The sequence below is a fragment of the Micrasema longulum genome, unplaced genomic scaffold, assembly GCF_059751315.1.
Source record: "Micrasema longulum isolate JH-2025_06_02 unplaced genomic scaffold, ASM5975131v1 h1tg001060l, whole genome shotgun sequence".
NCBI classification, from domain to species: domain Eukaryota; kingdom Metazoa; phylum Arthropoda; class Insecta; order Trichoptera; family Brachycentridae; genus Micrasema; species Micrasema longulum.
This window is the reverse complement of record NW_028278248.1, coordinates 207,937-352,115: the sequence shown is the minus strand read 5'-3', so window position 1 is coordinate 352,115 and position 144,179 is coordinate 207,937. Positions and strand designations below refer to the sequence as shown.

The following is a 144,179-nucleotide window of genomic DNA, read 5'->3' as shown; positions in this document are numbered from 1 at the left end:
TTTTCGTGAAGAAATTTGGAAGTCTAGGCATTTACAGGGCTTATGACCTGTCATTGGCTGGTTTAAGTGGCCACTTTACACACTGTGTAACATTCACCATTCTGCCCATGTTTGAACATCCACATTTCCTCAACTCTTCCATCTGTTGACTTTTGTGAAGTGAAAGAGCTGAAACCTTTATCACGTGGGTGAGATTCATCCGGCTGAACCAAATCAAACTCTTTCCCTCTCTGTTGAAACAAATTTAAATATGAACAACTCCCTAGGGAGGAAATCCAGCCAGTCTGCAAGCATTTGGACATAATCAAACATTGTTGAATAATTTAACATATTTATATACTGCTTAAGAATCTATTTTCCATAATTTGTAATAATAAAAAATGTTATAATTTAGGTCTCTTATAGCAAAATATGACATCATTATTTAAAAATATGATAAATGCTGTACCTTAAAGGATAAATCATGGGAGTCACATTGAATGAAATGTTCAGCAAACAAGATTTTGCAATTGTGCTATTTCCAAAACATCATATCAAAGCTTTTGAACTAAATGAGATAATTTCAACTTTTAAAGAACTTAATTCAACAACTTAGAACTTTGAATGTAGTGGTCAGCGCGTTTGCCTGCCATGCACGAGGTCTCAGTTTCGATTCTCGACATGGTTGATACGAAATATTTATTGAATAATGTGTTTTTACACTTGAATATTTCATAATCCCTGGACTGGCTCTTGAAGAGTAAGACTGATCATCTTATTCTTATTCTTAGTGGCGGGGGTCAGTGCTACGCAAGCTCCTGACATCACTGTGACTTGTGAAGATCTATCGTGACGGGTCCCCGTGAATAGTTCTCGCCCTCCAAGCCCAGGTCTATAAAGAGCCTGGCTACTGTGTGGAAGGCGAGATATTACATTTTCCTAAATCTCCCCCTCCAAGCCCAGATTCGTAAAGTATTGGACTATTAGATAGGGGGTGAGCTCTTTAACATCCTCAGGTTATACCAGTGGTCTCCCAAGGTTGAGGCTCCTTTTATGTGTCCTTAACGTCTGATCGAGGTACACTGTATTTGATGTACATCAGCGCTGGTATTCCGAACGCAATTATAGCGCAGTACAGCGCGTTTTGACATACTAAATATGCGTTATAGCGCGCTGTAAGTGCGTTCAGAATACCAGCCCAGTAACTCAATCACTAAGAACTATCGACGTGCTTAAAAACATGCTAAGCATTTAAGCGATCACAATGAATAATAATGAACATGCTTAAATTATCGCAGTCATAAGTCAAAGCGTGTGTAATCTCTAAGTCGACGCGCGCGTCAGTTTGTTTTTTGTTTTCCTCGTAAATAAATACAGTTCACTGGCAAAAAATCAGCATTTACTATAAAAGATAATACAATATATTGCATTTGCAAAATAGTAAGGAGTATCTAATACAAAAAAGTGAAAGTTAAATTACAATTACTATGGCGAATGCTTTTCTTGACATTTGGCTTGCCAACCGCTGGCTAAATGCAATAAATAGCATGATTAATAATAAATAAATAAAAATAGAAGTTTTGAATTATTTTCCATATTTACACCGGTAAAATTCAAATATCACGCAAATATTTTGTCATGTAATATTAGGTGTTCACGGATGTTGCATTGTGATCGCGAACATAATAAGCAACCATGGTGAGAAGTTGTTATCACGTCGCTTATTAGCACGTCGATAGTTATTTGTGATTGAGCTACTGGTGCGGATAAGGGCATGAAGATGAACTTACTTTTAATACCTGTTTTTAATATTTTAGGCCAGCCAAGCTTTGAACCTGTGTGCTTCCACTATTGAGTTTAGCGGCTCCACCGAGCAGGCAGAAGGGGAACGTCTTCTGTTACTCGCAAGTAAGAGCACAACTTATACAAAATAAACATACATGCATCATATGGTACGATATTTCTAAGAGGTGGCCTAATAGTTCTACTTTACCTTTTCATGCCTGAACGTAAAAAATTTCTGCGATTTCCTGAGGGGAATACCAGGAATACTCCAGCTAAAATGCTATAAATACTACTTAACTTTTAAAAGACTGTGGTAAATAATTCCTTTGGTGCGTATCGCTTTTTTGGTCAAATGCATTTTTTATCCATTTTTTTTTTAAGGGCAAGGGTAGGGGTTTTGTGGAAGGGATGCTAGTCCGAGAAATAAAAGATTCACTTTAATTTCAAACTATAAAAAAAAAAAAAAAGAAAATAAAAAAAAATAAAAAAATTATTATAGAATTTTTTTTAAAGTTTGCCATGTGGAATGTTCCTCTGAAGTTCGCGATCTGACCCTGGAACACAGTGTATATCAAATATTGATATAAATGAGTAATTAGTTTCCTGAAGAAATATCGTGTATGGATAAATTGCGATTTGAACAGGATAAAATACAGCATATTATTTTAGAAGAGACAGCAGTATACAGCGACTCATGTCCTGGTAAATACTTGATTTATAAATAGTATAGTCTTTTATTTTAATGTGGCTTCCAAATATTAAACCAATCTGCCTATAGTTTAGACCTGGTCCTATTAAATTATTATTTATTCCCAAATTAAAAAAAAAAAACTGCAACTAAAGAAATTCACAAATGATGGAGACGTCAAGTCTGCAATTTTAGCCTATTTTCAAGACGAAACATTTTTTAAATGGATTTGATTTGGTTCTCCTTCTGCATTGTCATTAAGACGATGGTAGGTCAAGCACGAAGCGCAAAGTCTATTCGAAAATGGATCAAATGTTCGAGACAACTGGCGGTTATTTAGTAAGGAAAAATCCACAACAATTGTCTCGCGAGAAAAGCCAAGGCTTAAACAACAAGAGGACCACTTTACGAAGAATTTAAAACCTCGATTTACATCTAAAAGCCTATAAAATTCAGCTAACGCAAGAGTTGAAGCCGAACGATACCGATCGTCGACCGTTTTAAGGAGATGTTCCCGGGAAACTCATTTCACGAGGAGGAGACATTGAGTGGCCCCCGCGGAGCCCGGATATCAGCCCGTGTGATTATTTTTTGTGGGGGTGATTATTTTTTGTGGGGACTTAAAATCAAGAGTCTATGAAGACAATCCAACAACAATAAATCAGTTGAAACAAAACATTGTACGGGAAATTAACGCCATCCCACGGGTAGCTTGTTAACGTGCTTTTGAAAATTTGCAAATCCGCCTTAAAAAATTTCAACAAGCTGGTGGAACTCACTTGAACAGTATAATTTTTAAAACTTAGAAATTAAAATTTCCAATTATTGTAGTTTCTGAAATTAAAACATTTATAAATTCTACAATTATTTATTTTTTGTTGATTAAAACGGTATGCAGTTAAGGCCCACCCTGTACCAAACTTTTCTTGTATTCTCAGCTCATCGTCGACAAGCTTGTCTCCATGAAGTGCAGAGGATCCAAGTGGAAGGAGTGCCGGCCAACACTTCTCCCGCCATCACACTGACCATGCAGGACTTGGTTCTCCCTCTCAGGAGAGACTATGTCAGACATCTCAATGCTGGTAAGTTTTTTTTCTTCATATAATGTGTTTCTTGGTGTTACTTTTGATACAAAATTAACTTTTCACATCACTATTACATATTTTTCAATAAGTCCATGCGAATACAAGTTTTTTTTTGTTTTCTGTGTCTGAGCTGTTTTTTTTCTACGGGAGTTTATTTTATTTATTGTCTGAATTTACTGATTGTTTAATGAGGAACTTCAGCCTTATAGAAAATTGGATTCGTTTTCTTGCGCGCGGTAAAAATTGGAGCATTAAATTGTACTGCAAAGTTTCCTGAAAATGTAGAAAAAAAATATTTCAATAAAAACGAACTTCTTTGAACGACGACACTAGTTCATATGAATCAACCAATGATAAGAGAGTTATGAAAGATTTTCGGTGTGCTTGCCGTCAATGGACCAATGGCAGAACTGATCGAGAATAAGCGGAAGAGAGCCTCTAAAGTCACATGCAAATCGGGTTGTGGTCCCGTGGCTAGTGTTGCGGATTCGCGGGCCAGAGTTCCGAGGTTCGAATCCCACCCTACCCCAACTTGATTTCAATTTAACTAATATTTTTTTTTTCTTTTAAAAAAAATACATAGTTTTGAGTCATTGACAAGACAAGAGATTGAAGAAATTCTATGTTAATAAAAAAAAATACAATTACAAAAAGTACCACTGACTTAAACTTCCTCATTTGTTACAAAAAACTAAGCTAATAAACGGGTTCGTTTATTTCTTACCAGATGGAGCGCTGGGTCACTATCTGGTGTGCCTGATCAAGTGTCAGGAGAGAGTCATCGCCACTTCCATGATGAAGACCGTTCCGGAATCCTTTTCCGTATCCTTCCCGGACAAGGTTCGACTGGAAGGACTCAACTCTGACTTCAAAGTTTGTACACATTACCGTTTACTGTTATTATTATTATTGGACGACAGCGAGCGTCTTTTGCTGGTGAGCCTATATCTAGTACACATGACTTATTTACATATTTTTGATTAAGAAAATAATGTGTCCTCACCAGGGTAGGGTAGATAACTCATGCCGGGGGCACTTTATAATATTATTATTATTTTTATTATTCATTATAGGCAGGTAGCCTTTGCCGATGAAGTTGGCTTAAGTATTGCTCGATCTATAAAAGCTAAGATACTCGTAACACCATCTGTTGGAGAACAACGAGAACTTATTAAAGTCCACCATTGACAAAGCACTTTTTTCATGTATAAATTTTTTTCATGTTGTCTTTCCACTTATTTTTAGGTGACAATAGAAGTATATGCCCTCCAAGCTTCCAAGGAAATTCTTCCACATGATGTCAAATATCACATTGGGACCAAAAAGGTAAATGCTTCATTTATTTACTACGCCCAAAGGGCATTTTGCATAATATTGAATAATGTAGTAAAGAGTTTTCCAATATTTTTCTCTATGTGATTGGTTGAGGTATTTAAATTAAGAATATTTCTGCGTTTTTTGGGGGTAATTGACGTTTGGTTTTGATTGGACAGCTTGAATTGACAGAACACTGTGCAAATTTAAAATAAAATCCGTAAATTGTGGCTCTACCCTTTTTTCCTTTTCTAAAAATTTCTTTAAGATATGTCTCTAATGATATGATATCTCCTTCCAGAGTGGCAAGCTGACGACGCCCCGCAAGGGGGCCAAGGGCGCCGACCTGAGGGGCCCGCTGCCCATGTCCCCAGGGGGTCCCTCGGCTGTGAGGGCTCCGGCCCTCCAGCCACATGGCTACTGCATCTTCGGCCACAGCCAAGTCAGCAGGACGAGCTTCTCGCTCAATAAGGTAAAATATGTGGCCCAAAGTGCGATCCTTGTGGTACACCCGATGTTACAGTAAATTTACATCACAAAGAAACTCCTGAAACATTATTATATATCCTTATAACTCTAATTCCCATAATTGAATTCCTCTTTTTTCCTCGATCCTCTCCTATCTCCTTCCGAACTCCTTACCCATAGCCGTGGTCCCGAACATGTGTTTTTGATTGATCACAAATTGAAAGAATTGAAGTGAGGGGTACATTGCTCTCATAAGCAAAACGGCAGCTTTTCGGCAAAAATCACAAAATAAGTTAAATATGAGTGTAGCTGACGCGTTACCGACGAGTTAGTGGGTCCACCACTCTTCACGAGGTCGTCACTTCCGCTGTTTGTAAGGCAGCAGAAACCGAAAAACGAAGCACACACAGATTTCACTGGCGGCGTGGAACCGAAGGTCGAAGCACAAACACTGTTTAACTGCAGCGAAAAGCCGATTTGATTAGTAGTCCTGAAAAGGACTTTTGATTCCAAAGAGAGCGCCGCGGTCGGGATCCGTAAGATGAGAAGTTCAGAAGTCGAATCCAAGGGGCAGGAAGAATAGTCAGTATCGGCGGAGAGTAGAGCGGGAGATGATGATGAGTCACTCCCAATGATCGTGATCGTGTTGAGTCACTCCCAATATATTTATCCGTTTTTCAAGTGATTTCTTCCTCTTCTTTCCCAGGCTTCTCAGGGCGGCCCTCTCGAGGGGACCGTCCGAGTGTCCCTGGTGTCGGACCGCGCGGCAGTGGAGGCTCCCTGCCGTCCCCCGCTGAGGGGCTTCCTCACCATGTTCGAGGAGGCCGGCGGCTTTGGGGCCTGGCACCGGCGCTGGTGTGTGCTGCACGCCCAGGACATCAGCTACTGGAGGTATCCGGATCACGAGGGCACCAAGGTAATGAAAACACTTGTAAATTATACTGCAGACAAATTTAAAATCAACATTGAGAATCACATGATAACCACTATATTATTTTAATATAATATAAATATTATTTTTGACCGTTTGTAGATTTACAAGTTAGGGTGATGATACAATATATTTATATACCACTAATGGGTGTTTTAAAGTTACAAATAAATCAAATAAATGTTTCGATACAAAACTATCAAACTTCATGGTTTATCAACAATGTTTTGAGTATGTCCAAATGTTTGTAGAAAGGCTGGATTTCTCTCCCTAGGGAGTTATTAAATCTAAATTTATTACAACAGAGAAGGAAAACCTTTTTATAGTAAAAAAGAAAATATGTAAAGTACATTTACGGAAACTGGATCTACGAGCCCACTGCGTGATATCGCATGATTGGCCCATTTCACACCACAGCAAAAATCTACAAGGCGTGATAAAATGAACGTAGTTTTGCAGAAAGCAGCCAGCCATAGAAAATAAAAACTGAGATAATAGCACTAGAAAAGAGTGAATAATCAAACCTACACAACACGTGCAATGTTTTTGACTCTGACAAATGATAAACAATGAGTACATTAGTTTTTTTAAATATGACAAACAATAATCTAATTGTGTATTTGACCATTTTTGACGACTTTTCAAGTACCTATGATTTTTCTAGTATTTTGGGTGTTTTCTGGAGATTTAGAAATGTCGCTTTTGTGATCGACACTATTTTCAGAAGGTGATTATTACAGTTTTTTTTTGTATAAAAGCGGTCTGGCTGTTTTAGCAGAACATAGAATTTACCTTACTGCACCCGATGACGTCAATATTTATTTTTTTCAAAATTGTGGACTGGCCACATTCTGAATAACTACGTTCAAATACAATACGGTGGATTGATATTTATTGTTTTACAATTATTTACTTATTTAATGCCTGGCAAACGCAATAACCAGTACACCATGAGACCGACTAATCTACAGGCGATTTTCTCTTGCGGGATTTCCACCTGGGAGTACTCACTGAATTTAAATAAAGATTTTGATAAAATTATAATTAAAATCTCTTGTTTAGTTTTACTATATTATTTTAGTAAATTAACCAAAGCCTTTTTATTGATATTTTTATCAAAATTATGGCGTTCAAAAAAAAACATTAATTTTATCAAATTTAAATATGCACAAACGAAATGAACATAGTTATGCAGAAAGCAGACAGTCCACAATAAAAAAAAAAAGAGATTTTGGTGTTATCAGATGCAGTAAGGTCAGTTCTATGTTCCGTTAAAAACAGCCAGGCCGCATTCTCATACAAAAAAACTGTAGTTATCACCTTTTGAAAATAGTTTCGATCACAAAAACGCCATTTCTCAATTTGCAAAAAACACCCACGGCACTAGAAAAACCTTACGGTACTTAAAAAATCATTAAAACTGGTCAAATAGGTAGTTAGATTCTTTTTTGGAATATTAAAAAAATAATGATTTCATTGTTTATCATTTGTCAAAAGTCGAAAATATTCCAACTGTTGTGTAGATTTGATTATTCCCCCGTTTCACAAAAGTATTATTATCTCAGTTTCACTCTTCTATGGCGGGCTGCTTTCTGCATAACTACGTTCAAATGTCGATCCACCCTAATTTTACCCTGCTGTTCAGAAAAAGATGTGTGAAATTATCTGTCAAATATCACGCAGCTGGTTTTTTTTATTAGGAAATTCTTGTAATAATGAACAGACCCTAGTTCATTTTTATTAATTTTTTGATTTTTGAGAAACTTTGTCGTTCAATTAACTGCTCTAATTTTTTACTGCATGTAAGAAAACATTGTTTATATCCGATTTTCCATAGCATTGAACTTATTCATTATTATATACGATCTCTCGGTGTGGTAAAACTATGTACGATAGATGCACAAATGTTTAGATCCGTACATTACTGAGACAAAATCAAGAAAGGAGCTCTGCGCTGGTTTGGACATTTAGAGGGAATGGACAGCGAAAGAACGGCTAAGAATATTTACAATGCGAATGTTGATGGATGCAGAAATAGAGGAAGACCGAGAAAGACATGGCATGACCAAATCCAACAAATACTTAAAGATGGACATGTCAAAAGTCGGAATAATCGGCGCGCGTGCATGAGAAGATGTATGAATGTAGAGAAAGCGAGATCTGTATGCAAATATAGAGTGTTGTGGCGTTCTATCCTCTCTGCCTACCCTTACGGGGAAACGGCGTGATGGTTTGTTTGTTGTATGTATGGTGACTTAAAATGAAAAGTTTTTGTGTTCATCACTAAAAACAAAATTTTGAATCCCCCTCCACGAATACTACCAAAAGCCATGCATTCAAATCATCACGACTTGTCTATTTTTGTAGCATTCATGGAGGACAATACAAAAATCCTGATTTTAAAGTAACCCAGTTGCAGTAATTACCCCACGATATTGTGCTATGTTTTATCTTTGTACCGTTATGTATTATAAAAACGCAAATTGCATTGTGTAGACAATATTTAAACTTCTAATCTGATCCGAGGTGAGGCAAACCTGCCCATTCTTCCCATTTATGTTATTCATTCGAATTCATTTCCAGCCGCCGATGGGCACGATCGAGCTGGTCACAGCCACCTGCGAGCGAGTGGGGCCCGCGCCTCGCGACGTCTGCGCACGGCCGTACACCCTGCTGCTGCCGACCGCGGAGGCCTACCCGCACACGGGGACCCACCTGCTTGCCAGCGACACCAGGCCCGAGAGGGACCAGTGGATGGAGGCAATCAACACCGCCCTGCAGGACGCGAGAGACGCGCAGGACTGAAATCAAAATATTGTAGTTATATCGTCGGCCGACGTGCGTTGTCGCCAATCCGCTTAGAGTACTTTGCTTTTACAATAAAACTCCAATTATCCGGATCAATGAGTGCCAGATGTTATCCAGGTATGCAGAAATCAGGATAATTGGATTAATCGTTAAATTAAATAAAGTTTTGAAATAAAATGCAATATTTATTCTAAGATCACATTTACAAGCAGCGAGGTCATTTTTTTGAGGTTTTATTTCCTGATAACGATCCGAATATTTAGCAATCTGGATGTCCGGAGTTCAGATAAACGGAGTTCTACTGTATATCTCAACTGAAATATCGATCATTTCATTAGTCAAATAAGAAAATAACTATTCAAACAAATGATTTAACTAATTTATTTTGTATGAAATCACTAAAATAAATTTCTGATGCTGACCAGTGTTAGAATAATGTTTTTTTCAAAGATAAGTGCCTACTGTTTTACACAAAAGAAAGTTTGACAAATGAAGGTACAATGTCGAGTGCTTCGGGGCACTCGAGATAAAGTTCACTGGTTCTCATACGACTTCAGGCGCACAGGTGGTTTAAGAATGCTGTCGCTTGTCAATTTTCATAAGTCGTACACAATTCCAAGTCCAAAATAAGGCCCGTGTATTGATTTCGTCCTTGGTGTAAATCTTGACGCCTGTTTCTAGATTGGCGATTCTGTACACTGGCTGGCGATATAGATAATATTAAGTGCTTGGCAATATATTTTTTAACTTAAATGCGCTGATGTATAATTTAATAGACGTGTTACACGTGCATACTAGATGGAATTCAATTAGTGGATTTGCCTTTATTCTCTAAAGCTGTGGTTTCCTAGTAGAGCGGTGCCGTCATCCAGCGGCCGTCATATAGCGGTGGATAACCTCAATCAAACATTGACTGTACAATAGATAGAGGGAGTTTCTTAGAAAGCCGTAATTGTAAGCAGAATGTCAAACAGCGGTGCCGTCATCGCGGTACGAAGAATTTGGGAACGTTTTTTTCCGTGTAGCGGTGAACATTTTTGCGTCTGAAAATGATTGCAAACGTGATTTGGACTGTCAGAAATGGCCAAATATTGATTGATTTTGACTAAGCCAATTTTTGGCCAAAACCAAAATTGAAACTTCGGTCTGTCACTAATTTATGGTAACTAGTTACTCTGAAATAAATTACAAACTAAGGAAATATGTAAATCTCTTTCTTACATGAATGTTTGCATGTGTATTGTGATTTGCTATATCTTTTTTTTCTTCAAATTGTTTTAGGCAACCCAATATTTAACATATTACAACAGAGATGAAGAACATTTAAGAGAAGGTAATATAGAAGTCCAGGCATCTACAGAGCTTATGACCTGTCAATGGCTGGTTTAAGTTGCCACTTTACACACTGTGTAACATTCACCATTCTGCCCATATTTGAACATCTATATTCCTTCAATTCTTTCATCTGTTGATGTTTGTGAAGTTAAAGAGCTGAAACCTTTATTTACGCGAGTGAGATTCGTCTAATTAAATTATTTCACCTACATTATTATGTTTTTTACATTTTTTACTAGGCAACCCAATATTTGCTATATTTTTGTTATTAGTATAAAAATATCGTGTCTATATATTATACATCAGTGCTCTAGTGTATGTAAAAATGTGTACATACATCAAATGGAATTTTTCTTAGTATTAATTGTCTGAATTTTGACTTTCAATGTATGAATATTCAAAACGAGATCAACAATCAAATATTATTATTACCATATACACTAGCAGTAGGATGCGTGTTCATTTAATGCACTGTGTTTTAAATATAGAAAATATAAATTGATACATTATAAATCGCGTGTTTGTCCAGGCAGTTTTTGAACCCGTGTTTTTGATGGCCAATCCATTGCTCCACAACTTGGTTTATCACGATCTTCTTCCTGCGCTTGAAAGTGAAGGAGGTACTGTCTAATTTGAATAAATGGCCTCTGAGATGGCGGTTATTATTCATAGCAAACATTTTAACTTCGGTACATTATAATGCTTTGTTGAGATTTTGAATGCTTCAATCAAGCGTCGTCTCCATTCTTATAGTCCTTAAAATACAGCTTGATTAGAATGACATTTGTCAGAAAAAGTGACGACATAACTTTGTTGTAATGTCAAAGGAGTTATTTATATTGACACACGAAAAATCATTAGTATCTGGCATGTTTAATTATTTTTTTGCTTGACACATAAATCAACATATTAATGTATATGTATTAATATAAAATCAGCTTTAAAACTAAAAAATACTAAAATAAACTAAAATAAACCTAATTATTAACGATGTTCTTACAAGGTTACATCATTTTGCAAAAACGTTCTAACGTTTCTAGATGGGACAAATTGATTGAATAAAAAATAATTCATTTGATGTTGTTCATAAAAAAAGTATAAATGTCTTATTTTTTGGTGAATAATTGTGTTAAACACACTATAATAGGCTTGTTTTTGCGTTTTTTATTTCAATTCTCGGAAACAGAGATTCATGATTGCATGAAATAACTGATAAAATCGATTCGATCAGTGATCAGTAATTTCCTATCACTAATGAAATTAGTTTGACTGCTGTCATTCTAATCAAGCTATATTTAAGGACCATGGGTAACTTGAAAATCAGCCTTTTTGAGTCAACCGCTTAAACTACATCTTTGTATCCTTCTCCATAAATGCTACAAATAGACATTAGACAATTTGATTTGAATGCATCACAACTTATCTACTTTTAGCATTCATGGACAAAGATACAAAGATGTGTTTCAGTGGTCAACTCAAAAATCCCGATTTCGAAGTTACCTAGTTGTAGTAATTACCCCACGACATGTTTTATTCCTTAGATAAAGTACTATTTTATTCGCCCTTCTTTGGACTTTCTCCATTAATTCTGTCTTTCTTAAATTAAGGACTCCAGATTTAGTAGACATATTCCACGTGTGGACGAACATACGATTTATAAATTTTTGGGGAGACTGTTTTCTTACTTAGGTATAGAAATAATACTTTTTTATTATTTAATTATCAGAGTATCTTATCAAATCTACTAAATAAAAACTATCGAAACCTAAAAATTAAAAATTGTACAGTTACAAAAATCTTCCAAACTGTATTTATTGATAAGATCGACTGTCAAAAGGTTAGGAGTTATGCCACAAATTAAAATTTAAGCAAGAGTCAAAAATAGTCTTTTCTAATGAATTTTTGAGTTAAGTCTATTTTACACAATTCGAAAATGAGATGGTCAGCTCAGAAGTGACGTAACCCACAAAGAGGTATAAATGGACTTAAACATTGGAAAGGTTCCATAACCATGCTTTTTTTTAACTAGATGCGGTTGAGCGCACTTTTTCCCGTTCATTAATATATTATGACACTGGTCGCACCATTACCAGTTTAAACACTCTTTAGCTACACGGTAAAACTTTTGTGGGTAACATTACTTCTGTGCTGTCTGCCTCAAATGTACTACTGTTCATTTTAACAAACAGAATGAATGAAATTGATCATATTCACAATTTTATATTTGTACTTAAGTTTTTTTACTAAAAGTGCAATGTACACAAGAATTGTTTTTTTCTTTTATGTAATGGAAAACGTTAATATATAATATGTATTAAATCTTTATAAAATTGTGTTGTGTTGTAATTTTGTAAATATATAGTCTGAAAAAACGGAATTGTAGTTTAGTATGCAGTTTTATGCGAAATGCCACAAAAAATATATAATGGTGAAAAACTTATACTTTGTTTATTTATTTATACAAATACATATATACATATTATAAAAAAAAAAAATTACTTATCCCTAACTCTATGAGGCCAAGAGCCCTGTGTTGAGTTGAGATACAATATAATGGAAAGTGGAAGCATGCACAGTATTTAACAATAGCAAAATTAAAAATTATTGCATAAACATATGTATTTCAATAAACATCTGGACGACACGTTAAATAGTATATAAATCTGTGCAATATCTCGCAGCAGTCTCCTGTAATGGTCTCTTCCCTTAGACAAAATCCAAACTCGTACAGAATTAATTGATTAAAAAATATTCCAAATTTCATATTGATAGCCAATGTACGCCATCACTAAACATCGATTGAAAGAATATTTAAAAAACATGCGCAAATCGACAATTTGATTTCATGTTATTATTAAAATAGTTATTTTCTTCTTTTCGAATTCTGGCCGACTGATATGTCGATATACTTAAATTTATAAACATTTATACATACCTGTCCATATGGTGGCGTAATGATTGGCATCTTTGGTTACTTTTTATGATGTCACAGGTCGAATTTCTGACATGTTCACCGTAAAATATTTGTTTGAAAAATGATTTTTCTTTGCAATATTTTATAATCCCTAGTCATGTGCACCTGTAGTGCAAGACTGATCACGATGCTGTCATGCGACAAGTAGTTGAGATACGCAGCACTCATACCAACGCAGTGTTCTATGTACCATTGCAATATTAAAACTATACAATAATAAGCTCCACTAAACAAAATGTGTTTGGATATCTTTGTTTAAAAAGTGACTTTTGTGGCTTAGCTCTTATTAACTTTTAGAAAGTTTTATCATGGTGTTGGGACCAATATATATTTTAGATTTTTCTGCACTGTAAAATATGGATTATGTGTTCTAGAATTAAAATAGATTTAGTTAGTATACTTACTAACATAAAATATTTTTGATTTTATTATTAATATAACAAACTGCAACTATGCTTAACTTGAAATAATAAAATAAAAATGTATTCTAAAACAAAAAGAGTGTTTTTATTTCAATGGCATATAATTAAATACACACGTTACAATCACGTAATGGATGGCATTTCAATTCGCCTTCATTCTCTAACAGACTTTCTTTGTGATCAGACGTGATGCTATGAAGAATAATTCCACCAGATGCGATTAGGAAATGCTTTTAATACTGGATGTGTCTTTCTATATTTATTGTGAAGATTTTGGATTCGGATTTTTTAAAAATGAATAAAAGAATACCGCCAATCCAAGCAAGCAGGCAGTAACAAACATTAAAAAAGTTTTGAGAAAAAAAGGTTTTATGAATTTGGTATTTTTTAGCTTATATTTATCAAAACAGTTGGAAAGATGATTTAGAAAGATTACAATAGGGAAATGCCACATTAAAAAAAAAAGTTAAAGAAATAAAGGTATATGAAATACTGCCCAGTAAAAAAATATTTTTTTGCTTATAAGAAGCATAAAAAATACTTTTAAATTAGTAATTTTAAATTCCGGCAAAACGGTTTAATTTAATTGCCCACGCCCCTAATACGTCACCATTCATGTTAATTTGTTCCTGGCCATAGAAATTTGTGTAGAACAATATCACGAACCTTAATGTCACAACAACCAAGGCCAAACACGTCGCATTTTTCTAGCAACGTATTTTTATTATTTTATTTTCTTTAAAATTTATGTATAAACACATTTCTCCACAATATCCATATTGATTTTGAAAATACAATTAATTATCGTAAATCCATTTCATGTATTTTTATCGGTATTTGTAGTATGTGATATTTCCTTATTATTTATCAGATGTCATTAAAATAATATATTTTAAAATTTTTGCCAGATACTGCTTTTTAGCTTGGAAAGGCAAAATAATTTTATTGTAAAAGCAAGTGTTTTTCAACCTTTTTTAATACGCGACCGCCTTGCGGGTAAAAACAATATCTCGATGAGCTCCCCACCACCGGGATAAACATTTGTTTAGATTGAGGGGGTCGTGGTCTCGAGCAAAGCCAAAGTTTAATAAAATTATGGTTCCGGGGGGAGGGATTGGGTTGAAAAACACCGACATAGCTTTGCTGCAAATATAACGCCTTATTCTGCTAATAAATACAGGCACATTTAAATTTTAATATTGAGATATATTTCCATTCAATTTTGTTTTTTGCTACAGTTATTAGTAAGTGTTGGAGTTAGTTGGCAAAACAATAAACAATTAAGTTCGAGAAAATATACATTTTTTTAATTAGAAAAACACCCCATGAAAAACCGTTAAATTCAGTCTACGTGTAGCCCCTCGGAATCTCGTTGTTTTATAACCACAGATAAAACAGTTTTGAAGTAGAAATAAAAAATAACAAGTCTGGAAAAAATCTGTGGAAGGTTTTCTGATCTCTTTCTGTCACGTTTGTAAAATTGAACATTTAAAAACATATTAAGTAATTAGGGTATTTGTTAAATTAATTAAAATGAGCTCGGGATTCATTTCTGAGGCGGAGATCGCTGAAGCCAAAAAGCGCAGACAGGAAGAATGGGAAAAAGTAAGGACAGCGGATCAACCAGAAGGTAACGATTTGACATTTCTCAACATTGTTTTTAAAAATATTTTTACAATATGTTGTCTACAATCCCGACGCACAATAATATGAATAATAAAAAGTATTACCTACTAGTCGTCCGAATATAATATTTTGATAGAAAACCTACATTTAAAGCTTTACCATAATTTATTTATTACGTAGTATTGAAGAAATTGCACCCTTTGTTTGTACCAAACATTTTAGCTTATGGAAAAATATGCTTGATGAATCTGTGATATGGAATTTCCTAGAAAAATAGTGTGTTTCAAAATTAACAGAAATTCGTATTTTGCTTAAAATTTTATTAAGAGGATATGCGGAAACAGAGCGGTTTGACAAATACGTATTTGAATATAGTTTTTCTGTCACTGTCAATTAAAAGTTGCGGTTTTGTTTTTTTTTTCAATAGAAGCCCCAGAAGAAACATACGACCCGCGTCCCCTGTACCAACGCTTAGAAGAACAGAGAAATAAAAAAGAAACTGATTATGAAGAAGCGCACAAACTCAGTAAGTTCAAATAGTAAATATTTATACAATAACAATGCGTCGCGCCGTTTCCTGTAGGCGTAGGCAGAGGATAAAGTGCGACACGACTCTAGTTTTACACACAGATCTTGTTTCCTTTTCATTAGTGGTTTTTCTCATGCACACGCGCCGATTATATTTTCAACATTATATTTTCAAACGAGTAGTGTAATATTAAAGATGGACGTCTGTCATGTAGATAATTTCGAGCTAGCTTTACTTTTTTGTACTGAGGTAGTCTGCTGGTAAATTTTTCTCTTTGGCTCAAAATAATTGTTTTATATAATGAAATTAATCTGATTTGGTATTTTTATGTCACAGTACACCATGACAGATGTCTGATTTTGAAACCAAATCAATATGTAGATTTCCAATTTTGAAATCAGCATAGATTTTTGACGAAATAATAAAATATATGGATAAAATATAAGGCATATTATATTATAAATATGCCTTGCAAAACTGTTCATTTTTATGTCAGGAAAGATTGATTTTAGACTGAAATTTAGGTGAAGTATTATTCAAATATGATTTTGATAAACATTCTGATAAAATGTCTTGGTTAGTTTTATTATTTTGTTTATTGGCCAACGAGGGCTTTTGCCTTAGCTGGCATCTTCAAGATCGGCTAGTACTTAATAATAATAATATTTGGCTGATTTATATAGCGCCATTTTTGTAAAAAATCACCTCAAGGGCGCTTTACAATTGTATACCTAAACTTACATTCTAACTAAACTAAAGTGATATATTATATTTCCATATTTAAAATTGAGGGTATGATAGTCTAAAGAAGTGGGATTTTAGTTGGGATCTGAAATGACTGGGACTGTCGATAATTCGTAAGTTTGAAGGCAATTGGTTCCAGGCAGAATCCTTTCATCTGTTGATGTTTGTGAAGTTAAAGAGCTGAAACCTTTATTTACGCGAGTGAGATTCGTCTAATTAAATTATTTCACCTACATTATTATGTTTTTTACATTTTTTACTAGGCAACCCAATATTTGCTATATTTTTGTTATTAGTATAAAAATATCGTGTCTATATATTATACATCAGTGCTCTAGTGTATGTAAAAATGTGTACATACATCAAATGGAATTTTTCTTAGTATTAATTGTCTGAATTTTGACTTTCAATGTATGAATATTCAAAACGAGATCAACAATCAAATATTATTATTACCATATACACTAGCAGTAGGATGCGTGTTCATTTAATGCACTGTGTTTTAAATATAGAAAATATAAATTGATACATTATAAATCGCGTGTTTGTCCAGGCAGTTTTTGAACCCGTGTTTTTGATGGCCAATCCATTGCTCCACAACTTGGTTTATCACGATCTTCTTCCTGCGCTTGAAAGTGAAGGAGGTACTGTCTAATTTGAATAAATGGCCTCTGAGATGGCGGTTATTATTCATAGCAAACATTTTAACTTCGGTACATTATAATGCTTTGTTGAGATTTTGAATGCTTCAATCAAGCGTCGTCTCCATTCTTATAGTCCTTAAAATACAGCTTGATTAGAATGACATTTGTCAGAAAAAGTGACGACATAACTTTGTTGTAATGTCAAAGGAGTTATTTATATTGACACACGAAAAATCATTAGTATCTGGCATGTTTAATTATTTTTTTGCTTGACACATAAATCAACATATTAATGTATATGTATTAATATAAAATCAGCTTTAAAACTAAAAAATACTAAAATAAACTAAAATAAACCTAATTATTAACGATGTTCTTACAAGGTTACATCATTTTGCAAAAACGTTCTAACGTTTCTAGATGGGACAAATTGATTGAATAAAAAATAATTCATTTGATGTTGTTCATAAAAAAAGTATAAATGTCTTATTTTTTGGTGAATAATTGTGTTAAACACACTATAATAGGCTTGTTTTTGCGTTTTTTATTTCAATTCTCGGAAACAGAGATTCATGATTGCATGAAATAACTGATAAAATCGATTCGATCAGTGATCAGTAATTTCCTATCACTAATGAAATTAGTTTGACTGCTGTCATTCTAATCAAGCTATATTTAAGGACCATGGGTAACTTGAAAATCAGCCTTTTTGAGTCAACCGCTTAAACTACATCTTTGTATCCTTCTCCATAAATGCTACAAATAGACATTAGACAATTTGATTTGAATGCATCACAACTTATCTACTTTTAGCATTCATGGACAAAGATACAAAGATGTGTTTCAGTGGTCAACTCAAAAATCCCGATTTCGAAGTTACCTAGTTGTAGTAATTACCCCACGACATGTTTTATTCCTTAGATAAAGTACTATTTTATTCGCCCTTCTTTGGACTTTCTCCATTAATTCTGTCTTTCTTAAATTAAGGACTCCAGATTTAGTAGACATATTCCACGTGTGGACGAACATACGATTTATAAATTTTTGGGGAGACTGTTTTCTTACTTAGGTATAGAAATAATACTTTTTTATTATTTAATTATCAGAGTATCTTATCAAATCTACTAAATAAAAACTATCGAAACCTAAAAATTAAAAATTGTACAGTTACAAAAATCTTCCAAACTGTATTTATTGATAAGATCGACTGTCAAAAGGTTAGGAGTTATGCCACAAATTAAAATTTAAGCAAGAGTCAAAAATAGTCTTTTCTAATGAATTTTTGAGTTAAGTCTATTTTACACAATTCGAAAATGAGATGGTCAGCTCAGAAGTGACGTAACCCACAAAGAGGTATAAATGGACTTAAACATTGGAAAGGTTCCATAACCATGCTTTTTTTTAACTAGATGCGGTTGAGCGCACTTTTTCCCGTTCATTAATATATTATGACACTGGTCGCACCATTACCAGTTTAAACACTCTTTAGCTACACGGTAAAACTTTTGTGGGTAACATTACTTCTGTGCTGTCTGCCTCAAATGTACTACTGTTCATTTTAACAAACAGAATGAATGAAATTGATCATATTCACAATTTTATATTTGTACTTAAGTTTTTTTACTAAAAGTGCAATGTACACAAGAATTGTTTTTTTCTTTTATGTAATGGAAAACGTTAATATATAATATGTATTAAATCTTTATAAAATTGTGTTGTGTTGTAATTTTGTAAATATATAGTCTGAAAAAACGGAATTGTAGTTTAGTATGCAGTTTTATGCGAAATGCCACAAAAAATATATAATGGTGAAAAACTTATACTTTGTTTATTTATTTATACAAATACATATATACATATTATAAAAAAAAAAATTACTTATCCCTAACTCTATGAGGCCAAGAGCCCTGTGTTGAGTTGAGATACAATATAATGGAAAGTGGAAGCATGCACAGTATTTAACAATAGCAAAATTAAAAATTATTGCATAAACATATGTATTTCAATAAACATCTGGACGACACGTTAAATAGTATATAAATCTGTGCAATATCTCGCAGCAGTCTCCTGTAATGGTCTCTTCCCTTAGACAAAATCCAAACTCGTACAGAATTAATTGATTAAAAAATATTCCAAATTTCATATTGATAGCCAATGTACGCCATCACTAAACATCGATTGAAAGAATATTTAAAAAACATGCGCAAATCGACAATTTGATTTCATGTTATTATTAAAATAGTTATTTTCTTCTTTTCGAATTCTGGCCGACTGATATGTCGATATACTTAAATTTATAAACATTTATACATACCTGTCCATATGGTGGCGTAATGATTGGCATCTTTGGTTACTTTTTATGATGTCACAGGTCGAATTTCTGACATGTTCACCGTAAAATATTTGTTTGAAAAATGATTTTTCTTTGCAATATTTTATAATCCCTAGTCATGTGCACCTGTAGTGCAAGACTGATCACGATGCTGTCATGCGACAAGTAGTTGAGATACGCAGCACTCATACCAACGCAGTGTTCTATGTACCATTGCAATATTAAAACTATACAATAATAAGCTCCACTAAACAAAATGTGTTTGGATATCTTTGTTTAAAAAGTGACTTTTGTGGCTTAGCTCTTATTAACTTTTAGAAAGTTTTATCATGGTGTTGGGACCAATATATATTTTAGATTTTTCTGCACTGTAAAATATGGATTATGTGTTCTAGAATTAAAATAGATTTAGTTAGTATACTTACTAACATAAAATATTTTTGATTTTATTATTAATATAACAAACTGCAACTATGCTTAACTTGAAATAATAAAATAAAAATGTATTCTAAAACAAAAAGAGTGTTTTTATTTCAATGGCATATAATTAAATACACACGTTACAATCACGTAATGGATGGCATTTCAATTCGCCTTCATTCTCTAACAGACTTTCTTTGTGATCAGACGTGATGCTATGAAGAATAATTCCACCAGATGCGATTAGGAAATGCTTTTAATACTGGATGTGTCTTTCTATATTTATTGTGAAGATTTTGGATTCGGATTTTTTAAAAATGAATAAAAGAATACCGCCAATCCAAGCAAGCAGGCAGTAACAAACATTAAAAAAGTTTTGAGAAAAAAAGGTTTTATGAATTTGGTATTTTTTAGCTTATATTTATCAAAACAGTTGGAAAGATGATTTAGAAAGATTACAATAGGGAAATGCCACATTAAAAAAAAAAGTTAAAGAAATAAAGGTATATGAAATACTGCCCAGTAAAAAAATATTTTTTTGCTTATAAGAAGCATAAAAAATACTTTTAAATTAGTAATTTTAAATTCCGGCAAAACGGTTTAATTTAATTGCCCACGCCCCTAATACGTCACCATTCATGTTAATTTGTTCCTGGCCATAGAAATTTGTGTAGAACAATATCACGAACCTTAATGTCACAACAACCAAGGCCAAACACGTCGCATTTTTCTAGCAACGTATTTTTATTATTTTATTTTCTTTAAAATTTATGTATAAACACATTTCTCCACAATATCCATATTGATTTTGAAAATACAATTAATTATCGTAAATCCATTTCATGTATTTTTATCGGTATTTGTAGTATGTGATATTTCCTTATTATTTATCAGATGTCATTAAAATAATATATTTTAAAATTTTTGCCAGATACTGCTTTTTAGCTTGGAAAGGCAAAATAATTTTATTGTAAAAGCAAGTGTTTTTCAACCTTTTTTAATACGCGACCGCCTTGCGGGTAAAAACAATATCTCGATGAGCTCCCCACCACCGGGATAAACATTTGTTTAGATTGAGGGGGTCGTGGTCTCGAGCAAAGCCAAAGTTTAATAAAATTATGGTTCCGGGGGGAGGGATTGGGTTGAAAAACACCGACATAGCTTTGCTGCAAATATAACGCCTTATTCTGCTAATAAATACAGGCACATTTAAATTTTAATATTGAGATATATTTCCATTCAATTTTGTTTTTTGCTACAGTTATTAGTAAGTGTTGGAGTTAGTTGGCAAAACAATAAACAATTAAGTTCGAGAAAATATACATTTTTTTAATTAGAAAAACACCCCATGAAAAACCGTTAAATTCAGTCTACGTGTAGCCCCTCGGAATCTCGTTGTTTTATAACCACAGATAAAACAGTTTTGAAGTAGAAATAAAAAATAACAAGTCTGGAAAAAATCTGTGGAAGGTTTTCTGATCTCTTTCTGTCACGTTTGTAAAATTGAACATTTAAAAACATATTAAGTAATTAGGGTATTTGTTAAATTAATTAAAATGAGCTCGGGATTCATTTCTGAGGCGGAGATCGCTGAAGCCAAAAAGCGCAGACAGGAAGAATGGGAAAAAGTAAGGACAGCGGATCAACCAGAAGGTAACGATTTGACATTTCTCAACATTGTTTTTAAAAATATTTTTACAATATGTTGTCTACAATCCCGACGCACAATAATATGAATAATAAAAAGTATTACCTACTAGTCGTCCGAATATAATATTTTGATAGAAAACCTACATTTAAAGCTTTACCATAATTTATTTATTACGTAGTATTGAAGAAATTGCACCCTTTGTTTGTACCAAACATTTTAGCTTATGGAAAAATATGCTTGATGAATCTGTGATATGGAATTTCCTAGAAAAATAGTGTGTTTCAAAATTAACAGAAATTCGTATTTTGCTTAAAATTTTATTAAGAGGATATGCGGAAACAGAGCGGTTTGACAAATACGTATTTGAATATAGTTTTTCTGTCACTGTCAATTAAAAGTTGCGGTTTTGTTTTTTTTTCAATAGAAGCCCCAGAAGAAACATACGACCCGCGTCCCCTGTACCAACGCTTAGAAGAACAGAGAAATAAAAAAGAAACTGATTATGAAGAAGCGCACAAACTCAGTAAGTTCAAATAGTAAATATTTATACAATAACAATGCGTCGCGCCGTTTCCTGTAGGCGTAGGCAGAGGATAAAGTGCGACACGACTCTAGTTTTACACACAGATCTTGTTTCCTTTTCATTAGTGGTTTTTCTCATGCACACGCGCCGATTATATTTTCAACATTATATTTTCAAACGAGTAGTGTAATATTAAAGATGGACGTCTGTCATGTAGATAATTTCGAGCTAGCTTTACTTTTTTGTACTGAGGTAGTCTGCTGGTAAATTTTTCTCTTTGGCTCAAAATAATTGTTTTATATAATGAAATTAATCTGATTTGGTATTTTTATGTCACAGTACACCATGACAGATGTCTGATTTTGAAACCAAATCAATATGTAGATTTCCAATTTTGAAATCAGCATAGATTTTTGACGAAATAATAAAATATATGGATAAAATATAAGGCATATTATATTATAAATATGCCTTGCAAAACTGTTCATTTTTATGTCAGGAAAGATTGATTTTAGACTGAAATTTAGGTGAAGTATTATTCAAATATGATTTTGATAAACATTCTGATAAAATGTCTTGGTTAGTTTTATTATTTTGTTTATTGGCCAACGAGGGCTTTTGCCTTAGCTGGCATCTTCAAGATCGGCTAGTACTTAATAATAATAATATTTGGCTGATTTATATAGCGCCATTTTTGTAAAAAATCACCTCAAGGGCGCTTTACAATTGTATACCTAAACTTACATTCTAACTAAACTAAAGTGATATATTATATTTCCATATTTAAAATTGAGGGTATGATAGTCTAAAGAAGTGGGATTTTAGTTGGGATCTGAAATGACTGGGACTGTCGATAATTCGTAAGTTTGAAGGCAATTGGTTCCAGGCAGAGGGGCCGGCGGTGGCAAAAGCACGATCTCCAAATCAAGTGTTTGGGGAGCGCCGGATTCCGATAAGTTTTCCTCTTCCTGAATCAAATGCTGACCTAAGAGTAGATTTTCTTTGACGTGTATTTTCCCTAATACAAAGGTCCGATAGGTATTTTGGAGCCATTTCATGAAGGGATTTGAATACTGTCCAGCAAAGCTTGTATTTTATTCTCTCTGGGCTTTTTCACCAGTGCAAATCTCGAAGATGTGAGATGTGAGAATATTTTTTTACTCCCGTAATAAGCCTTGCTGCTGCATTGAAAACAGATTGAAGTTTATTAGTTTGATATTTTGGGAGATTTGCATATATTCCATTACAGTAATCTAGACGCGAAAGAGACAGATCTGAATCTAAATGAACACCCAGTAGTTTAACATTTATTATATTTATATATTTCATCAATCTCCGAAACCAGTACTTATCGTTTTATTGACCTGAGAATGAAGAGACAGATCTGAATCTAAATGAACACCCAGTAGTTTAACATTTATACTAGGGGTAAGATCGCAACCTGTGATTGAAATTGGAGATCAGTCTAAAAAGTGTTGTTGCTTTTTTGTCGCTGTCAATAGAAGCTCAGTTTTAGATGGATTGACTTTGAGTCTGTTTGATGACATCCAGTTGTTGACGGTTTGGATGCATTGAGACACACGATTTTTAAAATTGTTTATATCTTGAGGAGAGCAGTAAAAATAGATTTGTTGGTCATCCGCATAACAGTGAGATTTTTTTTCTCGATTATTTTAGATTATTATTATTTTTTCTTAGAGGGGGGGGGGGTTCAGTGCTATGCTTTAAGCTCCTGACTTCTCTGCAACCCCCCGAGGATCTATTATGACAGAAAGATTAGCTAGTAAACAAAATAAAAAAAACTAAATAGTGACATTTTATTTATGTTTTTATGAAAATTATAAATGTATTTTTTTTTACAAAAACATCAATAATTCACTGGACTAAAATTGGAATAACCAAATGCCATCTATACATTTCATCATCATCACCACACATCCATTTCTGTCCACTGCTGAACATAAGCCTCCCCCATACATCCCCGTCTTGCGCTTTCTGTATCTAATCATCAGCAATCCTCTTTATTTCACCTGACCATCCTCCTCCACTCGATTTCACTTTTAGTCCATCTTTGGTCTTTTAGTCCATCTTTGGTCTTTTAGTCCGTCTTTGGTCTTTTAGTCTGGCAACATGTCCCGCAAATGATCATTCAAGCTTAGCCACCCTTTCGATTACTCCCGACCTAATATGTTTGCATAACAATTTATTTTTCCCGCAGAAAATATGATTCGCGGTTTGGACGACGATGAAGTGGGATTTCTGGAATTGGTAGAGCAAAACAAGGCGTCAGTTGCGAGACAGATATCACTCGAAGAGCAACGAGAGATGAGAGAATTCAGGTGAGAATTTAAATTCTTTTTTACCTTTGGTGTATTTCCAAAATGTTTGACATTATAAAATATAAATATCATACAAAAATAATGTTTGTGACTTAAAAAAACCAGCAACATTTATAGTCCTTAAAATATAGCTTGATTAGAATGACAGTTGTCAGCAAAAGTGACGACATAACTTTGTAGTGATGTCTAAGGAATCATTCGTATTAATTAACAAACCATTCGTATTCGTATTAATTAACAAACCGGTACGAAAAATCATTCGTATCTGGTTAGTTAAATAATTTTTTTAATACAATGCTTGACATATAAATCAACATAATTATATAAAATCAGCTTTTAAACTAAATTAAACTAAAACTAATTATTAGCGACGTTCTTACAAAGTATATCATTTTGCAAAAACGTTAGAGATGGGACAAATTGATTGAATAAAAAAATAATTTGTTGGATTTTGTTCACAAAAAAAGTATAAATGTCTTATTTTTTATATCAATTTAACAGAGTTTCATGTTTGCATGAAAAAATTGATTTTATCGGTACATGATCAGTGATCAGTAATTTCCCATCACTATTTTGACATTAGTTTGGCAGCTGTCATTTTAATCAAGCTATATTTTAAGGACTATAGTAATAAATATACCAAGGTTTGCTTTCAACCTAATGGGACTAAACCGAAATCAAGTAAGGGTTATCACTAGAGCCCTTACAGGGCACTGCATATTGAATAAACACCTCACTAAAATAAACTTCTCTGAAACTTCTAGATATTGGTTCTGCGCTGCATATGATGTAACACCTTTACTTGTGTTATGTTAATGTGATGCTTTATATTACAAAATAAACTGCATCCTCAGTGGGCCGTTGGTTAAATCTGAGGATGTAAGAGCACTCGCCCCCTACCTAATTAGCTTGATACTTTAAGGAAATGGGCTTGGAAGAGGAGATTTAGCAACAGACATGAAAGCACTCGCCATCCATTCAGTAGCCGACTCTTCGAAGGCCTTGGCTTGTAGTTGTAGGGCACGGATTAAAATTAAAAAACTCTTTGATGCGCCTGAATTACTGAGCTCAATAAATTACATATCCCAACTAGAAACCCCAGACAAAACTTACTCTTTCATACCGATAACCATGAAACCAACTATGGTTTTAATTCCCCTATGCCCAGAATTCTTAGATCTGCCAACAAACATACCAGTCTTGATTTCTTTGATAACAAGTTGTCTTCTTTCATACGATCACTGAATCAAATTCAATTAAAAACACCCCTCTCCCACTTCCACTCCCACCAAGTCTACTATATACCATTGTGTCTTTCTACTTTCTTTTATGATAATTTTGTATGTATACATATGTCCTTAAAAATGCCCATTGGGCGTATACATAAATAAATAAATTACGGGGCCCCACCACAATAGATCTACGCAGGTCGCAGTGACATCAGGAGCTTGTTTAGTACTGACCCCCATCTACAAGAACAAGAATACTAATAAATGTAATGAGCAAAATATCTTAAATCTAAAATTCAGTCAGACCTTGACCATTGTTCGAAATTGTCTCCTGAAATGCGTTCACAATGGAGCAATAATAAAAACATAAAATGTGTTTTTATAAAACAAACAAAAAAATTATATGGTTGTGTGTAAATCTTACTCAATAAATAAAATAATTCATAAATATTGAAAATGAAGAAGTGCATGATTCGATCGGAGTTGACACAAAACAAAATGTAAAAGATTGCATATTTTATCCAGTTTTTTTTTATTAAAGTTTTATGCTTTTTTTGACTTTCAGTTTTTAAATTGGCTGATTTTTCATTTTGATTTTTTTAGAGAACGAGTAAGCACTGTTCAGGATTCAGCAGAGAGAGAAAGACTTCATCAAATTAGCGGAGTTCCTCAGCCCACAGCCAAGAAACCTACCATAGTCAATAATACTAAGAATAAATTACAAGGGGTAAGTGTTGTCTGTGTCCAGGCGGACAAAGAATACATTTAACCAGAACCTGAGTTTTTTCCACGCGATGGCTGCTCTCAGGTAAAAATCTTAAAAAATGAAATTGAGATTGGTGGGTTTGCTTACCATGCTTGAGGACTTAGGTTTGATTCCTGGGGTGGTATTCTAAACGCAAGAGTGTGCGTAGAAAACACATTTTTAACACGTATATACCTACTAAATGTCAGCCTCGCAGTGTAATGGTCAGCGCTTTTGCCTACCATGCAAGAGGTCTCTGGTTCGATTCCCGACATGGTTGATATGAAATATTTATTTAAAGGGTGTTTTCTTCTTTTGCGTGGCACTGATTTTTTAGGTACATTTGCCCTTGACGATTAAACGGACGCTTAACTCGCAAATGCCTACAGGTAAAAAAATATTGATAAAAGTGTCACCCTGGATTATTATAGCAGTCTGCGCAACTACTCTAGCGTTAATGATTTGCATGCTATGAAAATGAAATAAAATAGCAGTTATTTCCATTATTACACTCTATTATTTGTAAATTTATCGCAGGTGATTGTCAAGAAACGAAAGGCGAGTGATTCTGATTCCCCTAAAGGCGAAGAGCCCGCAGTCAAGAGTAGTAGAAATCCATCAAATGGATTATTGGAAAATTCCAAAGAAAATGGTCACAACGACCACAAGTGAGTATTGCCTAAACATTGTTGACCTTACAAACACAAGACATAGTTTGTGTACGGGGGGATGAGGAATAAAATAGGATATTTTCACAAAGTGGAAATAACATTGAAAATAATATTTAAAGCTGATTTTTACGACTGTAGTGATATAACTATCAATGTATAATAAACAAGTTCTTATATATAAAACAAAACAATACTCGCTTACAGATTAACTTTTCTTACTCAAATTAAATAACCCCAACAATACAACAAATACAAATAATATTATCACTAAACCCTTAACACAAATACAACTTAAACAAATACAAACTAATACCACTTTCGGACAAAGAGATTTTGAGTATTATGCAATTTAAATCTATAACCTACTTCCGCTGTCCAAACAATTAGTAACGAGAAAATGTTCAAAAAGGCTATGAAAAAAATGGATAATGGAGCTGGGTAGAAGTAAAAAGGCTTATCTCATTCACCCAAACCAATATTAAATCACCTGCTCCACAAAAGTGTAGTTTTTGTTATTTATTGTGCGTTTTATTACATAAATGATATAGGTATGCAGAAATCAAATATAAACATAAATATGTAGTGTTTATAACAGTCTTACATTTTGTAATTTCTCTCTGTATTTTTTGTATATTCTCACATGGAAAACAAAAAAAGAGTACAGTGAAACCTCATTCTATAGTTTTTAAAGGGACTTATTGAAATAAACTATGAATGCGGGGATAAGAGGTCAATACACAAGGAGATAAGATCGGGTAAAGATATTGCCCTGGCAATCTGCATTACCATTGGCAGGTTACAATTCTAAAAAAGATACAAGTTTCAGGTGTAAATAAATGTATTTAAATAAAATTAGAAAGCAGAACAAAAACAATATTAAAGTTTATTGCATTGGAAATAATCTTTCATCGACGTTAGTTTTTTTACTGTTTTATTCCCGTAAGTCAACATTATATTTTCGGCTTTGCAAATAATATTTTTTTCGGCATCAGTTATTGAATGTGAGTAGTAGAATGTTTTTAATCTTTCGAAGATAGTGCATGCTTCTGAAAATGAAGTTACAGGCGGCGGCTCCTCTTCATCAATATCGACCTCTTCAGCTGTCTCCTTCGACCTTGCGTCACACAAGCTTTCGATAGTTTCTATCCCACACATTGGGATATTGTCGTCAAATGTAACAAAATTGTTGAAATTCGTCTGTGTATCAAGTCTTCACCAATCATCTTCAGAAACCTTAACTTGTTCTAATTATCATTATATTCTTTTTCGAACGTACTGCGCACAAAATATTTAAACATGTCAAATACGCATCGTAATTCAAACGATGAATGCGGTAAAATGGTGGATAGAGAAACGATCGATGCGATAAATTTTTGTATGTTTTATATTAAATTATTTCGGAGTTGGAAGAAATAAACGACACATCTGGAAAAACGATTATTCGAGGAACGATAGATAGAGGTTTCACTGTATATTGTTTAGTGTCCTCGGCACGAGTAACCCCAGTGAGGTCACATTATTTTTATTATTAATGTTTATAATGTGAAAAAAATGAATAAATAAAATAAAATGAATATAAATGAACACCGGTTTAAAAGTAATAGCAATGCTCGCAATACAATAAATAGTAATTTAGATTTATTTTTCAGGGTGAGCGCATCCCCACAAGACAAGCCAGTGGGAGGAGGAATGCGCTGTATAGGAATCCTGCCAGGAATCGGGCCCTATGGGGATTCGAGCGACTCTGACGCCTCCAGCGACAGTGATGATGTAAAGTGAATCGTTTGTTAGTCCTCAAATTTATATCATATACTTTATCTAACACACTCACGCTTTAAACGCACACATTCTTCAATTATTATTATTATTATTTGGTTGATGCTCATATTGGCCATTGCCGGCATTAATTTTTTTCTAAATACATACTGTAGAAATGAAATATTTACAATCAATATAATTTACCAAAAAAAACTACCATCATGATTCCATAAAAAAAGTTTGAACTACTTTTTAAACGATCACACTGAACAACAATGATTTTGTTTCTAGAACAATTCTAACTTATTCTTATATAATTTTGCCCGCTGAATCCGAATATGCCATCAGAATTTATCTGTAAGGCACCATTTTATTATTTTATTTTATTTTTAGAGGGAGCAAGAAAAAAAAGTGTAAAACTGAGGAAAACGCTAAAGTGAGGAAATGGAAAATGTATGGAAAAAATAGGAATTACGTGGAAATTTTCAATTTTTTTTTTACCTATTTTCAATGATTTCACTAAAAATATTTTTGTATTTATTTGAACACTATCATGTAATCTGTTTTTTTATTTGATTTAAAAACAGCATGTTAGAATTATTTTATGTGTCAATAAATTGTTTCATATTTTTATGACAACTTTTTAAAGAACGTTAAATAATTCTATTGTTATGTTTTAAACATGGCAATTTATTGATATTATAACTTAATTGTCCCTAAACGTTTGTTAACCGCATATCATGATTTGTACAAGTCAATATGACATTTTTGTTCAAATGAAAACCAAAACTATTCCTAAAAGAAGGCACTTAAACAAAAAGGTCAATTACACTGCACCTGCTTTGAATTTAGGTTAGGACAATTATTTATCCTTTATTAGTTGTTCACCTGTTTTTATTCTTCATTCGCGTGGCTCACGCGGTGGCGCGCGGGCATAATTTTGGCTTTTTGACACATCAAATGAATTCCGAAATTTTTAAAACGTTAAACCGGGGTGAATATTTGTATGAGAATGTATGAAGAAAAATGGGTCCTGAACATTTAAAAATAAAAATAAATTAAGAGTAAGAAAAAAATAAATAATCATCATTACACATTAGTAGAAAATATATGGGTATACTAAAATAAAATAAATAAAACAACTTTGTTTTTAACCACTAATTTTTATTTTCACCAACCGGTTTCAAAGCAAACAAGCTTCTTTGTCAAGGTTTACGTAACTAATGAATTGATTCCTTTTTATTTTATTTCTATCATGTTCACTAAATACTACACGTGGACCCAATAAATCAAGTGGTTTTTTTGCTTTGAAACCGGTCGGTGAAAAATAAAAATTAGTGGTTAAAAACAAAGTTGTTTTATTTATTTTATTATAACGAATAACCGCAAAGTTAGTGCTTCAAATATAAACTTTATATGGGTATACATTTAAAACTGGGTTGTGGTCCCGTGGTAGTATTGTGGACTCATGGGCCAAAGGTCCGAGGTTCGAATCCCACTCTACTACAACTTGATTTCCATTTCCAGCACAAGTTATTTTCGACTTTTAGGAAATGGTCTGAAAATTTAAATGTTTTGAGTATATAATAAAAACTCAAGTATTTCTCTTTTTTTAAAAAAAAAAAAAAACATAATACATACATATATTGCGGTGGAGAGAACAAAAGTGCAAGTTATATTAAAAGAATTTTAAAATCAAAAGAAGTTAGGAAAATATTAATTTAGAATCGGGTTGTGGTCCTGGGGCTAGTGTCTCGGACTCACGGACCGAAGGTCCGTGGTTCGAATCCTACTCTACCCCAACTTGATTCCCATTTTCCAATAATGAGTTATTTACAACTCGTTGAAAATGGTCCTCAAAATTAAATATTTGGGTAAATCATAAGAACGCAAATATTTCTTTTTTCAAAAAAAATAAAAAAAATAGGGTGATCGGGTTAACAGTGAATCAGTGGTACACAGTGAACCACTTTACCTACAGACAAAACTATTCATGTTTTGTAGCTGAGAATTTTTACTTTGCATCACATCAAGCACAAAGAAGTTTCGAATCAGTCTGCTCGTGTCAGTGTTGTGGAATGGTTGTGTCACCTGCGAGTTATTAAAATTCACCCGTCACCAACTGTGTACCATACCCAGTACACAGTGAACCAAAAGGCCTTTTTTGAAAAAATAGTACATAACATTATGATCCTCTAAAGTACTGAAGTAAGTAAAATGCAAAAAGAGACTTTAGTAAACACTCAGCATCTTAATAAAAATTTGAGGTAACTGCGATTTTTACTGCAGACACAGTGTGATACAGAAAAAAGGGTAGTTCACTGTTAACCTGGTCACCCTACAGATATAAATCAATAAACAGTAAACAATTGAAATCAACAAAGTATTATTTAGGTATTTCAATTTGAAGATAGTAAATTGATACACTGCTTTTTAAAATTCAAAAGTGTTATATTAAATATATCTACATCATTTGCATATTCATTTGCAAACGAATGAATTCTCCTTATTGGCGAGTGTGCACTGTAGTTGTAGATACATTTACATAGAATAGTATAATATTATGACTACATTAGGAAATAACCTGCTCTGATGCTCGTATCCCGGGGGTCGTAACGGGGTCGTACCTAGTTAGGCGAACCATACACAATCCAGAGAAATCCATTACCACAAAAATATAGTTGATTATAGAAATTGTTACTTGACCAAATCATTATTATTATTGCTCTATCAAGCTTGCGGTGAAACCACACATAATTATTATTATTAATGGTTGTTGTATATTTTTTTCATTCCAGGGTCACCACCCCCATCCCCACTTTGATCTGCTGGGGAGGAAGCAAGAATGTAAACAGAAGGCTGAAGACAAGAGCTAGGCTGAATTACTACTCCATACTTCTCCTTTTACCCTTTTCCGTAGCGAGCTACACTCGCATGTTAGCCAACTTGCGCATATTAGCCAGATAGGAGAAAAATAATACATAATAATATTTCGAGTACATATGTCCAAATCCTGACATATTTTTAAGGTATTATGCCTTCAGTTGCTTTGTCTATCATTTAGGCTGATGTAACATTGCTTAGATAATGGATGCTGTAGTGACCATCAATATACTTTCCTAATATTCAAATTTTGTAGCCATTTTCTTGCAAATTGTGGTAGAGCTGAGTTCGAACCTCAGACCTTCTGATTCAGAGACCACAATTATGTATTTGCCGATGTTTCGGATAGTATTGCAGCGTCCATTATCTACGCTAATAATATCACATCAGCCCGAATGATGGACAGAGCAACATATGGCCTTAATAAAAAAATGGTATTCTAAAAAACACACTCGATTTCCTTTTTCAGGATTTTTACCTGAGAGAAACCATCGAGTAAAAAACACGTGTCCAGAGTTTTAATTTCACACACAGAACTGTATTCTCGATCCGCCCAGATACGGATACAAAACACCGGAACCTCAAACACTAGGGATATGTTCTACGCAGCACCGTGTAAAAAATAAACATTAAAAAATCATACTCAAGATTATTCACTATTCCGTGTGCTTACCTCTCAAGCAATCTAGGGAATATGTCATGTTATTAATACGCATTAATGTCGGCCTCGTGGTGTATTGGTCAGCGAGTTTGCCTACCACACAAGAGGTCTCAGGTTCGATTCCCGACACGGTTGACATGAAATATTTATTTAAAAAGGTGTATTTACTTACTGTTTCATAGTCCCTGAACTGGTGCCTAAAGCGTAAGACTGATCATCTTACCGTCATGTAACAAAATGATCAAGGTACATTGCGATTGGTGTACCAATGCAGTGCCCTATGCACCATTAGGTGTAGAAATGGAATAATGATGATGATGATTAACCCTTTAGCTGCTAAGCAGTTTTTTGAGAATCTAATCAGAAATGCTATAATTTTTATTAATTTTTGAAATTGTAACAAAAATGTTGTTGATTTTAAAATTTATAACTAATTCCAATAAAAATCTTTCGTTTCATTTATCGCTATTTCACGTACAATGGAGTAAGCAAGATGCATTAAAATTCTTAAAAGTTCGCCGTAAATATGAATTTTGCCTATAATTAGATGAAACAAGAGGAATATGAAGGTTATTCCTTAGAACTTTGGAAGTAACATTTTTTTTTTACAGGACCTCGACTCGCATGTTTTATACGTGTATGATTCATATCATTAATTGTAGTGCTTTCACACTTATAGATTACGCAGACAGGGTATAGTCTAAGCTTATAACCGAGTTACACAGCGGGTACCCTGCAAGACACCGGACCCTCCCATTAATTTTAATTTAATTAATTTTTGTTTATTCAGAAAAACAACAGCAATACAAAAAAATATACACAACATTATAAAAAAAACATAAAATAAAGCCAAATCAGTTTTCCACATAAATACAATTATAAAAATTTATTATAGAGAGTTTGCGTAGTAGTTCAGGACAGTCAATTGAACCAGAGGCAATTTTTAATAGATAAATCATATCAGCTATTTCACGACATTTTGCAGAGATAATAAGTGATGTTTTTTTTACGTATTTGAATATATTGATCGGATTTAAACTCAAGTTTCAACCGGAAACACATGTACTTAACAAATTTCTTTTGAATATTTTCAATGCGTGATATCTGCCCATTGTACAAGGGATTCCATATTTGTGATGCATATTCCAAGTTGTAAACATGTTTTTTTGCAATGGCTGTTATTGTGGTACACTTCGTGAGGTAAATTAAAATTAATAGTTCCACTTTAAAAAACTGTAACTAGCGAAATCAAGTCAATTATGTAATAATTTATTTTTTGAAATGTTTTATGCCACTGATGGCAAAGTGCAACGGCCAGTTCCAAAATTTATTTACCTTTTAGGGGATTATGACGTCGGCAACAATCTGGTTAGACTTTTATTGCCCAGAATAACAACAACTTCATATTGTTGTTTAGCAGTCTAAGGGTCAATACGCATTGTTAAATTAATGTTTAAAAATAAAAATAAATTTGGTACCTTGTTATTTCCAAACCGTGTAAAAAGAGGTTCCGGGGTAATAAATTGTAACAGATCAACGAGAATATAACTGGTGCGGTTTCTGGCTAATACCTAGCGCAGTTGTGCGCTAACTGTCTGTGTTTTTATACTTTTGAAAGGTGATTGGTGATAGAACGCGCGAATGAATTCAGAATGTATTTTCTTACTTATATAAAGAACTGCAACTCAATAAGACATACTATGACTGGCTCATTTGTATTGCTTAAAAATAGTTTGTAACTCAATTTGGAGGACAATTGAATTGTCATTGGTATAGGGTACTTTTACACTGTAGTATTTGAGTGCGCCTTACGAGTGGAAAAGCTTTGTAAACTGAAAGCTGTGTTTTTTATTCAAATAAAAATGTATCTTGAATTTATGTTTTGAAATAAATGTTTAAACAGTCGGCAACACCTCTACATTAGAAATTAGTTCGCAATGAAAAGTAAAAGAAACTACGGTCAGATTTTTCTAATACCGGTTGGCTGACAATAGGGTATTTCCAGAAATCGGTTATAATGTTGAAAATATATTTAATATTTACAGCAGAGTTTTGGTTATATAATGTAACTGTAGAATTTTATGCTGGCGGATACATGGGAGCTCCTACCCCAATTGGAGATGACAGAAAAAAACAACCTATGTGTTGATATGTATTTATTATATGTTGAATTGTTAATTGTGTTTACTGTGTCTCAGTAACTGCGTAAACGATCAACTTAAGTAACTGATTGAACCAAGTGTTCAACTGATTATATAGTAATTTTCCAGTGTTCATTTTACTTCCTAGTGGGGACTTGAGGTTGTATACTATTTCCCTGGCTGTCAGCAATTTGATATCCGTGCATTCGATTTCTGCACTGTCCTTAAGTCAATAATAGGTCAGATGATAGTGGGCATTCCGGTGAGCCCCACATAACTGTCAATGTATAAAAAATTCATTTTCATGTATTATTTTCGGGTTTAAAAACAAGCACATACAAAATGGCTCGCAGTTGGCGTCATTTTGATGTCTTGTGCGCTTTTCACAAACGTGTGTTTCACAAACAGGTATGAAACGTCGCGTTTTCAGATAATTCAAAATATGCGTATTTTAGACCACCGTAGAAAATTTTTACAACATCGCATGGAAATAATTATAATAGGTACTGTTACCATTGTAATTTTTCAATTATTTTTTAATAGCAATAAAAAACGCGAAAAACTTATATTAACTCGCGACTTCAAATTATAATATTATTGAATTTTATTGCAACAGAGAGGGTAAACATTTTTGAGAAGGGAATATGAAAAATTAGAACATTAAATTGTATGGCCAAGTTTCTCAAAAATGTATGAAAAAATTAATAAAAATGATTTTGATAAAAATGAACTACAGTCGAACTTGGTTATAACGATCACGGAAATAGCAAGATCTCGGATATAATGAGGAAAAATTTATTGTCATTTTAGTTTGTGGTTTTTTCTACACATTTATTCACTTGTATAATATAGCTTCTTCTCGGATATACCGAACAAAAATATTATCAACGGTTGAGCAAAAACTCTTCGAGCGTATGAAAACATAATTTTAAAATGAAGAACCTGAGTAATAAAATATAAACGGGCGGGTAACTTAGGACCGATGCCGCTGGGCATTGGGATCGGATGACGATTATGAAATATATAAAAAAAACAAAATCGAAATAAAACTAACTCGAATATTTGAAAAACAATCAAGGAGTTTCACTAAGGAAGATCCAGTCCTGAAATTATGTTTTGTGATTATCAACCACGAAGTTAGCCACAGTTTACAGCAGTGGTTCTAAACCTTTTTAAAGTCAGGGAGCACTTTTGATCGTAAGGAAAATTCGCAGTACACCAAAACTTAAGATAAAAAAAATATTCAAAATAAAACTGATTATTTTATTACAGACAAGTTAAAAATTACATTAATTAAAAAAATACATAAAAACATAAATACTCCAATGAAACTTTTTGCGGCGAAAATTATTTAATGTGACACCTGAGCTTGCTGGCTTTTACAAATTTCAGCGATATTAGGTCCTAATATTTGAAATAGCTACTCTCATTTCTTCATCCAAATTGCTGTCTTTCGCGTTTCTTAGTTTTAATATCGGTATTGAGAAACCTAGCTCACACAAATATGAGGTTGAAAATTGTAATAAAATTTTCAGTGCCCTTGTGGAGAGAGCTGGGTATTCGTCTTGAACAAAAAACCAAAATTCATCCAGAGCTATTCCTGAGAATTTTATTTTTAGAGTACGCTCTGTTGATTCATTCAGAGTAATTCATTGTTCTTCTTCTTGATACGGAAATTCACAATTCGATGTATCGCTGGAAGTATCAAAGGGATTTCGTATCCAGTCATAATTTTCTATATTTATTGAAGGACAGTAATATTCAATCTTTTCTTCCAATAAAGTTAAATGTTGTGTTATAGCTAAAATATTTTTCTCAGCAGTGTTTTTATTTAACGAAGGAAACGTGTAGCGCCTAATTGCTAAACCCCCTAAAACGATTTTATATGTTTATGAGTTATGGACGAAAAAATGTTTATTTTGTAAGTTCATATATAAAACCTGCTGTTTTTCATCAGCATATTCTTTAAAGACAATCATGTGATGCTCAAAACTTATTTTTTTTATACATTTTAGAGATAGTTAATTAAAAAATATTTTTAATTTGTTTTAAGGGACTTTGCGAGTAATATTTGATTTTAGAGGCTTTTGAAATTAACATTGCTTGTTTTTGCTTGATTTCAATAGAATGAAGTTTTGGACGCCATATTGGATTTTACTTCAAATGATCGTTGCGATTGTGATTGGTTGAACTTATATTCTGCCTGTTTTAGGGTGTTTTGTAATTAAGGTCAATTTTCAATATGTAAAAATCAATGTATTTAAGCGAGTTTTGCCAGAAATGAGATGATAAGTATATAGCTTACAAAAATATCTATAGAACTCCATATTCAACTCAATTTGCTAAAAAAAAACGTTTTAGGGAGTTTAGCAATTAGGCGCTACATATATACTCTTTTTTTTTCCAAAATACGATTTTTCCAAAAAGTTATTTTTTTCCGAAAAGCTGTCAATTTGTTAGTGAGAGTCAAAAAATCTTTTCTTCCTTGAATGCTGGCATTGACACTATTCAATTAATCAAAAATATCGGCGAAATATGCCATTTTAGCACACCAGATATAATTTAGAAAACATTCTACAAAATCATCCATACCTTCATTTTGGTCAACATTAAATTTTGCTTTTCATATTGCGGAGCACCGGCTAAGAACCACTGGTTTACAACAATACGGGCAATGGGCCGTAGATACTCAGGTCGAGTATTGCAAGCGCAAATCGTCCATTACGTGTTCGTTTTCAAACTAAAAACTAAATAAAAAAAAATTAAAAACCTTTTTTCTATGCAAAAGAGCTTCTCTTTGAGTGGGAGCGAATTATTACTCCGTAGTTTGACGAGCTGTAAGTCTCCTATGTAATTAACTATTGTTTATGTAAATAGCTGGGGAGTATTACTGATTATAATACAGTTTATTGATAAGTGATGTAGTTATACGATACTTTATAAAAATACAACTCCGTTTTCAATATGTGATTGATTTTAAGTTGATCTTCTTTCGATCAATAGATTAAAATAAAATTACTTCGTCTTTTTTTTCGATCTTCTTTTGTTCCATGCTTTTTTTCAGCAAATCTGATTGGCCGGAATCAGGTGTGAATGAAGAGTTTTGGTTGAAAATTGATGTTAAAAAAGTATTCCGGGGCATGTTGTCATATTTAGAAAACTAATATAATGTATCTAAATGTTTTATACTCCAATATTTGTGACTAGTAAGGAATTGTTATCTGTTCATGATTACAAATAAAAACATTTCATTATGTCTGTTTTTTATTTATAATGAGATTTTTTTTTATACGAGGACATTCGAGGAAATTCAAGAAGTCAAAACTCGCTCAACCTTCATCAGTGACAGATCTCTGGACGCGTAGAATGGTCAACTCAGAGGATCACAGCATCTGTTAATCATTCTCCTTTTCGCATCGAATGGTGCTTAGGTCACTGCATTGGTATATCTGTAATTATCTATATAAGATTTTGATTTTTAATGCTGGGAGCTCCTACGCAAGTTGGAGATGACGGAAGAAAACTATGTTGATGCTTACATGTGTATTTATTACGTATTGAATACAATACATAATTCGATTATGAAGCACGAGAGTAACAGCGATAACTGAATTAAACCGATCTGCAATCTGAACTGAACTACATTGACTTTTGACTGATGGAACCGTAAACTGCTACTGCTCTTATAGTAGTTGTCCATAGTGTTCTCTTAACTTCCGAGCAGGGAATTGAAGTCATCTTCTATTTCCCTGGCTGTCAGCAATTTGACATCCGCGCTTTTTGGTGTTGTTATTATTTTGTTGTTTACGTACAGGAAATGCACGATTAACTGCACTGTCCTTAAAACGATAGTATGGCGGGCGCAGCGGGCATTGAGTCTCACATCAGGCAGCATATTATTATTATTTTATATTGCATGAAAATAAGATGGTCAGTCTTCCATTTAGATGCCAGTCTAGTGACTATGAAATATTGCAGTGTTTTTACACCGTTTCTTGAATTACAATATTTTGACTGAACAGAGTGAACGGTGCACTGAAACCAACCTTGGCAAATAAATGTTTGTCGCAAGAGGCAAAATTAGCCGTTCGCAATGGAGTCCTGGTCCCGACCCTGATGTATGGGAGCGAAATATGGACTAGGAAAAACAGGGATGAAAGTAGGCTGAATGCTGTCGAAATGCGATCTTTCAGGCGAATTTGTGGTAAAACTATGTACGGATAGATGCACAAATGACGAGATCCGTACATTTTGTTAGGCTGAGATAGGCATTATCGACAAAATCAAGAAAGGAACTCTGCGCTGGTTGGACATGTAGAGCGAATGGGCAGCGAAAGAATGGCTCAAAATATTTACAGTGAGAATGTTGATGGATGCAGAAATAGAGGAAGACATGGCATGGTCAAATCCAACGAATACCTCGGAATAATTGGCGCGTGCGCATGAAAAGATCTATGAATGTAGAGGAAACGAGATCTGTATGCAAAGTTAGAGTCATGTGGCGTTCTATCCTCTCTGCCTGCCCTTACGGGAAAACGGCGTGATGATTTGTTGTTGTTATCAAGAATATTATTCGCTTTGTCGCATGACATACAAATGATTATTATTCATTTTAGTAAAACTTTAATTTTGAGTATGTTGACCAGTTTAGAGGTAATTATTTCATAGCCAGCATTAAGTGCGGGAAATAAAGGGAACGATAAAAAATATTATGGTCTACTGTGTCTGCTCTTAAAAAACATATCATTTAAAACAAAAATCTTCATTCAATATTACGCCATTACTTAATATCGTGTTTTGTTTTTTAATGTACAAAATATTTTTTTTTAATCGGCAAGCTTTAAAACTGTCAAATCTTTCTAGGAAACCTTGTGAAACTAAGAACAACCCAATTAATTACAGGAAACGAGTTGTCTGATTGTCCGTCACAAGAACTTTACTCCTCCGTTGGAACTTCATTTGTGGTAGGTCGTCGTAGCGACGCGAAATTCTGTCACATCAAAATTCTGTCATGTCAAATTATACCTCGAATTCATTCATTTGACGTACCTGTAGACATTATAATGGACTCAGTATTGATGTAGATATTTTAAACTGCACGTTGCATTTATACAGAAAATTTCTTCATGGGGTCGATTATTTGGGATAGTTGCTGAATGTGCATCTTGAGTGGTTTTTGTGCCATGTATATGTGCCGCATGTAATGTATATGTTTGAGTATGTTTTATATGTGCGTTCATGTGTGTGTGGGTGGATGGCTGGGAGTGTACATTCGGTATTTTTATTTATTTTAATTTATTACCTCCATAGAAAACGCAAATGTAAACAATTATTCTTTTCTCATTTGAAATTCTTATTTATTTTTTTGTCACATTTAATGTTTACATCTTTTGCATAATTTATAAAAACTTAATTGGTCTTTTTATGTTAAAAAATTGTTGCTTTTAATACTTATTATGTAAAACTAAGTTTTCTGAAAAAAAAAAAAATCTTCTGATAATATACTCGTATTTATAGTTTTTTAGGACAAAATTTCTACCAGTCTGTTTTTTTGGTTGGCTGGAATATATCGCTTGAAAAAAATGTTTGCGTTGAAAATGGCCCTCAAAATCAAATATTTGGGTAAATCAGAACGCAAAATTATTTATTTATTTATTTAAAATTAATTTATAAACCCTCGTTAAGGATTATTGCATTCATGCAACAAAATAATTTGTCTTTTTTAATTCATACTCTATTGCCAATGATAATATTTTGAACGTCTTTTGTAAAGAGTCCATGGATTTAGTTTTATCTGGTAGTTTATTGTATTAATTTCAGATTTATTAGTCTCATTTTAGAATGTTGCATGTGATATTGTTCTGATATTCTCGTATTGTGTCCGTATTTAACACAATATTTTCCTAGTTTTGGCTAATAAATACTTCAAGGGTGACGCTGACTGCGTGAGAATTGACCACGCAATCTATTTCCACGATTTTCAGAATCATTCCAGAATGAATGAACAAATGTTACAATGAGGTATTTTGCGGATACTACGAACTGTCTTTTATCCGGAAAGAATGATCGTAAAAACAAGATAAATACACATTTTCCACGAATTATGGTACTATCCATTAATGTGGGAATCAATCGTAAATCGGACGTTTCATTATTTCCTACTATTTCGAGGTATGTCACTAATATTGACAGATGGCGGTGATTCTATGAAAGACTCGGATTAGTTTTTTCAGGTGAATATAGCCCGATTCGTGGTGTAATAATAATAATAATGGTTTATTAACAAAAATAACAATTACTTTATCGACTACATACACACTTCAGTAATATATTTTTCTGGATCATGTCTAGTCTGCCTAGCTAGGTACAACCTGTTTTAAGGCAGACATTTTTATGCAAAATAAACAATAACATTACTACCTACTAGTTAATTTATTATAGTTATACAATATTCATTTGTACAATTTATTATTTAACAATGTATTTTGAGTAAATTTTCCGATTTTTCTCACCAATTTTTTACAAATTTATTAAACTGGATCCGGGTCATGGTTTTGCAAATAGTATGTTAATACTGAATATTTTGGGGCCCAGAAACCTGCAATTTCTTTGCCCGAATTTAGAGTTTGTGAATGATTAGCGCGTTCGCCTGCCACCTTTCACCCACCTTTGCCTACGACCCATGGGTAAAAAAAACGAACAAACAAACCATCACGCCGTTTCTCCGTGGCGGTAGGCAGATATGATAGAACGCCATATCACTATCAGCAAGACTTGGACACTCTGGACAGTATACGTGAATGGACCAAGAAATAGCTTCTCACACTCAATGTTAATAAATTTACAGTTTTTCACATCGGCTCGAAAAACCCTAAACTTTTATATAGTCTACATTGTGTACATTTGAATGCTGTGAAACAACAAAAATACCTCAGAATAACAATAACAGATTATTTAAAATGGGAATGTCACGTTTAACAAAAAAATCAAATTCAATTTCCGACTTGATAAAAAAGCCTCTTATGTATAACACCGAATATGCGACTAAAAATATACAAATCCTATATTTATTTTTTTTTTTCATTAACGCCCAAAAGGCATTTACAAAAAAAGAAAATAAAATACATGCTAACATACTAAATAATAAATCAGGAATATTCAGAAAAAATATGTGAAATTAGTTAGAAAGGATATAAAAAAAAGTTTTTCAAAGTAAAAAAAAACAATAATAACAAAGGTATGCAAGAAAAAACTGTAAGCATATAAACAAAAAATGCAAAGATATAAGCTTATGAAATAAATTCTGTAAAGCGAACAAAGTAAATAAAGTGTTACGGTAAGCAAGAAAGACGAATTTAAATTAAATTAATAAACAAGCAAGCATATATTATCGCGAAAAAAGAAGAAATAAAAATATGTTTGAATGAAATGCGTATTTGCCAATACTACAATGCAATTTGATATAACAGTAAAAATAAAAAAAACAAGTATAAGTTAATAAAAATAAACAAGTAAGTATTTTTTAACTTATGGAATTGAATGGTCAATAATAGTTTGACGAGCAGCTACAAATAAACTTGATATTGTGGACTTATAAGATAGTAAAGAATTGGACAGAATGTCTGCAGCCGTTCCATAAGTGTTACCTAACCTATGCACTATGCAGTCTCGGTATCAATTAATTGTTTTGTTGGTTGGTCAAACCAACTCTCGAATGCGGGTTTCAGATATGAAATCCCCCTCATGTTAAGGATATCAACTTGTTAGAAGATTATCACAGTTTTTTGTATGAAAGCGGCCTGGACGTTTTTAGCAAAATATAGAATTGACCTTACTGTACCCGATAAGACAAATATTTATTTTTTCGAAATTCTAGACTGGCTGCGTTCTGCATAACTCTACGTTCAATTAAAAATAAAAATAATTAAGTTTATTTCAACAGAGGGAAAACATTTTTGAGAAGGGAATATGGAAGTCTAGGCATTTACAGGGCTTATGACCTGTCATTGGTTGGTTTTAGTGGCCACTTTACACACTGTGCAACATTCACCATTCTGCCCATGTTTGAACATCCACATTTCCTCAACTGTTCCATCTGTTACTTTTGTGAAGTAAAAGAGCTAAAACCTTTATCACGTGGGTGAGATTCATCCGGCTGAACCAAATCATCTACTAGGTAACGCGTGAAAACAATTTTCCATTTTTTATACTTCTTTTTTTACCAGGTAAATTCAACAATGTTTGATTATGTCCAAATGCTTGCAGACTGGCTGAATTTCCTCCCTAGGGAGTTGTTCATATTTAAATTTATTTCAACAGAGAGGGAAAACATTTTTGAGAAGGGAATATGGAAGTCTAGGCATTTACAATAAAGGTTTTAGCTCTTTTACTTCACAAAAGTCAACAGATGGAAGAGTTGAGGAAATGTGGATGTTCAAACATGGGCAGAATGGTGAGTGTTACACAGTGTGTAAAGTTGCCACTTAAACCAGCCAATGACAGGTCATAAGTCCTGTAAATGCCTAGACTTCCATATTCCCTTCTCAAAAATTTTTTCCCTCTCTGTTGAAATAAATTTAAATATGAACAAATCCCTAGGGAGGATATCCAGCCAGTCTGCAAGCATTTGGACATAATCAAACATTGATAAAAATAATTCATTAAATTCACCGAGATTCTTTGCGGTACTAAATTAAGAAGTAATTCAATTCAAAGGGCTAAATGATAATTTTCAAAACAAATGTATCAATCGACATTCGAACAATATTAGTTCAGTTGCCTTAAACTTCCTGTACATGAAGAACAAACAGTAATCAACTTATTGACTGTAAATAAATCGTGTCCTTCAATATTGCTTTTGACAACTTAACCGTCTGGTTGTGGGTAACGCAAAATTACTATCACAAAAAAAGTTATTTTATTTATTTTTATTGTAAACAATCTCCAATGAAGGAGTTACTGAGATATTTGCGAAAAACTTTTTTTTTATGGTTGGATTTCTAATGAGGAACTTCAGCCCTACGGGAAATTAGATACAAAAAATGTTTTCTTACGCGGGGTAAAAATTAGAGCATTAAATTGTAGCGCTAAGTTTCTTGAAAATGTACAGAAAAAATAATAACAAATATTTTGATAAAAACGCACTACTTTAAATGACGTCACTGGTTCATGTGAATCAACCTATAATCTAAGAGCTATGGAAGATTTCCGGTCTGCTTGTCGCTTCTGGACCAATGGGAAGAACTGCATGAGAATAAGCGGAAATGAACCTCTGACGTTACACGCGGAGTTATTTCAGAAATACAAAACTTTGAAAAATCGTAGCGCCGATAATACGATATATAAAAATTAAAAAAAAATAATTTTGACTTAGTTTAACAGTCTATTAACAATTTTTTTTTTTTTATAAACCACTGAACTTCCTCATTATGCTTCACTTTAGTCCTTAAAATAAATCTTGATTAAAATGACAGCTGCCAAAGCAATGTGACTAGTGATGGAAAAGTACTGATCACTGACCATGTACCGATCATATCGATTTTATCAGTTTTGTCATGTAAACATGAAGCCCTGTTTCAGAAGATCTATATAAAAACGCAAAAACAAGCCTACTATAGTGAATTTTTTCATGAACAACATCCAATGAATTATTTTTTTATTCGATCGATTTACATTGATCAATTTTTCCCATCTCTAACATTTTTGCAAAATGACGTTACCTTGTAAGAACATCGTTAATAATTTGGTTTAGTTTAGTTTTAAAGCTGATTTTATATAATTATGTTGATTTATATGTCAAGGATTGTATTAAAAAAAAAATTAACATGCCAGATACGAACGATTTTTCGTGTGTCAATATAAATCACTCCTTAGACGTTACAACAAAGTCATGTCGTCACTTTTACTGACAACTATCATTCTAATCAAGCTATATATTATAAGGACTATAACTCAATGGAGAATGCTAAGTTTTTGGTGTCAAGTAGTGTAATTGAAATACTTTTTTGCAAGATTTAGAGACGGTTTTGAATTATGATTAATGTTTAGGTAAGTATGTTTTTATGCATATTTTAATTTATCATCAATATCTAAATCATTTTCCGTTTTTGGTGGAGATTTCTAAGTTTAACAATGTTTGAGTATGTTAAAATACTTGCAGACTGGCTGGATTTCCTCCCTAGGGAGTTATTTCAATTTATTGCAACAAATAGGAAAAACATTTTTGAGAAGGGAACATGGAAGTCTAGGCATTTATAGGGCTTATGACTTGTCATTGGCAGGTTTAAATGGCCGCTTTACACACTGTTCACCATTCTGCCCATGTTAAAATATCCAAATTTCCTCAACTCTTCCATCTGTTGACTTTTGTGAAGTAAAGGAGCTGAAACCTTTTTTATGCGGGTGAGATTCATCCGGCTGAATATTTTCCCTCTTTGTTGCGATAAATTTAAATATGAATAACTCCTTAGGGAGGAAATTCAGCCAGTCTGCAAACATTTGAACATACTTAAACATTGTTAAATTAAATACCTGGTAAAAGAAGAAGTATAAAAAATGTAAAATTGTTTTCAGGCTTTGCCTAGTAGGTGATTTGGTTCAGCCGGATGAATCTCACCCGCACTAAAAGGTTTCAGCTCCTTTGCTTCACAAAAGTCAACAGTTGGAAGAGTTGAGGAAATTTGGATGTTTAAACATGGGCAGAATGGTGAATGTTGCACAGTGTGTAAAGTGGCCACTTAAACCAGCCAATGACAGGTCATAAGCCCTGTAAATACCTAGACTTCCATGTTCCCTTCTCAAAAATGATTTCCCTCTTTGTCGCAATAAATTTAAATAAGAAGCGATATTACTAATTATTGAACTGTAATTATATACGGATAGTTAGATAAATATCTAAGGTATGCAATTATTGAAATCTCAGATTATTTTTTTAAAATCCCATGAGAAATGTGCGGACATTTTATTAAAAATCCTTTCATAATCCCAGATTTATTTATATACGTATTTGCCAATACTACAATGCAATTTGAAATAACAGTAAAAATAAAAAAACAAGTATAAGGTAATAAAAATAAACAAGCAAGTATTTTTTAACTTATGGAATTGAATGGTCAATAATAGTTTGACGAGCAGCTACAAATAAACTTGATATTGTGGACTTATAAGATAGTAAAGAATTGGACAGAATGTCTGCAGCCGTTCCATAAGTGTTACCTAACCTATGCACTATGCAGTCTCGGTATCAATTAATTGTTTTGTTGATTGGTCAAACCAACTCTCGAATGCGGGTTTCTGATATGAAATCCCCCTCATGTTAAGGATATCAACTTGTTAGAAGATTATCACAGTTTTTTGTATGAAAGCGGCCTGGACGTTTTTAGCAAAATATAGAATTGACCTTACTGTACCCGATAAGACAAATATTTTTATAGACATTTTATTAAAAATCCTTTCATAATCCCAGATTTATTTACATATTGTAAAAGGAATAACCCGCTAAGCCTTTTCTTTAGAGGCTTGTCAGCAGGTAGGAAATATGATATGGAAGGAAGTTATGACAAATATATCGAAACATAGCTTTGTCTTCAAAGGTGTAAAAAAATATTCTAATCTTCCCGATGAACTAAAAACAATTAAAAATAATATTTCAATAAATTAATTTAAAGTTAATCTAAAAAAAAATTTTGAACACGTGTAAAAACAACATTGAATTTTGATTAGTATGAATGTATTATTGTTTTTGCTTTAAATATCCTATGTTTTTATTTTTCTTTCTCATGTACTCGTATTTAAAATTACATAAAATACTATAAATAAACAACTAAAACAGTGTAAGTCACTCTCCGAGCACAAGAGTTAGTTTCTTTTCTTGTAGAGTTACAGTGATAACATTTACTAGATGTGTAAAAGAAGATATGTTTAGAATTTTACAAAAACATGTACTTTTTATGAAATTTAATAATAAAAAATATTTTAAAAAAATTATAAAACATATATCGGATTCGTAGACGGTACCGCCTGTTTCATGTACCAATAAGTAAAACATCGTATGTTAAAAATGCTTTTTTTCGTAGGACTTTTTCAGTATACATTACAAAATTTAAGGACATGGACTAAACAAACATCACTGTCAGATTTAAAATTTACACTAAAAATGCATTATGTAACTTGGTAGACATTATAATAATAAATATGTTCATCTCCCTTCCCCTCCTTATCCTCTCTTCAAGCATCCTTGTCCTAATCCCGCCCAATTTACAATAACTTACTGTTCTTAAAAAAAAAGTTCTTTGATTATTAAAAAATATCATTTTTACTTGAAAATAACATTTTTATATGTATAAACTTATGTGTTTATTTAATATGTAATAGATTTTCTTTACTAACTTTGTATACTTTGTGGAAATCTGTTATTGGTTCTGAGTTTATACACTATATCTGTTTGTTTGCTATGAATATGTATGTAGAACTGCTGGTTTCCCAAATAAAATAAAATAAAACACCCTGACCAGATAAAATAAGTTAAATAATACTCTAATTGCATTAAAACCACTTAAAAGTAATCGAATTTAAGCAGCAATTCTATCAACATATTACAACAGAGATGAAGAACATTTAAGAGAAGGTACTATAGAAGTCTTGGCATCTACAGGGCTTATGACCTGTCAATGGCTGGTTTAAGTAGCCACTTTACACACTGTGTAACATTCACCATTCTGCCCATTTTTGAACATCTATATTCCTTCAATCCTTTCATCTGTTGATGTTTGTGAAGTTAAAGCACTGAAACCTTTATTATTATATTATATATATTATTACGAAAATGACGCTATATAGTTATCCATAATAATGACTTTCCTTTGTAGTTCATTTCTTCATGGTAGAGACGATGTAAACGTACTGCAGAACAATGCTCCCGGTTTACCATGCAATACTATAAGAGTTGCATTAAACGAATATATTGGAATCGATATAAAATAAAGATATTGCATCTATTTTGCATCTAGTCATTAGTCTACTTCAGGTGAACTAATTTAACACGTGTGTGTCATCGATTATGGACTATGGACCCCACATTGACCATAGCAACGTCAAGCCCGACCGTGTTATTATTGGCTAAACAGTTAAAAAATTGTGAAAAATACCCTTAAAACTGTAATTAATAATTTTCTTCTAGATTGCATTTACGAAGGAAATGACAAATATGTTCTGATTTCACGCTGTGCGGTTGGTGTTATAATTAGGAATTCCAGCCCAACCCGGAATTAAATTTTAAAAATGTTTTCGTGTACACGTGAATATTTAAAAATTTTAGAGCAGGATGAAATATCTCAAAAACGCACGCAAAAATAAATCAAAATGTTAAAAATAGTATTCATTTTAAAATCGTAAATAATGACGTCACTCCTTTTATCTACGTGTAGTATTTCCGGTTTCCACTTAAAGCCCCCGCACCTTGTAAGGAACGTTTTGACCACAGAAAAAAAAGAGTATAACAGTAAAAACTTTTTGGCGGCGAATAATTTGATTACAATCTACGACCTGAAATCTGGCAAATAATACTTTGTTGACATTTAAACAGAGATTATGTCAACTTTCTAGGTTTTTCTAAATCGAAACGTCCGTAAAAACAACCATAACATAGAAATGAGCAAATTACGATCAACTAAATGAAGTAATCAAAGCAATATTAAATAAATTCTTGTCAGTTTTGTTATTGGCTGGAGAAATACAACTTACCGCGGTCAGTGAAAGTAAGAACGCCAACCGTTTCATGACGCCACTACTGAAAAGTGACACACTGATTACAGTCATTTGGCGCGGTATTTGATAAATGTAACTTTAAAAAATCATATCTGTGTAAATAACGCACAATTTTTTTAAATATATTTTTGCTTAGTTAAATAGTACGCTAGTAGAAAAAAAATTAATTAGAAAACAGTGGAATTCCTCATTATAAAAAATAAATCGAGGATGCTCTAACATGTTTTGTTAGAAACCTTAAAACAGCTTCCGGTAATTAACTGGAAAATATAAACCCGTACGGGTAGTTTTACTTGTTCAACGCGCCATACTTTACGACGATAGCACATGTTGCATTCTACGAACGATCGTTAAAGCGAATTTATCGTAAAATGTACCGTGAAAAGTTACGATAACTTTATGGGAGTTGTTATGTATCATTTTTAGTTTATGATCTCACGACTCATGACCAACTTTACACTCAAATAAAACAGATGATTCAAGCGCATTAACTAATTCACGTTTCCCGGAGCTTAAGGCGGAATGCGGTGGCAGAGAAATGTGATGAATAGGTATTTTAAAAAACATTTCGTTATCCAAGTGACTTGCTCTTCAAAGAATTCAGAGTAGTGAATATTATTCAACAGTATATATTGAGAACGGTAGTAGTTACACACATAAATTTTATATATTTACCCAAGCGTTAACCACAACTATAATACAAGATACTCTAATAGGGATCTGATACTAAGTGAAGGGGTCAACACTGTTGTGGCATCGATACAACACTATTACGTAGGCAAAAAGGTCCATAACCTTTTGCCAGAATCGTCGAAAGACGGGAGTGTTGTCAAGTTACGGAAGGTGTTGACCTCGCTCTTTCATGAAATTGGTCGTATGGAGTCAGAAAAGTTGATGCATGCCACGGATTGGAGATTCTTACTGGATGTCGAAAATAAAATATGAAAAATAAGGAATAATAAAAAAAATAAAATATAGATGACAACCATGAAGTTTCGCATAAATAAATTGTCTATGTTTTTATGAATGTATGTATGTGTATGCATATGGGTGTATGTACGTGTGTGTGTATATACATGTGTATATATGTGTATGTCTGTATGCATATGTATCAAAATGTGTACGAATAAGTTTATATTTTGTTTGTCTGTGCTCTATATTAATTTGTTAACTATTATAATATATTAAAATGTAATTGCCTAGCTTGGAACGGGGTATGTACCCTTGTTAGCTGGGCAAAGTGCACGTGGAATTGTATTTTGATAAAGAGTGTAAATAAATTTTAACAAAGTTTTTCTGTCACTCTCGCTATGTCTCCCCGATATTGTGCCAAAAATCGACGTTTCGCTGACCCGTTTGCCGCGCCCAAAATACTAAACCGATTTCGGTTTTTTTTTAGAGAGAGTGTTAAAAGAGTCTGGACCTTTTGTGTTTTAAAAAAATAGTTTATAGCATATTTGTATACCGTAAACCCGAAGACGGCAGATGATATCAGACGCTTTAACCTTAGATTCATAAACTATATTTAGGGTTCCATTTTTGAAATTGTTGTTTTTTTTGTTTTGTTTTTTTACAATAAATATAAGTGATAAAACAGAGTGTTAAAAAAATAAAGCATAATTACATAGCAATGAAATACATATTAATAGTGAAAATAGTAAACAAAAAAATCCCACAAAGGCATGGCCTGTTCGTGAGTATACAAGAAAATGTTAATGAGTTTTTGCTCCTATAAAAGACAGTTATAATATTTTTGTGTAACACAAGAAAGAAAAAATAAAATATTCCGAAAAAAGGTTATATGGTATTTTTTTTATGGTAATTAAAAAAGAAAATAAAAAATATTTGAAAAAACACAAAAATATTCCTTATTAAAAAAGTTCATATCTTTAGTTTGAATCCAGGATAGTGCATGTTTTTTAAAAGAAAGAAAATTTTGAAAGTTTGGAATCAATGAAATATTATCAGTAAAAAAAGTAATTTAAAACTTTGTTCACTAGGTGAATTTTTATAGGCTGGCGCGTGCGCTATACATACACATACGCATTGTGTAGTATCCGTGGATAAGCCCATAGTATGACATGATTGAAAATGACTTACCTTAGATCAAATTGGTGACAATTATATTTTTTACGCTCACTCTTTTTCACTTTGTAGAATAAAATGCCATTTCTGTCAGATGTCAAGTATATTTTTAAAATTAAAGAAATGATTGTATATGTCGTTTTGTTAAAATCTTAAGGGATCATTTTATGCCGAGGGATCATTTAGTATATATATTCTCGATTATGATGGGAAGATAAAGACGTCATATCTTCACCTTGATGGTATAGTTGAAGATACATTCTCTCTAGCGATAACAAAGATATACTACCGACCCCCCCTTCAAGTTTTGGGTAGGTACATCGATATGAAACAAGGGGAAGCGTACATCACGGTACACATATCTACGCTATAAAATGACATAGCTTCAGTATGACGTCATAGTTGAAGAAAAAATTCTCCCGACCGACTACAAATATATACTATCGATATCCTCCACCATCAAGTTTTGATGTAAGTACATCGGTTTATACCGACGGGTCTAGAACCCCTAGATAAGTTTATCTACGCATTGAAAGTGACAAAAATTTTGTTCCACTGAGCCTTTTTTCTTTTAATTACGATTTATTTAAATTTTTAATCATTTTGAGGTTTTTTTAAAAGCCTATTAAAAATATGAGAGAGAAATAAGTAAATTTTGAAGTCGAATTGTATTCCGACATAACTGTCAGATTATGATAAACGAGCGGCTAGATGCAAAAATAATCTCGTTAGGTTCTGTCCTATAGTTAAAAAGTTACCACTGTAAAAAAATAATTTAGTTATAATATTTTTTCCATCTGTTTTACTATTTTTCTGAGAGAACGTATCGAGATCGAGAGCCGGCTTTGTAGTTGCTACGTACTACCTCAGTAGATACATGCAGACGATCGTTTAAGCATATCGTTTTGGCAATGGTTAAAAGTCATATAAAAATCATGTTCAAGCAAGCATTTTTTGCTTGAATAGGGTATTATCCCGTTTTTTTTTTATTTTGCGAAAAAAATAAAATATCAATGGTAACTGTGTATTTTTTTATGTCCACGCGTTAATTTTTCAGAGCGGTTTAAAAACGTATACTTTGAATTAGCGCCAAAACGACCATTCGGATGCCGAATGGGCTTAAGACGTCACGCGTTTCGAATCCAAATGACCGTTCAAATAAATTCATACGAATTTGTATAGCCTACGTGTTGTTTTTGTTGTAATCGGTTGTTTTACACTGTTTTAACTAACTAACGCGCATAAAATGTCTTGAGTTATAAGATGCAAGTACTGTTTAGTTCCGATGTGCACAAACAATACGGTGAGGACGCTAAATAAAGCTTTTTTGGCCATTCCTGGTACCTAATGAAAAAATTCGGAAAAATGGTTGAACGCATTTGAACGTTATGAAACGAGATGTTAAAAAAAACAAACCACTATACTTTTTTCCGTAGGTCTTGTTCAGTACAAAATACTAAATTTAATGATGTAGACTGTAGACTATAAAAATTGACCAACAGTAGGTACTGAAATTAGCACTTATAAAGCTTGACAGGTACTACAATACTTAAATAGTTTATTCTTAGAACGTTATTGTTTATATTTGTATTATATTTCTGTACTTATGTTACTAAGTTTAATTTGTAGAACTGTTGGTTTTCTAAATAAATAAAAAATAAAATAACTTAAAAATTTCTGTATGAAAACCTACCTTATTTATTTGTGAAATTTATTGCATTTACAAAATGGCAACTGACTTGAGATGCTGGACAGTCTTCACACTTGCAGGAATCTATTATTTCCTAGACTTCATCGCAAATCAACGTCACCGAGTACGCTTTGGTTCTAACTTTATGTTCTGGGGTGACTCGATCTTTTATCATTCAAATATCACCCGTCCGTTTTACTTGAATGTAAACTATGGCATTGTCTCCGTAATTTTCCCTAGCTTGATATATTAATAGGTAAGTAAATCACATTTAATAAAAAAAAGGCATTAACACGCACTCGATCAACAGAGATGTTTACAAGCAATGGTACTATTTTATGGATTATGTTGTGTCAAAGTCACGTTACTTCCCCTTTGTATGAAATGTACGCGAAACAATATATTTATAGTACATGCAAATAATACAACTATTTAAATGAATACATTCTAGAAGCAAACATTATATATTTCCTTACCTTGCGGCCTTTACATTTCTATACTCGGAACTTAAAAAGTTTGTATTGGATGAGAAAAAAATACCCATCATGATTATATCTATTTTGGGCAAGTTATCGGATTTTCTTTGTAAAAAAACCAATGTCACTCATAATGCTATGGATGTTTATAAATGAAAACAAAAAAAAGCAAAGGAAAAGACGAAATTTAACTATAAAAAACAAATAAAAACCACAAGCCGCCCGCGTAGGAGTATCTCAGTATAGGATTTGAGTGAACGTAGAATACATATGTCACGCGTGACGTCATCAACCCGTTTGGCCAGTTACGGGCCGTTTTATTTCTATCAAACTTTAAATAGGAAATTATAAATGAAAACATTCGTTTCAGATTTTTATAGTAAAATGGTCGCAATCGTAAAAATATTCTTTAAATACTGAATACATTTAAAATCATATCCCCAGTTTATGAAAATACCTTATTGGGATTTATTGGAGTTTATAATCGCTTTGAAGTGGGCACTTTCTATCAAAGAAGCCCATTTAAAATATAAATGAGAACTATTTTAAATGTTAATGACGTAAGGAACGCGGACTAATTTTTAGTGGTCATTCGTGGGATTATTTCGATCATATGATGTCGATATGGCAAGTAGGTAGAACATACCGAGGTAAGATACGGATAGTACAGAAGTTAAGTATACCGTCTCGATATATACAAATGAAGATAGCGTTCATAATTGAGGCCCAAGTACTATCCTACTCGTACCTACAATATGTTCATAGACTACTTCTTTTCTCAAATTGAATAGGAAGAAATTGCCTTAAGGCTTAAGGTAATGTGCCAGCCCTTATATGTATTAAAGTGTTGAAATAAATAAGTTGATCAGTATTACACTTCAGATTCCAGTCCAACCACAGTAAAATATTGTAGTGTTAAACCTCATAAAACAATGTTTCATACCAATCTTGCCAGGAATTGAACCTGGAACCTCAAGCATGGAAGGTGAACGCCCCAACCACTACACTCGAGGTGGAGTATCTCGTCTAGGTTTTATTTCACACGCAGAACTGTATTATTCATCAGTTTGGACACTGAAAGAAAAAATACAGATCATTAAAATGCGTTGTTAACATAACCTCTCCTCACTGGTTAAAAGGGATCTAAAACAAATAATAATGCCCTTCGAGGCACAATTATTCAAAACAACAAGACCTTAATTAATTTTATGTAGATATTTAATCTAGGTAATTAAAAATTCTTCATTACCGTAGCACATTTTCAGTTGTGTTTACCCGCGGCCACTGTTCTATTGAGTGATAATATTGCACTTGGCATTAATAATTTATACCCGGTGTCTATGGTATAAATATGACAGTAAAATAGACCACAGACAACAGTGACAGTTTTGACAAGTCGGAAGTTGGTTCCAGTTACTGAACCAAATTCAAAATGAGGTCAATATTCCGAGCTTTTTCGGTGATGTGTATTTTATCGACGATTTACGCGTCGACACTTCTTAGTAAGTATTTTCGGACTTTCATCTCACATTTGTATTTATTGAGTGCTAAAGTATGTAATGTCCGTTCTTTTTCCAATTTAAAAATCAGTACTGAAAGTAAACAACAATTAACAATTTGGTTGACAGACATTGGAAGTAAGGAATCTGAGAATTTATCGAGGATAGTAATCTAAATATTATGCTATCCCATTGAATAATTTATAAATTTATTGTATTTTTGTATGTGCATAGATATGTATGTATGCATGTATATATATATGTGTATATATGTATATATATGGGCGTATATATGTATGTATATGTATGTATGTGGTATGTATGTGTGTATGTTATATATATATATATATATTTATATTAACATATTACAACAAATACGAAGAACATTTAAAAGAAGGTAATATAGAAGTCTAGGCATCTACAGGGCTTATGACCTGTCAATGGCTGGTTTAAGTGGCCACTTTAAACACTGTGTAACATTCACCATTCTGCCCATATTCGAACATCTATATTCCTTCAATTCTCTTATCTGTTGATGTTTGTGAAGTTAAAGAGCTGAAACCTTTATTTATGCGGGTGAGATTCATCTAATTGAATTATTTCACCGACATACTAGGCAACGCCTGAAAATGTTATTTTTTCAATTTCTATAGTTCTTCATGGACTGTTTGTTGAATCCAGTCCTTGTATAAAAAAATTTGGACAAACTCAAAATATTGTTGATATATTTATATGTTTAAATTTATTTTTACATTTAACGTAAGCAGTACTTTTTTTTCTTCCCTTTTGGGCTATAATGTTTTTTCTATTTCTTCAATATTATTTTTATTCATTGGAAACATATTAAGATAACCATATTTGCCGCAACAAATCGGTTTCTTAGAACAGGCATTTGCCTACATAGGAACCGATTGCAACATTAGGCACACTAATATTTCTGGCTTGCCTACCCTTCGTATACTGAGCCTACTCCAGAACAACCAGAATTTGCTTGAGTGTTTTTTGTGCCATTTTTGTAAAAATGTATGCATAAACTAATAAATAAAAGGAAAAGGAAAATAACAAAATGGAAAAGGTCGTACGTCATTAGAAAGAAAAATTTCTGCTCTACAAGATGTTGGCATTGGCTTTTATGTTACGTGTATTATTTTCTTCGCTGTAGAAAAATGGCGAACATAAAAAGAAAGCATTCCTCTGTTATTTGTAGCGTCCGTCTACTCTCAACTGAAGGAATGTCTCAATTAGATACAAAAAATGTATTTAAATGCTCTTCTTGATGCTTTGCAATCGCGAAGGGAATCTTCCCCTTCAGGGAGGGTTACCTTTATTTTTTCCTTCAATCCGTTGGAAAAAGAGTGAGCGGCGTGAGTTTAAGTGGTAAAGGGTGACCATTCCAATGGAATATCTTTTAACGGGATATATTGAAAGGTTGTCTAATTATTGATATAAGGAATATAATTTTTTAAAGCTTTCCGAAAGTGGAATATTACCATATTATTTACTTGCGACCCTTTTTTATTTGTATGTAAGATTTTAACTCCTGTATTAAAAAAAATCATGATTAAAATTGATTTGCGAATTCAGATAAATTATTATTGTGAAGACACCTTATATGTTATTTAACACGAATATCAAAATTTATTGATTTTCTTCCAACGTAAACTGAAGGACAAGAATTGCATTTCAATAGGTAAACACCTGAATTTACTAATTTAACTATTTTTATCTTTATTATCAAGCAATAATTCATCTATATTGTTATTTGTTTAAGAAGCGGATTCGATATTATTTGGTAAAAAATTGGATGCATTTGTGGATTAGTATTTACGAAAGAATTCTTCTCCATTTATCATAATTATAAGTATTATTATAATTACTGTTGACACCTTAATTTTTTTTTTGATTTTGTCAAAGTGAGTTTTACATGTTGGTTAACTTGGTGTCCTGACGAAGAGACGGGTACGTCCCGAAACCGGTAGACATAGAAAAGTCGATAAGTGGTTATGTACAATAATTTAATAACATTTAGTTAAATCTTTGACCACAAAGTTAATGCTTTAAATATTAATAATATAGGTACGTTTTTTTCTCTCTTTCTTATTCTACTTTAAAAAATATATTTTTTATCATTTTATCTGGTTTTGTTGAGTTTTTTCTTTTTTCTTATCACTATTTTTTTATTTCTTCATATAATTAAAAAGAAAATAAATATATGTTTATTATTATATATGTATACAATATTGTGTCTGACAAATTATTATTGAATAGTGTTTCGAGACTAATATTTTAATTATTTATTTTTTATAATCGTGTTATTTACATAAAATTATACATTTATGCAAAGTTGTTTTGAATATCTAACTAGGGTCGTATCTAATAGTCAAAAGCATATAAAAAAAAATCAGTAATCAATACATAGAAACAATAATAAAGGTGGTGGTAGGTGGTAAAAATATGTATTAAAATACATAAGTTTAAAAAAAAGTGTAATAAAAAACATGATAAAAAACATATTTGAAAACCTATACGTAGTAAAAACAAAATACATAGTAAGAAACATAGTAAAAGACATAGTAAGAAACAAAGTAAAAGACGTAGTAAGAAATATAGTAAAAGACACAGTAAAAACTTATTTGAAAACCCAGTAAAACAAAATACATATTAAAAGACAAAGTAAAAAACACATTAAATAATCCAGTAAAATGCCTAGTAAAAACAAAATACATAGTAAGAAACATAGTAAAAGACTTAGTAAAGAAACGTTAAAAAACCCAGTGAAATATTCAGTTAAAACAAATACGTAGTAAGAAATATGGTAAAAGACATAGTATTTTTTTTATACGTATAGCAAAAAACATATTTTGAAAAACATAGCAAAATACGTAGTAAAAAAAAAACAAAGTAAAAGACGAAATAAAATAAAATTTATATAATGTACAAATATAAATACTTCACGTATTTCTTTTTATAAAAAGATGTAGTAATATTGTAATAACAACATGTGTATTTTATTAAATAAAGAGTCTAAAACATAAAACAACGCAAAAGCACACACAATAACTTGTAGACTAGAAAATTTTCTTTCGAATGAGTACTTTGTTTTACTTTTGGTGCTCATTCTTAAATTTGGAAGAAAAAACGGACGCAACTTATGTTAACCCCTAATAATTAATACTTATTTTTTTACTCTGATATAATTTTAGAAAGTGGATTATCATGTGAGGAGAAAAAAGTTATAGTGGATACTCACAATGATATGAGAAGACGAGTGGCCAACGGGATGCTTCCTAACCAACCCAAGGCTTCTAATATGCAGAAAATGGTAAAAGCATCCTATATTCATATTTCAATAAGCTGCTTTTTTCCAACTTTATACAAACGGTTTTAGTAATGATATACAATTATTTATCATATGTATTCATCAATCGCAAAATTAAATAACAACTTACAAATAAGTGAGTCCCTTTAAAATATTTTATACACAGGTGCGCCGGGAGGGTTTATTATTTTGTTTGGCAAAAAGTTATGGAACTTCTTGCCAACGCAATAGTGTTGTCTCGATGCCAGAACAGTGTTGACCCCTTCCCTTAGTATCATACAGCCAATGTTACGATGAGAGATTTGTTTCCAAAACACATTATCTCAAGAAATGGTGATATCGATCGGCCCCTTCGGTGGTCGGATTTAACAGCTCCGGAATTCTTTTTGAGGGGATATAATTTTAAATTTATGCCAGTAAGGTTGATGTCAACAATTTGAGCAATTTAAACAAAACATTCGTCAAGAAATTAATGAAATACCGGTTGAAATTTGTGAAAATGTGATAAAAAGAGCCGGTATTTGTTAGGCTAATACAGGCGGACATTTAGCTGTAATTGTCTTCCATATATTCCCAACACTTATAGTCCTTAAAATATAGCTTGATTAGAATGACAGCTGTCAAACTAATTTCATTAGTGATGGGAAATTACTGATCACTGAGCAAATCGATTTTATCAGTTATTTCATGCAATCATGAAACTCTGTTTCCGAAAATTGATATAAAAAACGAAAAAACAAGCCTATTATAGTGTGTTTAACATAATTGTTCTCCAAAAAATGAGACATTTATACTTTTTTCATGAACAACATCAAACGAATAATTTTTTTATTCGATCAATTTACATTGATCAATTTGTCCCATCTCTAACGTTTTTGCAAAATGATGTAACCTTGTAAGAACGTCGTTAATAATTAGGTTTATTTTAGTTTTAAAACCGATTTTATATATTAATTTGATTTATGTTTCAAGCACTGTAAAAAAAAAAAAATTATACGCCAAATACAAATGATTTTTCGTTACTACAAAGTTATGTTGTCACTTTTTCTGACAACTGTCATTCTAACTATGTTACATTTTAAGGACTATAATAAAACATTTATTAGCATTTAACCATTTTGCTTTCATTTTCTATGAAGTTATTCAAAAATATTCACATAACTGAGGATGAAAGCATACACAAAGAGCTCGAAATCCGCCTAGGAATTGCTGGAGCAACTTTTGACATGATGCGTGTTGTCTGGAACTCTAGTCTATACTCGGTAATGTAACAAAACGAAATGCTCATTATTCAACTCTTGTATAATGCCGGTACTATATGGGCGTGAATCTTGGCACCTTACCAAAGCTCAAAACACCAAACTTCTGAGTTTTAAGAGTAAGTGCTTGAGAAGAATATTAGGTATAAGGTGGTTCGATTTTATAACTAACATTGAAGTCCGAGAACGGACGCAGCAGCCACCTATAACGAGCGTCTTTAGGATGCGGCAGTGGACCTGGCTTGGACACGTGCTGCGCATGCCTCAGGAGAACCTGAACCCAAGTTTCCTCTTCTTTAAACCTGCGGGCTCACGCCGTCCTGGAAGGCCGTCGATGACGATCTTTCGACTTTATTCGGCGGAATTAAGGGGCGCTGGATTGACATGGGAAGAAGCGAGAGTGTTGGCTGGCGATAGGGTCTCCTGGAGGCAACTGGTGATGTCCACATGCTTCACTTAGGAGCGGATGTGGAAAAGAAAGAGAAGAAGATACACAAATTACGTGTAAACCTTTCCGGCAACTGTATATTGTGTATATATATTTTTTTAATTTTTAATTTTTTTCAATTAAAATTTTTTTAAATTATTTTTTTTTTGCACCACAACAGGCCAGGAGGCCCAATTAAAGTGGTGAATTACATCACAGAACACCCAGGCTTGAGAAAAATCACGTGTAATTTTTGTGTTCTCACCGGGAATCGAACCCTAAACCTTCCGTGTGTGAGTCAAGCGTCTTAACCACTACACCACGGAGGCCGCCATTGTTAACAATGATCAATAATAAAAATAATGTGACCTCACTGAGGTTACCCGTGCCAAGGACACTAAACAATATACTTTTTTATATATTTTTACATGTGAGAATATACAATATACAAAGAAGCCTTAGCCTAGCCGGGCCGAAGGGGGGGATTCGAATACCCCATATACCGATTTGGCCAATTTAACTTTATGTACGTAAGGATTCGGCAAACTAACAAAAATGAATAAAATACACGAATGAGTAAAAAATGCCTACGCGAAAACACAAACACGTTTTATTCTCCTGATGCCATATACAAGTAGGCGCTGGGGTCGTTTGGTCCCCCCGTTCGGATCATGTGTAATTTTTGAAAGCTCAGTGAGGGAAAGGTAATACAGAGATAGTTAACTAAATGTTCAGACAGTTTTAACCATTACGTATTTAAGTTTATATTTAATTTATGTATACTTATATTATTCATGTAAAGTGTTTATTTGTTTTTTTAGTCCTGGGATGATGGTTTGGAGGCGATTGCACAAAAATGGGCAGACAATATGGATTTAAAACACAACCCCAATCATAGCGATCGTGAGTATGAAAGTTATTTTTAAAAATATATATATTTATATTTTAACACTTTGAGTACCGGCCGAATACACATTTACCCTGTGCCCGGCCCATTTTTGTGAAATTTCATGCATTGTGAAGGGTTTTTTAAAAGTGTCATAATTATGAAAATATTGGGTTGGATATTGGGCAAACATTAGCCTTTATGGAGAGCCACATTGCGCATTGCAATGTTCGCACTTATACAGGGCCTCACCCCTTTTTTTGTGCTTTGTATCCCGCAGCCGTGTAAACACGTGATTATAATAACCATGCGTTGTGTCCCGGTCCCGTGTTTTCACGTGGTTTACCAGCAGGCATTGTAGACTGTGTAACAGGTCATAAGCCCTGTAAATGCCTAGACTCCCATATTACCTCCTCAAAAATGTTTTCCCTCTCTCTTGCAACAAATTTAAATATGAATAACTCCCTAGGGAGAAAATCCAGCCAGTCTGCAAGCATTTGGACATACTAAAACATTGTTGAAATAATTCAGAGTTAGAATCAGGGTAATATACATCTGCCTAGTCAAGGAGTGGAAGAAGTAACGTTTAGGTGGAAGTCTAGGCGTTTACAGGGCTTATGACTTGTCATTGGCTGGTGCATACAAACATTTGGATGAACTTAAAATATTGTAATAAAATAAGTGGTTAAAAAAGTTTTTTTTATTTTTATAATATAATTTGTTTAGACTTTGTTTTTTAAATGATTTTTTTTGTAGCTCGTTTCCCCGCTGTGGGGGAGAATATCGCCTACGGAACATCCCCATTTTTTGATGCCTCAAGAGCCATTTTCCTGTGGTTTGACGAATACAAGCATTTCGACTACGCACCTATAATATCTCTGAACGCTGGACACTACACTCAGGTTGGTTCGTCAATTAATTAAGAGAATATGCGTCGAAGAGCGGTTTGATAAATAGGTATTTGGATATATTTTTTCCGTCACTCTCGCAGATGCCTCCCCGAGTACTGTGCAAAAAAGACACTGCATGCCGGACTGATTATGCCTAGCTAAAATAGATAAAATCGAGGTATCGCATCGCCGTTTTTCGCGCTCCAAAACTGAGCCAATTTTGATGTTTTTTGTTGTGTCGGCTTAAAACTTAAAACCCAGTTGGTGTTTCGCCCTCTCGAGTAAGCTTGCAGATTACCGATATTATTTGAAGATTGTCTATTTAAACAATAGCATTTTGAACATGATTTCCTTAGGCTTATTTTTCTATAATATTATACAGTTGATATATGACATAGGACATGTGGCGTTCGAGTGGCCCCTTTTGACATTATTCATCAGTAGAAGGATTCGACGCGGTGCTTCGTGTTGACATTTTAATCATAATGAAAATGGTTATGGTGTTTTTTTAATAAACTTTTTTACAAATGTTGTACACACCTATGTCGCGATAATGTTTAAGTTGATTCGATAAGATTATTGGTAATAATCTTCCGCTGTCAAAAGTCAAAGCAGAGAGATGATGTTCACAGAACCACAGAAAAAAATACCGTAATAATAAGTAAAAATTAATAAACATTTTGTGCAGATTACCTATAAAAAAAATCACCGCTTGCCACTGGTATCCGGTAAAAGCTGTATATTTTGACATTATAATTGTTGTTCTGTAGATGGTGTGGGCTACATCAACATGGATCGGGTGTGGAGTTAGCAGTTTTTTGGGAGACAATGAAGAGACGTATAAGTTTGTCGTCTGCGACTATGGACCAAGGTAACATGTTTGCATTATTAACATATCAGTAGTTCAACAATGTCTGATTATGTCCAAATGCTTGCAGACTGGCTGGATTTTCTCCCTAGGGAGTTGTTCGGATTTAAATTTATTTCAACAGAGAGGGAAAAAGTTTTCGAGAAGGGAATATGGAAGTCTAGGCATTTACAGGGCTTATGACCTGTCATTGGCTGGTTTAAGTGGCCACTTTACACACTGTGTAACATTATTACCTGGTAAAAGAAGAAGTATAAGAAGTATATATACCTACAACATAACTACCTGGTAAAAGAGGAAGTATAAAAATTGGAAAATTGTTTTCAGGCGTTGCCTAGTAGGTGATTTGGTTCAGCCGGATGAATCTTACCCACGTGATAAAGGTTTCAGCTCTTTTACTTCACAAAAGTCAACAGATGGAAGAGTTGAGGGAATGTGGATGTTCAAACATGGGCAGAATGGTGAATGTTACACAGTGTGTAAAGTGGCCACTTAAACCAGCCAATGACAGGTCATAAGCCCTGTAAATGCCTAGACTTCCATATTCCCTTCTCGAAAACTTTTTCCCTCTCTGTTGAAATAAATTTAAATATCAGTAGTTCAATCGCAAATAACCATCGACGTGCTTTAAAACATGCTAAGCATTTGAGCGATCACAATGAACATGCCTAAGTTATCGCAGTCATAAGTCAACGCGTGTGTGATCTCTAAGCCGACGCTCGAGTTGGTTTGTTTTTTATTTTCCTCGTAAATAAATACAGTTCACTGGCGAAAAATCGGCGTTTACTATAAAAAATAATACAATATATTGCATTTGCTGAATAGTAAGGAGTATCTAATACAAAAAAGTGAAAGTTAAATTACAATTACTATGGCGACTGCTTTTCTTGACATTTGGCTTGCGAACCGCCGGCTCAATGCAATGAATAGCATAATAAATAAATAAAAATAGCAGTTTTGGAATATTTACCATATTTACACCGGTGAAATTATACGTCGCGAAACGTAAATATTTTGACATTTAATATTAGGTGTTCACGGATGTTGCATTATGATTGCGAATAGGACAAACAACCATGGTGAAAAATTGTTATCACGTCGCTTATAAGCACGTCGATAGTTATTTGTGATTGAGCTACAAGTATAACAGAGACTGAGAACATATTGAATAAGGGTATACAGAGAGCTAGGCATATAGGCTTTTACAGCGGTCAAGACTTATCGTTGACCAAAAGTGATTTTTTTTTTTGCCCCATAACAGGCCAGGAGGCCCAATCACAGTGGTGAATTACAGTACAGATTACCCAAGCTTCAAAAAAGTAACATTTTATTTTTGTGTTCTCACCGCTTTACAAACTGTGTAAATGTAAAACTACTCATAAATATGTAGTTTTACGTTTCAGCCAGAAGTTACTCTGTAGACGTCGCTTAGTATGCAACTGCTGATTTAAATTCAATTACGCCGCGTTGTGTCGTTTTTAAGTGTCAAAATACAGCTGGGATTAAAGGGGAATAGGGTGGGATCACATTTCATGTGTAAATAGCCAATGAGGAAGTTCAGTGGTTTTTTTAAAAAAAAAAATGTTAATAGACTGTTAAACAAAGACAAAATTATTTAAAAAAAAAATTTATATATCGTATTATCGGCGCTACGATTTTTCAAAGTTTTGTATTTCTGAAATAACTCCGCGTGTAACGTCAGAGGTTCATTTCCGCTTATTCTCATTCAGTTCTTCCCATTGGTCCAGAAGCGACAAGCAGACCGGAAATCTTCCATAGCTCTTAGATTATAGGTTGATTCACTCATGTGAATCAACCTATAATGTGGTTCATACCAGTGACGTCATTTAAAGTAGTGCGTTTTTATCAAAATATTTATTATTATTTTTTCTGTACATTTTCAAGAAACTTTGTCGTACAATTTAATGCTCTAATTTTTACCCCGCGTAAGAAAACATTTTTCGTATCCAATTTCCCGTAGGGCTGAAGTTCCTCATTCACAACTAATACTATTTAAGAATGCGATTATTTTACCGTCTGTCGGATTGTTAAAAAAACAAGGTGGACATTTTGTTAGTAATTCCAGGGTAGTCGAATTTTACTATCCGGCTTTCTATTAATAAGCCTCAGAATAATGATAAGCTGTATTCATTTTACATAATAAATAAATGATTATTTTATGTTTATTTTACGTTTGCCTAATAAAAGCACTTATTTTTTAATATAATCCAGTCAGTAAAATATTTTTCGTGATAAAGCATAACAAAACATTACACAAAATTATCTTATATTTGTGTTATGATAGTATATTGTTAGCGGGTTGGCAACATTACGCGGCCACTTTACGCATGCGCGCAGGTGGGATGTCGTGCAGGGAGGAGGCATTTGGCAATTTTCGGACACAGTGCGATGTATTCAAATTTGATTCTACGCGCCTTTTGGTATTTTATAATTCCACGCTTTATACATAATTCTTCTGTACGTGTGTATGTTATGAACTCCTATTAAATAGCTGGACCGATTTTCATGAAATTTTTTGTGAGTGTTTGGCCCCTTTCACACATGCCACGCAAATCCACCCGGCCCGGTAACTTTACCGCGTGCATCCTACAAACGCATACAAAATGTGTTACCTTTTGTAGGGTGTATCCGGAAAATTACTGGGCCGGGTGGATTGGCGTGGCATGTGTGAAAAAGGGCCTTTGAGTGGGCGGATGGTTTAAATTCACAATTGCACCCAAATTGTGTAAATAAAGCTGAACCATTAAATATACACAAAACAAAAATATTGAAATATCAAACTGTTTGCTAAATGTCACTTAGTTTATCGAAAATTCGAATATAGAAAAAACGTTTGCTGAACTAGCTAATAGCAGGTAAGCCAACGTTTGGGCAGGTCAACGTCTGTCGGGTCCGCTAGTTTATTATATAATTGTATGCAGTTTGAGGCAAACGAATAACTTATTTTTTTAAGACTATTTATTTTTATTTATTTAACTTTTTGTACGTAATTTTTTTTGTACATGCCTTATTGCCAAATGGCAATTTCTTCCAACTAACCAATAAAATAATAGTTTTATTTTTATAATTCAAGTTTCATAACATATTCAATAGAAAATAAAGATTAAAAAGCTAAAGATTTATAAAAATAGAAATTTATTTATTTTATTTATTTATTTCATTTTATTTGGGATTTTTACAGCTATTACATAAACAAAATAATTAGAAAAATCTTAAAAATACTAAAGCCAATTAAAAAAATCCACTGTAAATATAATGACACATAATATATAAGAAAAGAAGTTTAGTAATTGTATTTGTGTGACGTTTGTATTCATGTGTATGTGAATGTGTGTATGCGTGAATGAATGAGGGAGAGGATACATGTGCGTGTGGGAATGAAAGAGGGAGAGGGTGCGTTTGTATGGGTGCGTAAGTATGAAAATAATATATTTGCTTAAAACTTGTAAATTGTATTAAAAATGGTACAATAAAGAGCTTAGTAAAAAGTTAGAAACCTTTTTGTTAAAATTCAAATGACGAAATGATATAAATTGTTTTTTTTTTTTTTTTTTTTAAGTATGTTAAATTTCAAAACCGTATTCTGAAGAAAAAAAAAGCATTTTATTTTTTAAATTTAACTGATACACATCGAATGAATAATGTGGGACGAGTCCTATACAATACAGTAGGTAATCACAAAATGCAGTAAATACGAAATAATGACAACAATAAAATAAGGATTGACAATACGCGAACGTTGATTCAAAACGAACACACAAATGCATATTATATGCACCTACATAATATATAAATAAGAATAACATATAAGTTTAATAGAAATGATTCGGATTATAAAAATCAGGTGTCACAAACAGTTGGCCCGCAGTACGGGGATACATAATTATATTAAAAGATCTTCTCACTATAAAACTTATATATGTTCAGGGATAGAGAGCAACGGAGAGGAGGATGCGGACAAAGACAATTTATTACCTATGGCAGTTTTGATAAATTTAATATTTTTGGTAAATATATCTATTTCGTTAAATTTCCTGTTATACGTACCCATAATACGGTTAATCGTAGCGTTTTTTGACGAATTTGTTCTGCATTTAGGTATGTGGAAAAGTTGTGTATAACGCGTTTGTCTCTGTGGTACCTTAAGATGAATGCGGTTAACCAATTCGGGGGAATCTATTTTATCAGATATTATGTTGGTGAGTAACACTATATCAGCTGTGGTTCGTCTATCAGCGAGAGTTTGGATATTATGAAAAACGCACGCTTGGCGATAATCTGGAAAATTGAGATGTAATCTACGGTTTAAGTTTTTTATAAACATTTTTTGAATTCTTTCAATTTTGCAGGAATGAATTTTATAATAAGGAGACCAGACAGGTGAAGAAAATTCTAGTAAACTACGAACATAAGAAAAATATAATTTTTTAAGAGTATCGGTATTTTGAAACGGTTTGCCTGTGCGTAGTATAAATCCTAGTGTTCTAAAAGATTTTTCAGTAATACCATCGATGTGACGATTAAAAGTTAATTTTTCATCTAAGAGGATACCTAAATCACGGACTGTTTCGACAGATTTAATATTTGTATTATTTAATTTGTAATTAAAATCGATGGCACGGGTCTTTCTTTTGAATGTTATTTTTAGGCATTTTTCAGGGTTAAGCGATAGTTTATTATTTAAACAATAAACCGACAGTCTAGTGAGGTCCTCCTGCATTTTATGACAGTCATTAGTATTTTCAATATTTAAGTATACCTTCATGTCGTCTGCATACATAATGTATTTAGAGTTATTAAAACAATCGCCTATATCATGAACATATACATTGAATAAAAGGGGTCCTAAATGGCTACCTTGAGGGACACCGAAATAAACGTATTTGTTTATAAATTACCTTAAATCGAAACTATTACTCAAGAGGAAAAAGTAAAAAAAAAAGAAAGGAGGAGAGATTAAGGAAGAGAAAGGAGATGTTTCTTCAGGCGTGATTTAAACCGAGATAATGTAGTAAAATCTTTGATGGCAGATGGGAGATGATTCCACAGTCGAGCCGCATGGACACTATGTGAGTTTAGAGGAATTGTGGATGGGTATTAAGAGAGTGCCTTGAGAATTAGAACGAAAAGGTAAACCATGAACTGATAAGCGTTGAAATTTTTCACGCAGGTATATAGGAGCGTTAGGACTATGAAGTACATTGAACAGAAGTGAGAGGGAATGATAGTCTCTCCGCTGTCTAATTTTGAGCCATTTCAGTTGCCCACAATAATCAGAAATGTGGTCATATTTTCAGACCAAAAATGTACCTTATGCATGTATTCTGAAGTCGTTTAAGTTTATTGAGTTACTCGTAGTTTAAATCAGACTTGTAGGGGGCACAGCTAGCTAAAATCTATTGAAATCTGTGTTCCTTTTAAAACCATCAATGTGACTAAGCTTATTTAATATTTTTTTCAGCGGAAACTACAGGGGAAAAGCTCCATATTTAGTAGGACCAGGATGTGAAAACTTGTGTTGCAAAACACAATGCGGTTATCTGTATGGAAACAAGTGCAAATCTCACCTTTTTTGTCACTAATCTGAAATCAATTAACCTCAAATATTATTTTAATTAACAAAACCACACAACCGATTGTCTTTACAACAAAGACAAGTTACTCCTTTACAACCGAAACGTCTAGATGCAGGTTTTACACTGCAGATGAGGAAACTCTTATACACATTAAGTGAATATGATGCTTTACATCATGAAAGAAACTTCATCCTCGGGGGACCGCCGGTTTGACCTGAGGACGTTAAGGAGCTAGCCTACCTAATATAATGCCTAATAGCTCGATACTTTACGGATTTGGGTTTGCAAGGGGAGATTTATCAAAATGAAAACTCGCCTTCGCGCAGTAGTCAGGCTCTTAATAGCCCTGGGCTTGGAAGGCGAGAACTATTCACTGGGACCCGTCACAATAGATCTTTACAGGTCGCAGTGACGTCAGGAGCTTGCATAGCGCTGACGTATCTCTAAGAATAAGAATACTATTTTACTAGCTACATTTCAGATATAGCAAATATTGCTTTGCCATCGACAATTTGGACAACAGCAAAAAACGGAGATATCGAATTACAATACACACGAGAGAAAGAGAGACAAATTTCTTTTATCAATATTTATATCGTACCGCAGTGGTGTGGTCAGGTTGGAGCGCACCGGAGAGGCGCTCCGGCACTTTTTATCTGAGCGGAGCGGCGCTTCGGCTCTGGTCAGAAACAAAAATTACGTTTCGAAAAAATATCTACTTAAGTCTCTTCAAACAATTCTAAATAACAATAAACGTATTTACTGCCGATAACTGGCAAAAGTCTAAACATGTGTTCCCCCTCCAACTTTCCCCCCACTTCACCATAGTGGTCCGGTATTTTTTTTATTTAGGACTACACCACTGATCGTATGTATCTCGTTACCACATATACGACGCTAGCTGGCAGCTGTCATTGTAGTTATTTCATCATCATCATCATTCCCTTTTCGCATCTAATGGTGCATAGGGCACTGCATTGATACATCAATCGCAGCGTATCTTGATTATTTTTGTTACATAAAGGTAAGCTAATCAGTCTTATGAAATATCATAGTGTGAAAACGCCCTTTCAAATAAATATTTCATATAAACTATGTCGGGAATCGAACCCGAGACCTCTTGCATGGTAGGCAAACGCGCTGACCATTACACCACGAGGCCGACAAAACGCAGTTATTTAATACTTGTAAATTTTAAAGAGCAATAATTATGTTCCCTATCAAACAGAAATTAACATCAACCAACTTTTTGGTTTATTCATAAAAGCGAACATAGATTTTTTTTTACAAACTGTTAAAATTATATTATCATTATTCGGTAAGAACACGTAAATTGAAATGTGATTTTTCTCAAGCTCGGGTGTTCTGTGCTGTAATTCACAACTGTAATTGGGCTTCCTGGCGCGTTGCGCATAAATAAAAAAATAAAAAATACAAAATAATTATTTTATTTGAAAAAATTTTTTTTTCTTAAAAAAATATGTTTATCATAATTTCAAAATGGAGACGATCCTTAATGTCTCAGACTAGCATCCCTACCACAAACCCCTACCGCTTCCCTACCCAGCCGATTCCCTAGTCCGCGTCCAGTGAGTATCGCTTCGTTGATCAAATACGTTTTTATTATCAATTTTTTTTTCAATTTAAATATGCAATAATCTAAAAAAATAATTAAGATATTTTTAAAGTACATCGTAAAAAATGTTCCTCTGAAATTTCGCGTTAAGGCCGTGAAAACTGTGGATAAGGCTTTTTAAAACCTGCGTAAGTTTTATTCTATTAAAATTATTCATTTACTTTTTATAATAGATTGTGTATGTAACGCTAAGAATTGGTTTGCCTGCTGTGTTTTATTATTTCTTCTTTATATATTTACACAAACGTACTGCATTGATTTGTTTATGTTTTTTTTATCATATATTAATGCTACCTTCTTGCTGAGTTTCTTAAAATATCTGTTCTGAATGCAACCGTGATTTATCAATGTAAAATATTTGTGAAATTTCTATAACCATTAAAAATAATAAAAATCACATAAAATTTTCATATTTTTTTATTTCAAAGAAATCTTTCTCAACCCTAGGCTCATTCACCAGTTTGGGCTCATTAGAACCGCCGCCAGCGCCCCCTGATGGGACAAATTATTCTTTGTACTTGCGAACGAGAGTCGGGTCGGATAATAAAAAAACATGTGCCTAGATAAAATAAAAAAAATCAACATTCTTAAAATCTAATTCTCAATATCCGTTACTACTTAAGCCATACCTTTTGCAGAATGATCGAAGTCATTTTGATGTCTAGCCCGCCCTAGGTAATAAATAGTACTAACTACATGAACACAACTTCCTAATGTACTTTTCCCTCAGAGTAATAATGCACCAAGCTATAGAGAAGCCCAAACGTAGGAAAACCATTCTATGACTATTGGTTATTAAGTTAGCTACAGTTCGCAGCGAAACAATGGGCCGTACTCAGGTCGAAAATTGCCAAATGGATATAAATTTGCATTGTAAATATTTTTAAATATGTACCTGTGTATTTATTATTGCAGGGTTATCCCTATTTATTTTTCTCTAATTCGCTTGTATTTATTTTATAAAACTGAAAATACATGTGTGTGTATATTTTTAAAATTTATATATTCATTTTATTCACAATATACTTATTTATATTTATTGAGACATAAATCCCAACCCCATGGAACCAAAGTCCTGGCTTGAGTTTGTTTGTCCGTCACATCTCCGAAATGGCGAGTTTTAGCGGCATAAAATTTGGACATGTCATTTTAGATGCAATTTCAAGGTTAACATAGCTATTTTCGAGTAAAATTTGAATCGACCACTACTCGGTAAAAAACTCAAACTTTATATGGATGCCTAGTGCGGCCCCGACATATTGCCCGTAATCAACTGTCATTATTAACAGTAAACCTACTTTAAAACAAAAAATTATCTCCGATATTGAGAAAAAATTGTATTTGAAGTAAATATATTGATATAAGGAATGTTTTTAAGTAACATAATACATGTGTCGGGACAATAAATGCCAAAAATCAATGTTAATCATGTGAAAATATTCGGAATCAATTACCCGTGAAAACTGACTCCTTTAACACCTTTGACGCTCCTACTGCTGCAACCAAACATACTGCAATTTACCATAGTCGATTTTTATTTATTATACCGTAAATATCCCAGTTATTTACAAACAAAGCCAAGCACAGCTACAAAAGCATCCGATCGAACCGTTATGTTTATGTTGTCAAACAAAACAAAACGGTCACCAATTGGTGGCTAACCAACAAACCAACATCGCTTGCGTTCTATGAAACATAGTAATAGGGCTTCTCTCTAGGTTACGAATTATTACTCTGAGACTTTTCCCATGATAGCAAGTACAGTAATATTCCTTAAGAGCATTTCTTCATAGTAACAATATCGTCGACCCATCTATCTGCCAGCTGAGCGACCAGATAGGTTTGATAGGTATAGTAGAGCCGACTGGGAGTTCCGCTAACTGCCTTTAAGCTCCATCATCAGACCCTGGTAACTAAATGCAATAAAAAGGCCCTATCAGGACGATTCTAATGAGCCCAAACTAGATGGTAATACTAGTAAAGGTGGATAAAAGAATAACTTTCACAATTCTACTGGAGAAAAACACAAGGCAATGAATTAACATGTTAGCCACTGATATTGAATGTAAAAATTATATATTTTTTCAATTCAATCCAATTCATTTATTTAAAAATAACATATACTTACCAAACATACATTAATTATTTTTAAATAACTTTTAAAAAGTCCTTCAGGTACCCCAGCGTCTAGTTATTTGAGGAATTTGAGATCTTAGATATGAGGCGATTATATATTTTTAGAATAATTATGTTTGTGAAAGCAAATTATTCTACCAAATTCCAAAAGAAATACCCCCACACTACCAGAAGTCAAACTAGAGGATGGGTCATGGGGTCTACCACAAATTCGGGCAAAGAAATTTTAGGTTTCGGGGCCCTAAAATATTCAATATGTTACCCATTACATTGCAAAACCAAGACCCGAATTTAATTTAATAAATTTGTAATTTTTTTTTACTGGGCTTAGGTCGAGAAAAATTGGAAAATTTACTCAAAATACATTCTTAAATAATAAATGGTAAACTGTATAGTAAATTAACTAGTAGGTTGTAATGTTATAATTTATTTCCATAAAAAATGTCTGCCTTAAAACAAGTTGTACCTACTTAGGTAGACTAGACATGATCCAGAGAAATCTATTTCCTAATTGTGTATGAAGTAGAAAAAGTAGTTGTTATTTTTGTTAATAAACGATGATTATTATTATTATTATAGTACGTACATATTATAAAAAAATAAAAAAACATGAAAGAGACTCATGTCAAAGTAGAGTATTTTCCATGTATTGTGACGGTTTTATAGTAAATTAAGCACTTAAATCGGTTGACACGATGGCATTATAATATGAAACTATGAAATATAACTCTTTTATGCTGAAATTATGGCATAAAATTGCTTTTTAGTTTATTTGAAAGCAGTTGATTAAAATTTCTCTGTAAGTAGTGAGCACAAATTTTACATATACGAGTATAGTGTTGATGTTACATCGGGTGTACCTCAGGGTGCTCATTTGGCACCCCTACTTTTCAATTTGTTTATTAATGATGTTGCTAAATCATTCTCTAACTCTCGCTTTTGGCTCTTCGCGGAAGACAACAAAATTCTCAAAATAATTCAAACTTTGCAAGACTGTTTTCTTCTTCGATCAGACATCAACTCTTTTAACCAATGGTGCAAAGTCAATAAATAAGAACTAAATATTAAACAATGCAAAATAATGTCATTTCATAGAACAAAACAACCGATTTCCTTTGAGTACCCAACAAAAAACTCCAAAATTGATTTAGTTAAGTCCATCAGAGATTTAGGAGTTGTTTTAGACTATAAATTGACATACAACGAGCATATAGATAATACAGTAAATAAATAACTGAAATTACTTGGCTTCATTTACAGAATATCCTCTGATTTTACTAATGTCCGCACAATCAAAACTCTTTATTGCTCAACTGTTCGCTCTCTTCTAGAATATACCTCCGTGGTCTGGTCTCCATTCTATGTCAATCGCATAGATCAAATTGAATCAGTCCAACATCGCTTGCTTCAAAAAGTAGCGTGGATACTTGGACTAAGAAGTAATTATTATTATGCTGATATAGAGTCAATGTTAAATATTTTTAGTCTACGTTTTTACGTAGAACTAATATTGACTCCATATATATGTTCGGCATACTAAATAGTTTAATCGATGTTCCATCATTACTGGGACAAGTCAAATTCAATATTCCGACTCGTAGGTTGAGAAACAATGAAGTACTGTTCATCGATCATCATAGAACAAACTATGGCCTTTATTCTCAAATGACCCGTCTTTGTCGTATAGTTAACTCAAAACAAGATCTGGACTTTTTTGGTTTAAGTTTACAACAATTTAAACGAGCACTAAATAAAAATAGTCCAGATCTTGTTTCGATGTCCCTTATATTTGTCAATGCTTCTTCTTTTTTCAATGTTTTAAACTATTCTTTTATTGTAATATTTGAACCCTATAAATTGTAAACATGAACATTGAAAGGAGATCCTTAAGCCCACCATCCACCCGCAGCTGTTATAGGGGGGGGGGACTCTCTGTCAGCTGCGCATAGAGGAAAGTTATTATAAATATTCCTAAGGAATACAAAGTCTATGCAGATTAAGGAGGGGGGAAGAGGATGTATGGACAGAGGCCAACACGTCGTCCCCACCCCTCAGGACCCCCTCAATGCCCCTGTTTTATTTTATTAAAAAAATATGTATTTTTACACAATCAATTAACATAAATAAACGTATCCAAATATACAAAAACAATTTCTCAAAACTAAAGTAGCACAACAAACATAACTAACACAACAAACATAAGTAAAAACACGGATATTTACAATGAGAGAACGGCCTTGAATAAAGGAGGACTCCCTGGGTGGTCAGAGGAAGAGGATCCGAATACCACCCCCGTAAGGGGAGGATAAAACAAAAGGGAGGATAAAAAAAGCGGTTTGATTGTAAAGAAATATTAAATATTCGCTTAATTAGTTTTAAAAAAAAATATATATTGATATGCGAAACTGTAGAAAGACTCAAGTCTTTATGAACAGTTTCGGCAAAGGGGTGGATGCTATCATTGTAATATCTACTATTGTGTTAAATATTCTACCCCTGTTTCCAATATCAAGGAGAAAAGTTTCTTTTGGAGAGTTTTTTGGGTTTGATGTTGTTTACAGAAACATAGATTATGAATTAAATGTATGAGAGCGAAGTATAGAATTGGAAAAACAATGATGAAAGTGGGTTAAATGCTAGCGAACCGCGATCACTCAGGCAAATGCATGGTAAAACGATGTATGATAGGTGCACAAATGTCGAGATCCGTGCACTATGCAAGGGTGAGACAAGCATTATCGAGAAAATCAAGAAAAGGGCGCTGGATTGGTTCGGACATGTAGAGCGAATGGAACGCGAAAGAACGGCTAAAAGGATCTACCATACGAATGTTGATGGATGCAGAAAACAAGAAGACCATGAAAGACATGGCACGATCAAATCCAACAAATACTTGAAGACGGACATGTCAAAAGTAAGAATAAACGGCGTGCGTGCATGAGAAGATGTGCGAATGTAGAGCAAGAGAGGTCTGTATACAAATACAGAGTGATGTGGCGTTCTATCCTATCTGCCTACAGTGTTTACCCCTCCGTAGAAACGGCTTGTTGGTTTGTCGTTGTTGTGTTGTAGATTATGATTTCATTTCAGGTCACTCCGTAGCCAGTACGACTATAAAGCACGCAAGACCGGCAGATGCAGTTCACCTCCGTGTGATAGAGCAAACCACTCTCGGTGAACGCTTTCATAACGTGTTTCCATCGGCTGCCAAGTCTCTGTTGAAATCCAAGCACTTCGACCCCTCGAGAAGAACTGTCTTCTTCATTCGCGACTTTGACGACAGCACCGCCTCGTTGTCGGGAGAGGCCGTCATCGTTCGAGCCTATAAAGCGCAAGGAGGACATAACATCCTATCCCTGGATTCCAGCAAACCGATCGATTCTTTAGACATGGTCAAAAGCACCGGAAGGACGTTAGGATCTGTTCTCAATAACCTCGTTATCGGCGGAGTTCCTGCTCGTTCTTTTCATCTTATAGGGCTGGGTTTAGGAGCTTACGTCTTCGGTTTTGTCGGAAAGTCTTTCCAGCACATGCGGTCGGGTGAAAAGTTACCGAGAATTACCGGATTGGATCCAGCAGGGCCGCGCTTCTTCAACCCGACGCCCGATTCTAGACTCGATAAGGATGATGCTCATTTTGTTGATATTATCCACACAAACTCCGGAGTACGCGGAGTCAACAAGACCATCGGGCACGTGGACTTTTATCCAAATGGCGGTGTCGAGCAGCCTGGTTGTGTCACGTCAGTTTGCTTCCACTACAGGGTCTTGGAATACTGGGCAGAGTCGATTAATAGGAGGAATGGTTTTATCGGAGTTCGTTGCTACTCCTGGGAATCTTACTTGGAGTTTAACTGCTCCAGGAAAGATCAATTCGTGATGGGATACTTCTCAACTATTTCACTAGAGGCAACGGGGAATTATTGCTTGAAAACAAATAGTATTCCACCATACGGGTTGGGAAAGCCAGAACTTTCCCCCTATTTGGAAATTAAAAATAGCAAAGTTCTATCAACCGACAAATGTTGATAGAAAAGTGTGTGCTTAATATTCAATATACGAGTATGTTATGAAAAATATTACTTGCCAATTTTTAGTAAGTGGACGTTCTTTTAAAAGCACACTTGTGATATGGGAGGTCGTTCTATTATTATTAATAGTATAGGTACTCAATTTTAAAACTATCATGTCATTAAATAATATCAAAGTAAATTTAAAGAAATTTTTTGAACCTAAGTTAAAACAGAATTCCTATTATAATTGTTATTTCTGTATTATTATTTCCTATTTTTATTTTTATTTGGTAAAATTTATTTTATATAATTTCTTTCTTTCTTTAAAGCATGTCGTTATTATAATACTGTTCTCTCCAGTCACGCAGACATTTTTCATATCTCCTATATGAAATATAGAAGATTCCTTATAGACAGTACACAAGTTTAGTTATACGATGTTAGTAATTATGTATGTACTCGTATTTATATGACTTTTTTCTTTTCTTATTCTTTAAATTTAAATTTATCTTATTTCTATTTACTTTATTTTATTTACTGTATATAAATATTAGTATTTTTATTTTATTTGTAACTTTTAAGTGCCTAACATTTCTTAACTGTTAAATTGCTCTTATTTTGATGCCGATAATGTACTTAATCAAAAAAACAAAATACGCAGCACCGTTGGGAGGATCATTACCGCGCTTCTTCTGCAGGTCAAATCACTAAAATGTTTTTCCCAACGCTGGCTGATGCAGCAAACTTCCGTCATCATCACCAAAGTACTTTCGAAACGACACAAATTTTTACCGGACACGGAGCTATGAGAAGTTACCTATATAGGTTTAAATTAAGGAATGATGACTATTGTCCATGCGATGATATTTCTTCACAGAGTATAGAACATCTGTTATTTCAGTGCCCATTTTTCAGTTTGCAACGCCATAATCTTGAAGCAGAATGCAGGAAAGATGGAATATCCTTAACAGATATCCACACTGTAGTAAAAAGTAGTTATCATGCGCCATTGTTCTTGAACTTTGCAACAATGGTGATTGGACTCATAAAGGTAATAAACCAAAATCAGTGATCGAACATCCCATTTCCAAGACGAACAAAAACTTTTTTTTCCCGAGTACCTTAGCCTTGTACATGACACGTAAGGCTACTAAATACAGGGGTCCAAATATATTAAAAAAAAAAAAAAATGTACTTAATCAATAGCTTATATCACTGTGGAAAATTTATATTTACTGTTTTCACAATTTTCGTTTATACATATTCTTATTTTCTGTATACAATATATATAAAAACTGTTGTTTTTTCCCAAATAAAAACAAATAAATAAATAATTATTGTTCTCATTCATACAATACATTGAGTTGACACTGATTTATTAACGATATAATGTTTATTTTCAAAGTGCTACATTGTATTTATGTATGTGAATAAAGGAATACCTTTTAAGTGTTCATATAGAAAAGATAAAATAAAAAGCTTTATGTGAAATAAATAAACAAACATTATTTAAAAAAAAAAATGTTTTAGATTATCCCATTAGTATGATATCATAGAAAACAGCGATTTTAATGAAAAGTCAATTCACATTTATTATCGTAGGTACAACGAAATTGGGCTTCTTTATTGCATATGATACATCTACATACTTTGAATTTCTTGAAATATCACTTAAATCTTAAATGGTCAAGACGACCATATCTAGAACATTCTCTGTGATTCTCTGACAAGTTCCTCTTATGTGTTACCACGCATTATTTGTTTAGTTCGATGGCTTACGCCTTTAACAATGTACAAAATAATAATAAAAAACAATTCCTCAACAATGCCTCACTGTATAAGGACAGCACAGCATGTGTGAAGGTGAATGGTCATTCACATCGTGGTTTAACATCCTTAAAGGAGTCAAACAGGGATGTGAAATGTCACTATGGTTGTTCAACATATACATCGATAACTGTATGAAAGAACTGAAAGATTTAAGAATGGGAGCGAAAATGAGTGGTATAACTGTTAACTGTCTTCTGTATGCAGATGATGTGAGATCAGTGTGAACGAAGATATTCTGAAGCAGGTATAAGAATTTGTGTACCTGGGAAGTATGTTTACTACGGATGGAAAGGAGGGTGAGTGCCGGGAGGAGGGTGAACGGTGCACTGAAATCTACTTCAGCAAACAAATGTTTATCGCAGGAGGCTAAACTAGCAGTTCACAATGTAGTTCTAGTGCCAACTCTAATGTATGGGAGCGAAGTATGGAATTGGAAAGATGATGATGAAAGTAGGTTAAATACCATCCAACCCTGGTAATTTGTATTGTCTAGAGTCGATTATTGTAATGAATAAAATGACTCGCCTACAGTCTGTATTGAATGCCGCAGCGAGACTTATTTTTGGAATCTCTAAGTTTAGTCATATCACTCCACTACTTCGGGAATTACACCGGCTGCGTTTTCCACAGAGGGTGGAATACAAACTCTGTTGGCTTATGTATAAGTCACTGCACAACTCTGCTCCAGAATATCTAGGGGAACTCTGCATTCCAGATGAACTAGCTGACAGACGTCTTACGCTTAGATCAGCTACATCTACGTCGAAAGGAAAAGTTATTATACCTCTACGCAAACAGCGCACTAAATTTGACGAACGCGCATTTGCGGTCGCAGGCCCTACGGCATGGAATGCTCTCCCAGCAGAGGTCCGTAACTGTGAGAGTGAAGTGATGTTGAAAATAAATAATAATTTTAAAAAACCTTTACAGGGTGTTCTTTAAACCCTGTCACATCCGAAACCACGATGATCAGTATGAGCAGGAAGACATATTAAAAAAATATTTAAAACGAAGAAACTTTTTTAAAATAAAATATAAAAAAAAAACAAATGGTAGCTTACTTCTGCAGGGGAGAAGCGAGGGGCGCGCGGATGTGCGGTTGACGGTGTATCAGACTACCCCCCTCCTCGTTTTTCCCCTGCAGAAGTAAGCAACCATTTGTTTTTTATTTATCTTTTATTATTTAAGATTTTAGCAGTTCTAATGTGCCAATATGTCTTCTTGCTCATACTGATCATCGTGGTTTTGGATTTGACTGGGTTTAAAGAACACCCTGTATACAGATGGCAATCATGAAGTTTTGCATTATAAATAAATTTTCTATGTTTTATGAATGTATGTGTATGCGCATGGGTGTATGTACGTGTGTGTGTATGCACATGTGTATATATGTGTGTATATATAAATATATGTGTATATATGTGTATGTGTGTATGTATATGTATCTAAATGTGTATGCGAGTAAGTTTATATTTTATTAATCTGTGCTCTTCTCTATTGATTTGTTAACTATTTTCATTTATTAGAATGTTATTGCCTAGCTTGGAACGGGGTATGTACCCTTGTTAGCTGAGCAAAGTGAACGTTGTATTTTTGATAAAAGGTGTAAATAAATAAATAAATAAATAAATAAATAAATAAATAAATAATAAATTAACTAGTAGGTAGTCATATTATTGTTTATTTTGCATAAGAATGTCTGCCTAAAAACAGGTTGTACCTAGTTAGGCAGACTAGACATAATCCAGAGAAATCTATTACCTAATTATGTATGTAGTAGATAAATAAATTGTATTTTTTTGTTAATAAACCATGATTATTATTACTATCAATTATTTATTTAGCCTAGTACCTATTTAGCCTATCAACTGTAACTAAGTTTCACTTTTTCTTATCTGCTACCTATAAACGCTTACGAGCACTTACGTCCGTATATATTATTGAATGCAGAGAATCATGCCATCAGTACTATTCTAGAAACTTCGAAGTTGGTTGGGTTCGATATAAATATAAATACTAGTCATTTAAAATGAGGTCCTTTTACGGAGCTTTGATCGTGGCGTGCATATTTGCAACCATTCATTCGCAAGAAAAAAACAGTATGTATAAACAAAATGTGGTTTTTCTTTAAAATATCTCTTTTTAAAAAAATTTTTCAACAAATACTGTTTTCCATTAGAGCAGTGTTGCCTCATCGGTGGGGCATAACGCCTCAGAGGTGGGTCACCACGTTTCAGAGATGAAACACGTCGGCATTCCACATATAAAGAGGAATACTCATCGTTCATACAAAAAATTACCTGAAATGTACAAAATTGAAATATACGCCAAACTGTACTTAAAATAGAATGAAACCCGTTACAATTTCAATAATTATCTAAAAACACAGAAACTGTGCAGGATGTAGCTGTAGATGTTGTATTGATACCGGACCCAAGCTGAATAATTGTATTGTGATATTTTGATAGTACATTGTTATAGATATGTCAATGCGCGGAAGACGTGTCTATAAAGGGCACCATACACGTATTTATTTTATTCTACCTTATTACTTTTTCAATGTGTGTTTTGTAATAATTTCAGTTACAATATATGTATTAGAATAGGTTAAATTTAATTTCATTAGGGGTTTATATTTTTACAAACATATTACAAGATGATTTGAAAATTTACCTGCTGTTTAATTAAAAAAGATGCCGGTGGAGCAATTGACTTTTGAAAAGACTAAGGGGGGGCATGGCATAAAAAAAGAGGGAGTTATTGACAGAAAACGTGGTCGAATTTTTCTTTAAACAAACGTATGCTCGTATTTTCCTCCGGGAATATTTATTTATTTTATTTGGGATTTTTACAGCTGTTACATAAAAAATAAGTAGAAATATATCGACAATATCAGAGCCAATAAAAAATCCAATGTAAATCATATAATAAATAATATATAAGAAAGGAGTTTACAAAATTGTATGTGAGTGACGTTTGTATTCATGTGTGACTATGCATGTGAAAGGGTGTGTATGTGCTTGTGTAAATGAATGAGGGAGAGTGTGTGTTGGTGCGAAAGTATAAAAAATGAAATTAATTTAAAACTTGTATTTATATTGAAAAGGGTATAGAAAAGCGCTTGGTAAGAGGTTTGATTATTAAAAATAAAAAAAAGTTTATACCTACTTCCGAAACTTTTTTGAAAATATACGAGTAAATTAAATATATTAGTACGGTAAATTTTAAATCTTTATTCTGAAAAAAAGCATTTTATTTTAAAATTTAATTGATACACATTGAATGAATAATGTGCAACGAGTCCCACATAATTTAATCGGGTTGTGGTCCCGTGGCTAGTGTCTCGGACTCACGGATTAAAGATCCGTGGTTCGAATCCCACTCTACCCCAACTTGATTTCCATTTTCTATTAGTGAGTTATTTACAACTCGTTGAAAATGGCCCTCAAAAATAAATTAAGATATTCCATTTTTTTTCTCAATTAGTCTGGGTGTTGTGGTGTATTTTTCATTACCTCCTTCCATATCCCCTCTGTCCCACCCGCTGATAAGCCTCAAAATAGAGGCTTAGCGGGTTATTCGTTTAAAAAAATGTACATATATATGAATAAACAAAATGGAAAAGATTGAAAAATTGAAAATTGGCTGATTTAAGTGGTCACTTTACACGCTGTGTAACATTCACCACATTAGTGGTGAATGTTACACAGCAAAAAGCAAAATTATTTAGGGATCACTAAACCATCATTATAAGTAGAGCGAGTGTTATGATTATAATTGTGAAAAATTAAAAAAATATCCGAATTATACTGCTCTAAAATGATGCAGAACCACAAAATTCCTTGAACTAGCAGAGTTTTGAGTGATAGGTAAAGAATTCTTTAGTTACTCGTATCTCTCTTATCGAATAATTCTAGTGGTGCCACTTTCTTGATATTGGAATACTGTAGATCCTGAATCATTTTGATATTTGTTCTGGTTAAATGGCCCCACAATTTTATTCTACACTTATTATGGACTTTATTAACCAGTGAAAGGGTGTTTGGAAATAAGAACGAGAAGGTAAACCATGAACTAATAAACGAATAAGGAATTCAAGGCATTCACACGGGTTAAGAGCTGTAATTGGTTTGTATGAATGATTTTGAATAAAAATAATGAACGACTTACTGAAATTGAAAATGTTAAATACTTAGGACTAACAATAGACAGACAATTGACATGGACAATTTATATCAACAATTTAATAGGCAAAGTGGCGACATTATCGAGTCTTTTTTAAAAATCAAAAACTTTGTTCCAAAAACAGAAAAATTCTAATGTATGAAGCTTGTGTAAAAACTAAAATATGTTATACGCAACTACTATGGGGAACAGGATATCAAAATGACATAAACAGACTACAAAGACAACAAAATAAAATATTAAAGTTAGTATATGACCTTTCCTATCTAACTGCAACTAGATAACTTTTTTAACAAACTAACCAATTAACTTAATTTTTTTCAATTAGAATCATGAAATTTATCCATAAATTAGCCACTAATGTAATTGTAGACGAAGAACTAAAACTTGTAAAAAGTTGTAGTGAACATGGACATAATACGAGAATATCAGAAAAATATCATAAACGACTTTCTAAAACAAGACAAGGACAATCAAGACTAATAAACCAGGGACTGAAATTATACAATAAACTACCAGACAAAACTTTTCAAAATATGAAAAAAATATTATTTTGAACAATGTTTAAAATGACATGAATAAAAAATGTTTATATTATTTTAGTAAAATTAATGTTATAATCCGTAATGGTTTCAAATAAAAAAAAATATATTCGACTACCAATTGCAATAATTCGTGCAGTTGATGAGAAAATATAAATAAATCAATCGTGTAAAAGTAATTATAAACTGAAAATAATAATTACCACGACTTTGTTAATGACAGATATCGCTTTCACGGTTTTAGTAATAAAGTAATTAAAACATCGTGTTTCTTTGTAAAGTTTATAGAAAATTCGTGAACTTATGAGCTTTCGCAAAATTAATTCAAGATATTGACGTGATGGAAAAGATGGCGTGTTGTATCTACAGACCTTTATTTTGCGGTTTTCACAAATTCATATTTTATTTAACTTGATTTTTTATTTTGTACTTTTATGTTTTATTTTATTTAGTTCTATGATAAACAGTCGTATTTACGACACAATATTTACATCTATACTTATTCTACCATTATTTATCATTATTGTACACTTACTGTCCTAATTTACAATATTCAAAGAATATATTGAGAAATTATATAATTTTAACAACAACAAACCATCACGCCGTTTCCCCGTAAGGGTTAGGCAGAGAGGATAGAACGCCACATCACTCTATCTTTGCATACAGATCTCGCTTCTTGTACATTCATACATCTTCTCATGCACGCGCGCCGATTATTCCGACTTTTGACATGTCCATCTTCAAGTATTTGTTGGATTTGGTCATGCCATGTCTATCTCGGTCTACCTCTATTTCTGCATCCATCAACATTCGCATTGTAAATATTCTTAGCCGTTCTTTCGCTGTCCATGCGCTCTACATGTCCAAACCAGCGCAGAGCTCCTTTCTTGATTTTGTCGATAATGCTTGTCTCAGCCTTACATAAGGTACGGATCTCAACATTTGCGCATCTATCGTACATAGTTTTACCACACATTCGCCTGAGAGATCGCATTTCAACAGCAATCAGCCTACTTTAATCCCTGTTTTTCCAAGTCCATACTTCGCCCCCATACATCAGGGTCGGGACCAGGACTCCGTTGTGAACTGCTAATTTTGCCTCTTGCGACAAACATTTATTTGCCAAGGTTGATTTAAGTGCTCCGTTCACTCTGTTCCCAGCGGTCACCCTCCTTTCAATATCTTTCACAGTCATTCCATTCCTAGTAAACATACTTCCCAGGTTCACAAATTTCTCTACTTGTTTTAGTATGAACCCATTCACAGTGATTTCACATTTAGTCATACATACATTTCTCTCAAAAACCATCACATTCGATTAATCGACATTCATCAGCAAATCGCTTCCCTTGCATACATCGTAGACCTTTGTTACCAAGAATTGCAGTTCCTCTTTGTTGTTAGCAAGAAGCACGGCATCGTCAGCTTACACAAGGCAATTGACATTTAAATCACCCATTTTTGCTCCCATTCTTAAGCCTTTCAGTTCTTTCATGCAGTTATCGATATACACGTTGAACAGCCATGGCCATGGTGACATCACACATCCCTGTTTCACTCCTTTATGAATGTCAAACCACGATGTGTATGATCCGTTTACCTTAACACATGCTGTGCTGTCTTTATACAGAGAAGCAATATTTTTTTTAAAAATTACAAAATTTTAAAAAGTATAAAAAACATCATTAAGAACACAAAGCATACGTATTTTCACACAAAATTTATTTCCAAAAAAATAAATAAATGATTGTTAACATAAAATAATAATCAATATAAAGCCTTGTTACATATGAGCCATTTAATTATTTTTTCCATAAAAGTTTTGTCAACATTTTCTTTTAAGACCTACTGAGGAATCTTATTAAAATTTTAGTAATTGTATAATGAAGTGTTCTTTGGCCATACTTGTTAACAAACCTCGGTACTAACAAGCCTTCACGTTTTGCGAGCCTTGTATTTATTTATTTATTAACGGACATTGTCCATGTATACAATTTATAAGGTTTAAATATTACAATAAAAGAATAGTTTAAAACATTTAAAGAGAAAAGAAAGAAGCATTGACAAACACAAGGGACATCGAGACAAGATCTGGACTATTTATTTAGTGCTCGTTTAAATCGTTGTAAACTTAAACCAAAAAAGTCCAGATCCTGTCTTGAGTTAACAATACGACAAAGGCCATTGGAGAATTTAGGCCATAGTTTGTTCTATGCTGATCGATGAACAGTACTTCATTGTTTCTCAATCTACGAGTCGGAATATAGAATTTTACATGTCTCAGTAATGATGGAACATCGATTATACCATTTAGTATGCCGAACATATATATGGAGTCAATATTAGTTCTACGTTTTTTTAGACTAGAAATATTTAACATTGACTCTATTTCAGCATAAGAATAATTATCTCTCTCTAGTCCGAGCATCCACGCTATTTTTTGAAGCAAGCGATGTTGGACTGATTCAATGTGATTTATGCGATTGACATAGAATGGAGACCAGACCACTGAGGCATATTCAAGAAGAGGGCGAACAGTTGAGCAATAAAGAGTTTTGATTGTACGGACATTAGTAAAATCAGAGGATATTCTGTTAATGTGTATGTTTATACCTTTTCTGGTAGTTACTATCAAATCGATATCTAGTAACAAATTTGAGCCAGAGAATAGCATTTACGGACAGGCACCCTGCTTTTTAAAAAGTTCGGGTACCTTTTCCTCATCAATTCTTGCTGATCGGTTAATTAATTTAAGAGCTGAGTTATCTTTGTAAAGGAAAAATAACAAATCCGTCGACAAGCCGGTTTCGCGGTTTAGTGGGTTAATTATTTTTCCTTTTATATTTTTTTTCTGTTCATGTTTGTTTACCTTCTTAAATAAAAAATAATACAAAAGAAAAAAACTGTTCAAAATTTACACTTATATTAACCCATGTATATTAACTATTTACAATGAAAAACCCAGTATTTTTTACATGCATACTCATTAACATTTAATTTCAAATATATTTTTTACGCTTTCTGGCATATCCTTAAATGAATTTATTCCCTTGTGCATAAGGCAGTTCTAGGACATTGCTTTAGATTTATTTTCTAGGCTTATATTTTTAGATCCTTCTTGTTGCAGTTTTGAAAGAACTCATTATTTTTTAGTTTGTTTTGAAAATATCTCGGAACTATTCCATCGATAATTTTGTTAGTTTCATTAGCAACATTGAATTAGATTATTTGATCAATTGTCATAATATCTAGAAGTTGAACAATTTTTTAAACTTTAGTGCGTCTCCCACATCTTAATATTATCCTCATCGTTTTGTTTTGTACTATTTGGAGTCTCTTTAGATCTCCCTCATTACTTAAATATAAAATACTGGAGGAATAATCAATGTGCGGAACGATAATACTTTTAAAAATCAGCAGAGAGGTTTTATCCTTCCTAATAGGAATACCTTCTTTGCGATTTTCTTACTCGTAAAGTCTGCATTTTTTGTAAAATATTATTTAGAGTCAATCCAAATTCCTAGATATTTTATGCTTTCAATATTCTCAAGAACCTCTCGTTCTAATTCAACACTGTGATCACTGTTAAAACAGCGTTTCTTACCTATTATCATACACGTTGTTTTTCCTACATTTAGTTGTCGCTTATTTTCTTTAAGCCATTTGGAGACTGTTTTTAATTTTGCATTTATTTTCTAAGGATCGTTATCATAATCGTTATCAGCTACATAAATTAACGTATTATCTTAAAATAGTTGAATTTGGCAATCAGACAATGTCAAAGTAATATCGTTGAGGTGCAAAATCAATAATAGTGGTCCCAGAACAGATCCTTGTGGAACTTCCAAATATTTCGTTTATTGATCCGGCGTTTAATTATTTACTTAAGTCATTTGCATACGATTGCTGAAGAAAATTTCAAACCATTGTAATTCTGTATTTTGAATACCAATATTTTTAATTTTTGAATGATTATATTTCTGTCGATGGTTTTAAACGCTCTTTTAAAATCTAAAACTACTGCAATTTATTTTTATAAATGTTCTCTTTCCAGTCATCTCTAACAATATTTGAGGCCATTTCACACGAATTTTTTCACCTAAATCGCGATTATTGATCACAAAGAATAATATTTACATCTAAAAATGTTGTGAATTGCATCTTTACTACTTTTTCCACAACTTGTTTATATTTTGGTAAGATATTTATAGTTCTAAAATCGTCACATTTTTCGAAAGTTTTATTTTTGGTATAAGAACAACAGAAAATATCTTTCATTTAATATTACAACTAGGTTGACTAATAAATTTGTTTTTTTTGCAGCTACCATAGCAGCAGGTGGCGTCAATAGCACAACTGCTGCGGGAGGTAGCAATAGTACAACTGCTGCAGGGGGTAGTAATAGTACAACTGCTGCAGGAGGTAGCAATAGTACAACTGCTGCAGGGGGTAGTAATAGTACAACTGCTGCAGGAGGTAGCAATAGTACAACTGCGGCTGGGGGTAGCAATAGTACAACTGCTGCGGGAGGTAGCAATAGTACAACTGCTGCAGGGGGTAGTAATAGTACAACTGCGGCAGGAGGTAGCAATAGTACAACTGCGGCAGGGGGTAGCAATAGTACAACTGCTGCGGGAGGTAGCAATAGTACTACAGCAGCAAGTAGTAATAGTACTACAGCAGCAGGTAGCAATAGTACTACAGCAGCAGGTAGCAATAGTATTACAGCAGCAGGTAGCAATATTACTACAGCCGCAGGTGGCAGCAACAGTACAATTGCTGCGGGAGGTAGCAATAGTACTACAGCAGCAAGTAGCAATAGTACTACAGCAGCAGGAAGTAGCAATACCACTACAGCATCAGGTGTCAGTAACACAACTACTGTAGCCACTACTAATAATAATACAGTTGCAAGCAGTGCTGCAGCTGTAAGCAACATTGCCACAACTACTGTAGCCACTACTAATACAGTTGCAAGCAGTGCTGCAGCTGTAAGCAACCTCGCCACAACTACTGTAGCCACTACTAATACAGTTGCCAGCAGTGCTGCAGCTGTAAGCAACATCGCCACAACTACTGCAGATACCAAAAGCAGTACCACTCAACAGCCTTCATCACAAAGTGTTGCACCCATCAGTAGAACAACCCAACCACAAACAATTGCACCCGTCAGTGTAACAACCCAACCACCGACAACTACACCAATCATTTCGACTACCATACCATCAACGGCTGCACCAATCAGTTCGACTACCATACTTCCAACAGCTGGACCCGTCAGCCCAAGCACACAAACCACAACAGTTGCACCTACTTTAACAACTCAACTGCCAACGGTCGCCAGCACTGTAAACCCACAGACAACACAGTGCAGTTCAACTCCTACAAACTGCGTTCCTCTTCCGGCTCCACCTTGCTACCTTCAGCCTTCATATGCTCCAGGAAACTATTACCAACAATATCCTTATGCTCCTGCAAACTACCACTATCAGCAGCCATATCCTGCGCCTGCCAATTGCTAATAGTAGAACCCGTAAGCGGAGACCACCATAAGGACATAATAATACAATTTATTTTATTTTATCTCTTTCATGTAAAGATTCATCTTTGAAAATGCATTTTTAATCATTTTTAGAAGAATTATTATTCTTTCTGTTATGGTATTTTTTGTTCTATATTTTATTTTTACATTTATTATGATAGTTATTTCTACATTGTTCTATAAAAACAAAATATGTGTTTTTGTCTTAAATGGCAGAATTGATTCAGCACTATTATCGATTTTACAGGAGTAAAAATGATCATTATCATATTCACAGATTCTGTTAAAAACAAGCCAGGTAAGCGGCAAACATAAGCAATCATTTTGGAGAACTTGAATATAAAATTATTTTTCAAATAAAGAAAGTAAATAAAGATTTTTAAACATTTTTGGTGCGATGAATAAATAAAATAAATAATAATAATTGGTATTCGATTTTTTTCTTGTACATATTTTGACAGTAATTATATATAGCATAAAAAATAGGATACATGATAAGAAAAAAATACCGCATTGACATTACCTGTGCATGGGTATAAGCATGAACGTTTGTACAAATGTAATATACACATACATACTTACACACGTACATATATACGCACACATCGAGATTTGCTGCGATTGGTGTACCAATCCAGTGCTCTATGCATCATTAGGTGCGGAAAGGGAATGATGATGATGATGATTTTGTTTATCGGATTTTAATATTATATTAAAACAGGTTGAGAAAAATTAGGAACTTATACAACAAAAATAAGATCTTTACAATACTCTCCTCTCACTCAGGAGGATGCTTATCATCCCGATTTGCTTTTTTAAGTACAAAGTTGAATCTCTAAACACACGCACCACCGTTCCCATAACGTATATAACATCGGAAAGGGGATGGGATTTTACTAAAGGTGATTTCAGCTTTCTTTACGGCTCCTTTTTTAATGCTGATTGGGGCGGCATAAGTGATTTAACAGATGTTAATGTGGCTGTTCATTATTTTTATAATACTGTTTGCACTTGTTTTGATGAGTGCTTTCCGAGAAAGCCCCGGGCTATAAGTGGCAGGAGATATGCAGGGTGGTTTTCTCGACATATTATCAGTGACATCAGGAAAAAACACGGTTACCACAAAAAGTGGAAGTTTTCTGGTGATCCATACTACTACTCGCTTTTTAGTAACATTCAAACCGTGGTAAAACAGAAAAGAAATGCGGCCTTTGACTCCTATATTTCTGAAATCGGATCAAATATCTTGAGAAATCCCAGCGGAGATATCATATCCAATTTTGGAGATATACTGGCTCCAAGCGCCGGGATGGAGGGATCATGGACTCCATGACCTGGAAATTTCAAGATGTTCGCAATGTGGATATTGCGAATGCTTTTGCCGATAATTTGAAATCTGTTTACTGTTTTACTCCAAATGAAGAAGTGAATCTAGGTAATCAAAGCATGTTGCAAAGCTAGCAAAATATTTCAATATATTATTTTAGCGAAACTGATGTCTTCAAATCTATTAGTTCTATAAAGAACACTTGTTCACTAGGTCCCGATTTTATTCCAACCTCTGTGCTGAAGAGTTGCGTACACATTCTTAAAAAACCGCTAACTATTATTTTCAACCTGTCCTTAAAAACAAGTGTCTTTCTGGAGTTTATGATATATCTCCAAAATTTCTCCAGTGTTTAAAAAAGGCAGTAAAACATATATCGAAAATTACAGACCGGTGGCAATTATATCTGCTCCTGCAAAGGCATTTGAGAGGTTGATGTATAATTTTACCAATCTCCAATTAGAACCATTCATATCGAACAAACAACATGGATTTTGGTCTGGGCGTTCGACCTTTACAAATTTGATGGTGTTTACAAATTTTGTCACAAAGTCACCCGACAAATGTGCTCAAGTAGAATGTTCGTATAACGACTTTTCCAAAGCGTTTAATAAGGTGGATCACCAACTTTTGCTTCTGAAACTTAAAAGGATTGGCTTTAGTGACATTCTTCTGAAGCACAAATTATCTTACATATCGTAAGCAATATGTGACATACGGACTGTATTAATCTAAAACATTTAACACCTCTTCAGGTGTTCCTCAAGGTTATAATTTAGGACCAATATTATTTTTAATCTTTATAAATGATATTGTTAAAGTCATAAAATTTTGTAATTTTCTCTTATTTGCTGACGACTTAAAAATGTTTTGTGAAATACAGACTTCTTCAGATTGTATTAAACTTTAGTGTGAGATTCAAAATAAATTTCAATGGAGCAAACAAAACAAATTGTTTTTCAATGCCTCTAAATGTTTTGTAATTGCATAAACAAGAGCATCCAAAACAATATACTATCGTTATCTCATGAACGGAGTGAGGTTTGAAAGGGCTTCAACGTCCAGAGATCTCGGGGTGTTGTTTGAAGCTTAGTTATCTTTTAATATTCAAATGGTTAATCTATGTAATGACTCCCTTAAAATGCTTGGTTTTTTTAAAATAAAAACGTCAAGATCTTTTCTAACTCTCAAGTTATGAGGAAATTGTATAATTCTTTGGTAAGAAGTCGTTTGAGGTTTAGTTCGATGATTTGGTACCCACGTGAGGCTCAATACTCTTTGATGACGAAGAGAGTGCAGAAGAAATTTCTGTGCTATCTGTACCTAAAAGAGTGTGAATATTATCCTTGGCTCTTCTCAACCAACTTTTTACTGAGGATGCTAGGCTATCAGTCATTATGGAGGAAGAGGGATGTTCATTTGGGTGTTCACTTCTTCTAGGTGATCGGTGGTCGCATACATAACTAAATTCTGATGAATCTAGGTCTGTTCGTACCTGACAACTATCTTTGACAAAGATAACATCGATTGTTTTACCTTACACGATGCAGAACCAACCTGCCAATGGCTATGCCGGTTGATAGAGCAATCTTGTTACTTAATCGCATAACCTCTGATGTCAACATATTTCACGACAGTGGGTCTTCCCTTAGGAAAGCACTTTCTAACTTTTAATTTTTCTTTTTACACATTGTTATATTCTTTTAATAGCATAATTATCTACTCGTATTATTATTTGTGATTTATTATTGTATTAAGAATGAATTGGGTTTTTTTCCTGTAATGTTTTAAATATCTGAATAAAAAAAAGGAATAAAATGAAATTAATTAAATATTAAAAACAAACCATTTTCTATTCAATTGACCGAAACCTGATAAAAACAGCATATTCCAGTGATCAGGGATAACTCAATAAGATTTTAAGCGCAGATGGATTGAAGGAAAAAAAAGGAAGGTAACCCTCACCGAAGGGGAAGATTTTGCAGGAAGCACAGCAGCAAGCGACAGCAAGGCGATCCGCGGTTACTCGCTCAAATGTTTTTATATTCACCCGAATGACAGTGGACCACCCCGCTATCACCGCTCGCCATACCTCTCACAAGTACATAAACATATTTGTATATCTGCAGTAAAAAAATGATGCATGAATAATATACTATGTTTCAAAAGCATTGTACCTTGTCCAAGAGCCACATCGCCACAGCTCTTGAAAAACTCTGTATTGGCTTTAAATTTTTAATTGATAAAGTCAGTTTATTATATGAGTATATTTTTTTTCCACTTCAGTTATATCGCTGGGCCGATGTGGTTCTTAGTTTGGAAACAACTAGGAATTTATATGTGTTAGCTCTAGTTTGGTGTTAATGGTCCGATATATTATGGATGTTAAAAAAAGGCAAAATATAAATGTTACATCATCGTCTACAATTCCACACCCATTGGTGTATAGGGCACTGCATCAGATCACAAAATTCAGCGTAGTTTGATCGTCTGTTACGCGAAGATAAGGTTATCAGTCTAACACTTCAGATGCCAGTCCAGGAGCGAAGAAATATTGCAGTTTAAATAACAATTAAAAAAAAACCTTCTATGCAGTGCCCTATGCATCACTAAGTGGGTGGAGTACATAGTCCAGAAATACATTTAAAAAAATATATTTGCAAAAAAACTGGACTATTTTGTGTTTGATAAATAATCTATAACAAATGGCACTAGCGGCTAATAGTTTCAGTAAAAATATTTTTAATTTAACACAAACATTTCACTGACGAAAAAAGGAATATAAAAAAACACTACACTATTTTCTATTTGATAAATAATCTATAACAAATGGCACGGGCTATGTATAGCGTGTGAGCTCGCCAATATATGACAGTAAAAATTTTATTGTCTTTGAATTTCCTAGAGTTTTAACCATCGAAAAAAAAGAAGATTGCAAATAAAATCAACAGACAATGGAAATTTGATGTGTATTATTTTAATAGATTGTTTATGACAGAAAAATACATAGAGAAATATGCATTTTTATTTTTTGTAATAAAAACAGTCTAGTAAATTCGAATAAATAAAAGTACGCTTTATATTAACAATATTAATTAAAATGCAAAAATAACATTGAATACTTGAAAAATAAATATTACTGAGTGTTACAAACATAATTTAAAAAACGGATAGCGATTAAAAGTAAAAACTATCTTTAGTTTAATTCTTATAGCGATAAATACATAAACATTATAAAACAGGAGTTATACAAATACAAAAATAATATTGTAACTAGGCGGCTACCTACACGGTTAAATTTCGAAACACCACGCAATTTTTTATCTCGGCTACGCTATGTAAAATGAAAAAAAATATTTAAATTAATAATTTCTCACGTCACAAAGTCGCCCCTGGGTAGCGCCTGCTAACGTCAATCAACAAAAACATCCTCGTTTTAGTTACAATATTTTGGCTACGCCATAAATCTCTTTTTTTAAATAATTTCTCACGTCACAAAGTCGCCTCTGGGTAGCGCCTGCTAACGTCAATCAACAAAAACATCATCGTTTTTATAACAGTATTTCGGCTACGCCATGAATTTCTTATAAAAAATGTCAAAACGTCACAAAGCCACTCTCTGAGTGTCGCTACTGACATCATTTACAAAAACATAATTATTTGTGCTTTTTTGAGGTACGCAATTTTTTTTAAATACACCTACCTAACCGATAAAATACTATTAGTAATTGAACCAAGGTGTGCTTTAAAGTTCCGTATGGCCAAATAATATTATTTATTATTGGAATATTATTGACATGTAGTTCAAGCATTGCTGCATTCACGTTGCTTTACTTCTGAGAGCTCAACTGCTCTGTTTTTTTATGGTTATGTTAATGTCATCTGTCATGTATTGGCGAGCTCACAGGCTATACTTACGCCAATGGCACCAGCGGCTAATAGTTTCAGTTTAATTTAACACCAACATTTAATAAAATAAAAAAAGAATTAAAAAAAAAAAAACATTATTGCAAAAGACTGGAACCCCGCTAGGACTCCAACCCTAGCGTTAGAGAGCAACTACATATCCGCACGGCTATTTCATATACAAGTCCGAGTGTCGAAAAAGTGATAGTATTATTCATACGCGTACCGATAATTTTCGCTTAATTGTGACTACCTTTACTTGTTCTGAAATAAAACACTATTTCTTAGTAAATAATGATAAGATTATTTAAATGTATTCCTCACTGAAAACGACAGTTCACTAATAATTGCCTTTTTAGAATCATTCTTTCATTGATTTTTATATCACTTTAATATTCACAAAACGGTATAAGTTATACATTTTTCTATTCTTTACGCATAATTTACTCTTGACACTATTCAATTTTTATTTACTAGTAACGTTTTAATCATAGCTCAAACATTAATTTTAAAGTTTAAATGTATACTGAAGAATAACCTATAATTGAATTGTCATCGTCTGTTAAAAATATTCTGGTTTATATCTTTGTTTTTAAAAATTCACCAAAGTATTCATGCGTATACTAACGATTAAAATATCAATTCGTAATATTATGTATTTTACAATAAATTAACTTATAAACCACCGAACATCCTAATCTAATTTCTATGTACTCGTACACAAATTCGTTATCTCCTTTTCACATTATAACGGGTGCGTATAATACTATCTCACTTGCACTGTCTTAAGTGAAGCAGTTTTATTTTAAAGAATAAAAGCCCCTATAAAGGAGTGTTGAAAGACTAAATTCCATTTAGGAAAGCTGCAAGATTTTATTGTAATCGTTAGTTAAATTTTTCTAAGCTAAATCTGAAATTTGGAGTTTGGAGTCGTAATGAAATTCATGTTTTATCTTTGGCTACGCCAGCTTCTGTAATCCGGTAGTAATAATTTTGGCTGATAGAGGTGTAGCTTGCTCGCTGTATGGAATATGATGTAAATTGAACAACCCAAGAAATGAAATGTATTATTTTTATTTCTATATTTGTGATAAATATTTTTTTCATTATTAAACATTACTTTCGATGTCAAAAAATTATGGTAAGCTGCAAATAATGGGTTATTGGGAGAGCTCGCCCCTGCTAAATATCAGGGGCCAACCGTGTATATAAGCGATTATGCGCAGCTTACCATTATATTTGACTAACCATAATAATGTTTTATTGTAACTTTATTTACAGAAAAACAAATAAAAAATTAACATTTATTTTAAATCATTTCCACCGTTTGTACAATATTTTTATCCTAGTATAAATATAAATTTTAATAAAACGCGCCCAGCGCCTGCGGTGAGCCAAGAAACTAGCCAATTATTCCAGCCTATTTTTCATACAAATAAGTGTACTATATTTTGAATGTATTGACCCCAGTGCGGGTTTTTTCTCCTGGATTAACTTGCAAATTACACAAATTATTTAAAGATTCTTGATTTGGAAAACAGTATTTCAAACATTGTTTCTTAAAGACTATTTTTCTTTGAGATAGTACTTTTGACATAAGACCATAACTACTTTCATGCGTCATATTGCAGGACATATAGCGCTATACGCGGCCGTTTTTAGCACTATTAATTACTAGAACAATGCGGTCAGTTGACATTTCAATTGAATACCTAATATCGACTGAATCCATGGTGGTATTTTTTATTTATTTTTTAATGAATTATATATTAAAGAAATGGATGATATATCTATATTATATAATTTATCACGAAGTTACATCGTTTGAGTTGATTTCATGGATGAGAGTTGTTGTATCACACAGAACCCCAGAAAATATCAATTTATAGTATATAATTTTACTTATATTATATTTTGTACCTCCTTTGTAGGTACAAATGTATGATATTTTTTATAGCTTACCTATAAATTAAATCACCATTCGCCACTGCTTAATACAGGGGTGTAAAAAAAAACTCAGTTCCAGCATCATCGCCGCTACGCTTGCGCTACACAACCAAGTGCCGTATCTTAGTCGCCATGTAATAAATACGCATTCAACAGCAACCTCGTATATTTTCTGTTATTCTCCTACTGGAGTAGGAGCTCCAAGCCTCAACACCCTAAATCCTACAAGTGCAAATAAAGAAATGATGATTGTGAAATACGGTACTAATTATTGTTTTATCAGCCATACGATAAAATCAGGGCGAGCTATAAAGGCGGCCTTTAAATTAAATAAAGGCAGTGCTTATCATAGTGACATTAAAGTTGGTTGAATTTATGCAGTTGAGTAGATAAAAATGCTATTTTTATGCAGAGCTTTACTAATTACTTGTATTTTTGAAACAATACAAGCGCAAACATTAATTAGTAAGTATTTAGATATTTAAAAAAAATAAATTGTAACAATAACATTGTTTATTTAAAATAAAACACTTTGTAGTTTTTTGCCACATTCGAGTTTAATAAAGTTAACACCACTAGTTTCATCTATTCTGAAATGCTTGTCATCAGGTGTAAATAATTGTTATTTAAAAAAAAATCAAATGTTTTTCCACAAAGTAAGTGCTAAAACAGTAAATAATATAACATTGTTTTACTTTATTTTATATATTTTATTTATTTTGTTTATTTTGTTTATTTCGTTTATTTCGTTTATTTCGTTTATTTCGTTTATTTCGTTTATTTCGTTTATTTCGTTTATTTTGTTTATTTTGTTTATTTTGTTTATTTTGTTTATTTTGTTTATTTTGTTTATTTTGTTTATTTTGTTTATTTTGTTTATTTTGTTTATTTTGTTTATTTTGTTTATTTTGTTTATTTTGTTTATTTGGTTTATTTTGTTTATTTTGTTTATTTTGTTTATTTTGTTTATTTTGTTTATTTTGTTTATTTTGTTTATATTGTTTATTTTGTTTATTTTGTTTATTTTGTTTATATTGTTTATTTTATTTATTTGGATAACCAACAGCTCTAATAATCATATATATATATTTATAACAAAACAAATAACAAATAAGCCAATTACAGGTTTTTACAAGTAGTATCACAGTAAGTTAAAAAAGATTCTCGAACATAAAATGAATAGTATTTTAATGTAAATTCAAAAGAAAAGAAAAAATGCTACGAATTATTTCGAAAGCAAACGCCGTACGTCATTAAGATTATTTGCAAATAAATCTATGTTAAATGATTTATTTATTACATTAAAATTATTAAAAGTTCGCCATAAATATGAATTTTGCCTATAATTAGATGAAACAAGAGGTATGTGGAGAAGAGGGTTATTTCTTAGAACTTTGGAAGGAACATCGATAGAAAGTTTGCATAGTAGTTTAGGACAGTCGATTGAACCAGAGGCAATTTTTAGTAAATAAATAAAATAAGTAAATACTTAAAGGTTTTACTAATTATATTTTTTTAAAAGGCGAAATAAAGTAAATATTCCACAATGTTTAAGTTTGTCCAAATTTAAAACGACATCGACTGGATTCAAACCCCAGGGAGCGGTTAATATTAACATATTACAACAGAGATGAAGAACATTTTAGAGAAGGGAGTATAGAAGTCTAGAGAGGGCTTATGACCTGTCTACATTCGAACATATTTATTCCTTGAATTCTTCCATCAGTTGAATTTAGTGAAGTTAAAGAGCAAAAACTTTTATTGTTATGAAAAGATTCATTCCATTGAATGATTTCCCATACTAGGCAACGCCTGAAAACTAATTTTCCAATTTTTTAACTTCTTCGTAGACCAATTTGTTTTATTACAATTTTTTGACCAGTTATCCAGTTACAAGATTAATTTGTTTATTCAACAAATATCATATTATTGTTTTTTCATTCAAATGCAGGTTTTTAAAAGAAAATCGTTTGATAGTGATGCATGTAATTGATTGAATATATGTGGTCTTTTGTTTGTGTGAATATTTCGTTTATTAAGATTTTGAGAATGTCCAAATGTTTGTAGACAAGGGTGAATTAAATAATTAATTTATTTACGGATTTATTCAGTTCATTAAACAACGGTAAATACATTTATTTATACTGTATACAGGTACAACGATTTAAATAAAATTAAATTAAAGAAAATTAAAGCGGTTTCCACTTTATATAGAGTTATTTACTCTCCCTTCCTGGTAATGAGTAGCTAAAATACATGACATCTAATAACTTTGATATCGTTGTAGATAAAATAAATTCTGGGTAAAGAATTTTCGGTATTTCTCTCTTATGCATTTACGAATCTGTCAAAGTATTTTATATTTAATATGAAACGAAAGAAAATATTGTTTTAAAAAACATACCAAAATTGCGATAGAGACGTCATAAAAGCAACATTTTTAGTTAATATTTTTTTGATCGTTTTATTTATTGGTTTTTTTATATTTTTTATCTGTTTTTTTTTCTAAAGATATATTTACAAAGAATTTTAATTACAAAAATACACTTTATTTTTATTTATTTGTTTTGTTCATTAAGGCCCAAAAGGCATATAAAAAAAGTCATGCTAACATACTAAAGAATAAACAGAATATACAAAAAAAAATGTGAAATTAGTTAGAAAGGATATAATAAAAGGTTTGCAAAATAAAAAAAAACAATAATAACAAAGGTATGCAAGAAAAAATAGTAAACATAAAAACAAAAAATGCAAATATATAAGCTTATGAAATGAATTTTAAAAGGATAAAATGATTTCTTGTGAGAGGAAGTGGGATGGGAAAACAGGGAAGGAAGAGAAGAAGAAGAAATAGTAAGTAAATATAAAACAATGAAAAAGAAATAAAATTGTACTTAAATGTACACTTACAATATACAGACATACATACACATATATACATACACATACATACATACATATACACATATGAACATGGATATATTATATATACTTATACATACACACATTAACATATACGCATACACAAATGCACATACATATTAGCGTACATATATATATTTAATAATTTTTTTTTTTTCATTCATAAATTTCATAAAAAGTACATGTTTTTGAAAAACTCTAAACATATCTACTTTTCCACATCTAGAAAATGTTATCACTGTAACTCTCCAAAAAAAGAGACTTACTCTTGTGCTTGGAGAGTGGTTTATACTGTTTTAGTTGTTTATTTATAAGAGTTTAAATAATTTTAAATACGAGTACATAAAAAAAAAAAAAAACAAAGGATATATAAAGAAAAAACATAAAACAATAATACATTCATACTAATTAAAATTTAATGTTGTTTTTACACTAGTACAAAAAATTTCTTTGGATTAACTTTAAATTTATTTATTGATATATTATTTTTAATAGTTTTTAGTTCATTAGGAAGATGATTATAATTTTTTAAACCTTTGAATACAAAGCTATTTTGACCATGACTTGTATGGAATTTAGGAATTTTAATATTATGTTGGTATCTGAGTGACTTATTCATTTCAAATTCTTTTATTTTTTCTTTTTTATATATTTGTATAATATAATTTATTTTATAAAGAGTGTCTACTGTATGAACGTTAAATATTTTATATAGACTTTCCGTATTGAATGTTGAGGGTTTCGTTAAAATTACTTTAATGATTAATTCTCATTCAAATATTCTCCCCAATTAACGTTTTTCACAATCTCGGATTTACGTTGAAATTTTTTTAAAAGGAAAGGTTGGAATAATAATATTTGAATGAGAATTAATCATTAAAGTAATTTTAACGAAACCCTCAACATTTAATACGGAAAGTCTATATAAAATATTTAACGTTCATAAAGTAGACACTCTTTATAAAATAAATTATATTATACAAATATATAAAAAAGAAAAAATAAAAGAATTTGAAATGAATAAGTCACTCAGATACCAACATAATATTAAAATTCCTAAATTCCATACAAGTCATGGTCAAAATAGCTTTGTATTCAAAGGTTTAAAAAATTATAATCATCTTCCTAATGAACTAAAAACTATTAAAAATAATATATCAATAAATAAATTTAAAGTTAATCCAAAGAAATTTTTTGTACTAGTGTAAAAACAACATTAAATTTTAATTAGTATGAATGTATTATTGTTTTATGTTTTTTCTTTATATATCCATTGTTTTTTTTTTTTTTATGTACTCGTATTTAAAATTATTTAAACTCTTATAAATAAACAACTAAAACAGTATAAACCACTCTCCAAGCACAAGAGTAAGTCTCTTTTTTTGGAGAGTTACAGTGATAACATTTTCTAGATGTGGAAAAGTAGATATGTTTAGAGTTTTTCAAAAACATGTACTTTTTATGAAATTTATGAATGAAAAAAAAAATATTATTAAATATATATATGTACGCTAATATGTATGTGCATTTGTGTATGCGTATATGTTAATGTGTGTATGTATAAGTATATATAATATATCCATGTTCATATGTGTATATGTATGTATGTATGTGTATGTATATATGTGTATGTATGTCTGTATATTGTAAGTGTACATTTAAGTACAATTTTATTTCTTTTTCATTGTTTTATATTTACTTACTATTTCTTCTTCTTCTCTTCCTTCCCTGTTTTCCCATCCCACTTTCTCTCACAAGAAATCATTTTATCCTTTTAAAATTCATTTCATAAGCTTATATATTTGCATTTTTTGTTTTTATGCTTACTATTTTTTCTTGCATACCTTTGTTATTATTGTTTTTTTTTATTTTGCAAACCTTTTATTATATCCTTTCTAACTAATTTCACATTTTTTTTTGTATATTCTGTTTATTCTTTAGTATGTTAGCATGACTTTTTTTATATGCCTTTTGGGCCTTAATAAACAAAACAATTAAATAAAAATAAAGTGTATTTTTGTAATTAAAATTCTTTGTAAATATATCTTTAGAAAAAAAAAACAAATAAAAAATATAAAAAAACCAATAAATAAAACGATCAAAAAAATATTAACTAAAAATGTTGCTTTTATGACGTCTCTATCGCAATTTTGGTATGTTTTTTAAAACAATATTTTCTTTCGTTTCATATTAAATATAAAATACTTTAACAGATTCGTAAATGCATAAGAGAGAAATACCGAAAATTCTTTACCCAGAATTTATTTTATCTACAACGATATTAAAGTTATTAGATGTCATGTATTTTAGCTACTCATTACCAGGAAGGGAGAGTAAATAACTCTATATAAAGTGAAAACCGCTTTAATTTTCTTTAATTTAATTTTATTTAAATCGTTGTACCTGTATACAGTATAAATAAATGTATTTACCGTTGTTTGATGAACTGAATAAATCCGTAAATAAATTAATTTATTAATTCACCCTTGTCTACAAACATTTGGACATTCTCAAAATCTTAATAAACGAAATATTCACACAAACAAAAGACCACATATATTCAATCAATTACACGCATCACTATCAAACGATTTTCTTTTAAAAACCTGCATTTGAATGAAAAAACAATAATATGATATTTGTTGAATAAACAAATTAATCTTGTAACTGGATAACTGGTCAAAAAATTGTAATAAAACAAACTGGTCTACGAAGAAGTTAAAAAATTGGAAAATTAGTTTTCAGGCGTTGCCTAGTATGGGAAATCATTCAATGGAATGAATCTTTTCATAACAATAAAAGTTTTTGCTCTTTAACTTCACTAAATTCAACTGATGGAAGAATTCAAGGAATAAATATGTTCGAATGTAGACAGGTCATAAGCCCTCTCTAGACTTCTATACTCCCTTCTCTAAAATGTTCTTCATCTCTGTTGTAATATGTTAATATTAACCGCTCCCTGGGGTTTGAATCCAGTCGATGTCGTTTTAAATTTGGACAAACTTAAACATTGTGGAATATTTACTTTATTTCGCCTTTTAAAAAAATATAATTAGTAAAACCTTTAAGTATTTACTTATTTTATTTATTTACTAAAAATTGCCTCTGGTTCAATCGACTGTCCTGAACTACTATGCAAACTTTCTATCGATGTTCCTTCCAAAGTTCTAAGAAATAACCTTCTTCTTCACATACCTCTTGTTTCATCTAATTATAGGCAAAATTCATATTTATAGCGAACTTTTAATAATGTTAATGTAATAAATAAATCATTTAACATAGATTTATTTGCAAATAATCTTAATGACGTACGGCGTTTGCTTTCGAAATAATTCGTAGCATTTTTTTCTTTTCTTTTGAATTTACATTAAATTACTGCTCATTTTATGTTCGAGAATCTTTTTTAACTTACTGTGATACTACTTGTGAAAACATGTAATTGGCTTATTTGTTATTTGTTTTGTTATATATATATATATATATATATATATATATATATATATATATATATATATATATATATATATATATGATTATTAGAGCTGTTGGTTATCCAAATAAATAAAATAAACAAAATAAACAAAATAAACAAAATAAACAAAATAAACAAAATAAACAAAATAAACAAAATAAACAAAATAAACAAAATAAACAAAATAAACAAAATAAACAAAATAAACAAAATAAACAAAATAAACAAAATAAACAAAATAAACGAAATAAACGAAATCAACGAAATAAACTAAATAAACGAAATAAACAAAATAAACAAAATAAACAAAATAAACAAAATAAATAAAATAAATAAAATAAATAAAATAAATAAAATAAATAAAATATATGAAATAAAGTAAAACAATGTTATATTATTTACTGTTTTAGCACTTACTTTGTGGAAAAACATTTGATTTTTTTTTAAATAACAATTATTTACACCTGATGACAAGCATTTCAGAATAGATGAAACTAGTGGTGTTAACTTTATTAAACTCGAATGTGTAATAATCCATTTGTGCTCTTAGATTTATATACATTTTAGGTAGAGGGGTATCGTGCGATGACAAAAAAACTCTAGTTGATACTCACAACTACCTAAGGATGCAAGCAGCTAATGGTCTTGTTCCCAAACAACCGAAGGCTTCTAATATGCAAAAACTGGTAAATATTATAATCAATTTAAAAAAAAAACGATTTTCTTTTTTATTTTAGTACGAGGGGCGTTCAATATACTCTCGATATTGATATGAAGGAATGCAACTATGAATAAATAATTAATTACCTAGTTATATTGCACTCATTAGTAGTATAAGTACCGAGTTTCATAACAAACGAATCATTAGTCATTAAGTAGCTGTCCCCGAAACATAACCAAGATGAGTCATTTTGGTTATGTTTCGGGGACTATAGCCCAGATTTTTTCTGAGAAATTAAGTACTAACATATTACAAAGTCTACCAATTTTAAAAGTCACCTAATAGTATGTTTTTAGTCCTGGGATGAAGGGTTGGAATCAATTGCACAAAAATGGGCGGACAATATGGTTTTCCAATATAATCCAAATAACAGCGACCGTAAGTGAACACATTTTAAAAAACTCAAACGAAAATGAATGAATATTTTTTAATTGAAATAACAAATTAAAATAATAACCTACCTTCTTTAACAGAGAGTGGCTAATCGATCAGGATTTTATATGTACTAAATAAGAATAATTAGCTAGTTTGGAACTAACCTGGCCCGCGATTACAATTTATTAACTTACATTTATTTACACCTTTTATCAAAAATACAATTTTACGTTCACTTTGCCCAGCTAACAAAGGTACATACCCCGTTCAAAGCTAGGCAATTACATTGTAATAAATGATAATAGTCAACAAATTAATAGAGAGCACAGACTAATAAAATATATACCTACTCGTATACACATTTTGATACATATACATACACAGTATACACACATACACAATGTGTGTAACATTCACCATTCTGCCCATGTTTGAACATTCACATTTACTCAACTCTTCCATCTGTTGACTTTAATGATTTATTTATTTGGACAAACTCAAACATTGTTGAAGTAACTACCTGGTAAAAGAAGAAGTATAAAAAATGGAAAATTGTTTTCAAGCGGTGCCTAGTAGGTTATTTGGTTCAGCCGCATGAATCTCACCCACGTGATTAAGGTTTCAGCTCTTTTACTTCACAAAAGTCAACAGATGGAAGAGTTGAGGAAATGTGGATGTTCAAACATGGGCAGAATGGTGAATGTTACACAGTGTGTAAAGTGGCCACTTTAACCAGGCAATGACAGGTCATAAGCCCTGTAAATGCCTAGATTTCCATATTCCCTTTTCAAAAATGTTTTCCACTTTACACATTCTGTAACATTCACCATTTTGCCCATGTTTCAACACCCACATTGCCTCAACTCTTCCATCTGTTGACTTTTGTGAAGTAAAAGAGCTGAAACCTTTATCACGTGGGTGAGATTCATCCGGCTGAACCAAATCACCTACTAGGCAACGCCTGAAAATAATTTTCCAATTTTTACACTTCTTCTTTTACCAGGTAGTAATTTAACAATATATTCCCTTCTCAAAAATGTTTTTCCTCTCCGTTGAAATAAATTTAAATAGAATTTAGACAATTATTTTTTAAATTTTTTTCACACATATCTAAGTACAGCACACCTTTAATGGAGATTTCTAAGTTTGCTAATACCCTTAAATGATAAAATGAAGTAGTAATAATTGAGAAATAATTTCAAACTTTTACATTTTCTAATCAGCTCGATTCCCGACTGTGGGAGAAAATGTCGCCAGAGGGTGGCCACCTTTAAGCTTTAACGCATTCAATGCTACTTATTTATGGTATAATGGATATCCTTTATTCAAATTCGGGCCGATCATAAAAGGAGCCGCCAACGAGAGTCAGACACGACAATATTCACAGGTTTTCACCATTATTTGCATATTATTATTATAGCTAACATTTCGTTAATACAAAAAAAAAATAAAATGAAAAGTTAAACTTCTATATTTATTGAATACTAGCTCAGAATATATTATACTTTCTTTCAATCAGACACGTCGCATTATTACACAAATAAAGCAAAAGGTCATTTTTTTTGTATGATTTCTTCCAGTGCAAACTGAATCTGCTCATACGGGGCGAATTGTTATAAAATTGTGAGAACGGATAGTTAAATAAACATTCAAATCAAAAAGTATACAGCATGAATTGAATATTTCAAAAGATGAGTTTACATTTTTAATAAAAGGGTAGTCGCAATTTTTTGCTTTTGACCTAATAAAGCTTAGCCTCATCAAGTGAGGGTTATCACTGGAGCCCGCCCAGGGCACTGCAGATTGAACAAACACCTTGCTCGAATGAACCTTTCCAAAACTTCTAGATGTAGGTTCTGCAGGAAACACCCGTACACATTATATGTGAATGTGATGATTTACATCATAAAAGAAGCCTCATCCTCAAAGGACAACTGGTTAAACCTTAGGGTGTTAAAGAGTTTGTCATCTAATTAATAGCACGATATTATACGGTCTGGACTTAGAGGGGGAGATTTAGCAAAGTGTAAACTCTCTACTTAAACACAGTAGACCTGGGCTTAAATGGCAATAACTATTCACGGGGACCCATCACAATAGATCTTCCTAGGTCGCAGTGACGTCAGGAGCTTGCATAGCACTGACCCCCACCACTAAAAATAAGAATAAGAATGACCCTTTTCACCTCTCAATTTATTTATTAAAATTAGTTAAGAGAATGTTTCTCATTTTCTTTAGATTCATTTTTAGATTATCGATATAATTCAAGAATGCTGACAAAATTTAAATGTCTACGAGAGTATATATTTATAATACAAAAAAATTTACGTTGCGAAAATAATTCAGTTGCATCCTAAATAACATAACATCTGTCTTTTATTATCATCAAATTATGTATAATTTATATAGCGCCAAAATGCATGAATGTTGATTTTAAATTGTAGTATAGATAACTAATATAGCGCATCCGAGCTCTTAACTAACCAAGGTCCTAAGAGCCGATCAACTGAGGCCCGTAGGCCGATGTAATAAAATCATTAGGACAGATTCATTGGAAGGGATGTTTTAACAAGGTCGAGAGGACAGATTCATTGGGACCCGCAGAGCCGACTCATTCAGGCCATAAGGGCTGAATTTTGTAACATTCGGCGATAGTTGACTGTTATTATATAAAATTACAGATTTTTTACTTTTAAATTTTAATCGCTTACTAACCAATTTTCTTGGGTAGATATTTTCTAAAACTTTATCAGTAATTTTCATGTGCTTTTCGTAGTCTTATTTAAAGTGAGACTTTCCTCTTGACCATATTAAGACTCCTTGGAACAGCACAAAATGAATTCTGGGCCGATAAATTCAAACAGCCGATTTTCCGAAGTACCGACATTTCCTAGGGTATTATAATTGATTCAAATACAAATATAAATCTAATATCACTGATATGTTTTATAATAAATACACGTTACTCCTATATTTTCAGGGCAATAATTTGTATACTTATTGTTTTTTTAATTAGATAAATCTTGTTATTTAAAATGCTGAATTTCAGATATTGTGGGCAAAGACAACGTCAATTGGATGTGGATCTAGTATTTATTTGGGTACTAATGAAGTAACGTATAGGTATATCGTCTGCAACTATGGACCTGGGTAATATATATATTATAATATTCTTGCTACATATTATATTCCCCAAATTCCCCTAAAAGCCCCCAAATTGAATTACCTCGGAAGATCTAAAAAAGATTTTAGATTTTTAAAATTAAAAATACACCGGAACCTCTTTTCATATGGTTTTGAAGTGAGACGGTACTTACTTACTCAGCCTTCTTCTTGGATCCAGTGTTTATTTATTTTACATAAACGGCATAAATTGCCTTTAACATATATTGAACATAAATATGAAAAAAAAAATACACATATCAAAACATAACAAAAAATTATAAAATTGCATAACCATAACAAAAGTAACAAGTAGGTAAATACACATAAGCAACCAAAAATATTAACGAAATAAATACATAAATATGAAAAAACAAAAAAAGGAAAAATATTTTTAAATATAAAGAAAAGTTTAAGAATAATATTGCGAGAGAAAAAAAGAAATCAGACTCGTTTTATAACTATCAAGTCCAGAACCAAATATATCAGCCTTGTCCTCATACTGATTGCCATATCTATGGAGCCTAGAAATAGGCGAGTGCATGTGATAGTTGGTCCTAGAACTTGCGGAACAAAAAGGAGATCTGTGGCGAGTATGTCGACCAGGTATACGGAAACACACAAACTCCAGCAAATCTGGACAGTCAATTGATGAATTCACCTTAAAAAGTAGTATTAGGTCAGTTAGGATTCTTCTATCAGAAAGTCTTAAAAGATTTGCTGAAGACAACAATTGGTTATAATTAAATAAAGCAGCTGGAATATGAAGTTTAAAATTAATATATTTAAAAAAAATTCTTCTGGACGCGCTCGAGTGAATCAGAATGTACACGATAATGGGGCGACCAGCGACCAGACTGGAGAAATATATTCTAAACGACTTCTAACCAGGGAGCAATAAAGTGACTTGATTGGTGTGATACTTTCAAATTTATTAGTAACCCTACAAATAAATCCCAACATACTTAGCGACTTATTTGAAATCTTGTCAATATGTTTGATAAATGTAAGTTTATCATCAAAAATTACGCCAAGATCCCTAATGAAATCAACTCTTTCAATTGTTGCGTGGTTCAACAAATAGTTGAAAATAAAAGGTTTCTTACTTTTAGAAAAGGAAATAACCTGGCATTTATCTATATTGAGAAAAAGATTATTTTTATTGCACCACTCGTGAATTCTGTTGAGATTCATCTGCAGGGTATTGCAATCATCAGTATTATTTACAACTCTATAAAGTTTAAGGTCGTCAGCAAAAAGTAAATATTTTACATTAAGTGTTGTGTGTTTAAGTGTTGAACAAAGGCCTCCCGTTTGGACCTCCACAACTTTCTGTCAGCCTTTGCCACCTTGCACCTGCTGCCCTTCTAAGGTCGTCGGACAATCTTTCTGGCCTGGGGTTTCCCTACGCTTCTGCGTTCCGCTCTCGGCATCTAGTCCATCACTTTTTTATCCGTTAAACCCACATTTTCTTTGTTTTTGTCAGTTATGTTCCGCCGTCCACATCAGTGTCTTGATGACTAACCGACCAAAGCACGTGACATCAAAGTTTCGATAAGGATTTTAAAAATAACAAAACGATGATAATACGATACACAAAAAAAAACTGGCTTAGTTTGATAGTTTTAACACAAAAAAACCACTCAATGTCCTTATTACATCGCTTTTTCAAATCCAATAAACTCGGAAATTTGTATGTAAATATAACATAGGCTCTGGATATCTCAAGAGATTTATTTATTTATTAACGGACATTGTCCATTTATACAATTTAAAGGGTCCTTCATCTTACAATAAAATAATCCCGGAGCCGTGTAAACACGTGATTATATAACCATGCGTTGTATCCCGGTCCCGTGTTTTCACGTGGTTTACCAGCTGTCTAAAAAAGTGTATTTTATTGACATCTAGTGATTTTTATTAATACTTTTTCGCTGCTGTTAAACCACGTGAAAACACGAGACCGGGACCCAACGCATGGTTATTATTATCACATGTTTACACGGCTCTGAGATACAAAGCACAAAAAAAGAGTGAGGCCCTGTATATGTGCGAACATAGCAATGCACAATGTGGCTCTTCATAAAGGCCAATGTTGGCAAAACCGTCATACAAAAATTACTCATTTAATTATTTCAAATAAATCTCAGAAGTTTCAATTGATTTAACCTAGTATTTTCATAATTCTAACACTTTTCAGAACCCCTTCACAAAGCATGAAATTTCACAAAAATGGGCCGGGCACAGGGTAATTTCGATGTGTATTCGGCCGGTGCCCAAAGTGTTAAAAACATTTATATAAAAAAATAAAAAAAGCATTGACAAATATAAGGGACATGAATACAAGATCTGGATTATTTAGTTAGTGCTCGTTTATATCGCTGTAAACTTAACCCAAAAAAATCCAGAACTTGTCTCGAGTTAAAAATACGACAAAGACGGGTCATTGGAGAATTGAAGACATAGTTTTTTCTATGCTGATCGTTGAACTTTACTGAATCTTCATTGTTTCTCAACCTATGAGTCGAAATATGGAATTTTACTTGTCCCAGTAATGATGGATCATCGAGTATACCATTTAGTATGCCGAACATATATATGGAATCAATTAGTTCTACGTTACTGGAGACTAGAAATATTTAACATTGACTCTATATCAGCATAAGAATATTACCTCTCTCTAGTCCAAGCATCCACGCTACTTTTGGAAGCAAGCGATGTTAGACTGATTCAATGTGATTTATGCGATTCACATAGAATGTAGACCAGACCACGGAGGCATATGAAAGTTATTTCATACTAAATGCGTTTAAACGGGTACGTCTATTGTATGATAGTGATAAATAATCTTCGTCTTGCTTTTTCTTCTTTTTGATGGCTATCGAGCCTTGGTGTCCATTACTTTCGCCTCCAACTCCTTCTGTCATCTGCTGCAACCCTGCAGTCAGAGACTTCCCGAAGTTGGGACGCATACTTTTTTATGTCGTCTTCCCATCACGCCCTCGGTCTTTCAACCTTCAACTTCTGCCTCCTGGGTGCCCATCTAAGACTCTTTTTGGCACCAGTGATGATGGCATTCTCTGCACACGTCTGGTTTCTCTCAGCCTATTTAGTATAATGTGTACAGAGAGCTTGTGAGCTTTATAGACGAGTAGCTCATCGTTATATGTAATTCTTCAGGTTTCTCCATCATTCACAGGACCCAAGATTTTACGCACCACTAGAGGCGGTTTCGGTACTAAATTTGTAGTGAGGCTACAATGTATTTATTTATTTATTTATTCACACTCTTTATCAAAATACAATCCCATGTACCCCGTTCCAATCTAGGCAATTACATTTTAATATATTATAATAGTTAACAAATTAACATAGAGCACAGACAAAAAAAATATAAACTTATTCGGATTCACATTTTGATTCATATACATACAGACATACACATATATACACACATGTATATAAATATACACATGTACATACACACACACGTACATACACCCATGCGCATACACATACATACATTCATAAAAGAATAGACAATTTATTTATGCGAAACTTCATGGTTGTCATCTATAAATATTTAAAAAAAAAATATTCCTTATTGTTTATATTTTATTTTTGACATCCAGTAAGATTATCCAATCCGTGGCATGCATCAAATTTTCCTCCCTACAATCAATGTCATGAAAGAGCGAGGTCAACACCTTCCGTAACTTGACAACACTCCCGTCTTTCGACGATTCTGGCAAAAGGTTATGGACCTTTTTGCTTACGTAATAGTGTTGTCTCGATGCCACAACAGTGTTGACCCCTTCACTTAGTATCAGATCCCTATTAGAGTATCTTGTATTATGATTGTGCTTGACGCTTGGGTAAACGTCTCTATTTATGTGTGTAACCACTACCGTTCTCAATATATACTGTTGAATAATATTCAGTACTTTGAATTCTTTGATTCAATACTCTAATACTGTTAGACTTTAATAATCAATATTGAGTACCTACAGTACGTTACAAAATTTTAAAATAAAATCGGTAATAAGAATGTTAGTGGGTACGTCTTTTTAGATTTAGACTTTTTAGATTATAAAATTACGAAGTTATAATTACTAGGTGCATACTAGGCCAAAACGCGCGGTACCGACTAAAGGCGACTAAAGACTAACTCAAGAGTAGATAATATAAAACTCTGCTCTATCCTCTTTTCTTCAAAAATTTCATCCTTACCATAAAAATCAGAATCACTAAAGAAAAATCGAAACATTCCCCGAGGACAACCGTGACGTCCGGCTAGTATGATTTTTCTTGTCGTTTGAGGCTCTTTTAGTTAGAGCCTAACCGATATTAATTTACTCCGAATTCAACCTTAAGTACTTCTTCTTTTCTTCTCAAAATTTCCCCTTAGCTTTGCTGAACGCTGTAAAAAACGAAATATGCAGCAGCGTTGGGAGGATCATTACCGCGCTTCTCCTACAGGTAAAATCACAAAAATGTTTTTCCCAACGCCGGCTGATGCAGCAAACTTCCGTCGTATCACCAAAGCACTTTTGAAACAACCCAAATTTTTACCGGACGCGGAGCTATGAGAAGTTACCCATATGGGTTAATCAAGGAATGATGACTATTGTCCATGCCATGATATTTCTTCATAGAGTATCGAACATCCGTTATTTCAGTGCCCATTTTTCAGTTTACAACGCCATAATCTTGAAGCAGAATGCAGGAAAGATGGAATATCCTTAACAGATATCCACACTGTCGTTAAAAGTAGTTATCACGCGCCATTGTTCTTGAACTTTGCAACAGTGGTGATTGGACTCATAAAGGTAATAAACCAAAATCAGTGATCAAACATCCCATTTCCAAGACAAACAAAAACGATTTTTCCGAGTACCTTAGCCTTGTACATGACACGTAAGGCTACTAAATACAGGGGTCCAAATATATTTATAAAAAAAATTAAGTGCATTAAAATAAATATGTTTTTTGTTTGCAGTACGTGTTGTCTTAAGGACTGCGACTAAATTAATAGAATAAAAATGTCGCGGGCATTGCCCGTGAGTAGCGAAAATTGTATTTTGAACAAGCGAATAGACTTGTTTTAACGATGATAGATATTTAATGTTTTTTATTCAACGTGTAGAGTATGTTTTTTAGTGAGGCTGAGCCTCACTTGCCTTACCTCTGAAACCGCTACTGCGCAGCAATCTCCTCTCAAAGATGTCTGGCATCTCAGCAGACATTGCTGTTGTGTCCATACCTCACGCACGTAACACCATCTAGAAGTGTTCAATGAAATACATTTTGTAGTCACGCTATATTTTAAAATAAAATTAAGGCACACTAAATAGTACACAATTTATTGAAATCGCAAATTGATTTTTATACAAGGAAACCAATTTACAATTATTATTTTTAAGAATATTTTTTACACGGGTACTGCGTGGAACGTGTCCACCGTGTAAAAAGGGGTTCCGGTGTAATTTACTCTGAACTGGACTGTTGCGAACTCCAATATATCCGTGTGTATTTGTAAATACCTGACGCGTTATCAAAAACACAGATTTTTACAAAATTTCTTTAACCGTCACAATTAAAAAAAAACTTATTACAGAATTCAAATAAGCTTATATTAGTTGTTTAGAGTCCTCAAAAAGATTTTGATGCACAATTAACACGTAAAAAACTCATTATGCAGACAGCAAAGTTGCTTTTTTGTAGTTCGGGAACTTTTGTCTGAAGGACTTCACAAGAAGCAAAATGTACTGCTTCTGGTCTTCATCTAGGGCTAGTATTTTGTTGTACTCTTGAATTAAGGACACCCCTCTCTCTACCGTATCATTGACTACCTTAAATTTTGTTACTATCACCTTACTTTGAATATATATATATTCCATATCTATATATATATATATAAATATATACCATAAATGACCACATACTTTATTTATTGCTTTTCTAGCTATGACAGGGTTTACATCCTCATACTTCTTTAAATCTTTGAGGAGTTCTAAGTCGTTTCTTGGGACTGAACAAGCGGATGGAGCTTGGAACCAATACTTAATGTAGATTAAGACTGTAAAAATACAGATTTCTCGCAAACCTTTTTCCTCATGTTTTGTCAATCTGAATTGTTCTCGAAACAATAATATTTTCAGAGAGTAGATAGACTTTGCCATCCAACGTGCTTGGTGAAGACCAGCAAGCTTTTTAAATGACACGTCATTTTCTATTTCTCCTCCAAAAATACAATGCTTAGTTGCAAGAGTTCAAATGGATAACGCGTCGGGTATTAACGAATATGCCTACAAAGTGCTGCAGGGGATATTATGACAATGAAACACGAATACTGCTTAAAGAAAATGCATCCAGTGCATTTAGTATTATTTTTGATGATTTTTCTGAATGTTAAAACAAATGAAAACTAATATTTATTGTACGTATGTAGTGGAAACATTGTTGGTGAGGCTCCATACAACGTGGGACCAGGATGTGAGGAACTCTGCTGTACGAAAAATTGCGATCTTCTATATGGAAACCAGTGCAAGGATGCTTTTAATACTACGTAAAAAACACTTCAATTAATAAATAATTTATTTAAGTCTAAAAATATTGTCTTAAATTAACAAACTAATTTCGAGACTGCGAAAATATAAAAATAGAGAGAAACAATATGCGTATTTTAAAAATATTAACACCAAACACAAAAAATAATTCATTAAATTTTTTCTCAATCAGGGGTACTCAAAGTTCAAAATCGTCGACGAATAGTACGACTACCAATCTGCCATCAACTGTAACTAATACTAGTGGAATAAGTATGTTGTTATCAACAGATACAAGTAACCGCACTACATTAGGTTCAACATCAGCAATTAATGGGAGCAACTCTACAAGCAGAAGCACTCAATCACCAGGCGGATCATCAGGCAGCGGAAGTAGCGAAAGTTTCCGAATGGAATCGGTGACAAGCAACATCAGCGTAATATCTACAGAAAGTAACATTACCACCGCTGCAACTAACGCGAGAATACAGCAGTCATCAGCATTAAACAACAGTACGACACAAGAGATAAAGCCATCAGAAACAGTTGAAAACAGTGGCATACAGCAGCAGACATCAACTGCAGCCATTTTAAGCATCAGTAGCAACCAACCACCGTCAAGTGCTAGTACTCAACAGCAACAATCAACTATAGCCCTCACAAGTACCAAAATTGTACAATTAACAACAGCATCTATCAGTATCAGCACTCAGCAGCAACAGTCATCAATTGCGCCCATTAGTGCCAACATCCAACAGCAACAGTCAACAATAGCACCCATTAGTTTCAGCACTCAGCAGCAACAGTCTTCAGCTAGTCTCACCAGCACTGCACAGCAAGTCTCAACAGCTTCTATATGCAGTACGATTCAACTGTCATCAGATGTTGGTGGTAGCACAAAACAATCAACTGCAGAACCTGTCAGTATTAGCACTCCACAACCGCAATCATCAACAATACCAGTAAACTGTGTTCCCCAAGGACTGCCATCACCACCTTGTTACCATCAAGAATATCGTTCCGCTCCAGCAGTGGAATGCCGTTATCAACAACAACAATATTCTCCAGTCATAAATTACAAATATCAACAGTATCCGCCTGCCCATGCCAACTATCAATATCAACAACAACCCGAAAGTTGCCACCATCAATAAAGAGCGATAGCTCTAATAATGATTTGATTTGGTGATTATAATTTTATCTGATTTGATGCTGCTACTGAAATGGTTTAAATTATCTAAATTTGTTACAACAGAGAGGGGAAAAATGTTAAGGGAATATGGAAGTATAGTCATTTACAAGGCTTGTGACCTGTCATTGGCTGGTTTAAGTGGCCACTTTACATACTGTGTAACATTCACCATTCTACCTATGTTTAAACATCCACGTTTCCTTAACTCTTCCATCTGTTGGCTTTTGTGAAGCAAAAGAGCTGAAACCTTTTATCATGTGGGTGAGGTTCATCCGGCTGAACCAATTCACCTACTAGGCAACGCCTAAAAACAATAAACTAATTTTTAAACTTCTTTTACCAGTTAGTTAAGTCAACAATGTTTTGAGTACGTCCAAATGTTTGCAGACTGGCAGGATTTCCTACTAAGGGAGTTATTCAGATCTAAATTTGTTGAAAATGGAATAGATACTATTTTTAGTGTTTTGTGAAAATGTGAACGTTGTGATTTATTAAAAATAAACTAAATATTATTTTAGAATAATTATGCCTATATTATATTTAAGTATTTAAGATATATAAAAACATAGATTAAGCCAGGTTTGTAAAAATTAAAGTTGGTAATATAAAACGAGATACGGTACGGACTTTTTTTTGCTATATATACTAAATTTAAAAATATGGATTAAAAAATTACACCTTAACATTTGGAGTTAATTTTTTTTTAAAGAGTATTGTTCCTTTTATTATATTCTGACATAAATATATTTATTGTTTTAAAAAATACATTTATAAGTACTATGAAAGGTTTCGTTAACCCGCTATTTTTTTTTCTTTTCTCTAAAAAAAAATATCTCTACATAACATAACTTATGGCCCGGCATTGGCTGGTTTATTTGGCAACATTATACGATACCAATAAGCTATCAAAAGCCCTGTAAATGTCTAGACTTCCATATTTCCTTCTCAAATATGTTTTCCTTCTCTATTGCAATAAATTTCAATATTCGCAACTCCCTAGGGAGTGCAATCCAGCCTAGTCTTCAAACATTTGGACATACTCAAATTATTATATATTTTATATGTAAAACTAAATATCATATTAAAGGCATTCAATAATGTTAATTTTGCTAATACTCGTAATTAGGACAATGGATTTGGTTTTGTGTCTTTTGGTTAAATATTTTTTTTTAAATGTGTCCTTATTACTTTCACTTTGCTACATAACAAATTATTAAGAAACCACAGACTTGCTTCACAAAGCAGACATTTATATACTGAATTATTTATGTTATTATTTTTCCTTTTGAATTAGGACTACTCAAAAACCTTTGTCATCAATCGGACCAGTCAATGCTAGCACACAAACACAGCAACCTTCAAAAGTTCATACAAGCACTACCCAGCAACAGTCGTCAATTCTACCAGTCAGTTTTAGCACACAAACGCAGCAATCGACAGCAGCCAATATCAGCAGTACCCAGCAACAGCCATCAGTGGGACCCGTCAGTTCCAGCATACCAACCCAGCAATCGACAACAGCTAATAGCAATAATTGCCAACAGCAATCAACAGCACCTATCTGTTGCATCCCCCAGCAACCACCAGCTGCTCCTGTAAACTGGAATTACTACCAGCAACCAGCTCCGGCACCCAATTGTTATTATTATTAGTTGGCTTTTAAATAAAACTTTATTACATTTATTTTTTCAATGCGTTTTATGTTCATTATAAAATATATATTTCAAGGTATACATAACACGAAAAAAAATGACTACAATTATGTCAATATTAACATATAACAAAAGAGATGAAGAACATTTTAGAGAAGGTAATACAGAAGTCTAGACATCTACAGGACTTATGACCTGTCAATGGCTGGTTTAAGTGGCCACTTTACACACTGTGTAACATTCACCATTCTATCCATATTTGAACATCTATATTCCTTCAATTCTTTAGTCTGTTGATGTTTGTGAAGTTAAAGAGCTGAAACTTTTATTTATGCGGGTGAGATTCATCTAATTAAATTATTTCATCTACATACTAGGCAACGCCTGAAAATGTTATTAAATGGACCAGGTGGATTTATCAACAATATTTTGAGTTTATCCAAATTTTTGTAGATAAGGACTGGATTCAACTCCCGGGAATCTCAAAATATTGTTGACAATTATATCAATTTCAAAAACGGAAAAATACTTAGTAATCACAGTAAAAAGAAGCTATCTTCTTTGATCTTCCTTTTAGTAACATGAAAGATGTCGACGTCCGATACGGTTGAGTAAAGACATCGCTCTTCCTACTGGCATAACGATTGGCAGGCTGGTTCTACTATCAGAAAGATAAAACAGCTTAAGCCTGTGTCCTAGGTAGTCATTAGGAACATACATAAAAATACTTTTCATTATACTTTAGTTGATAGTAATACTACGCATCTAACAGATACTATAGATATACTCCCAGTATAAAGTCTGACGGATACAACCACGTGTATCCGTACTCCCTTAAGTAAATATTAAATTCTTACTGCGTACTGAGTAAACTTTAATATCTATAAAAATAACGACCCTTTTGTCTTTTATTACATTATGTATTTTATTAAACTGGCTAAAAATGCAAAAATCTAGGTGCATTAAAATAAAAGTAAAATTTTTGCACATGATTAATAGATAAAATAATTAAAATAATGACTTCTTGCATGGATATCGTGGAGCGGTTATCGGTAATTCAATTGTCGTGAAAATTAATTGTAGTAATTAATGATTACAAACTCACGTTATATTATTTTCGTCGATGCAATTAAAAAAAAATGGTTAATATGGCACTCTTTCCCACCGTTTCTCAACACTACTCAGATATTTAATTTTATAACTGTGATTTAAAAGCCCTCTGGGCGTATATAGATAAGGAGTGACAGTTTACAATTTGCGTGGGATTATTTGATTGAATTAGTGATCTGTGTTAATTTTGCGGGGAAAGAAAAATGCGGTGAGCGAAGATGCGGATAAAATAAATCTGCGGCCAAACGAAATACAGCAAACGAAAATCCTACCTTTGAGAAGTCAGAAAAGAGGATCAGGGACAGGAGTTTAGATGTTAAAATCTCCAAGTGCTTCATTTTTGTCGGCGCACAGATCTCAGCACTTTCACTAAATTGGTGCCGGGATGAATTTCTATGAATGCTACGGCGGTCAGAAGATGAAAAAGTGTGCAGATGTGAGTAGACGATTAAAAGGCAAGCGGATGCGGGCAGGTGGATTATAAAGCACGCGGTTTTGGGCAGAACGAAAAGAGAGAAAAAAACGACGATGTTAATTTTTTTATTTATTGAAATTTTTGTACGTAATATTAATTGTACATTGACGGGCTTATTGCCAAATGGCAATTTATTCCCACTTATCAATAAAACGAAAGTTTTATTTTTATAATTCAAGTTACAAAACATATTCAATAGTTAATAAAAATTACAAAATGCTAAAGATACGTGTATAAAAATTGAAATAAATGTACTTGTGTATAAATTATCTTGAATGGATACCATTACTCAATGGGAAAAAGGAAAAAAGAGGAGACAGGAAAGGAGAAGAGATTAAGGAAGGGAAAAGACATGTTTTTTTTTCAGACGTGATTTAAACAGAAATACCGTTGTAACCTATTTGATGGCGGATGGGAGATGATTCCATAGTCACGCCGCATCGACACTGTAATAGTTAGAAAAGAAAGGGGAATTGTGGATGGGTATTGAAAGATTAATTAGATGAAATTGAAGAGAATCCAATTTGTCTGAAAAGGAAAATTTACGAATCGTGTATAATGCCAGTGACTATATGTTCATTAGAGACCATGCCCCTCACACAAAGAAATGTAGAAAAGCTCAAATGCACACAGCGATCCATGGAAAGGTCCATCCATCCATTCAAGAGATAAAATAAGAAATGAATAAATTAGGAACAGAACCAGAATAACGGATATTATAGATCGGGTAGCAGGTCTAAAGTGGCGATGGGCAGGACATGTTGCGAGACAAGACCCTCCCTACAAGATGGACCCCTAAAATTTTAAGATGGAGACCTTGGGATAGTAAGCGAAGCGTCGGAAAACCTCTAAAAAGATGGTCCGACGACAGAGCTGCTGTAAGGGGAAAAAATTAGCTGCAAGTAGCAACCGACCAAGAAAAATGAAAGAATATGGAAGAGGCCTATATCCAGCAGTAGAAGACAAAAGGCTGAAGAAGAATTAAGAGATTGCTTTAAGAATTAGTACATTAAACAGAAGTGAGAGAGAGTGATAGTCTCGCCACTCTCTAATTTTGAGCCATTTCAGTTGCCTACTATAATCAGAAATGTGGTCAAACAAAAATGAAAAAAAAAAAAAAAATTGGTCCAGATTTATTTATTAACGCCCGAAGGGATTTTATGTATATAGAGGTTATAAACAATTTTCAAATATAAAGTAAGGTATGACAATACGCGTACGTTGTTGGTTCAAAATGAACATACAAATACATATAACATGCTCCTACATCTATATATCTTTATATATATGATTCCTCTGTACATGTGATGTCGCCGAACTCCTCCTAAACGGCTTAACCGATTTGCGTGCGGTTTTCCGAGAAATATAGATCTTTGCGCTGTGCGTGTTCGTAGATATAAAATCTTCAATCTAAAATGTAAAATAGTTGTAAGGAGCACAAATGTTTTATTCATCGTTTACAAAAAATAGAAAGATGTTGTTTTTTTGTGTGTAAAAAAGTTTGTTTTTGAATGTTTACAAAGAGCATTTGTTTTTTGTGGATCTTTATCAGATTCTTTCCTTAAATTCCTTATAATTTCTACCGATTTATTTATTTTTACTGGATTTTTGGTAATACTGTAATAATATTAAATTAAATACGTATTCTTATATAAGTACACCCCTCTGTTGGTGAGAAGACCGGAGTTTGACTTTTGCAAAAAGAATTTCATATTTGAAAAAATATTTATTTTATGTTTTGGAATTCAACCATAAAGAAGTACATAGGTACCTAATTAAATTCAATATTTGAATATAATAAATTTTAATTTAGGAATTTAATTACAAACCAGTACCTAGGTACCGAATTATTAATGAAAAGTCTTTTCTACATTTGATTAGCTAGGCATTTATAATTAAGGAGTTTAAGTTTTTCTTTTTTATGTTATTGTTTTATTAGTATAGGACTACTTACGCTCTAAAGATAAAAAATCTACATCTTAGAACAGGCTGTGCCATGTTAGATGGAGACTATCATAAACAGAGAACACTCTGTTTTCATTTTACATTAATTTGTTTTATTTTTTATTTTTTATTTTTTTTATTTTATTTCATTGGAAAGCCAACAGACATTTGTTTATATAGATTCCCTGTTATAAAGTATGTATATTTTATTTTTTTGCAATAAATTTATAAATAAAAAATATAAAATATTAAGAATTAGAGATAAAATAAAATAAGATAAAAAGAGACTTTATTATTGAAACTAAGTATAAGACAAAAAAGTATGTTTTAAGACGCGCATTTTAAATGTTATTTTTTTACAATCAAATGGATCAATAAGGGAAAAGTTCAAATTATAATCACGAGCAAAACGTATAAGTTTCTCCAAGCTAATAGCAGACAAGCGAACGTTCTGGCAGGACAATGTCTGTCGGGTCCGCTAGTATATACATATATGTATTTATAAAAGGAAATGTGCATACAAAATACGCGAGATATAAGTGTTTTCTACGGCCCGGCCGCGAGAGCTTCAGAATATCACCCCAAGACGACGTAAAAAGTACTGACAGAGCTGACGTAATATCGTACAATGCGCATTCAGAGACTCAAATTGAAGTCTTTACTTGTGCGGGAGGTCACGCATCCTGAAAAAGCAGTCTCGCGCCATCTCTATTCTGTTTTTGATCTCTTGTGAATAATCCCATTTATCTTTCGGCCATTCCAATTTTTAAAGCCATTGGTAAAGTTCCAATTTTTAAAGCCATTGGTAAAGCTTGTGTCCTTTTCCAAATAACCAGCAATTGGAAATATAATTTTCTAGCCCTTTACTCATACCAGCCGTGGGTGCTTTGTCCAATAATAGCTGCAAGCCTGGTTATAATGTACACAATCAGCTTATTTTTATAGCGGCATTTTCAAGGGCGCTTCACAATTTTGTGCTTTACCTCAACTTCTAACTAAGCTAGCGCTAAATAATAAATTGTCGGATTTTGAAATTGAGGGTGTGATGAACGAAAGAAATGATACTTCAGTTGAGATATGATCTGATTGCGACTGTAAATTATATAAAGGCAATTGGTTCTAGGCAGAGGGGTGACTTTCAAACTGAGTTTTCATCTCCCTGAATCAAATGCTGACCTCAGATTGGATTTTCCACGACATGTATTTTCCATAACACAGGCGTCCAATAGATATGGTATTTTGCGAATTAATGGAATAAAAAACTTTGTTATCATCAAATACATTTTTTATTGACAATATTTTGAATTTGTCCAAATTTTTGTAGACAAGGGCAGGTTTCAACTCCCTGGGGAGCTGTTTATATTAACATATTACAACAGAGATGAAGAACATTTAAGAGAAGGTAACAAAGAACTCTAGTGAAGTGGCCACTTAAACCAGCCATTGACAGCTCATAAGCCTGTAGATGCCTAGACTATATAGACAAAATATTGTTGATAAATCTACCTGAATTTATTTTTGTTAATCTTATTTTTTCAATTTCTAAGTATAGAAATTGAAAAAATAAGATTTTCAGGCGTTGCCTAGTATGTAGGTAAAATAATTCAATTAGATGAATTTCACCCGCATAAATAAAGATTTTAGCTCTTTAACTTCACAAACATCAACAGATGAAAGGATTGAAGGAATATAGATGTTCGAATACGGGCAGAATGGTAAATGTTACACAGTGTGTAAAGTGGCCACTTAAACCAGCCATTGACAGGTCATAAGCCCTGTAGATGTCTAGACTTCTATATTACCTTCTCTTAAATGTTCTTTATCTCTGTTGTAATATGTAAATATTTTTTATTAATGTTTTGAGTTACAGGTGACGTACAATCAGAAATCATTTTTTTATTTTATAGGATGTATGTCCTTTTTTGCTTTTAGAACAGCCCGAACACGTTTTGGCATGGAATCAATTAAACTTCGGCAATTTTCTTTTATTCTGTCATCTCGAAACCACATCTGAATAACAGCTTCTATCATCTTTATCTTGGTGGTGCAGTCCAATTTTTGAATCCCAAATTTACAAATCACCCACAAATTTTCTAAAGGGTTAAGGTCAGGTGAATTTCCAGGCCAGTCTAAAAGAGTTATTTATTTATCGTTGAAATACATAGCATAAACTTTGATACGTGACAAGGAGCTGAGTCCTGTTGAAATACAGCCCAACCCTTAGGACAACATTTACTTAGTTCTGTAATAAAGTGCTGCCCCAATAGAGCTTTATACTTTAAACTATTAATCATTCCTTCTATTGGTATCAAAGATCTGGTCCCCATATACAAAAAGCAGCCCGAAAACATCATCTTCATTGGATATTTCACCGTTAGGTCAATATGAGCCACATCCCTACTTTTTCTAACAAATTTTGTGCGATATCCCTGCAAAAAAACAGCACCTTTCTCCAGTCTTCTACAGTCCATTTGGTATATTTTCTAGCCTAAATGAGCCATTGTTTCATCATACGTGCCTTCAGGAGTATTTTTTTCTGTGGTCGAATTGCTTTTCTTCCAGATTAAAAAAGTCTTCTTTATACTGTTGAGTCATGTTTCATCACCCCAGTGGCTGCCAAATCTCGTTTTTTTTTTTGGGGTTACTATTTCTTACTATTTCTGATTTAAAATATTTTATCTCGGACACTAGTTTTCCGGATTCTTCCACATTTTCTAATTTTCTTTGCTTCAACTGACCCTGTTTCCGTTTTCTGCTTAATAATCTTGCTGACAGCTCCCTGACTCACAAAACATTAATTTGCAATCTCCTTCTGAGTCATTGATGTATGTTCACTTAAGGTTGTGATCTTTTCCCTTTTCCTCGGCGTGATATTTTTGACTTAAACCAACTCAAAAACACTGTTTAATAAGCAAGAAATTAATAAAGTTAGTTCTTTTTTGAGAAAATAAAATAAAAAACAACAGACAGTCCACAAACAAACACCAATATGAGCTCCGAAAGGATTAATGAACTTTAAGTCATAATTTTTGGCGCCAAACAACTATCAAATTGACATATGAGTGTTGCTACGTTGCTATTCGTAAAAAATGATAAAAATTACTCTTATTCCATTAATTCGCACATTACTGTACCTTGGAGCCTTTTCATGAAGGAATTTGACAATGGGGAATACCAAATATCTGAAAGATGAGGCGTACGTGATTCTCAAATAAAATCGTGTTTGGACTAAAAAAACGATATTTTAATTATTCATTATTAATTGCATTTTTATCAAATGCATGGTAATAAAAATACAATAAAATAAAATAAAACAGAAATTTGCATCAGTCGCTATTCTACCTATTTCAAAGTAAGACAGACCTGCAAACTGAATACTCTTCCTTCAAAATGAGGGCCATTTTAGGAGTTTCGGTATTGATGTATATTATTTCTGTAATTCAGGGGCAGACATTATTGAGTAAGTAACAAATTACGTGTTAGTAAAATAAAATAAGAATAAAAAACAATTTATGGTCATAAACAACTTACGTGCATAAAAGGTTTTTTTAAAATTATTATTTCCAATGATTATTATAACTATTATTTTTTAATATACATAAATACTTGAAGTTTTAAATAAATAAATAAACATTTGTTCCTCACTTGATATGTATTCCATTCAGAACTGCTTTATTTTAAAAGAATGAATGAATTAAAACTACTGTAATTAATTTACTGTCACGTTAATTTCATGTACTTTTTTTAAAGGCACTTTTTATCGTCATTTTTATGGGTAAACTCTTCAACAGAATCCTTTCTTCTTATTTTATCCCAATCATAATCTTTCCTTATTGTTTCCACACCCCTTAACGACTAGAAAATGCAATTATTCTTTTGTAACTCGTTTATATATATATATATATATATATTATATTGGTCATAAGTATGTCTTCAAAATGTGTTATCTGGTGAATAATTTTAATTCGACCCTTACATGACTATTTTTATTGTATTGTTTATAAATCTTCTGTTGTTTTTCCTAATAAATAAAGACACCCTGTTTAAGAACCACTAATTTAATCGATAAGACGCACATTAAAAAAAAATACATATTCGAGCAACGATTTTACATGATTAAGACTAAATAAAATAAAGAAAATTAAGATAAATTAAGACTTATTCTATCTGGCTGCGGTACATTCCCTCATGCTTTTTAATAATTCTCACTCTTACACATACCTGAACACTCACTCTCATACAAATACACACAAACACGCCCTTTTACTGTAGCATAATTCAATATTTACGAGTATGATTACAATATTTTGAGTTTGTTCAAATGTTTGTAGACAAAAGACTGGATTTTACCCCCTAGGGAGTCATTGAGATTAACAAATTACAACAGGGATAAAGAAAATTTTAGAGAAGTGAACATGGAAGTCAAGGCATTTACAAAGGCCTATGACCTGTCATTGGCTGGTTTGATTAGTCACTTTACACACCGTGTAACATTCACCCTTTTGCCGATGCTCGAACATCTATATTTATGCAATTCTTCCATCTGTTGATTTTAGTGATGTCAAAGAGCTGAAAACTTTATTGTTGTGAAGAGATTCATTCGATCGAATTATTTCATACATTAGGCAACCCCTGAAAACCAACTGGTCCAAGAAGTTCAAAAACTGGACAATTGACAACAACAGATGGAAGAATCGAAGAAATATGGATGTTCGAACATAGGCAAACGGTGAATGTTACACAGTGTGTAAAGTGGCCACATAAACCAGCCAACGACAGGTCATAAGCCCTGTATTTACAGGGCTGCCTAGACTTCCATATTCCCTTCTCTAAAATGTTCGCTAGTCTGTCTTTGAACCTTATCTAAATAATGTTATTTAATCATTGTTGACTGTATGTTTCTGCAAACTAAAATCTTATTACAGTCCAGTAGCGATCCGCGTAATATTTATTTTTTTTTTTTTTTTTTTTCATTATATTACATACACAAAATTATAATTTATGTAAAGTTGCTTTGACTGTCTAACTAGGGCTATTTACCCCGTTCTAAAACAGTCAAAAAAATATAAAAAACAGTAATCAATTTATAGAAACAGTTATAAAGATACAGGACAAAGTGAAAAACAAAGTAAAAAATGGAGTAAAAACATGGTAAAAAATGTAGTAAAAACATAGTAAAATTGTAGTGAAAACATAGTAAAATTGTAGTAAAAACATAGTAAAATTGTAGTAAAAACATAGTAAAAATGTAGTAAAAAAAAACGTAGCAAAAAAAATAAATTATTAAAACAAAGTAATTTAAACAATTTGTTTACGACTTCTTTTTGAATACCATTTCTAGGTAGTGGTGTTTCGTGCGATGAGAAAAAACAGTTCGTTGATCTTCATAACAATCTGAGGAAACAACTGGCCACCGGCGCCGTACCCAACCAGCCCAAGGCTTCAGATATGCAAAAACTGGTAAGGAAAATTCAATCTGTTCTGATTATGAAATATAAACAGAATTTAGGACGACGGTTTTTAACTTGATGGCTACACTCAGGTAAAAATGGTTGTTAATAAAGGTTGTTACTACTATTTATTTATTTATTTATTTATTGACACTTTATATACATATACAATAAATATACATATAAGGGCGGGCATATTGCCTTAAGGCAATTTCTTCCTACCTACCCAAACCGTTCAGTTTCAGAAAATTATAAATATATGGACATATTGAATCTTACAATACTACTACTACTACCATCACGCCATTCCCCCGTGAAGGTAGGCAGAGAGAATGGACCGCCACACACGTCTATCCTGACATACATTTCTAGCTTCTTCCATACCCATACATCTTGTCATACATGCCCTTTGGTTCTGCCTGCTTTTTAATTTTTTATTTTTCCATACATATATTATTTATATAAAAATATAATTAAAAAAATACACTTTAGAAAAATACATCTTAAAATTAAGCTATAACATAAATTAGAAAAAATGCCCACAAAGAATTCGGCGTCTGAGCGTTGGCCATTCCTTTTTTAATTATTAAAACGTTTATTGCATATAAATATGGTATGACATGATCATGAAAACAAAAGAAAAGAAAAATAAAAGAAAAACACAATTAACATATGCTGATATTACGAAAACATGATTTATTTGCAGAATGCTTTTTTAATTTTTTTTAAAAGAATGTGTCTATTTGTTGCTTCCGTGCGCTAATCCAAGACCTCAAACCTATTTTATACTGTACCAGTGATTAAATGTTTTGTAGTTCCTTAGTAAGAAGGTTGAAGGATCTTGGATTGAGCTTCTAACATGACCAGACTTAAGATCTCACGTTACCGTTCATTTTCGCCATATATACTTGTTTACCATTCTTTTGTCATTCATTCATTCTACATAACCAAACCATCTCAGAGATTCTTTCTTAATCTTATCAATTATACTTGACTCAGATTTACACTCTCGCCTGATTTCATCATTCGTAACCCTGTCATAAATTCATTTCCCACAAATTCGTCTAAGAGACCGCATTCCAACCGCGTTCACTCGGCTTTCATCCTTCCTCTGCCATTTCCATGTTTCACTTCTATACATAAGTGTTGGTACTAAAACTCCTTTGTGCACAGCCAGTTTAGCTTCGACTGACATATTTTTATTAGCAATTACTGTGCTTAGTGCTCCGTTCATTTTGTTGCCCGCATTCACTCTTCTTTCAACATCTTTTTATACTCTTCCATCTCTTGAAAACATGCTTCCTAGATACACAAATTCTTCTACTTGCTCAAGACATTCGTTGTTAACATTTATTTTGCAGTAAGTAACCTCACTATCCCTTTCAAATACCATCACTTTTGACTTACTTTCGTTCATCGCCAATTCGCTCTGCGGGCATACATCATACATTCTAGAGACTATTTGCTGCTTGCTAACAGAACTGCATCATCAGCATAAAACAAGCAACTTACAGAAAAATTATCCATTTTTTCTCCAATACCCATACATTCTTTCTCTTTCATACAGTTGTCCATGTATAGATTAAACAACCATGGTGACATTACACATCCCTGTTTCACGCTTTTTGAGATCGCAAACCAAGATGTGAATCCCCCATTAACTCTTACACACGCTGAACTCTCTTTCTACTGCACGTATAAGTTTATTGTTTACTTCATACTTTTCCAACACGCCCCACAACTTCATTATATCTTCTTTATCATACGCTTTTTGCAAATCAACAAATCATATATTATTTTATATATAGCAAAGTAACTCATATAAATCACAGCGAATCAGTTTAGCAGAAGTTTGAAAGAACAATTTCTTACAAACAAAGGAGACAAATATAACTGTCATAATCATCACTCTATTTCCGCGCCTAATGGTGCACAGGGCGCTGCATTGGTACACCAATCGCAGCGAATGTTGATCATTTTTGTTTCATTAAAGTAAGATGATCAGTCTGACGCTTCAGGTATCAGATATGAAATATTCTAGTGTGAAAACACCATTTTAAGTAAATATTTCGTACTAACCATGTCGGAAATCGAATCCGAAACCTCTTGCATGGTAGGAAAATGCGATGACCATTACACCACGGGGCTGATGAAGTTTTCGAAGCAAGGCAACCAATATTTACTTTGTACTTTACTTTTTAGACCTGGGACGATGGTTTGGAAGCCATTGCACAGGCTTGGGCCAACAAAATGGCATTTCAACACAATCCAAGTATTGTTGATGGTGAGTAGTACAATTGGTAATTTTTTATAGTATAGCTGTTGCGCGCCCTTGTTTAATTTTTGTATTTAACAAATTTACGGACAATGTCCAATTTGAACAAATTATAAAACGAAAAACAATAATAATTCAGTAACAAATAATAGAAGGAATACAACAAAGACCAATTAATACATTAGACAGGCATTATGGAATCCAGGTTAATTCTACAAAATAAATAGGTCTATTCAGCACTGCGCCCATAGACAATCATTCAATGACGTCATTCTACTCTCGGCAGTGCGATTCTAACGTCATCAGTACGTGAATTATGTGCCACCAACGCGGTCTCTAACCCCTAGATTTGTAGTCCTCAATCTTTTTATCGCAGCAGACCGGTCAACGTTCACAATTATTTTTTTTTTTTAAATTTACATTTTGTTCATAATGTTAATTGTACATTGGCCGGCTTTTTGCCGAATGGAAATTTCTTCCAACTAACCAATAAAATAAAAGTTTAATTTTTATAATTTATCAACAATATTTTGAGTTTGTCCAAATTTTTGTAGACAAGGACTGGATTCGACTCCCTGGGGAGCTGTTTACATTAACATATTACAACAGAGATGAGATGAAAGAATTGAATAAATATAGATGTTCAAATATGGGCAGAATGGTGAATGTTTCACAGTGTGTAAAGTGGCCACTTAAACCAGCCATTGACAGGTCATAAGCCCTGTAAATGCCAAGACTTCTACATTACCTTCTCTTAAATGTTCTTTATCTCTGTTGTAATATGTTTTATAATTTAAGTTACAAAACCCTAGAAAATAAAATAAAAAAAGCTAAATATGTATAAAAATAAAAAGAAATTATCTTAAATCAATACCATTTCTCAACGGGAAAAAGTAAAAAAGAGGAAACGCAACAGGAGGAAAGATTAAGGAAGAGAAAGGAGATGTTTTTTCAGACGTAATTTAAACAGAGATATTGTAGTAACATCTTTGATGGTGGATGGGAGATAATTCCACAGTCGAGTCGCATGGACACTATATGAGTTGGAGAAGAGAGGGGAATTGTGGATGGGTATTAAGAGAGTGCTTTGAGAATTAGAACGGAGAGGTAAACCATGAACTGATAAGCCTGCTGAAGGGGGACGTTGATATACATTGTAGATTTTTTTGATTTATTAATTCAAAGGCGAATGGTCATTTGTGACCCCGGCCTGACACAAACGAGACCTATCCCAGTTTTTGGTTAAATGAAATGTAACAAAAGTATGTAAATTTTTTATTCAATATCAGTGGAGAATATATAAATAAGCCTTGTGTTTTGCGATAATCATGGCCAGCCGCACGTGTTAAGTAGCACTAAAAATACGATCCCATTAGTCGATACTGTGATCTACGTGCAAAATAATACTGATGCTGTCCTACTCTTACTCCTTTAATTAGAGCAAGAAAACTGCTTTTACCGGTCCGTTGGACAGGCGGACTGAAGATGCAAAATACCATCTCGGCACGTTCTCATAAAAACATACTACACTTATGTAATGTACAATGCTAATATTGTAGGAAGAAATGCTATTAAAAAATATTATTATACTTGCTATCGGGGTAAAAGAATGTTCGGAAGTTGTGCTCATGTTGTTAGTGCTATATATTACCGGGCTAGATATAAAAGCGCTCCACACAGACAGCAATTGTCGTAGTAGAATCGACAGCTCTTTGACTAATTGGTTTGGGGTTTCCACTGGAGTGAAGCAATGCTGCGGCCTTGCACCGTTCTTATTAATCTAACTGATGGATTTTATCTTATGCAAATCAATACCACCTGATCGAGACATAGAAGTGAACTCCCCCCTAAAGTTGTGTGACTTGGAGTATGCAGAGGTTGAATTTTTTTTTCGAAAAGTCTGTTGGTGATTTTCAGATAACTGTTGACAAGCTGCAGGAAAACTCAACTCGTCTAGGTCTTAATATTAATACAAAAAATACTCAGATTATGTGGAACAAATTTTGTCTCCATCAGCCTCTCTATAATAATAGACAGAAGATTGAGAACGTTGACAGGTTTAAATACTTGGGAGATCGCATAACTGAGAATAGAAGCATGCACAAAGAGCTCGAAACCCGCCTAAGAATTGCTGAATCAACTTTTAACATGATGTGTGATATCTGGAACTCTAGTTTATACTCGGTCAAAACAAAATGCCGATTATTTAACTCTGGTATAATGCCAGTACTCCTATATGGGGGCGAATCTTGGCATCTTACCAAAGCTCAAAACACCAAACTTCTGAGTTTTGAGAGTAAGTATTTGGGAAGAATATTAGGGATAAGGTGGTTTGATTTTATAACTAACATTGAAGTTCGAGAACAGACGCAGCGGCCTCCTATAACGAGCGTCTTGAGGATGCGGCGGTGGTCCTGGCTTGGACACGTGCTGTGCATGTCTCAGAAAAACCTAAATCCAAGTTGTCTTTTCTTTAAACCTGCAGACTCACGCCTAAATCAATACATTGATGATATATAATGTCTTTCTTTCAGCTCGATTCCCCGTCGTGGGAGAAAATATTGCCATTGGAACTGTGCCAAGTTTTGACAATACCAAAGCCATAAATTTGTGGTTTGAAGAGAACAAAATCTACACGTTTGGATCTAACTCATTTGCAACAGCGGGACACTACACTCAGGTTTATATGCATCATTATTTTGGTGGTGAAAAGACAAAAAAAGGAAAAGCATTAATAATGTTGTAGGAATTATTGTCACATATTAAAAGTAGCTATGTTTAAAGCGAAATTAAAAGCGTTCACTTGATTATCGGTATGTATCATCTAGCAGGGGCGAGCCTTGGGCGAATCGTGTATAGAAGCGATTATTTTTTTAATTTATTTTATTCCGATATTAAAAACATTACAGAAAGAAAACCCAATTCATTCTAAATACAATAATAGATCACAAATAATAGAAGTTAGTTAGGTTATCAAAATAATATAACAGAATGCAAAAAGAACAATTAAAAGTTAGAAACTGCTTTCCTAAGGGAAGGCCCACTGTCATGAAATATGTCGACATCCGAAGTGATGCGATTAAGTAGCAAGATTACTCTACCAACCGGCATAACAATTGGCAGGTTGGTTCTGCATCGTGGTAGGTAAAACAATCGATGCTGTCTTTGTTGAAGATAGTTGTCAGGTACGAACAGACCTACATCCATCAGAAGTTCTGTATGCGACCACCAATCACCTGGAAAAAGTGAACACCCAAATGAACGGCCCTCCTCCTCCATAATGACTGATAGTCTAGCATCCCCATTAAAAAGTCGGTTGAGAAGAGCCAAGGATAATATCCACACTCTTTTAGGTACAGATAGCGCAGACATTTCTTCTGCACTTTCTCCACCATCAAAGAGTATCGAGTCTCATGTGGCAACCAAATAATGGAACTAAACTCCAAACGACTTCTTACCGAGGAATTATACAATGTCCTCATAATCTGAGTTTTAGAAAAGATCTTGGCATTTCTAAGAACAAAACCAAGCATTTTAAGGGAGTCATTACATAGATTAACTATATGAAGATTAAAATATAACTGAGCGTCAAACAACAGCCTGAGATCTCTGGACGTTGAAGCCCTTTCAAGCCTCAATCCGTCCATGAGATAACGATAGTATATTTTTTTGGATGCTCTTGTGTATGCAATGACAAAACATTTGGAAACATTGAAGAACAATTTGTTTTGTTTGCTCCATTGAATTATATTTTGAATGTCACACTGAAGTTTAATACAAGCTGAAGAAGTCAGTATTTCACAAATCGTTTTCAAGTTTTTTAATTAAGCGCAGCTTACCACTATATTTGACTTTGTTTAATTGGAGTCCTGACGAAGCGACTGGCACGTCTCGAAACCGGTAGACATAGAAAAGTCGGCAAATGGTTATATACGAATATTTAATTACAATTAGTTCAACACCAGAGCAGCTCAGAATTCTCAATTAGGAAGAGCGATTAGTCATTTTGCCAAATTTAAGAAGATGTGCGATCTTGATATATTTAACGACTCTGCTCTCCGCTTTAAATAAAAGCTGAGTCTCATTTACAATAATAATATTTAGCTTCTTTTAACAATATTTAGCCTCGATTATTAACATTAGCCTCAATTAATAATATTTAGGGTATTTTTGAAAATGATATAAAACAAACACCATATTTCACACAAGTAGAGTCATGCGTTAAACATGTTCTTGTCACATTATGTTTTCCTGTCAGAAATTGTATTATATATTGTGTTGTGTATGAAGTTCGTGCTGTGTTAGGTTTATTTTTTTTGTAATGACACTGTAATATGGTGTTTTCATAAACTGGGGATATGATTTTAAATATTTTGAGTATTAAAAATATATTTTTATTAATATCCCTACAGAGATGAGGTAGAATTTTTTTCAAATTCAGGATTATGGATATTTGAGCGTTTACAGGGCTTATGACCTGTCATTGGCTGGGTTAAGTGGCCACTTTACGTACTACAACATTCCCCATTCCGCTTATTAGCGAATATCGACACAGGTAACATTTTTGATTTTTGTATATATGTTATTAAATGAGAAACCATTCACAAGCGAGTTGGAGCGCCATCTATGTATTGATATTGAAGTTAAGTATTTTTAATTAGCATATTACTTTATTTTATGTATTTAAGACTCTTCCGAGTTAAATTAAGTACTAGTAATCGCCTGCAGATGACTCTGCAATTTATTTTTACTTATATTTTGACCAGATCTTATTACACAACATTAGTTAAAATTCTACCTCATCTCTGTAGGGATATTAATAAAAATATATACCTACTCCCCCTTGGGAGAAATCCAGATTTGTGTTTGTACAAAATACACGTACCAAAAATAATTAAAAATATATTTTTATGATTGCGAGCATCTTATAAACACCTGAAACTAATGTTTTCATTTATAATTTCCTATTTAAAGTTTGAAAGAAATAAAGCGGCCCGTAGCTGGGCAAAAGGTAGATAACGTCACGCGTGACTTATGGATTCTACGTTCACTCAAATCCTATACCGAGATCGTCTGACGCGGGCGCTTGTGGCTTTTTATTTGTTTTTTATAGTTAAATTTCGTCTTTTCGTTTGCTTTTTTTTGTTTTAATTCATAAACATACATAGCATTATAAGTGGCATTTGTTTTTTAGATAGAGAATCCGATAACTTGCCTAAATTAGATATAATAATGATGGGTATTTTTTTCTCATCCTATGCAAACTTTTTGAGTTCCGAGTATAGAAATGTAAAGGCCGCAAGGTAAGGAAATAAATAACGTTTGCTTCCAAAATGGATTTATTGAAATAATTGCGTTATTTGCATGTACTATAAATATATTGTTTCGCGTACATTTAATGCAAAAGGGAAGTAACGTGACTTTGACACAACATAACCCATAAAATACCATTGCTTGTTTACATCTCTGTTGCGCGAGTGCGTGTTAATGCCTTTTTTATGAAATGTGATTAACTTATTAACATATCAGCTAGGAAAAATTACGGAGACAATGGCATAGGCTACATTCAAGTAAAACGGATGAAATAGTAAAAAGTCACGTAGATAGTCACCCCAGAACATAAAGTTTGAACCAAAGAGTACCTACTCAGTGACGTTGATTTGCGATGAAGTCCAGGAAATAATAGATTCCTGGAAGTGTGAAGGCTGTCCAGCATCTCAAGGTCAGTTACCATTTTGTAAATGCAATAAATTTCACAAATATATAAGGTAGGTTTTCATACAGCAATTTTTCAGTAATTTTATTTATTATTTATTTAGAAAACCAACAGTTTTACATATTTAAGAAATATTGCGTAGGCTCAGAACCAATAATAGGTTTCCACGAATTAAACTTAGTAACAATAATATGGACGTTCAAAGAGTAAACTATTTTAGTATTGTAGTACCTATAAAGCTGAATAAGTGCTGATTTCAGTGCTGATTTCAGTGCTGATTTCAGTGCTGATAGTATATTTCTTTAGTCTACAGTATACATAATTAAATTTAGTATTGTGTACTGAACAAGATCTACGAAAAAAAGTATAGTGGTTTGTTTTTTTTTAACATCTCGTTTGATAATGTTCAAATGCGTTTAACCATTTTTTCGCATTTTTTCATTAGGTACTAGAAATGGCCAAAAAAGCTTTATTTGGCCCCTTCACCATAGTGTTTGTACATATCGGAACTGAACAGTACTTGTATCTTATAACTAAAGAAATTTTATGCGCGTTTATTAGTTAAAACAGTGTAGAACAACAGATTACAACAAAAACAACACACAGGCTATACAAATTAGTTTGAACTTGTTTAAACCGTCCGTCGAAATCGTAACGCGTGACGTCACAAGCCCATTCGGCATCTGAATGGTCGTTTTGGCACCAATTCAAAATATACGTTTTTAAACCGCCCTGAAAAATTAACGCGTGGACATAAAAATAAAACAAATATACAGTTACCATTGTAATTTCTTTCTTTGTTTTTTCGCAAAATAAAAAAAAACGCGATAGTATCCTATCTGTGTGCACAATAATAAATTTAAATGAAATAAAATAAAAAAAATAAAAAAATATTAGTAACAATTATTTTGTTAATTTTCCAAAACAATATTACTTTCGAAAGTCAAATACAATGGTAAGCTGTGCATAATTGCTTATTTGAACGATTCGCCCCCGCTAGATATGTGTACTGTGGGGAATGGGCGCCCTCACCTATCAATGGACTTACCTCAAAACTCGAAAACACAGGTGATTTTTGTAATCGCTTGGGAGAATTTATCTTCAACTAAACCGCCAGTGTGCTGGTTTGACATCAGCATCTTCCGATTGTTATCGCCTGCCAGTGTAAATCCTAAAAAAGAAAGCGGTTTGATTACTGGTAAGATTGATAAGATAAAAAAAAAGAAAAGAATACAGAGGTAAAAATAAAATATTCTTCAATTACACGTCACACAACGAAGTTTTAGAATCAGTAAAAATAATCCATGATTTCGGAGTTACTTTTTGTTTTAATTTATTTGATTTTATGTGGTAAACCAACAGTTCTACATACATATGTAAAGTAAACAAACAGATACAGTGTATAAACTCAGAACCAATAACAGATTTCCACAAAGTATACAAAGTTAGCAACGAAAATATATTACAAATTAAATAAATACATATAAGTTTATACATATAAAAATGTTATTTTAATGCACTCTTAAATATTTTTCAATAATCATAGATTTTTTTTTAAGAACAGTGAGTTATCGTAAATTGGGCGGGATTAGGACAAGGATGCTTGAAGAGAAGATAAGGAGGGGAAGGGAGATGAACATATTTATTATTATAATGTCTACCAAGTTACATAATGCATTTTTAGTGTAAATTTTAAATCTGACTGAGTGATGTTTGTGTAATCCATGTCTTTTAATTTTGTAATGTACACTGAAAAAGTCCTACGAAAAAAAGCATTTTTAACATACGATGTTTTACTTATTGGTACATGGAATAGGTGGTACCGTGTACAAATTCGATTTATGTTTTTTTTTATTATTAAATTTCATAAAAAGTACATGTTTTTGTAAAATTCTCAACATATCTACTTTTATACATCTAGTAAATGTTATCACTGTAACTCTTCAAAAAAAAGAGACTAAATCTTGTGCTTGGAGAGTGACTTGACACTGTTTTAGTTGTTTATTTATAGTAGTTTATGTAATTTTAAATACGAGTACATGAGAAAGAAAAATAAAAATAAAAACATAGGGTATATCCTATCTTTTTATTTTTATTTGTATTATTGTTTTTGCTTTATATATAAAGCAAAAACAATAATACATTCATACTAATTAAAATTTAATGTTGTTTTTACACATTAAAAAATTTTTTTTTTAGATTAACTTTAAATTTATTTAATGATATATTATTGTTAGTAGTTTATAGTTCATTGGAAAGATGATTATAATTTTTTACACCTTTGAAGACAAAGCTATGTTTCGATATATTTTTTATAACATCCTTCCATACAGGGCTTCTTTTTCTCATGGGATTTTAAAAATTTAATCTGAGATTTCAATCATTGCATATCTAACTATCCGTATATAATTACAGTTCAAAAATTAGTAATATTGCTTCTTATTTAAATTTATTGCTACAAAGAGGGAAATCATTTTTGAGAAGGGAACATAGAAGTCTAGGTATTTACAGGGCTTATGACCTGTCATTGGCTGGTTTAAGTTGCCACTTTACACACTGTGTAACATTCGCCATTCTGCCCATGTTTCAACATCAAAAATTCATCAACTCTTCCATCTGTTGACTTTTGTGAAGTAAATGAGCTGAAACCTTTATTATGCGGATGAGATTCATCCGGCTGAACCAAATCAGCTACTAGGCAACGCCTGAAACCAAATTTCCAATAAGGGTAGGCTGAGAGGATAGAACGCCACATCACTCTATCTTTTCAGACAGATCTCGCTTCCTCTACATTCATACATCTTCGCATGTACGAACGCCGATTATTTTAACTTTTAACATGTTAAATTTCAAGTATTTGTTAGATTTGTTCATGCCATGTCTTTTTCGGTCCTCCTCTATTTCTGCCTCCATCAAAATTTGCATTGTAAATATTCTTAGTCGATCTTTCGCTGTCCATTGCCCTGTAGATGCCTAGACTTCTATATTACTTTCTCTTAAATGTTCTTCAACTCTGTTGTAATATGTTAACAATTATTCACCAACAAATAAGACATTTATACTTTTTTCATGAACATTATTAAACGAATTATTTTTTTATTCGATCAAATTACATTGATAAATTTGTCCCATCTCTTAACGTTTTTGCAAAATGATGTAAACTTGTAAGAACGTCGTTAACAAATTGGTTTATTTTAGATTTTTTTTAAATTTTAAAGCTGATTTTTTATATTTATGTTGATATATGTCAAGCATTGTATTAAAAAAATAAATATATCAAATACGAATGATTTTTTGTGTGTCAATATAAATCACTCCTTAGACGTTACTACAAAGTTATGTCGTCAATTTTTCTGACAAATGTCATTCTAATCATGCTATATTTTAAGGACTATAGTCTAATGTTACTGTATAAAATAGTTTGACTTCAATTTGATTGCCTAGAATTTGTAGTCATAATAAAGCTTCATGTACCAAAAAGACGTACAAGAAAACAAATGTTATTTCTGGAAGAAAACTGCACAACTAATGTCAATTAAAATTACGTTAGATTGGCAATTATTAAAAAAATTATCTAATAAATTTAGGAACATTGTTGATATAATATTTACTTACCATAGAATTAAGAATAGTCCAGAAGGAGCGTAGAATCATACTTGAGTACATCGGACTGTGTCCAATAATTCACTCACTCCGCCTTACTTTCGCCGCGTGCATTCGCGAAGTCGCCGGGTAATGTTGCTTCATGGGGAAAAAAAATCATAACACAAATATAAGGTAAAAAAAAAGTAATCTGTAATTTTCTCTAAAATTTTATTGTGCACGCGGAAACATTGATTGACTCAACAGAGTAGATAAGTAAAGGGTCATTTAATAAGTGTAATTGAATTAATGAACTATGAACTTTGAACTTAAAATATTTTACAAATTTTATTTGACAGAAAACGGATATTTTTAAATCATGTTAAATAATATTTGTAGTTTTAAAGATAATGTCGTTCAAATGTCCCTCACGGCGTTGTTTAATCTGAGATATAATTTTTATTAATCATTTCATTAAATGAGCAAAGTAGGGTAAAAAAATTTACTACCCTGGCAACACTAATGAAAATTCCATTTTGTTTCTTCGACAATCTGACAGATGGAAAAATAATTCAATTTTTAAGTAATGCATTTGTTGTATACACATTCATTTGCAAATTACAGATGAAATGTGATTGCATCCTGTTTCTTTAAGATCCTAGCAGTATTTCTAAACTTCAAAAGGACATAACACGGCATAGTTGAATTAAAATCAGAAGTTGCGTACTAAGCGACGTCTACAAAGAAACTAATGGGTCAAAACGAAAACCTATGTACCTATTAATGAGTCGCCTTCTGTTTGATGTGCGTATGCGGTTCTGGACTATTCATAATTCTATAGTACGTACCTCAAAATCTAAATGAGCGATGTAGTTTGATTATCCTCCAAAATGAATTTTGTATTTTCTCTCGTGACATCTTGAGAAGTACCTGAGTGTTCGTACAAGTATTTATATCGACGCTCCACTGTTATTTAGTGCTAAGATTTGTGCTACAGCCAAAAGAAGCCGACAATGAGCCTTCAACGCTTTCCAATTATATCTAAAACATTTCCACGCGGGGTGACAGCGGTTACTTGTGTATGATTGGCCCAACTCACGTCGATTGTTAGTGATGTCACTTTTTTTCCAATTGGCCGAAATAAGTGAGGTCACTTTTCTTTCATTGGAGCAAACTCTGCTGGCAGTTCGAGCCAAGCATTTCTCTTCTGGGAGCTCAACCAGTGGTTAAATAAAATTAAATATCTGTTTGTGTTGAAAAAATCCGATGACATATTTAACATAAAAATATTTTTAAAGGGCACTTAAATAAATATGAGGTTTCGCCAGCAAAAATCAGATCTCGGACATACAAGTTCTTCAGAACTCTGAGAATTTTAACATTCTTGGACTGATATGGAATTCCCATGTCAAGGATATTTACATATAGACAAAAATACTTCATAATAAAATAAATATATCAACTTTGTTTTTAACCACTAATTTTATATTTTTTTCCACCGACCGGTTTTAAAGCAAACAAGCTTTTTCGTTAAGGTTTACGTAACTAATTAATTATTTCCTATTTTATTTTGTCCATGTTTACTAATTACTACACATGGAGCTAACAAATTCTTTTTTTCCCTAAATAAGTGGTAATTTGAGATGCTTTTTTTAAAAACTAGACAGGAGTGGACTAAAATAAATATCGTTTATTTTGCTGTTTTTTTTTTAAAATTATGAATCGCTTTTTAAATTTATAAAAAAAATATACTTTAAAAAAATACTTCCATTTAAGGTATTTGTACTGCATGACATCACTAACACTATTTTAAAATTCATAAACTTTTTGAAGGCGACTCAACTACTCATAAATGAGTAGGTTTACGTTTTGACCTATTAGTTTCTTTGTAGACGTCGCTCAGTACGCAACTCCTGGTTTGAATTCAACTATGCCGTGTTGTGTCATTTTGAAGTTTAGAAATACTGCTAGGATCTAAAAGAAACAGGATGCCATTACATTTACGTGCGGTTTTCAGAGAAATATAGATCTTTGCGCTGTGCGTGTTCGTAGATATTAAAATCTTCAATCTAATATGTAAAATGTAGGTAAGGAGCATTAATGTATTATTTATCGATCTACCAGGGTTGCATTCAACGAGAATGCATTTACAAAAAAATGGAAAGATGTTGTTTTTTTCGTATGAAAAAGTTTGTTTTTGAATGTTTACAAACAGCATTTGTTTTTTGTGGATCTAATTCAGATTCTTTCCTTACATTCCTTATAATTTCTAAACATTAATTTCTTTTTACTGGATATTTGATAATACTCAAATAATATTAAATTCGATACATTTTTAAAAATCGTATTCCTACATAAGTATACCCCTCAGTTGGTGAAAAGACCGGAGTTTGACGTTAGCAAAAAGAATATCACATTTGAAAAAATATGGATTTTATGTTTTGGAATTCAACCATAAACAAGGACCTAGGTACCTACTGAAGTGAAATATTTGAATATTGACAATTTTTAGTTTTGCAATATAATCACAAAAAAGTACCTAGGTACCTACTTATCAATGAAGTCTTTTTTTAATTTTAATTTTTTATTTATTGGGGATATCAACAGTAATATATCTAACAAAAATATAACAAATAAAATATACAGAGAATAAAACCAATGACAGATATCCACAGAAATACATTAAATAAACGTACAATACATACTAGTGTGTTTGTGTGAGTGTAAGTGAGTGAGAGGGTGGGTGAGTGGGTGTAATATTGGAATGAGGGTGGACATGTGAGTAAATATTACACAAGTGTCAAGTGTCGAAAATATAAATATACAAATATTTCATTGCTTTATATTTGTTTTATTATATATTATACTATATTATTTATGTTTAAGTAACATGTATTCTTGGCACATATATATACTTTATATTGGTATAATAATGATTTTAAATTTCTTACGTTTGATTAGCTAGGCATTTATGATTAAGTAGTTTTAGTTTTTCTTTTTATGTTATTGTTTTATTAGTATAGGACTACTTACGCTCTAAAGATAAAAAATCTCCATCTTAGAACAGGCTGTGCCATGTTAGATGGAGACTATCATAAAAAGAGAACACTTCGTTTTCATTTTACATTAATTTGTTTTATATAGATTCCCTGTTATTAAGTATGTATATTATATTTTTTTTGCAATAAATTTATTAATAAATAAATACAAAATATTAAGAATTAGACATAAAATAAAATAAAATAAAATAAGATAAAATAAGACTTCATTATAGAAACTAAGTATAGGACAAAAAAGTATATTTTAAATGTTATTTTTCACAATCAAATGGATCAATAAGGGAAAATTTCAAATTATAATCACGAGCAAAACGTATAAGTTTCTCCAAGCTAATAGCAGGCAAACCGACGTTCGGGCAGGACAACGCCTGTCGGGTCCGCTAGTTCTGTATAAAAAAAGAATACAAGCAATGTAAAAGTATAAATAAATAAATTGATCATTATTTTTAGTTGGTGTGGGCGACAACAACTTCCATCGGCTGCGGCTCCAGCAACTTCCTGGGTGCTGATGGAGTCACGCGTAAACTTGTAGTGTGCAACTATGGACCGGGGTAACCCAATCTTTTAACATTCCTAAGTTTGGCAAAATCACTTCTGTTAATAGGAAATCGGGATGGGAAATTGGAAATCGGAAAATGGAAAATCATTGAAACAGAATGATATTCAAACAAGTATGAAATATTTAAGTGTATTTCAACAGAAAGGGGAAAACATTTTCGAGAAGGGAATATGGAAGTCTAGGCATTTACAGGGCTTATGACCTGCCATTGGCTGGTTAGAAGAGTTGAGGAAATGTGGATGTTCAAACATGGGCGGAATGGTGAATGTTACACAGTGTGTAAAGTGGCCACTTAAACCAGCCAATGACAGGTCATAAACCCTAGACTTCCGTATTCCCTTCTCCCTTCTCAAAAATGTTTTCCCTCTCTGTTGAAATAAACTTAAATATGGACAACTCCCTAGGGAGGAAATCCATCCAGTCTGCAAGCATTTGGACATACTCAAACATTGTTGAATTAACTACCTGGTAAAAGAAGAAGTATAAAAATTGTAAAACTGTTTTCAAGCGTTGCCAAGTAGGTTATTTGGTTCAGCCGGATGAATCTCACCCACGTGATAAAGGTTTCAGATCTTTTACTTCACAAAAGTCAACAGATGGAAGAGTTGAGGAAATGTGGATGTTCAAACATGGGCGGAATGGTGAATGTTACAAAGTGTGTAAAGTGGCCACTTAAACCAGCCAATGACAGGTCATAAGCCCTGTAAATGCCTAGACTTCCATATTCCCCCTCTCAAAAATGTTTTCCCTCTCTGTTGAAATAAATTTAAATATGAACAATCCCGAGGGAGGAAATCCAGCCAGTCTGCAAGCATTTGGACATACTCAAACATTGCTGAGTATGAAATATTTATAACAGGTATCTTATCCCATCGATATCCATCAAGTTTACTGTTTTCAGAATTTCCTGTCTTAACTCTAAAAATACTGTGGTAAATAATCCCTTTGCGCGCGGTGATGTAACATTGTGTTGAATAGATGGAATATTCTAAAGTTCAGCCGTTTGAAAAAAAAAACATGGAGACATACTGTTTAATAATTCCTTTCTTCTAACTTATACAAACACACATTGTAGCGTCCTTTTGTGAGGAGTGTGAAAAATGACAAATTTTGATAAAATAAAAGAATGGCAACACTCAATGTACCAACAGATTTCAAAGATTTACAAAAAAAATTGAAACCTTACCATGTAGAAAAATTAAATGGTGCCCTTATTGGTTGACAGCTTCGCTTTGTGCATTGTGGCGAGACAATGTAAAAAGTAAGCCGAACAAATAAATGCAGATCAAATCCATCACAAAATATACGCTATTCACCAGTGTCGCTCAACCAGAAGAGATGAGAATCTCCAAAATGTGGACAATAATTATGTCCGACCTTCCCACAAGATGTGTGAAGAATCGAGATAAAAAAATAGGATTCAAAATTTAATTAATCTCGGAGCCTCAATAATCACTGTGTATTGCTAATTAAAATGCGTAGACCAGGTAATTTCAAAATAACAAAGGCATTTTCTCAAAATTACAATTTTATTCTTACAAGCAAAAATTATAAAGTTTGTGCGTTTACCTAGCTAAATATAAAATCTATAAGTCTAAATGGCATATGATTTAGAAATGAAATAAAAATAAATATTAAATATTTGATTCTTGACACCAATCCACGTTAAATTTTAAAAATCTTCTTTGTAGATATTTAATGTTTTTTTCTGTTTCAAATAGCAGGAGTATTTTGTGAAAGGTTCCAGTTTTTAAAGGTAAATCCGACCAACATCTTAGCGCAAGTCAACAGCTGTCCGCGTCATTCCTCTAAACAAAACTCCAACCGATTTTATTGTCGTCGATGCGGCATCGGGTTAAACAATTCAGATTTTATAAATAAATATTGAAGTTTTATTAATTAATTTTAATTTTTTCTATTTTGACTTTTTCCTATTATTATTTAGTGTACGAATTTATATCTGTTACATTTAATTTTGATGAATTTTGTGCAATGTATATGATTCAAATAATGAAACTGATCTCACATTTATTTGACAGGGGAAACTTTGTGGGAGTACCTCCATACAAAACAGGAGCAGGATGTGAAAATCTTTGTTGCACTAACAACTGTGACGTCCTATATGGAGTCAAGTGCAAGGATAACTTGTAAGGCATATCACATTATCTTGATATATAATTGAACGTATTTATGCATAGAGCAGCCAGTCTACAAGTTTGAAAAAATGCAGCATTGGTGTTATCGGGTGCAGTAAGGTCAATTCTATATTCTGTTAAAAATAGTCAGGCTGCTTTCGTACAAAAAACTGTAATAATTGCCTTCTTTAAATAGTGTTGATCACAAAAATGACATTTCTCAATTTGCAGAAAACACCCACGGCACTAGAAAAATCTTACGGTATGGATGCTGCTGGAAAGATTAATGCCTAAAGACTGGTTCTCTTAAATAAATGAAAGTGTATAAATGCATAATTATTCAAAATACCCTATGGTAAAATAATATATATTAAAACAGAATGTCATCTCGTACATTTAAAGTTTGAATGAGGTATCATTCAAAATTAGATCTGGCTGTTTTCTGCAAAATGCATATTTTAGGTTATGTGGTTAGTCAGACTTCACTAAAAATCACTTAAATTACTTTAACATATAGTTAAATTATTTTAAAACTATTTTTTTATTTTTTTTATATATTTGAACCCCTGTATTTAGTAGCCTTACGTGTCATGTACAAGGCTAAAGTACTCGGAAAAAATCGGTTTTGTTTGTCTTGGAAATGGAATGTTCGATCACTGATTTTGGTTTATTACCTTTATGAGTCCAATCACCATTGTTGCAAAGTTCAAGAACAATAGCGCGTGATAACTACTTTTAACTTCAGTGTGGATATCCCATCTTTCCTGCATTCTGCTTCAAGATTATGGCTTTGTAAACTTGAAAATGGGCACTGAAATAACAAATGTTCGATACTCTGTGAAGAAATATCATCGCATGGACAATACTCATCATTCCTTAATTTAAACCTATATGGATAACTTCTCATAGCTCCGTGTCCGGTAAAAATTTGGGTCGTTTCGAAAGTACTTTGGTGATGATGACGAATGTTTTCTGCATCAGCCAGCGTTGGGAAAAACATTTAAGTGATTTTACCTGTAGAAGAAGCGCGGTAATGATCCCTCCAACGCTGATGCGTATTTTGTTTTATACAGCGTTAAGCAAAGCTATGGGGAAATTCTGAGAAGAAAGGTGCAGTTCTTTTATAAGTTGCGGCTCTTGCTCGTTCATCCGCTCTTTCATTTCCTACGATACCAGCATGTCCTCTTATCCAGCATATTTGAATGATGATCCCTCTTATTTTTAAATGCTTAATTTTACTCTGAATTTCTACAATTAATGGATTTACCGACCGAGTATCAGTTATAGCTAAAAGTTATTATAACAAATTATTTTAGTGATTCTTTAAAATTTAGTACCATTAAATAAAATGACACAACACACATCCGTGTTTTACTAGAGCTGGCTGTTTTCTGCAAAATGCGCATCTTAGGTAGTATGGTCAGCCAGAATTTAAAAATTACTAAATTTGGTCAGATATATAATTGAATTCCTTTTTTTATTATGGAAATACAAGGAATATATGCATTATTTATCATTTGTCAAAGTGAAAATCACGCCAACTGTTGTGTAGATTTGATTAATCACCCTTTTCACAAAAGTGCTCGCGTCTTAATGATGGCATAGATAACACGGGAAAAGATCCTACATGCTGATTAAAAAGGTGACGCAAGTTTTAGTGGGATTTTGTGAGGCTTGTACCTCACAATCCTATACATATTTGTGGCTAGGGCTTTGAAAGCACGAAAAAAAAAACATTTTTTTCAAATTTCTAGACTAGAATAACCCCTTAAATATAAAACTTGAATATGTCCCTTATTCCTACCTACATGTTTAATTTAAGCAAATGCTTTTTTAACATTGTATTTTTGTAGAAGTACTCCATCACCGCAATCATCGATTGGACCCGTCACCGCAATCAGCCAAGGACCATCAATTGGACCCGTCACCGCTAGCTCTCAGGGATCATCAGCAGGACCCGTCACCGCAAGCAGTCAAGGACCATCAGCAGGACCCGTCACCGCAAGCAGTCAAGGATCATCAGCTGGACCCGTCACCGCAAGCAGTCAAGGACCATCAGCAGGACCCGTCACCGCAAGCAGTCAAGGATCATCAGCTGGTCCCGTCACCGCAAGCAGCCAAGGATCATCAGCAGGACCCGTCACCGCAAGCAGCCAAGGATCATCAGCAGGACCCGTCACCGCAAGCAGCCAAGGATCATCATCAGGACCCGCCAGCGTCAACACTACTCACCTAACGACCACAAGCAGTAGCACCCAACAGCAAAATGCAACAACATTATGCTACAACTATCCGACGTGCCCACCAACTGCACCGAACTGCTATTACCCATACCAATACGCCCCGGCACCGGTTCCTGCTCCTGCGCCAGCGAACTGTTACTACTATCAGCAACATGGGATCCCAGCACCCGCAAACTGCTATTATTAAACGAGCACTAAATAAATAGTCCCGATCTTGTCTCGATGTCCCTTATGTTTGTCAATGCTTCTTTTCTTCTTTTTTTAATGTTTTAAACTATTCTTTTATTGTAATATTTAAACCCTATAAATTGTACACATGGACAATGTCCGTTAATATATAAACAAATAAATTAGCAGCAATCATCAGCAAAAATATGCAACAAGAGAACATTAACACAGAATCTTAATTTGTTTCTTTCCGTTTGTTTTATTAAATTGATACAGTTATTATAACTAAAATAAAATTTACATTTGAAGTTTAATTTTTTGGTTATTTAAATTTATTACAACAGAGAGGGAAAACATTTTTGACATGGATTTTTTTTTCAATTATTTTTTGTTTGTTTATTTCTCTATTGTGCATACATTTAAAATTGTCTAATCAGTATATTTATTTTATTTATTTTATTTATTTTATTTATTTTATTTATTTTATTTATTTTATTTATTTTATTTATTTTATTTATTTTATTTATTTTATTTATTTTATTTATTTTATTTATTTTATTTATTTTATTTATTTTATTTATTTTATTTATTTTATTTATTTTATTTATTTTATTTATTTTATTTATTTTATTTATTTTATTTATTTTATTTATTTTATTTATTTTATTTATTTTATTTATTTTATTTATTTTATTTATTTTATTTATTTTATTTATTTTATTTATTTTATTTATTTTATTTATTTTATTTATTTTATTTATTTTATTTATTTTATTTATTTTATTTATTTTATTTATTTTATTTATTTTATTTATTTTATTTATTTTATTTATTTTATTTATTTTATTTATTTTACTTTTTTTACTTTTTTTACTTATTTGACTTATTTTACTTAGGAAAAACAACAG

The 144,179-nt window shown here is 32.7% G+C and overlaps 5 protein-coding genes across 6 annotated transcripts in view; all 5 read left to right on the top strand.

Annotated features, from left to right (window-relative positions):
- LOC148277260 (anillin-like) overlaps positions 1-13,854 on the top strand; it is a 96,457-nt gene extending 82,603 nt beyond the window's left edge. The window contains exons 13-19 of the mRNA XM_088233136.1: positions 1,797-1,887; positions 3,391-3,534; positions 4,265-4,410; positions 4,783-4,863; positions 5,153-5,323; positions 6,026-6,235; positions 8,834-13,854. Of these exons, the coding sequence (XP_088089262.1) occupies positions 1,797-1,887; positions 3,391-3,534; positions 4,265-4,410; positions 4,783-4,863; positions 5,153-5,323; positions 6,026-6,235; positions 8,834-9,055 (1,065 nt within the window). The 3' untranslated portion in view covers positions 9,056-13,854. The remainder of the gene's footprint in view (positions 1-1,796; positions 1,888-3,390; positions 3,535-4,264; positions 4,411-4,782; positions 4,864-5,152; positions 5,324-6,025; positions 6,236-8,833) is intronic.
- A 1,342-nt stretch (positions 13,855-15,196) lies between these two features.
- Positions 15,197-15,955, top strand: LOC148277259 (PSME3-interacting protein-like). Its single transcript, XM_088233135.1, has 2 exons — positions 15,197-15,419; positions 15,843-15,955. The coding sequence occupies exons 1-2, from the start codon at positions 15,323-15,325 to the stop codon at positions 15,953-15,955; spliced, it is 210 nt and encodes a 69-aa protein (XP_088089261.1). The 5' UTR covers positions 15,197-15,322.
- Positions 15,956-21,492: 5,537 nt separating this feature from the next.
- LOC148277258 (PSME3-interacting protein-like) lies at positions 21,493-33,000 on the top strand. 2 transcript variants are annotated; one of them, XM_088233130.1, is made up of 7 exons: positions 21,493-21,737; positions 22,160-22,258; positions 24,477-24,597; positions 26,430-26,553; positions 27,109-27,239; positions 28,892-29,028; positions 31,799-33,000. In XM_088233130.1, the coding sequence occupies exons 1-6, from the start codon at positions 21,641-21,643 to the stop codon at positions 29,019-29,021; spliced, it is 702 nt and encodes a 233-aa protein (XP_088089256.1). In that variant the 5' UTR covers positions 21,493-21,640; the 3' UTR covers positions 29,022-29,028; positions 31,799-33,000. The 2 variants fall into 2 exon arrangements, with proteins under 2 accessions (XP_088089256.1, XP_088089255.1); XM_088233129.1 differs by having other exon boundaries at positions 21,504-21,737; positions 28,892-29,012.
- A 28,841-nt stretch (positions 33,001-61,841) lies between these two features.
- Positions 61,842-75,245, top strand: LOC148277257 (lipase member I-like). The gene is made up of 2 exons (XM_088233134.1): positions 61,842-61,851; positions 74,308-75,245. Exons 1-2 carry the CDS (start codon positions 61,842-61,844, stop codon positions 75,243-75,245), a joined length of 948 nt encoding a protein of 315 aa, XP_088089260.1.
- A 1,809-nt stretch (positions 75,246-77,054) lies between these two features.
- Positions 77,055-143,496, top strand: LOC148277256 (uncharacterized). The gene is made up of 6 exons (XM_088233133.1): positions 77,055-77,064; positions 86,113-86,843; positions 86,963-87,322; positions 138,617-138,717; positions 140,765-140,872; positions 142,714-143,496. Exons 1-6 carry the CDS (start codon positions 77,055-77,057, stop codon positions 143,288-143,290), a joined length of 1,887 nt encoding a protein of 628 aa, XP_088089259.1. The 3' UTR covers positions 143,291-143,496.
- The last annotated feature ends 683 nt before the right edge of the window (positions 143,497-144,179 follow it).

What these genes read in the sequence shown, in the direction of transcription:
- LOC148277259 (XM_088233135.1), top strand. Translation starts at nt 15,323, where the DNA reads ATGAGCTCGGGATTCATTTCTGAGGCGGAGATCGCTGAAGCCAAAAAG. An exon ending in GACAGCGGATCAACCAGAAG is followed by an intron (nt 15,420 to 15,842) that starts GTAACGATTTGA and finishes TTTTTTCAATAG; the next exon opens with AAGCCCCAGAAGAAACATAC.
- LOC148277258 (XM_088233129.1), top strand. Translation starts at nt 21,641, where the DNA reads ATGAGCTCGGGATTCATTTCTGAGGCGGAGATCGCTGAAGCCAAAAAG. An exon ending in AATGGTCACAACGACCACAA is followed by an intron (nt 27,240 to 28,891) that starts GTGAGTATTGCC and finishes TTTATTTTTCAG; the next exon opens with GGTGAGCGCATCCCCACAAG. An exon ending in CCTCCAGCGACAGTGATGAT is followed by an intron (nt 29,013 to 31,798) that starts GTAAAGTGAATC and finishes TTTTCATTCCAG; the next exon opens with GGTCACCACCCCCATCCCCA.
- LOC148277256 (XM_088233133.1), top strand. An exon ending in AATTGCTAATAGTAGAACCC is followed by an intron (nt 87,323 to 138,616) that starts GTAAGCGGAGAC and finishes CATTATTTTTAG; the next exon opens with TTGGTGTGGGCGACAACAAC. An exon ending in GTGTGCAACTATGGACCGGG is followed by an intron (nt 138,718 to 140,764) that starts GTAACCCAATCT and finishes TTTATTTGACAG; the next exon opens with GGGAAACTTTGTGGGAGTAC.